We start from the raw sequence: 132397 nt of genomic DNA on the forward strand, positions 1-132397 counted from the left end.
TTCTCCAAACAACTCAACATTTCTGCTACCAGTTCTTCAGAACTTGTCAGAACCTGCTGGATTTCACCTCTGATTGCCCCTCTGTTTTGGAAAATCCTGAATACATGGCTTTGGCACTGGGGTGCCAAAGGTGATTGATTTGATTGTTGTCATGGAAGTGGGGTTTATTGGTTTTTGTTCTGGAGTTTTATCTTTACAACCTGCCCAAGGTCACTGTGAGTTGGGTGGCCATATACATTTTTTTTTTAGTAAATAAATGCATGGATAAATAGTCCATCCCCCCAGATATTTTTTCCGTTTCCTTTAAAGAGTATTGGATTTCAAATTCCTACAATGTCTACCCAGCACCCAGATATTCAAAGTCCCAAATTCACCACCTTGGAGAAGGTACGTTGCCGAGTTGATCCACCTTGCTTGGAATGGAAAAATCCTGTGTTGAGAATGCACGCTGTTCAGTTGCTGCAAAACAGTTCAATCAACTTAACAAAATGCCCCAAATTAATTAGCCAGCAAATTTCTTTAAAACAACAATGTGGGTTGCTTACTTTTGTTTTGATCCCCGCCCCCTGCAAATTTGCAAATTCTGAGCAGATGGTGTCTGCCAGTTTTATTTTAAAACAAAGGCTTTTCCTTCTGGATAACCGAATGTGAGGAATGCCTAGAACAAAATTGAAACCGAAGCATGCTGGTCGAAGTCAAAAATATTACCTGGCATGATATAGATGTCATTTCAGTCCTGGGTGTTTCATCTTCCACTGGCTGCATACTCATTCACCCACCCATCCATCCATCTCATCCATACATCCCAATCTTTCCATCCATCCTTCCATCCAATCCATCCCTCCCATCCATCTATCTATCCACTCGCCCACCCACTCATCCCATCCATCCATCCACCCACCCCATCCACCCCAATCTTTCCATCCATCTATCTATCCTATCCCTCCCTCTCTCCTTCCCATCCCATCCCTCCCTCCCATCCCTCCCTCCCATCCATCCATCCATCCAATCCTTCACTCCCTCCCATCCATCCCAATCTTTCCATCCACCCACCCAACCACCCATCCCATCCATCCATTGTTGAATCATTGGGACCTGGAGATTCTAAATTCGTAATCTCATATGGACCAGCAATTAAGTACACTTAGTCCAGGGGTCAGCAACCCGCGGCTCTGGAGCTGCATGTGGCTCTTTCATCCCTCTGCTGCGGCTCCCCGTCACTAGTTGGCACCACAATTTTGAGAGAAACTTCCGGATTGGGGGGAGTGGAAAGCACAATCTGTCAGTTGCAAAAGGCTACCCTACTTGGATCTGCGCACGTCGTACAAAAATACATCACACAGTCCTAGATGCTTGGGAAGTATTCAACATGTGATATTATGATACAAAATCCAGCATATCAATCACATTTGCTGTGTATTACTGTTTTTTGTGAATAAAATAATAATAATAATAACGCTGTATTCTTATGCCGGCTTCATTCAGATTGGGTTGGGTTAAACAAAATATTACAATAGCGAGAAGTCATCTGGAACAAATAATTTTTGGAAGCCGCCCAAAGTTTTATCCAGAGGGAAAGAACCGCCTGGCTAAATTTCCAGAGGGAGCAAAGTCTGTGCTGCCCCCTGGTGTATTCTGGTGGTACTGCAAAGTTCCTCAATGTTAATCATCCATACTTTTAAGTACGATAAATCCGCGAAGGCTATTTGATACCGAGTCTACGGAGAGGGGCGGCATACAAATCTAATAAATTGAATTGAAAAATTGAATACCTCAATCCTTTATTAGAAGAAGGAGGAGGGGGAGGAGGAGGAGGAGGAGGAGGAAGAAGAAGGAGGAGGAGGAGGAGGAGTTGGAAGGGACCTTGGAGGTCTTCTAGTCCAACCCCCTGCTTAGGCAGGAAACCCTACACCACTTCAGACAGATGGTTATCCAACATCTTCTTTAAAACTTTCAGCGTTGGAGAATTTACAACTTCTGGATGCAAGTAGTTCCACTGGTCAATTGTTCTAACTGTCAGGGATTTCTTTTCCTTGTTCTGAGTTGCTTCTTTCCTTGTTTAGTTTCCACCCATTGTTTCTTGTCCTGCCCTCAGGTGCTTTGGAGAATAGCTTGACTCCCTCTTCTTTGTGACAATTTTGGAACATTGCTATCATGTCTCCCCTAGTCCTTCTTTTCATTAAAATATAAGCTCATTAATGAACTCGTGTACATCCATACGTAATTTAAACAATTAAATGAAGGCAGAGACTTTTATTATGTTAAAGGGTTAAATAAAGTTCGGGAGGGAAGTGTTTTTAATAGGAAAGTGAACGCAAGAGCAAGGGGGCACAATCTGAGGTTAGTTGTGGGGGAAAGATCAGAAGCAACATGAGAAAATATGATTTGACTGAAAGAGTAGTAGATGCTTGGAACAAACTTCCAGCAGACGTGGTTGGTAAATCCACAGTCACTGAATTTGAACATGCCTGGGATAAACATAGATCCATCCTGAGAAAAAAATACAGGAAGTAGTATAAGGACTAGACTAGATGGACCATGAGGTCTTTTTCTGCCGTCAATCTTCTATGTTTCTGTTAGATACACATCTCAGTGATACTTCATTGTTTAAATTACTTGAATGACTTAAACTACACACAACTCTAGATTTATTGATATGCATGGAAGACTGCCTTTAATAGCTTGGTTTATTTTATTGTGTTGTATATTTTTTTTTGCAGGAGGGAACGTGAGAGTTGATGGAAAAGTAGCCACAGGTAGATCAGGATAGACCTAGCCAAAAACCAAGAGGCAGAAGAAAGAAATTCATTATAGGTGGTGTCCTTGGCACAGGAGTTGGGCCAGAGCTAACCACAACAGGTGGGGCCGAATGAAATAGACAAGCTAGGATGACCACATCTGGGTATACCACGATGACATCACCATTTAGCAAAAGAAGAAAATAAAAAAATCCTCCATTTCCTTGCAGCCACCATCCTAACGGTTATCCAGATGTTCGTAGCCCAGTCATGGTTGCCTCAAAAGTTAAATCCGGAGACCTTGTGTGTGCTGAGAAGTTGGTGTTCCTAATCTTCAAGACCAGAGGGTGTTTCAACTTTTAATTAGTGTTGTGGTTGGCTGCTCAGGGAATGGGGAGGTGGGTGCAGGGGAAACTTCAACATGTCACAGGCCTGTGTTATTGCCGAAAGGATCAGTTCAGAGTTTATTTTCCTCGGACGAAGAAGAAGGTGGGAGTGACTCGGCAGAGGAGAGCTTGGCACACAGCCCAGGCAGTCAATCTCCCTTATCTTCCATTGATTTAGATGATGACGTTTTGGACCCACGCAAGCGCAGAATTATGCGTTGAAGAGACCAAGTAAGAACATATTGCAGGAAATAAGGGAGGCCACCTGTGTTTGGGTGGGGCTCCAGTAATTAGGGCGGCTGCTATAAATAGCAGCATGTGGGTTTGGCCGTTGTGGAAGAATATCTGATCGGAGTTCGTCAGGAATCCTGTGACTTCTGGACTTTGTTGCTTTTTCACGCCTTGGAAAACAAAGCAGAGCAACGTGTGTGCGTCTCACTTCGTTGGAAGAAGAAGGGGTGTGAAGTTTCTTCACAGCTGCTAGCTAAGTACTTAATGGCTGCTTAAGGGAAATTGTACAGACTACCCGGTTGTTTTGAGAAGAGTGCTCTTTGCAATACAAAAAGAGTGCTTCGTTTATTTTGCATTTGGTGATAAAGAACATTGTTTTGAATTTTCAAACCTGTGTCTGAAATTTGTACCCTTGAATTTTCGGGAGGCTCCTATCAGAGAGGCCCGGCAGAACAATTACGAAGCACAAAAGCCAGGCCGAGGGCTATAGGCGGAGAAGAGGTGCATTACATTTGCTTTTTTGTCATTCTGGGTGAAATAATGTTTATTTGATTCATTTCCTTCCTTTGCTCTTCAGCACCACCTGCTGGACTGGCCACTGTATGAAGGAACACAATACCTCTTGGTCAATTCTGCAAGCCTTCCCCCCCTCCCCTTTTCGAAGATCAAGCCTTTGTCTATGGTCTATTTCATTCTGGCGGGTTTTCCTTAGCCAAGTCATGTTACAATGCTATTCAGCAGAGAGACAAGAGAGAGGGGTGGGGAAGGATAGAGAGGATAGACAAATGATATAGAGACTGTCTGTCTATATATCATTTGCGTATCATCTCTATTTAATTTAATTTTATTTTATTTATTTATTAATTAATCAGATTTGTATGCCACCCCTCTCCGCAGACTCATCACCATCTATATATCTATCATCTCTCTATATGCCTTTTTATAGGTATCATCTAACTAGCTCAATCATCTGTCTGATGATTGAGCTAGAAAGAGAGATGATACCTATAAACAGACATATTTATTTATTATTATTATTATTTATTAATTCATTAATTCATTTATTTATTGGATTTCTATGTCACCCCTCTCCGAGGACTCTAGAGACTCTAGATATATAGAAAGATGATAGATATATAGATATAGATGGTGATGATTGATAATTATAGATGATAGGCAGGTAGGTAGATACATGTATGTGCGTGAGAAGCGGGGAGGGAGAAAGAGAGACAGAGAAATACAGAAGATAGACGATAGACAAATGATAGCAATAGAATCAGATAGATGATTGAAAGATAGATAGAAGATATAGACATGATAGATGATAGATGATGATAATAGATAGCGAAATAGATGTGTGTTTGAGAGAGAGAGAGAGAAGATAGATGATAGACAAATGATAGATACAGACAGACAGATGATTGAGAGATAGATGGAATATATAAACAGACATAAAGAGATGATACATACATATGATGATGATAGATAATAGATGATAGATGTGTGTGTTTATGAGAGAGAGAGAGATACAGAAGATAGATAGACAAATGAGTGATAGAGACAGACAGACAGATGATTGAGAGATAGATAGAAATATAAAAAGAGATAGAGATGATAGATACATATAGATGATGATAGATAATAGATGATAGCAAAATAGATAGATGTGTGTGTATTTATGGGAGGGAGGGAGGGAGGGAGGGAGGGAGAGAGAGAGAGAGAGAGAGAGAGAGAGAGAGAGAGAGAGAGAGAGAGAGAGAGAGAGAGAGAGAGAGAGAAGATAAATGATAGACAGGGAGAGGGGAAAGATCAACAACCCAAGACAATTTTCAAGGTGATTATAACCTTCAAGAGCCACCAGTTAAGAGCACATTTTTATGGTGCAGGTGGCAATATCTCCCATGGGATTAAAAGATTAAAAGTGTTAAAAGGCATCCTTGGAAGACAAACCCAAGTTAAGATCTCAAGAGTCTGCAAATGGAATTTTACCTGCTTTTTGCTACATTCCCGTATCGCACTTGATCTGCTTATTGAATTCATCCACTTTTGGAGTTCAAGGAACCCAAAATGAAAAACTCCCCCCATGATTTTGGTTCATGCAATGGGAGTAATTGGAACAGTGGTCAGGTTTTAGACATCCCAACCAAATTCCTGGTTCTCAACAAGCTCAGAATGGCTAAGCTGTTATTTCCCTTCTATTTTTTCCCCTATAAGGTGAAACATTGTCTAGATCGGTGCTTCCCAACCTTGGCAACTTGAAGATATCTGGACTTCAAATCCCAGAATTCCCCAGCCAGCATCCGCCCAGGAGGAGATCAGTCATCTGCATCATCCCTGGATTCTGAACAAGAATTAATGACACATCCACGCATGCGTAGAGTGATGCATAGGAGACAACAACTGAAGGATTATTACAAGAGAAAATGAGGCCACACGTGGTTGGCTGGGGCTGCTGTAATTAGTGCTACAAATAAAAGTGCAGCCTGGTGTTTTAGCCTCATGGCAGTTTATCTGATTCATTGTTTCGTCAAGATCGTGGTTTTTGTGCTGTTCAAGATTGTGTGTGGACTCTCTGGACTTTAGAATTGGACTCAATTTCCCAGTTATTGGGTGAGCAATTGGACTGCATTTAACCTGTGCCTTGTGTGTACCAGAAAATCCCTTTGACATTTAAAAAGGGAGCTGTTTCTGTTTTTCTGTTTATAAAAACTTTTGGCTTTTCCTTTTATCGTGTGGTGTGTGTCTTCCTGGACTAATTACCCTGTAATTACGGGCGGTTGAAACACGCCGGCAGAACACATGATGAATTTGTAGGTGGGGGTCAAGGGATGTGAATTTTCAACTGGGTGGGGAACCCAGATTCAGGTTCCCAATATAGATGCCAGGATGGTTCCGGCAATAAATTGGAACTTTGAGAAGTAGTGTTCCCTCGATTTTCGCGGGGGATGCGTTCCGAGACCACCCACGAAAGTCGAATTTCCGCGAAGTAGAGATGCGGAAGTAAATACACTATTTTTGGCTATGAACAGTATCACAAACCTTCCCTTAACACTTTAAACCCCTAAATTGCAATTTCCCATTCCCTTAGCAACCATTTAGGTTATTACTCACCCTGTTTATTTATTAAAGTTTATTTTAAAAATATTTATTAAAGGCGGACGAAAGTTTGGCGATGACATATGATGTCATCGGGCGGGAAAAACCATGGTATAGGGGAAAAACCCGTGAAGTATTTTTTAATTAATATTTTTGAAAAACCGTGGTATAGACTTTCCGCAAAGTTCGAACCCGCGAACATCGAGGGAACACTGTACTTTGACTCGAACTCTGATTTTGTTCGGATGTTACCTGCAACCTTGACACTAAGTGCAATTGTTATTATGCAAGGCGTTATATCGTTTGTTTGGAAATTTCAATTTCAATAAACATTTTGTAAAATATTGTTTGCGAAATGTATCCCAACGCCAAGGCTGCATCAGCTTTTACAACGCCAGACGAAGCAATAAGGAAAAAAAAACCAGAACAAAATAGAATTGTTGTACTTTTTTTTGTTTTGTTTTCTTTTTTTTTGCATCTATCGACACGTGCAAAATAATCTGCAGAAAACATTTAAGCCCTCGGTGTGACAACTGCGTACGATTTTTCATTCTACCCGCCTGACCTTTTTACTTTCTCACAAAGCATGAAAAAGTATTCAGAGATTTTTTTTTTCTTTTTTAAAAAAGGTTGTGTATTGTGTTTTACTGCGGCAATAATGCCAGATGCAACCACAGGAGACAGAAAACAAATAACCCAAAGTTTAGCACACACAAAAAATAGATTAAAGTGACATGCCGCTAACCAACAATATGTGCGTGACTGAGAATTTGGAATTCTGACCCAAAGCAGATTTCCTAATAAATTAGTTGAACCGACCAAAAATAATTTAAAAAATTAACCCAGAAAACAAAAACCCATCCCTCCTATAAAACATAATACAAATAATTTTTGTCTTTCAGTCCATGTAAAATCTTCAGGAACGATTCCCTCTCTTTATAGATAGATATAGACAGAATTCCGAATTTCCTGAACATTTTTTTTAAATAACTTTTTTTTTTTTGCTTAGGAAAAAACGAAACACACAAATAGAAAACTTGAAAATGGTTGAAATTGATCCTGAGAGAACAAGGTTATTTTGAAGAATCTGGGCTATAGATTTTGAGCAAACGTCCCTGAAAATTACACGGGGTTGGAGCAGCGATGTTTCGAAAAAATGAAGAATATCACCCATCCGTCTTTTGGTCTCCATCTGATTTCTTCGAAGCCAAGCAGTAGTGGGTCGCTAGCGGTTCACCCAGGTTCGGGCCAGGCAGAGTCGGCCTTCTTCGGGTCCCGTCGACTAAACAATGTTGTCTGGCGGGACCCAGGGGAAGAGCCTTCTCTGTGGTGGCTCCGACCCTCTGGAACCAGCTCCCCCCTGAGATTAGGATTGCCCCCACCCTCCTCGCCTTTCGTAAACTCCTTAAAACCCACCTCTGCCGTCAGGCATGGGGGAACTAAAACATCTCCCCCTTGCCCATGTTGTTTTGCTGTTTGATTGATTGTGTGCTTGTTTTTTATATATATTGGGATTCTTTTATGAATTTCTTAACTTAAAATTGTAATTGGATTGGTGGGCATTGGATTTGTCACTATGTACTGTTTTTTTGCTATTGTTGTGAGCCGCCCCGAGTCTGCGGAGAGGGGCGGCATATAAATCTAATGTAATCTATGTGTCAGAGGCCAACTCTCACTCCGACATACTCACCTGCCCGCCAGCCACCCAGAACTACACGCGCAATTCCATTTTCACTGCCGGAGCGCCGTCTCCCCCATCCTGGTGGCGGTTGTAGGCTCCGCCTACCTGCCTGGACATAATCACAGATGATCTGTGCATGCGCAGAAATGCTGTGCACAAGCGAAGTAAGCATACACAAGTGCGTTCACATTTCTGAACCGGAAGCGAAGCTAGGTGTAACCCACTACTATTCCCCGCGGTTGCAACCGCTTGCAAGTTCTCAGAGGATCAAAGTCATTGCCAATGGGAAAAACTTCACGGAATCAAAAGTGTATCAAGGAAGCATCCCGACGACTAAACTGAAGTTTGGAAAAGAAAGAACAAAGGAAAGAAACCGGACCACAGAAATACTCGCTTAACCAACCTGATTTGAAATTTCACAGCCCTGTGCTACAAAGTGTAATAATCGTTATTTCTTTTTTTTTTTTCGTTTTGTTTTCTTCTTTTTTTTCTCCAGCCGATACAAAAATAATGTATTGCAACTCAAAAGTGCTTTTTAGTTTTGTTTTTTAAAATAAACAGTTGACTTTTTTTTTTCTTTATCAAATAAAATATTTACACCATTATTATTATTTTGCGCTTTCCGGCATCGGAAACGTTCTTCACGCTATTACCATCGGGACGTCGTCTGAGAAACCCGTGATCATGGCGGCTTCGTCGTCTTCATCTCCTAGTAAGTCAAGCCACAAGGGTTATGTTGACACACAGTGACAATGAGAGACATTCGAGGCATGAAGTACAGGGGTGGCTAAGGATCATTGAGGACCAATAAAAGAAGGTCAATGGGTGTATTTGAAGATTAGGGCAATGTGTGGTCTAATCTATGGACTGGTTTTATATATATATTACCTTTTACATATACATATACATATACATATACATATACACATGCACATACATATAGATATAGATATATATAGATATATATGTATGTATGTATGTATGTAACATATTTTTGCTGATAATGAAAAGAAAGGGAGACTACTATAGATCTATTTCGGGCTTATTTATATATAAAATGATTGGATATTGAGTCACCAGGAATGTTTGTTCATTTAATATAATATTCTGGTAAAATAGGGAAGAAGAAGCTTATAACTATTTGTAGACCCATTATGTAAAGGGGAGGACTATCCCTATCTATCTATCTATCTATCTATCTATCTATCTATCTATCTATCTACCTACCTACCTACCTACCTACCTGCCTACCCGGTTTTCCTCAAAATAAGACCTTCCCTGATAATAAGCCCAAGCACTTATTTCAGGGTTCAAAAAATATAAGATATGGTCTTATTTTCAGGGAAACACCTATCTATCTATCTATCTATCTATCTATCTATCTATCTATCTATCCATCCATCCATCCATCTTCTATCTCTCTCTCTTTCTCTCTCTCTCCTCTAATCTTATTTTAATGGCCCCATAATCCCCTGTGGGTTGGAGTCGGGGCAACTAAATGAAACGGAATGTTTACTGGCCCAATGCCCTTCCTGTTGCCAATGTGGAGTTTTGCTTAAGAGATGTATTCCCACAGAGAGAAATACGATTCATTCATTCACCACCTATAACTCCAAGGGACTCTGGCGATGGCTGCAGTGGAAATCTAACAAGCTGATGATGAATACTGAACCTCAGTCCGGTGTAGAGCAGGCACAGTTTGAAGGCTTGATGTAAACCCAGCAGCGCTCCTGGAGCTCACTTACCTAAGTCGTCTCCCGAGGAGAAGACGGCGGAACCCAGTCGGGAGTTGTAGTGACTGTTGGCAAAAGCCGTGAAGCTGTTTTGAAGCCTCCGATGCCTCATGTACAAGACCACGAACCCAACGCCCACTGTCACTAGCAAAAGAAACAAGACGGGCACCACGATGGCAGCAACGTCCTTAGATTTGCCCAGTATGGCTGCACTGGCATCTCCATCTGCAGAAAGAGGAAAGAGGGAAAAGGGACACCAAGAAGTTCTCAGAATAAGGTCAAAGTCATTCTCAACATGCGATGGTTGAGCACAAGACCTTGACGTTGGCCAACTGGGAAAAAATATGAACATGAGGAAGGATCTAACCTCATCTCCTTTCTTTCTCTCTGTTCATCTCTCATGAAAATATGATGGTGACAATTGACTGTTGGGATTGGTCAGATGAAGCAAACAGCACAGGAGAGCTTCTCTCTCTTTCTCTGTCTGTCTGTCTCTCTCTTATCTGTCTCTGTCTCTCTCTCTATGTGTCTCTTTCTGTCTTTTTTTGTCTTTCTGTGTCTTTCTGTCTTTTTTGTCTCTCTCCGTGTCTGTCTCTCTCTGTCTGTCTGTTTCTCTCTCTATCTTTATCTCTCTCTCTCTGTCTTTCTCTGTCTCTGTCTCTGTCGTCTTTCTCTGTCTTTTTGTCTCTGTGTGTGTTTCTGTCTCTCTCTCTCTGTCTCTTTATCTGTCTCTCTCTCTCTATGTGTCTCTTTCTGTCTTTTTTGTCTTTCTGTGTCTTTCTGTCTTTTTTTGTCTCTCTCCGTGACTATCTCTCTCTGTCCGTTTCTCTCTCTCTTTATCTCTCTCTCTCTCCATCTCTCATTGTCTCTCTCTGTCTCAGTGTGTGTGTGTGTGTGTGTCTCTCTCTCTCTGTCTATCTGTCTCTCATTCTCTGTCTCTTTCTTTCTGTCTGTCTCTGTGTGTGCCTTTCTCCATCTCTGTCTTTCTGTCTGTTTATCTCTGTCTGCCTGTCTCTTTATCTCTTTCTCTCTCATTGTGTGTGTGTGTCTCTCTCTGTCTCTCTCTATCTTTTTCTGTCTCTCTGTGTGTGTGTCTCTCTCTCTGTCTTTCTCTCTGCCTCTTTCTCTCTGTTTATCTTTCTCTCTCTCTCTCTCTCTCTCTCTCTGTCTGTGTGTCTGTCTCTCTCTCTCTCCCTCTCTCTGTCTGTCTGTCTGTCTGTCTGTGCTCTTCTTGGGGATCCAAACAGAGGTGCTGTGGGGAATCTCTCCAGAAGCGACAATGAGGAGATGGAGACATCTTCCCTACCTCTTCCCACTTCACTGTAGAGAAGAGTTGCCGGCTCTCCACACATCTGCCCACTGTAGAGACACCTTGCTTGCACCGTGAAGGAGTAATTGTGGCCGGCGTCCAGGTGGGAAACCTTGAAGACGTTCTCTGTGGTGCTCCCCAGATAGGCTGTGCTGTTGGTCCCACTGTCGAACATGTGCACCTCGTAGCCCTGAAGGTGGGGAGAACAAAGTCATTTAAGGCGAACGGAAGTATTTAGAATTAAAACTGATGGGAAAGGCAGGGAAACTTTACTTATCTAGGACTTTTAATGCCCTGTAGATTGTGGTTATGATGTTAGACCTCTGCTCGAGGTCCCATTACACAAGTCTACAAAAAAATATTTTTTAATCATCGCAGTCAATCTTGTACTTTTCTGAATCATTTTTTTTGTTCTGATTTCAAACATGTATATAGTTTTTTCTGTAGCAGGTATAGTTTCCAGGGAGCAGCATCATTATTATAAAGTACAATGGTACCTCTACCTAAGAATGCCTCTACTTAAGAACTTTTCTATATATGAACCGGGTGTTCAAGATGTTTTTGCCTCTTCTTAAGAACCATTTTCTACTTAAGAACCCGAGGCTGGAAAAATTTCCCAGGAAATTTGAGAGCGGCACGAAGGCCTGGCCAGTTTCCTGCCATTCCCCCTTTAATCCCGGCCATCGGGGCTGCCAGAGGAGCCTTTTGGTGGTGCTTAAAGAGGCTTTGGCAGTCCAGAGCGAAGCATTTTCCTTTCTCTGGGCGCTTGGAGAAGGAATAAACCTCTGCCAGCGCCCACAGAAAAGAAATGCTCCCTTTGCTCTGGGCAGCGACTGTCCTCCTCCTCTTCTTCTTCCTCCTCCTCCTCCTCCCACCCAAATTCTGAGCTTATATTTCTTTCCTAATAGGTTTGCACGCATTATTTGCTTTTACATTGATTCCTATGGAAAAAAATTGCTTCCACTTACAAACTTTTCTACTTAAGAACCTGGTCACGGAATGAATTAAGTTCTTAAGTAGAGGTACCACTTTATAGGAAATATACTGGCAACATTACGAAAACAGTAATTACCATATACATTGAAAATGTAGAAATGACATATAACAAAAATGCTTCTATATCAGAAACTTTATGTGATAGAGCAAAACTAAGCATATTTTTGGAATCAGCACATCAAACTCCATAAAACAGGCATATTTACCTTTGATGGTGATTTTTTTTTGGTGTAAATTGTTTTGATTTATTTAGAATTCATTGGAATTGGGTGGCCAACACATTTAAACAAATAACAATACCGCCTTGCATAAAGAAAGCAATTTTGTTTGGACTTATTCTGTCACTTAACCCCTGACAGCATTATTTGTAAATCAAACTATGTTCTATGGTCCTGTACAATGTAAATAAACTAATAAACCACGATTCTGGTAACTGTGGCTTGGCGTGTTGTGTGAACGCAACCAATTGGCATGCAACTCTAGGAAGAGGTCAAATACAATGCAGTGGAGATGGGAAAGAGCATCATTGTAACACAACTACAACCTACCCGAGTTTCATTAAATTGGCTTTCTTTCAAGGCTAAACTCTTCCAAAATAACAAGATGTGGTCATTTTCTGGTATAATCTTTAAAGCATCAGGTGCCGCCAAGGATACTGTAACGAACAGCGGAGAGACAGGTGGAGATACGACAGATAAATGTAATAGCAGCTTCTTAATAAATGCAAAAACAACACAAAAAAGACCCATTGAATTCAATAGGGCTCCCGCTCTGGATGAATAGAATAGAATACAATGACAGAGTTGGAAGGGACCTTGGAGGTCTTCTAGTCCAACCCCCTGCTTAGGCAGAAAAGCCACTACAGACAAATGGTTATCCAACATCTTAAAAACTTCCGGTGTTGGAGCATTCACAACTTCTGGAGGCAAGCTGTTCCACAGATTAATTGTTCTCACTGTCAGGTTACTTCTGTCCTTGATTAGTTTCCACCCATTGCTTCTTGTTCTATCCTCAGGTGCTTTGGGGAATACCCTCTTCTTTGGGGCAATCCCTGAGATATTGGAACACTGCTATCATGTCTAGTTCTTTTCATCAAACTAGCCATGCCCAGTTCCTGCAACTGTTCTTATTTATTTATTTATTAGATTTGTATGCCGCCCCTCTCCGCAGACTCGGAGCGGCTCACAACAAGAACAGTACAAATCCAATACTTAAAACCCTTAATATAAAAAACACTCATGCATTTCATACAAATCATACACAAAGCGGACATGGCCTAGGGGAATCAATTTCCCCATGCCTGGCGACAGAGGTCGGTTTTGAGAGGTTTGCGAAAGGCAAGGAGAGTGGGGGCAATCCTAATCTCTGGGGGCAGTTGATTCCAGAGGGTCGGGGCTGCCACAGAGAAGGCTCTTCCCCTGGGTCCCACCAGACGACATTGTTTCGTCGACGGGACCCGGAGAAGGCCAACTCTTCATATGTTTTAGCCTCCAGTCCCCTAATTATCTTTGTCGCTCTTCTCTGCACTCCTTCTAGAGTCTCAAGTCTCAACATCCTTTTTGCATCGTGGCGACCAAAACGGGATGCCGTATTCCAACTGTGCCCTTACCAAGACCTTATAAAGTGGTATTAACACTTAATGCGATCTTGATTGTAGCCTAGAATTGTGTTGGCCTTTTTGACACGACACAAATTCAGCACTTACACCAAAACACCCTTACCTGTGTTGATTTTCAAGCTAGCTTCTTTGCTCATGTTTCCCAGCTGAATGACGATGTGGTATCTCCCACCAGGGTCCAGTTTTTTGATGGTATATTCCACCGTGCTGTTCCGGGTTTTCACCTTGTAGTTTCGATCTGTCTTCCTTATTAAATCTTTCACAGCCACCGCATACAGCTGGGGAGAAGCAAAGGTGGAAACTGCAACGTCCTTCAACGTCCAGCGCAAAATATTGTATTCCAGTTGAAGGTGTCCTTTTAGGACAGCATCTTTCAACCTTGACAAGTTGAAGAGGTACGGACTTATAGAATTCCCCCACCTGGCTCCTTCTCTCAAGAGGAAATTGATGGTATTTCTATGTTATTTGTAATTTTGTAATTGTCCAGGTGTTTTTTGTTGGTTTAGAAGTGTATGTATGTTTTTCTATTTTCTTTTTTGGGTATTGCAAATATTACAAATATGTCAATGTATATATTTTCTTGATTATGCTTTTTAAAAACAAATTAATAAAAATTACTTAAAAAAAAAAAGAATTCCCCCAGCTGGCTGGGGAATTCTGGGAATGGAAGTCCACACATTTTTAATATTGACCTGGTTGAAGGACGCTGCTTTAGGGAAAAAGTAATCCATTGAGAGTTTGGCTGAAAAGGGCTATTGATTTTGGGTTAATTAAATAATTAACCTTGGAAAGCTAGCATCTGCGAGAGTTATCCGGAAAGTAAGGTTACAAGCTCTCACGGGGAATGTTCGTGGGGGAAGTTGGTATTACTATCCTGTAGCGGGAAGCAGTGCCAGGGTTCAGTAGATCATTGATTGGCGTTGTGGGGAAGGTTAGAGATGAGCGTCCTCATTGAGGACCAAAGAGGACAAGGTCCCTCTGTTAGATGTAGGCAAATTGTGAATATATCTGCCCCAGATTGAGTGATGACCTCAATATGATAATTCCATTTAATTTATCAAGGCTAACCATGATCCAAAGTCTTCTCATTGGCGCTTAAAAAGTTGGCCGTACTTCCTGTCTTTTCCAAAAGAAGAAAGGTGTAAGTGCTCTATCAATATTATAATTATAAGGTCCCCAACCCTACGTAGAGTCAACGTTGGGACAAGCTTGGATTGGCAAAGCCCTCTTACCATATCTTGATCGGGGGAATCGTAAGGCGACTCCCATTTAATGATGGCAAATGTTTTCGATAGGTGGACGGCGTGGAGGTGACGAGGGGGAAGGCGATTGTCAGGAATCATCTTCACGACAATGTAATCTGAGGGAGGACCTTGGTATGGAGAAATAACTCGCACCTGGAGGAAACAAGATATCAATAGAGCAATTCATTCCTGAAAAGCACAACCTGGATTTCCGAGATCATGAAACATAGCCTGAATCTAACTAACATGGATTATTAGATCTGATTTAGCTTCTTCGCGAGCCCATGGTTTCCATTCTTTCATAACTTATGTTCCGCCAATCACTCAATCAAATTTATTTATTGTTTATATTTATATGCCACCCACTTCAACAGGACTCAGAGCGGCTAACAATAATACTACTTAAGTACTAAAACAATGAGAAATACAGTTTTCCCTTGATTTTCGCGGGTTCGAACTTCGCGAATAGCCTATACCATGGTTTTTAAAAAAATATTAATTAAAAAATACTTTGCGGTTTTTTTCCTATACCACGGTTTTTCCCACCTGATGACGTCATATGTCATCGCCAAACTAATAATTTTTGCAAATAAATAACAAAAAAAAAATTGTTAATAAATAATTATGTTTATAAATATCAGGATCACTAAGTGCCTTATTCAATGGTGAGTACCAGTAATAATGGTGAGTAAATGGTTGTTAAGGGAATGGGAAATGGTAATTTAGGGGTTTAAAGTGTTAAGGGAAGGCTTATGATACTGTCCATAGCCAAAAATGGTGTATTTACTTCCGCATCTCTACTTCGCGGAAATCTGACTTTCGCGGGCGGTCTCGGAACGCATCCCCTGCGGAAATCGAGGGAACACTGTATAACAATACAAAATACTACCAGATCTGGAAAGATTTCGATATATGGCTGAATAAAAGAACAAATACTAGTAGTGCTGCGGGATAAGGAAACAAATTAAGTTAAAAATTGTTAAAGACTTAAATATAACTTTTTCTCTACCTACTATGTTTATATAAGTTATAGAGTAAGAAATTAAAAAGCTAGTATTACGGAAAAAACCAATGGTAACAATACCGTAAAAGAATATAAAAGGAGGCTGTCGATGAGTCAGCCAAAGGGGAGGGAGGGGATGTATATTGTGTTGAATTGTGTGTTTGTATTTTCTATATGTAAATAAAAAAAAAATTTTTTTAAAAAAAAGAAATATAACAATAATAAGACAACAATGATATAAAATACAAACCCCCCCCCCAAAAAAAGTCATATATACACTCAGTCATTCCTAATTCGAGGCCTGCTGGAAAAGCCAGGTTTTAACAGCTTTCCAGAAGACTGGTAGGGTGGGGATAATACGGATCTCTGGAGGCAGCTGATTCCACAAAGTTGGAGCTGCCACAGAGAAGGCCCTTCCCCGCAGCCCCGCCAGCTGATATTGTTTGGTGGACGGGATCTGGAGAAGGCCGACCCTATGGGCCCTTACTGGTCATAGTAAGGTGTTCTGCCGGGCTCTCTGGTAGGAGCCTCCCGAAAATTCAAGGGTACAAATTGCAGACACACACACATTTGAAAATTCAAAACAATGTTCTTTATCACAAAATGCAAAATAAACTAAGCACTTTTTTTGTATTGCAAAGAGCTCTCGTCCCAAAACAATTTCCCTTAAGCAGTCATTAAGTACTTAGCTAGCAGGTGTGAAGAAACTTCACACCCCTTCTTCTTCCAACGAAGTGAGACACACACACACACACACACACACACACGTTGCTCTGCTTTGGTTTCAAAGGCGTGAAAAATCAACAAACAAAGTCTAGAAAACATCAACACACGATTCCGGAAGAACTGCGATCAGATACTCTTTCGCAACGGCCAAACTCACACGCTGCTATTTATAGCAGCGGCCCTAATTACTGGAGCCCCACCTAACCACAGGTGGCCTCATTTTCTCTTCTAATAATCCTTCAGTTGTTGTCTCCTATGCATCACTCTTCGCATGTGTGGATGTGTCATTAATTCTTGTTCGGAATCCAAGGATGATACAGATGATTGATCTCCTCCTGGGCTGTCTGCCAAACTCCCTTCTTCCCTGTCACTCACGCTTCCTTGGTCAGAGGAGGCTTCGTCGTCAGATTCCATCGGGAGCAAAACAGGCCTGCGGCATGTGGATGTCTCCCCCACATCCACCTGCACATTCCTTGGGGCAGGAGCTGGGGCAGAGCTAACCACAACAGTAAGGTATGAAGCAGGAGGCAGCACCATAAATAGTCTAGCCCTAAGCCATGACTAAAATCCTGCCATGATAGGAAGAAAAAAAGAGCTCACTCTAAGCCAGGAGGGTCAAATTTAAGGCCCGTGGGCAGCGTCCAGCCTGCACGGTGCTTTGATCTGGCCAGTCCTTTGCTGTTACTATGGACTCCAGGGCATGGTAGAGGACAGGGGGGCCTGGAGGAACACTGCCCATGGGTCAGACGCGACTTCTCCACTAACAACAAGAACGAAGTTGAGTTTCTGTAGGAATTGCCAAAAAGGATGAATGGAAAGTCTATACTTACCAGGAATAAGTACTGCTCATCCCTGTTAACAATCACAGTCATGTTGTGAAGATTGGTAGTCGCATTGCTAGGATTCCGGTAGAGTTCCAGGAAGGACGTGGCATAAAATATACCATAGATCTGCTCCGGGTAGAAATGAGATAAGGAAGAATTAATAAACACGCTAATTCTGCTGTTCTCCAAATAATCCTTTAGAATGTTTTCAAACATTTTCAGTCCAGGGGATGAATCGAAGAAATCGCATTTTTTTACCACATTCCTTGGCCCGCTCCAGTTGCATTCGACGGCCGTCTGGTTGACCGCTTTGGCCTTCAGGCTGGGGGGGAAGGGCCTCGTGCCACGGGTCACTACATGCGCGAAAGAGAGCGGGCTGTCCCCCAGTTCCGTCTTGGCCCAGGCGGAAATTTCATAGGGCGTCTGAGCAGTCAGGTTCCTCACTGCGGAAGACAGGAGAAATTTCCTGACAGTTGGAACCATGAACCCGTGGAACAACTGGCCTCCAGAAGTTGTGAATGCCCCAACACTGGACAACCCTTTGTCTGAAATGCTAGATGGTTTTCCTCTTGAGCAGGGGGTTGGACTAGAAGACCTCCAAGGTCCCTTTCCAACTATTCTGTTCCATTCCATTCCCCTCCATTCTATCCATTTATTTTCATTTTTATTCCTCTATTCTATTCTATTCTATTCTATGTTCTGTTCTCCTCTATATTCTATCCTATCCGAGACCGCCTTCTGCCGCACGAATCCCAGCAACCGATTAGGTCCCACAGAATGGGCCTTCTCCGGGTCCCATCAACTAAACAATGTCGGTTGGCGGGCCCCAGGGGAAGAGCCTTCTCTATGGCGGCCCCGACTCTCTGGAACCAGCTCCCCCCAGAGATTAGAACTGCCCCTACCCTCCTTGCCTTTCGTAAACTCCTCAAAACCCACCTTTGTCGTCAGGCATGGGGGAACTGAGATATCTCCCCCGGGCCTATACAATTTATGTATGGTATGCTTGTATGTATGTCTTCTTAATAATGGGGTTTTTAAAATATTTTAAATTGTAAATTATTAGATTTGTCATGAACTGTTTTTATTGTGAGCCGCCCCGAGTCTACGGAAAGGGGCGGCATACAAATCTAATAAATAATAATAATAATCCCTAAGCTATCCTATTCTATTCGTTTTTTTATTCCTCTGTTGTTTTGTTCCGTTCCATTTCAATTCCATAATATTAGAAACATAGAAACATAGAAGACTGACGGCAGAAAAAGACCTCATGGTCCATCTAGTCTGCCCTTATACTATTTCCTGTATTTTATCTTACAATGGATATATGTTTATCCCAGGCATGTTTAAATTCAGTTACTGTGGATTTACCAACCACGTCACCATATTCTTCCATTCTATCCCATTCTTATTTTTATATCCTACTCCATTCACCTCTCAGCACAATAAAAGGATTGGATTCGATTCAAGAATCCATGGCTAAAGGTCGATTGGGGACTGGCTCTCTCTGTTCTCTGGTAGCCTTGTTCAGATAACCTTACCCGTTTGAGCTGACTTCCCTCCATCTACAAAGAATGATCTTTTTTCTTGGCGGTGGGTGTCAAAAGTCCAGAAAATTTTCACGACGTAGCCATTCACCTGTCAACCAACAGTACAAATAGATAAAGATAAATAAATGCCTGGTCCATTTTGGGGTGGTTTTGTTTTACACGAGTGGAAGAAAAAAGCCCTTTTTTTTAAAGTAAAGGAAAACATTTATAAAAGTTGTTTTGAGAAAACAGAAATATTATAATTCTGAAAAAAGGAGAGGAAGGCAAAGAGGTTTGACTTTTCATGTCTGCTCAAGGAGTGGGGCTGGCCCTTGACATACACCTGAGAAAAATTCATACAGGCAAAAAAGAAAAAAAATAATTGTGAACAAAATTAAAAACTGGGTGAAATATGGGAGGAAAGCCTATTTTGGCTACTTAGATTCTAGCCAATATTCAATAATGTATCTATGCAGAATTAGTACAATTAAACATTCTCCTGCTCAGGTGTTGTAAACTGGTATTATAGCATAACAGTTTGAAATTGCATTTTAGACTTATATTTATTTTATTTATTCATTTGTCCAATACACAAATACATAGGAAGAAAAATAGACATGTAGCAATATATATAAGGGTAAAGTGAACTTAGAGGAGAGGATATATGAAAGAAAGAAAATATATATGATAAGTGAGAGAAAGGAAAGACAATTGGACAGGGGACGAAAGCCACACCAGTGCACTTATGTACGCCCCTTACTGGCCTCTTAGGAACCTGGAGAGGTCAGTCGTGGAGAGTCTAAGGGAGAAGTGTTGGGGGTTAGGGGTTGACACAATTGAGTCCAGCAATGAGTTCCACGCTTCCATAACTCGATTGTTGAAATCATATTTTTTACAGTCAAGTTTGGAGCGGTTCGTATTAAGTTTGAATCTGTTGCGTGCTCTTTGTTGTTGCGGTTGAAGCTGAAGTAGTCGTTGACCGGTAGGACGTTGCAGCATATGATCTTGTGGGCAATACTCAAATCGTGTTTTAGGCGATGTAGTTCTAGGCTTTCTAGGCCCAGGATAGTTAGTCTATTTTCGTAGGATATTCTGTTCCGAGTGGAGGAGTGAAGGGCTCTTCTGGTGAAATATCTTTGGACATTTTCAAGGGTGTTGATGTCCGAGATGTGGTATGGGTTCCAGACAGATGAGCAGTAGTCTAGGATGGGTCTGGCAAAAGTTTTGTAGGCTCTTGTGAGTAGTGTGAGATTGCCTGAGCAGAAGCTGCGTAGGATCAGGTTAACAACTCTAGAGCCTTTTTTGGCGATATCGTTGCAGTGGGCTTTAGCACTTAGGTCAGTGCTTTGCAGCCCTCTAAGCAGTCTATAGAATCAGCCTCTTGCCCCCAACAATCTGGGTCCTCATTTTATCCACCTCTGAAGGATGGAAGGCTGAGTCAACCTTGAGCCATTGGTGAGATTTCAACAGCTGAACTACAGCTATCAGCTAGCTGTTATTTGGTGTTATTATAAACAGCAAACTGCACACACAAACATAAATACACACCAGATAGTTTCTCCTCTTCTCTTCCCAAGCTTCTGTCTTATTTTTTTTTTATTTTTTGATTGCAAACCTGGAAAGCTGTTGAGGGTACAACTTTGGGGGGAATTGACCTTACAGAGGGTTAAAAGTGGCAGTGGTTAGAAAGAAAGATTATATCTCACCTGAATATTGGTGTCTAGTCTGAGAGTAAAGCTGATGGAGTTTTCATCGTAATTATCAATATGGATCGTAGGAGGTGGAATAACTGAATGGGGTCAAAAGAGAGAAAGAAGGAGGCATGAGATTTAACATTGATAGCAACAGCATTTAGACTTATACAGTGTTCCCTCGCTTTTCGCAGGGGATGCGTTCCGAGACCGCCCGCGAACGTTGAATTTCCACGAAGTAGAGATGCGGAAGTAAATACACTATTTTTGGCTATGAACAGTATCACAAGCCATCCTTTAACACTTTAAACCCCTAAATTGCAATTTTCCATTCCCTTAGCAACCATTCAGATTATTACTCACCATGTTTATTGATTAAAGTTTATTAAAAAAAAATATTTATTAAAGGCGGACAAAAGTTTGGCGATGACATATGATGTCATCGGGTGGGAAAAATCGTGGTATAGGGAAAAACCCCACAAAGTATTTTTAAATTAATAGTTCTGAAAAACCGTGGTATAGACTTTCCGCGAAGTTCAAACCCGCGAAAATCGAGGGAACACTGTATACCGCCTCATAGTTCTTTGACAGCCCTCTAAGTCAAGAGTTCCAATTTATTTCCGGAGCCATCCTGGCACCTCTACCGGAGAACCTGAATCTGAGCTTCCCAACCAATTGAAAGTTCACATGTTTACTTTTCTGAATTGATCCAAATAATAATTAATTTTCCCTTTTTGTACTAAGAAGACTTCAATACTGAGCGGAGCAATTGTAGCTCCTTTCTATGTGTTATGTTTTGTCTATTTTATGTTTGTGTCTCATGTTATGTCTTTTATTTTGAAAACAATAAAAATATTATTTTTTTAAATCACATGCCTTTCTCCCCACCTACAAACATGTTACGTTGCACAACTCAGGTTGTGCCAGCGTGGCCAGTCCTCCTTCCGCTTCCGCCCAGGTGGTGAGCATAGGATGGCCTTGAACTTCTCAAAATAATGCTTTGTGGCTGCATCCGCAACCCTCATGAAAATCACCCCTCCTAAGCTCCCATAATCATCAGGCCTTCTACAGATAGTGTGGCAAGCTGTTAATTTACGACCAACTTCTGCACCGGCTTGACCTCCTTCTCCTTTATAAGATATCTGTTCTGCAAGTCAGAGGCCAAGCAGATATTATTAATATTATTATTGTTGTTGTTGTTGTTATTATTAATTGGAATTATATGCTGCCCCTCTCCGATGACTCGGGGTGGCTAACAGCATATAAAAGAACAATAACAACAATAATAATAACAATAATAATAATAAATTAGATTTATATGCCACCCCTCTCCGTAAACTCGGAACAATACAAAATCTGAACTACAATATTAAACTAAAACGAACAATCTAAAACCTCTATTTAATTTTAAAAAAAACCCAGTCCTTTCTAACACACCAAATATACATTCCCCTTAACATCCATCCATCCATATATTGGAGTTCGTATACAAACTAAAGATACTTTAAACTGCATACTAATCATATTTGTCCATGGAGGACAAGAGGTATGTGACTAAATACCTGTTGTGACATAAGGCTTGTCTACCTGCTTTATCCATTACCTACAGATATCTTGGAGACCAGGTGGAACAGATGCCATCATCTAGCTGTCTTTACCAACCTCAAAGTCTAGTGCAGTGTTTCCCAACCTTGGCAACTTGAAGATATCTGGACTTCAACTCCCAGAATTCCCCAGCCAGCATTCGCTGGCTGGGGAATTCTGGGAGTTGAAGTCCAGATACGTTCAAGTTGCCAAAGTTGGGAAACACTGGTCTAGTGCGAGAAAGGAAAGCAAGAAATTAACCTCCGAAAGGTTTTTACCTTTGCCTTTTATTGTCTGGATGAATTTGGAATCGCTCCAGTTGCCCACTCCACGGCTTGTTACTGCGGCAACCTTTTTCGAAATTAAAAAAGCTTGTTAAGATAGGCAAATCCATTGTCCTGGATAAAATAGCTCTTTTTCAAACACACAAACGTGCCCAGGAAGTTTATAAGTGAACCACAGGGAAGTAGGAACACACAGAAACATAGAAACATAAAAAGGCCTCCTGGTCCATCTAGTCTGCCCTTATACTATTTCCTGTATTTTATCTTAGGATGGATCTGTGTTTATCCCAGGCATGTTTAAATTCAGTGACTGTGGATTTACCGACCACGTCTGCTGGAAGTTTGTTCCAAGCATCTACTACTCTTTCGGTAAAACAATATTTTCTCACGTTGCTTCTGATCTTTCCCCCAACTAACCTCAGATTGTGTGCCCCCTTGTTCTTGGGTTTATTTTCCTATTAAAGACACTTCCCTCCTGAACCTTATTTAACCCTTGAACATATTTAAATGTTTCGATCATTTAATTAATTGCAGCTCCATTAATCTTTCAATTTGAAACGCTTCCCTATACCAGTGTTTCCCAACCTTGGCAACTTGAAGATATTTGGACTTCAACTCCCAGAATTCCCCAGCCAGCATTGGCTGGCTGGGGAATTCTGGGAGTTGAAGTCCAAATATCTTCAAGTTGCCAAGGTTGGGAAACACTGCCCTATACAACTCCAAACAAGGAATTCCCCATCCACCCTCTTTTTCATTCGCTATTAACCACTTTTTCCTTATTCTTGGTCTCTTAACTTCTTCAACCCAATAATTAAGTCTTTTATCCCACTCTCTAAACCTGGATGCTAATAACCCCCCTGGCAATACCTGAAACAGGTACATCATTTTGGGAAGTACCATCATTTTTAATGCTCTTATTTTAGCCATTCTCCTTAGCTTTTTTTCTTTCCAGTTCCTCATCTGTTTCAACATTTTCCTCCATATTAGTCTATAATTCGCCTCCTCGATTTTTGCTGGATTTCTCAATAACCAAATTCCCAAATATTTAATTTTCTTTCATTGTAACTTCAACCCTGATTCTTTCCTAATTTCTATCTGCTCTCTCGGACCTGTATTTAAACACATAATCTCTGATTTTTCCATATTGACCGACAATCCCGATTCCTGTTTAAACTCTTGCAAAATATTTCTTATGCCTTTAATCATCTCCTTCAGGGTCTGGGTCAATATAATTGCATCATCTGCAAATAGGTTTACTTTAATTTCTATTTCCCCTATTTTATATCCTACCCAAGTATTATGTAGTGCCTGTCATTTAAGCACCAACAATTTGGCCTCTTTGAAAGTCTGAGAGGTCTGCCATTTCTAGAAGGTTATAACCAATTTCCTTAAATTTCTGTTAAAAAAAAAAGGTAGTTTAAAAAACATCAAATAACAGAATTAAAAAACCAACAACATTAAAATATGTCAAGTTTTGATTGATTTGAACATGTTCAAACATTATTATGCCAAAAAGTCAAAGTGTTTCCATTTTTATGTCCACCCCCTGTACGTCCCGTGAGCGAGAATACTTATTATTATCTCCTAGTTCTATAGGCCAAGTCAGCTGATGCTCACAGAGGGCTAATAAAAGAAAACATCTACTCACTCTGAAAACATATACGGCGTTGACCTGCAACATCTCAACTTCTGAATAGTTAGTGGGTGCTCTCACGGAAGACCATTCCTTTGAACCGTCTCTGCTGTATTCCACCTACCAGGACGGAAAAAACAGGGACAACCATCTCCATGCTAAAGTCATCTTTAAGATCCTGCCCTGGCCCTCCAATGCAAAGTTTGAATCTGTAGGTTTGACCTCGTATATTTGTAGAGTGAAACCTCAATGGAATAAGACCACCAGAAGAAAAACGGCTTATAAACCAAGATGAGTTTTCAAATAGGTGCTTGGACTCTTTTTCAGTTGATGAAGTCACATTATTTGAATAGCCACAAAAAGGACAAATGGTAGACAACTTTATTTGTTGAGGAGCATAGGAACATTTTTAGGTTTTGTACCAAACCTACAAGGTTCAGTATGATAACAGATTAGGCAAGTAGCTCAATTTTCTTGAATTGCCATAAAAGTTCTAGATAATGATTAAAATCATTGAAGTGGAGAGGGGCGGCATACAAATCTAATTATTTATTATTATTATTATTATTATTATTATTATTATTATTATTATTATTGGTAAAAACACACTATTTAATTATTTCCTATTTTAAAAATAATTAAGGCTGTTACTAAGTGACTAGAGAAGGGCAATAAAAAACCTATTTAAGTATTCAATAAATAGTGCATAAACTTACTCCCCTCACTGCGTCCGTAAGTTACTGTCTTATCTCCTTGTACACTGAGATACTTACAACGTATTCTCTGATTAGACCGTGAGCATTTGCTGGAGGCGCCCACCGGCAAACCACGATGCCTTCAGCTTCTTTCTTCAGCTGCAGTTGAAGATAGCGGGGGGGATCTGGAACTGGAGAGAGAGAGAGAAAGGGAAGGAGGAAGGAAGGCAGGTAGATAAGTGGTCCTGTTGGAGCAAGCCAGGAACTGATCCATGCCAGATTTCTCTCTCTCTTAAGTGTCCAACTAGATGCATGGAATTCAGGAGAACAGAGCTACTGACTTCATGCCTTAATGGTACCCAGCCCTAGTGTGCTATGTCTAGTCTGCAGTGTTTAGGATCTTGTTTGTAGACCCACCCACCCCAAAAAAGCTATCAATACCGCCAGCCAATGAGAGCACAGTGTTCCCTCAATTTTCGTGGGGGATGCGTTCCGAGACTGCCCGCGAAAGTCGAATTTCCGCAAAGTAGAGATGCGGAAGTAAATACACTATTTTTGGCTATGAACATTATCACAAGCCTTCCCTTAGCACTTTAAACCCCTAAATTACAATTTCCCATTCCCTTAGCAACCATTTAGATTATTACTCACTTATTAAAGTTTATTAAAAAAATATTTATTAAAGGCAAACAAAAGTTTGGCAATGACATATGACGTCATTGGTCGGGAAAACCGTGGTATAGGGGAAAAACCCGCAAAGTATTTTTTTAATTAATATTTTTTAAAAACCGTGGTATAGACTTTCCGTGAAGTTCGAACCCGCGAAAATCGAGGGAACACTGTACAAGGTTTTCTTGGCTTATAGAAAAATGTATAGAGAAAGAAGGAAGCATTTTGGCATAATGGTTAATAAGTTAGAAAGATAATTGGTGTACTTTTCTGAGGAGGGAATTTAATTAAAAGAAAATGAGTGTAACTGGATGACAAAATTAGGAAAAAAAACACTTTTGCAACTTTTTGGATGATTGATATTAGTTACTAACAAAATACCGCATTTTATTCATGGAAAATTAGATGTGCTCCTGTCACTCACCCGCGGGCCGGATAAATGTCTCAGTGGGCCACATGCGGCCCACGGGCCATAGTTTGGGGACCGCTGGTTTAGGGTCTTGTTTGTAGACCCCCCCTCCCCCCCAAAAAGCTATCAATACTGCCAGTCAATTAGAGTATATTTTTCCATGCATTCCTTCTTTGGTAAAAAAAAATCAAGAAAGGTTTGATGTCACTGGTGTTGAATCTCCTGCCTGAACAGAGGGCTGGACTAGATGACCTCCAAGTGATAGTTTAAAGATGCAAGAAACCTTCTCCTCTGCAACTAAGGACTTGGCCCCAGGCGATATGAGTGTTTACCCCACCATTACCCCCATGTGGGTTGTGAAGAAATGGACTGGCTTACGTCCTTCCGGAGTCCGCAGGACTATGAAATCGTTGGTGTTGTACACTTTGCTCAGGCACTGGACCTGGACCTTGACCTGGTAGGTGGAATCCGGCTTCAGCACTTTCAAGATGGTGTTGGTTTTGCTACTGTGGGTTTCCACGGATTTCCACATGCTGTCTCCCACCATCCTAGATTTGGGAGTGGATAGAAACACTGTGAACGAAGATACTAGATTGCGCAGAAATGAATAGACTGACAGTGAAGGTTAAAGACAAAGAAGATTCTGAATATTATAGAAACATAGAAGTCTGACGGCAGAAAAAGACCTCATGGTCCATCTAGTCTGCCCTTATACTATTTTCTGTATTTTATCTTAGGATGGATATATGTTTATCCCAGGCATGTTTAAATTCAGTTACTGTGGATTTATCTACCACGTCTGCTGGAAGTTTGTTCCAAGGATCTACTACTCTTTCAGTAAAACAATATTTTCTCATGTTGCTTTTGATCTTTCCCCCAACTAACTTCAGATTGTGTCCCCTTGTTCTTGTGTTCACTTTCCTATTAAAAACACTTCCCTCCTGAACCTTATTTAACCCTTTAATATATTTCAATGTTTCTATCATGTCCCCCCTTTTCCTTCTGTCCTCCAGACTATACAGATTGAGTTCATGAAGTCTTTCCTGATACGTTTTATGCTTAAGACCTTCCACCTTTCTTGTAGCCCATCTTTGGACCCGTTCAATTTTGTCAATATCTTTTTGTAGGTGAGGTCTCCAGAACTGAACACAGTATTCCAAATGTGGTCTCACCAGCATTCTATATAGCGGGATCATAATATCCCTCTTCCTGCTTGTTATACCTCTAGCTATGCAGCCAAGCATCCTACTTGCTTTCCCTACCGCCTGACTGCACTGTTCACCCATTTTGAGACTGTCAGAAATCACTACCCCTAAATCCTTTTCTTCTGAAGTATTTGCTAACACAGAACTGCCAATACAATACTCAGATTGAGGATTCCTTTTCCCCAAGTGCAAAATTTTACATTTGGAAACATTAAACTGCAGTTTCCATTGCTTTGACCACTTATCTAGTAAAGCTAAATCATTTACCATATTACAGACGCCTCCAGGAATATCAACAAAATGTGAGCAAAATTTTACGTGTGGTTCGATAAGAAATTTAATCAGGAAAGAGACTGAGTAAAGGTTAAAAAAGAAAGGGGGAATCAGAAATATTATGGGGGAATTGAGATATTCCTTTCCCCCAAGGCCTATACAAGTTATGCATGGTATATTTGTGTTTATGTTTGGTTTTTAATAAAGGTTTCTTAGCTATTTTAATATTAGATTTGTCATATGCTGTTTTATTATTGTTGTTAACCGCCCTGAGTCTACAGAGAGGGGAGGCATACAAATCTAATAAATAAATAAATAAATTATGTATCTTTTTATTTTATGTACGCTGAGAACATATGCACCAAGACAAATTCCTTGTGTCTCCAATCACACTTGGCCAATAAAATTCTATTCTTTTCTATTCTATTCTTATTAACCCAGGTGATGAGAATAGCAGGGAGGCAGCGCTGATAAAGGTTGTACATCCAAGATAAATTCTAATGTTATATTGAAAATAATAACACAATAATAAAAGCTTTGACAAGACTGTAAGATTGTAGAAAGAAACTGCCAGTCTGTTTCAATAAACGATGGTTAGAATTAGAGACGTATCACTCAGGGAAAGGGAAAGAAAGAAGGAGAGGAAGTAGGAAGGTAGGAGGAGATAGAGGGTGGAGAGGAAGGGGAAGGGGAAGTCAAAGAAAGTAGATGGGGGAGGAGAAGAGAAAGGGAAAGGAGGGTTGAACGAAAATGGAAGTTCAGTAGCAGACACTGGGAGAAATGACTTAGCTTGAAGCCAAAGCAAGTTATTTTTCGTGATTCTTTATGGTGATGTAACTATTTGATGTATGGAGGAGAAAAATATAAATTAAAAAACTTTTAAAAAACACATCATCACTGTGGCGGAATGATGGACAGGCAGTTTGGAAGCTGTTCCATGCATGCATGAATCATAGAAACATAGAAGATTGACGGCAGAAAGAGACCTCATGGTCCATCTAGTCTGCCCTCATACTATTTCCTGTATTTTATCTTAGGATGTACAGTAAATATGTTTAGATATACATGTTTAAATTCAGGCATGTTTAAATTCAGTGACTGTGGATTGAGCAACCACGTCTGCTGGAGGTTTGTTCCACGCATCTACTACTCTTTCAATAAAATAATATTTTCTCATGTTGCTCCTGATCTTTCCCCCAACTAACCTCAGATTGTGCCCCCTTGCTCTTGGGTTCACTTTCCTATTAAAAACACTTCCCTCCTGAACCTTATTTAACCCTTTGACATATTAAAATGCTTTGATCATGTCCCCCCTTTTCCTTCTGTCCTCCAGACTAGACAGATTGAGTTCATGAAGTCTTTCCTGATGAGTTTTATGTTTAAGACCTTCTGCCACTTTTGTAGCCCGTCTTTGGACCCGTTCAATTTTATTAATATCTTCCATACATGCATGAATCATCATGTCTGGGTTCATGCACGCTGAGCATTAACAGAGTTAGACTGTGACTTAGTATGTTCTATGAAACCAGCCACTTGTAGGTTCCTCGGGAAAACACAGTTAATTATGACCACTTTGTCACATTATAATTCAGTTCAGTGAAATTACCAATGCTAGAAAAGGACATGGTTTGGTTCTGCCTTCTCCACTTTTGGATCTCCACCAAGAAAAGCTAATTTATGAGCTTCACGCAGTACTGTACAATTTGCTACCTATGGAACTGCAGTCATACTAATAAGAGGTTTTACGTTAGCACACGGGGCCGAATTTTAAACCTGCAGCCCAAACTCCCTGATGGATTTAGCATTCAGGAGACTGCTAAAATCAGATCCTCTACCTGTAATAGATGTTGTAGACACAGGAAGCGAGGGGCATCTTCTTCGGCTGAGCCCAGGATAACGTGATGTTGCCCAAAAAGTCCGCTGTCCACTGCAGGTTCTGAACCTTATAGACAAGAGTATCGTCTATTGTAAAAAAAGAAAGAATTCCTGAGTTTGGTAAGGACTGGAAAGAAGAGGTTGAGATTAAAGAGCCCTTGGTGGCACAGTGGTTAGAATGCAGGACTGCAGGCCAACTCCCTGCTCACTATCAAGAGTTCGAATCTCAGCAGGCTCGAGATTGACTCAGCCTTCTATCCTTCCGAGATTCAAGTAGAGTTTAAATGGCAAGGAAACATAGAAACATAGAAACATAGAAGAAGGAGTTATCTTTCTCTTTGGAGCTAATTGTAAACTATGTCTGGGAAAAGCGCAAAAATTTGACCTAAACAACATTCCTTAGATAACAAGTCCATTCATTATTTAAGCATATGAATTTGCTCACCGAAATCCTGAGCAACAATCCTCCGACAGAGAATGCCTTTTATTATGCTCTCTACATGGGGCTTCCTTTGAAAAGTGTTCGGAAACTTCAGATCGTGCAGAATGCAGCTGTGAGAGCAATCATGGGCTTTCCCAAATATGCCCATGTTACACCAACACTCCGCAGTCTGCATTGGTTGCCGATCAGTTTCTGGTCACAATTCAAAGTGTTGGTTATGACCTATAAAGCCCTTCATGGCACCGGACCAGAATATCTCCGGGACCACCTTCTACCGCATGAATCCCAGCGACCAGTTAGCCTTCTCCGGGTCCCATCAACTAAACAATGTTGTTTGGCGGGACCCAGGGGAAGAGCCTTCTCTGTGGCGGCCCCGAACCTTTGGAACCAACTCCCCCCAGATATCAGAGTTGCCCTCACCCTCCTTGCCTTTTGTAAGCTCCTTAAAACCCACCTCTGTCGTCAGGCATGGGGGAATTGAGACTTTCCCTCCCCCTAGGCTTATAAAATTTATGCATGGTATGTCAGTATGTATGATTGGTTTCTTAAATTGGGGTTTTTTAAATTAACTTAAATATTAGATTTGTTTACATTGTATTAATAAATAAATAAATAAATTATGGCAGAAATTATGGTTTTTAAGCCTGAAAGTGACATCACACCACAAAGAGGCTCAGGCTGTAAGCTATTATCTTTTACTATGCAATTCTTCTCGCCTTCTCAATAATCTCCTATAGCAAGGGTCTATCCACTGACTTTCCACTCTAATGTCTTCCTCATCCTCTGACTGGGACCACTCCCCCATTGTCACATCAGCCCCCTCTAGTGGTTCCTCGGGTTCACTCAGGTCACTTTCTCTCTCACTCTCACTGAATGCATCAGCTGGCAACCCCCCTGGCCCAGGATACCCAGAGGGGCCTGGCTCATCATCCTCAGAATCTGACATGACCTGAGGTGGACAAGGAGCCTCACAATAGTATGAATGCTTTTATTAATGGGGTCTTAAAACTGTTTATACTATTTTATTTGTTGTACGCTGCCCAGAGTCCAAAAAGAGTTGGGCAGTTCACAAATCTAATAAATTAAATCAAATCAAATAGTTCCTAGTCTATTCCCCAATCCACTCTGTTAGTACATGGCACTCACCAGTATTTGGGGTTGCCATGTATGTAAACTACCAATTGTAGTTTGTACCTTTATAGATGCAATATACATTTAAGGACTTTGGCTGGTTCACCATAAGAGGGCGCCAGCACTCTCTCTCCCAATGATGATGCTGGAGAGCTCATTTATTGTTTGCCTTTACTTTGAGGGTGGGGCATATTCTGCTTCGTACTGCTACATGTGGTTTGTTGTTTATTTCTGCTTTGTGCTTGTAAATATGTATATATGTAAATAAAACTTGTTTAGCATACTAAGTCTGTGTCATTACTGGCTGTATCACACATCCACACTCTTACCTTAAACTCTGCTCTGTGTATATCGAAGGTCTCGCAGCCTAGTTGCACCGAGACACACTAACACACTCATTTCTCTAAGATGCACCTCCTTCGCCTTTGAAAAATGGACTTCAAAGCCGTTGGGAGTGCCGCTCCTTAAAATTCCAGCCAGGTGGACATTTTCCACATCGTGATGGTGGAAGAGAATCTGGGCACGCTTCTTCTCCCAATCAATATTTAATTAAAGAACTGAAGACTGATGGATGGTCAGTGACCCTTTCCACTTGGGGAGGAAAACCGAGCTGCACTACAGCGTGGGAAGAGGGGTCGAACGGAAAGGGTGATCGATGGCCATTAACGGGGAAGTTATCTCAGCCATAATGAATGGAGGACCAGAGAGGTATTTTTGCTGACGAAACAAGCCAGGTTGAGAGACAAGGAGTATGGAGGCCAGAAACCCCTGGGGAAAAGCCATCTCGAGACAGGTCTTTGGAACTGTGCTCTACCCCACCAGCCTCGTTGGATGGAATAGAGGCGGTCCTCGTTTTAGGATTACAATCGAGGCTGGAATGCCATCCAGAAGTCCTCAGAAAGGCTGGTGAAGAGCTCATACTGTATTTTTCGGAGAATAAGACGCGCCCTTTTCCTCCCTAAAAGAGGCCGAAAACGTGGGTGTGTCTTATACTCTGAATGAATCTTTTTTTTCCCGAAGGTTTTTTTCAGCTCTAACGAGGTACCAACGATCTTCCTAGGTCTTACCTTGCAGGCTCTTTCATCGTTACTCTCTGCAAAGAATGTTTTCCAAGCTATAAGTCTTTACAGGGGTTTTTTCATTGCTCTAACTTGTTCCAAATAAGTTTCTTTCCAACCCTAACCAGGTGCTAACGATGTTCCCAGCTCTTACCAGCTTGCAAGCTCTATCATTGTTACTCTCTGCAAAGAATGTTTTCCAAGCCCTAAGTCTTTGCAGTTTTTTTCCCCATTGCTCTACTTGTGCCAAATTTTTCTTTCCAGTCCTAACCAGGTGCTAACAATGTTTCCATCTCTTACTGGCTTGCAAGCTCTTTCATTGTTACTCTCTCCGAATAAGGTTTTTTAAAAGCCCGAACCAGGGGATAAAATAATGTTCTGAAGCTGACCAGACTAAGGACAGTAACCAGATGAATACCTGGTAAGCAGATTCTTTCCCCTATTTTCTTCCCCCAAAACTAAGGTGCGTCTTATACTCCAAAAATATGGTGAAAAAAGGCATTTGAGTTGATTCCATTGGCTTCATTGTTTTGGGGTTTCTCAATTCAATTCAAACCTTTATTGTCGGAGTGCAACAAGATTGGCTGAGCCTCCCTTCGTGCACATACACACTCAACACAATACAACTCACAGTGAAAGACAGAAAAAATCCTAGCCAGGTGAATCCTACTAACAAATAAACACACTATTGCACCATGTTTAAAACTACATGGTAAAATTCCTAAAATCACAATAATAAAAACTGCAGCCAGATTGAAAGTTTAACTTAATAGAGCCGGGGTGGCGCAGCAGGAAGAGTGCTGTACTGCAGGCCACTGAAGCTGACTGTAGATCTGAAGGTCAGTGGTTCAAATCTCATCATCGGCTCAAGGTCGACTCAGCCTTCCATCCTTCCGAGGTGGGTCAAATGAGGACCCAGATTGTGGGGGCAATGTGCTGACTCTGTTCAAAAGTGCTATTGCTAACATGTTGTAAGCCACCCTGAGTCTAAGGAGAAGGGCGGCCTAAAAATCGAATGAATGAATGAATGAATGAATGAATGAATGAATGAATGAATGAATGAATAAATAAATAAATAAATAAAACAAAACTGTTCCTCACTCTCCTAAGGCAGCGAACCCTAGCGATGTCATCTACCGGTATCAGCGGACAGCCCACAATGTTTTGTGCTGTACTCATCCCGCCTCTGTAATGTCTTTTGATCTACGGCTGTCAAAGCCGGCATACCACACCATCATGCAATGAGTGAGGACGCTTTCTATCGCGGACCGGTCAAAGTTTAGAAACCACGACTTACCGGTACAGTTCTTTTCATCGCTGCTATCCGGACAATCCAGAAAACCGTCACAGCGTTCGGTCTTCATGATGCAGGCCTCCCCATCTTCACATCTGAATCCACTAGGGCATAACAAGGTGCTGTGAGTCGCTGGAAGACAGAAAGAACATACAACACTGCCACCTTACAACAAGTAGACGGGGCGGATCTACTTAAGTCGGCTCGCACTAAGTAAAACGGTTGCTTTATTTTGAATAGTAGACGCATCCCTGGATTTTGGTGAGGTTTCATTTCCTGAAAGCCGGGATCCCCGAAGACAAACATATGGCATAAAGAGAGCTATCATGGGCTTTCCCAAATATGCCCATGACACACCAACACTCCGCAGTCTGCATTGGTTGCCGATCAGTTTCCAATCACAATTCAAAGTGTTGGTTATGACCTATAAAGCCCTTCATGGCACCAGACCAGATTATTTCAGGGACCGCCTTCTGCTGCACGAATCCTAGCGACCAGTTAGGTCCCACAGAGTGGGTCTTCTCCGTGTCCCATCAACTAAACAATGTCGCTTGGTGGGACCCAGGGGAAGAGCCTTCTCTGTGGCAGCCCCGGCCCTCTGGAACCAACTCCCCCCAGAGATTAGAATTGCCCCCACCCTCCTTGCCTTTCGTAAGCTACTAAAAATCCACCTCTGCCGTCAGGCATGGGGGAATTGAGATCCTCTTTCCCCCTAGGCCTTTACAATTCTATGCATGGTATGTTTGTTTGTATGTCTGGTTTTTATATTAATGGGTTTTTTAATAATCTCTAGTATCAGATTACTATTGTACACTATTTTATTCTTGCTGTTAGCCGCTCTGAGTCTACAGAGAGGGGCGGCATACAAATCCAATCAATCAATCAATCAATCAATCAATCAACATCGGAGGGCAAGCCATGAGTTGCCCTATGTCAGCTCCAATATGCATGTCCACGCTGTCCAGTTGATTTTTGGTCTTTTTTTGGCCGTTTTCACTGCCCCAGGCTTCAGGGAAGCCTCCCGAAACCTGGGAATGGTGAAAGATGGACCAACGGGCCAACCAGAAGTTTGAAAATAAGCAAACAGTTTGGCTGGTTGGGCCGTTTTCACCTGTCACAGGCTTCAGGGAAGCATGGGCACCAATGAAGGGCCGCTCAGTGCACCCTCCAAGGCTGTTGTGGGCGTGCACGCGTCTGCCAGGCGCTCATAGGCCCGTCGGCAAGAGATTTGGCGTCTGCACATGTGCAGCAAGCGAAATCTCGTGGGAGGACGTGTGTGAGAGCGAGATTTCGGCGATTTTTGGCAATATTTTTGCTTCCGCGCATGCACGGAAGCAAAAAAATGGTCGAAAATCGCCAAAATCTCGCTCACGCAAAATTTCACTCGCTGTGCATGGGCAGAAGTCAAATTTCACACAGGGGCGCCCACACGTGTGCAACGGGGATGCGCATACGCATCCTGGAATTTCTTACCGGGACCGCACACCCGCCATCCCAGATGGTTCCCAGCATCGTCTGGCAAGAGAGAGGAGTTCCCCATCAAGCCAACCAAGACTTACGGCAGTTCAGTTCGTCCGTGCTGTCCTGACAATCTTTCAAGCCGTCGCAGCGTTTCCAGTTTGGAACACACTTCTTGGTCTGCTGGCACTCAAACTCAAACCGGCTGCATCGTCCGTGAACACTGGCCGAGGTGGAACTGGAACCAACGGCTGGACGGGGTAGAAGGTGGAGGAAAAATGCATTTATCAGAAGCCATAGAGGTTTCATTGGAGCAGTGTTTCTAAACCTTGGCTGTTTCAAGATGCGTGGACTTCAACTCCCAGAATTCTCCAGCCAGCACGGCAAGCTGGAGAATTCTGGGAGTTGAAGTCCATACAGCTTAAAATGGCCGATGTTCAGAAACATTACTATGGACACATTATCTTTGAGAGCTGTTGGGAAGCTTCTGAGGAATTTTGGGAGTTGAAGTCGACTTAGTTTAAAATGGCCGACGTTCATAAACATTGCTCTGGACACATTATCTTTGAGAGCTGTTGGGAAGCTGTTGAGGAATTCTGGGAGTTGAAGTCCACACAATTTAAAATGGCCGACGTTCAGAAACATTGCCCAGGACACATTATCTTTGAGAGCTGTTGGGAAGCTTTTGAGGAATTCTGGGAGTTGAAGTCCACACAATTTAAAATGGCCGACATTCAGAAACATTGCTCTGGACACATTATCTTTGAGATCTGTTGGGAAGCTTCTGAGGAATTCTGGGAGTTGAAGTCCACACAATTTAAAATGGCCGACGTTCAGAAACATTGCCCAGGACACATTATCTTTGAGAGCTGTTGGGAAGCTTTTGAGGAATTCTGGGAGTTGAAGTCCACACAATTTAAAATGGCCGACGTTCAGAAACATTGCCCAGGACACATTATCTTTGAGAGCTGTTGGGAAGCTTCTGAGGAATTCTGGGAGTTGAAGTCCACACAATTTAAAATGGCCGATGTTCAGAAACATTGCTCAGGACACATTATCTTTGAGCACTGTTGGGAAGCTTCTGAGGAATTCTGGGAGTTGAAGTCCACACAGTTTAAAATGGCCGATGTTCAGAAACATTACTCTGGACACATTATCTTTGGGAGCTTTTGGGAAGCTTCTGAGGAATTCTGGGAGTTGAAGTCCGCACATCTTAAAGTAGCCGAGAGTCAGAAATACCGCATTAGAGAAATAGTTTCATTGGGATATATACTGCTCAAAAAAATAAAGGGAACACTCAAAGAACACATCCTAGATCCGAATGAATGAACTATTCTCACTGAATACTTTGTTCTGTACAAAGTTGAATGTGCACAACAGCATGTGAAATTGATTGTCAATCAGTGTTGTTTCCTAAGTGGACAGTTTGATTTCACATAAGTTTGATTTACTTGGAGTTATATTGTGTTGTTTAAGTGTTCCCTTTAGTTTTTGGAGCAGTGCAATTTATGTTAAACTACTGAAGTTTGCAAATTCTATTCTATATATAGGGGAGGCCAGTTTCTTTGCCTCTCGTACCACCAGATGGCGGCCTGAATCTACTTGACTGCAGCTTCCAAACCATGAGCTGACCTTTCCTAGTCCTAAATCCGAGCGGTCAGAAGCTGGTGCACTCAGTCACACCAGGGCTGGCTACTTCGGCAGAAACCATGCCTTCCCATTCTAATCAAAAGCAGAAAAATTCCTTATCATTCCTTTAAGGAATTGGTCCTGCAAAAAAATCTTGGTGTCTTTGAAGATGTCAACCACTTTAGGTGGGATGTTAATCTGTCGGCGACTACTTCAGCTTCAACCACAACAACACAAGAGCACACAACAGATTTAAACTTAATATAAACCGCTCCAAACTTGACTGTAAAAAATACGACTTCAGTAACCGAGTTGTCGAAGCATGGAACTCATTACCATAGTGTCATCCCCAAACCCCCAACAATTTACCCTTAGATTATCTATGGTTGACCTATCCAGATTCCTAAGAGGTCAGTAAGGGGCGAGTCCAAGTGCACTAGAGTGCCTTCCATCCCCTGTCCTATTGCTCTCCTATATCTCCTATACATTTCTTCTATTCCTATATCTCTTCTTCTATTCTTTCATTGATATGTTCTATTACTATATCTTCTTTTCTATTATTTCTTAGATATATTTTACTATGAGTATCTCCTCTATTTTACTATGTGTGTATATATATATATATATACCCACTAAAACCCTCATTGTGTATTGGACAAAATAAATAAATAAAATAAAATTAATCTGGATTGTCATCTATGAATTAACAGTGGCCCCTAACAGTTTTTCCAAACTTGGTGTCTCTGAGATTTGGTTTCCTCTTCCATAGAGCCGGGGCGGTAACAGAAAAGGCCCTCCCCCGTGGTCCCGCCAACCTACATGTTGTTTTTTTAAATAATTATTCAATAAAAAATTATTGTTTTAAAAATGTCTAGAAATCAGGGGGAAAGGGGCATGCAGGAAGAGTGGGGCGCCTTACGTGCAGTGGGGCAGGCCTCCTCGTCCGACCCATCGGCACAGTCTCGGTATCCATCGCAAACCCAGCTGTTCATGATGCACGTCCCGCTATTACACCGGAAGTGATTTGGGCCACACGTGGCAGGAACTGTCGTGCTGATGGGGATGACTGCAGAGCCTAGATTGCAACCAGAACAACTTCAGAGGAGAACCTCAAAGTGGGCCGGTCAAAAAAGAGAGACCCCGGGGATTCCAAGAATGCTCCTGGGGGTCTCTGGACTTAGTAACTTTAAGACTTGTGGACTTTAACACCCAGAATTCCCCAGCCTACGTGGCTGGCTCGGGAATTCTGGGAGTTGAAATCCACAGGGTTTTTTTCATCGCTTTTTTAAAAAAATAAGTTTTATTTAAATACATATACACACATAACATACAGTGCAAATCACAAACATTTAAAAAGAAAATTGGACAAATGTGAAACAAACCTGTATAACGGATCTAACTATGCACACATTCTTTTGCATATTTTAAATAATAGTTAAATATTATTATTATTTTCGTTAAAGAATTATAATCTTAATTAGTTTAAATAATCTTAGATCTCCACACTTCCATTAAACATTTTTCACCAGGAAATTGCCCTTTATATTTGCTAGTTACGTATATTGTATCAGTTTGACCTTTTCTCTAACCAGCAGTAAAATAGACTCCAACAATTGTAAAATAGACTCTTCCTTGTTTTTTAGCTCTAGAGTTAATTTATTCATCTCTGCACAAGATGGGATTTTGTCTAGTATCTCCTCCTCCTGTGGTACCATTTCGTTTTTCCACTGTTGTGCATATGCTAGCCTAGCCGCCGTTGTTATGTGGATGATCAAATATAACTAGTTTTTTTTCCAGTTTTCCTAATAGAGTATTCAGGGGTCTCTCTATCTTGATTCCCAAAAGGTTTTTTTTCATTCCTCTAACTTGCTCTGAATAAGTTTCTTTCCACCCCTAACCATGTGCTAATAATGTTCCCAGCTCTTACCAGCTTGCAAGCTCTTTCATTGTTACTCTCTGCAAAGAATGTTTTCCAAACTCTGTCTTTGGAGGGGGGGGTTTTCATTCCTCTAACTTGCTCCGAATAAGTTTCTTTCCAGCCCTAACCATGTGCTAATAATGTTCCCAGCTCTTACCAGCTTGCAAGCTCTTTCATTGTTACTCTCTGCAAATAATGTTTTTCAAACTCTGTCTTTGTAGGGGGTTTTTTTTCATTGCTTTACTTGCTCGGAATGTTTCTTTCCAGCCCTAGCCAGGTGCTAAAAATGCTCCCAGATCTTACTGGCTTGCAAGCTCTTTCATTGTTACTCTCTGCGAAGAATGTTTTCCAAGCCCTAAGTCTTTGCAGGGTTTTTTCCATTGCTCTACTTGCTTCAAATGTTTATTTCCAGGTGCTAATGATATTCCCAGCTCTTACTGGCTTGCAAGCTCTTTCATTGTTACTCTCTCCAAATAAAGTTTTGTTAAAGCCTTAACCAGGGGATAAAATAATGTGCTGAAGCTGACCAGACTAAGGATGCTAGCCAGATGAACACCCGATAAGCAGATTCTTTTCCCTATTTTCCTCCCCAAAACTAAGGTGCATCTTATACTCCGAAAAATACAGTAAGTGAATTGTGTGATGCTGCAGCCAAAAAGACAAATGCGATTTCAGTCTGCATCTACAAAAAACATATGGTAGCTCCTGGTTCCAGGACCTCAGAAAACCAACTTTGAGTTATTGGGGGGGGGGGGGAGGACGTGCTCTTACCCCCGCACGACTTCTCATCTGACCAATCTCCGCAGTCATTTTCTTGATCACATTTCCATCGGTTGGGGATGCAGTGCCCGTTGTCACATTGGAACTGGTAATACCGAGAACAGCTGGGGACTTCAGTTGGGTTTTCTAGTCAGGGAAAAATATGCCGGTCAGTTTTCACCACCTTATGCTGTGGCTGTTATAAGTTATAACTGTTATAAGTCGAGGACTACCAGTACATAGATTACATCACTTGGACAATCATTATTACCTTCTTTTAATGGCCCAATTAATCCCTTGCAGAATGGAGTCTGGGCAATTGAACCCAGGCTTTTATATTTTATGTTTGGTATGTATGTGTTGTATGGTTTTAATTGTTGGGGTTTTATATATCTTTTCTTTTAATATTAGATTTGTTCACTGTTATATTGTTTTTATTATTGTTGTGAGCCGCCCCGAGTCTTCGGAGAGGGGCGGCATACAAATCTAATAAATTGAATTGAATTGAATGGAGCTAGCAGAGTGTTTTAATGGCCCATTGCCTTTCCTGTTGCCAATGCGGAGTTCTCTTCAGCAGTATATTCTCATTGTGCCCAGAAAAATGTCTGCTTCTCCCTAGGATTGAACTCACAGCCTCCTGATTTTGAGGCGAGACGTCCACCTCTGGGTCATCGCACCACTCTTGCCTGGACAATGAGGCCATGATATTTGACATTACTTGTTCCCCACCACCACCTATCCTTCTAGTGGCACTTTCTCCATGCTTACCACAGTTTGCCTCGTCCGAGTAATCTCCACAATCATCAGTGCCATCACATTTCCACACCAAGCTGACACACACACCATTCTGACACTGGAAGCTGAACTGGTCACAAGTGCGATGGAACTCCGGGTCCTGGGCTGCAAGCAAGCCAACTCGTGTTAGGGAAGGGAAATTCCGCCCTCCCGGGAATCCATCTTTTCCTAGCCGTTTTTACTTACAACACCCAGCGTAGGTGGGATCTTCATCCGAGCCATCGCGGCAGTGCAAGGTGCCGTCACACACCATGGAGCGCAGCAGGCACTGTTGCCGGTTCTTGCACATGAAATCCATGTAGTGTGTACAGAGGGATTCTCCAGAGTGGCAAAGCAGAGCAAGGTTGGCGGGGTAGGAGGAAGGAGAGAAAAGACGGATAAGCAGGGGGGAAGAAATTTTATGCGTAGCCCTGGACTCACAATCACAAGTGAGCCTCAAATTATAGTAATAGCATTTAGACTTACTGTATATACCGCTTCACAGTGCTTTACAACCCTTTCTAAGAGGTTTACAGAGTCAGCTTCTTGCACCCAACAATCTGGGACCCTCATTTTACCCACCTTGGAAGGATGGAAGGCTGAGTCCACCTTGAGCCTGGTGATATTCGAACTGCCAAATTGCAGGCAGTCAGCAGAAGTAGCCTGCAGTACTGCACTCTAAATACTGCGCCACCTCGGCCCTTCCTTCCTTCCTTCCTTCCCTCCCTCCCTTCCACAGCCCTGTCTAAGTGGTTTATAGAGTCAGCATATTTTCCCCCAACAATCTGGGTCCTAATTTGACCCACCTTGGATGGATGGAAGGCTGAGTCAACCTCAAGCCTGGTGAGATTCGAACTGCCAAATTGTTGGCAGCCGGCATTCAGCAGCAGCCTGCAGTACTGCATTCTAACCACTGCACCCCCTCGGCCCTTCCTTCCCTCCCTCCCTCCCTCTGCCCCTTTAAGTACTAGGCCTTAGACTTATAAACCACTTCACAGTGCTTCACAGCCCTCTCTAAGCGGTTTATATAGTCCGCATATTTCCCCCCAACAATCTGGGTCCTCATTTGACCCACCTTGGAAGGATGGAAGGCTGAGTCAACCTCAAGCCTGGTGAGATCTGCACTGCCAAATTGCAGGTAGCTGGCAGGCAGCAGAAGTAGCCTGCAGCAGTGTTCCCTCTAATTTTTTTTTGGGATGGGCGGAAAAGTATAGTGTCTGAGCGGCAGTCCCTTTGGGACTGGGCGGCACAGAAATAATAAATAAATAAATAAATAAATAAATACTGTGTGTCTATAACAGTGAGCTCATAATAGGGCAACTCTATCAATATCAAAATGCCACTTAAATAGTTGAGCTAGTTTCAAACTAGATTTTGATTTTCTTTCTCTCTTCCTTACTCCCATTCTTTTTCTTTCTCTTTTCCTTCCTCTCTTTTTTCTATCTGTTTCTCTCTCTTCCTCTCTTCCTCTCTCTCTCCTTCCCTCTCACTCTTTCCCTCTCGGCTTCTGGGCAGGTTTGGAAAACTCTGAGTTGATGATGATTTTTAAGTGAGCGATTGCTCACTGCTCAGCTTAGAGGGAACTATGGCCTGCAGTACTGCACTTTAACCACTGCGCCACCATGGCTCTATATGTTACGTGAGTTATTTTTTTCCAGCGCTATTGTAATTGAAAATGGTCCCTAAATTAATGGGTTGTAAGTTGTAGGAGGACCTATAAGTGCTGAGCGAAATGATGGGTTGCAAATGCTAATAAAAAGTTGTTCTCCAATGTCTGGGGAAGTTCTGTGACTTGGGTTCCTTTTTTTTTTTCCTTTTTGGTTACCCATCAACCCCACCCTGGCTATAACTTCTTCTTTTTAAAAAAGTTTTATTTATTGTTTTCAGATACAATTAAAAAGAGCTCAAAAAATTTCATACAGATCATTTCCCGTTTTATACATTTGTAATTTGTCATTACTTCATTGAAAGGGAAAAAAAGAAATAGAAACAATACAAGCATAGGTAAAATTGGGATTATGTACATTTATACATAAAAAACCAATTAAGAAAAGAAAAATTTTGTATAAAAATAAATATATATTCCTATCTGCATTCTCTTTGTCATGTGTTACTCCTATAATCTGATATTGTTTGCTGACTGCCGGCTGCCGAGTCTACGCAGAGGGGTGCCATACAAATCTAATAAATAATAATATTGGATGTGATTCTATCTTATTTCTTTTTTGGATCCATTTGTACCCTTTCCCCCATAGTTTATTAGTTTCGTTGCCTTTTATTCCCTTAATATCCCTTGTCATCTCATCCATTTCTGCAGATCTGTATGCTTTTTTGATAATGTGGCCTTCCGAAAAGATGTTTTGATGATTCGACTACTGTAATGCTCTCTACATGGGGCTACGTTTGAAAAGTGTTCGGAAACTTCAGATCGTGCAGAATGCAGCTGCGAGAGCAATCATGGGCTTCCCAAAGTATGCCCATGTCACACCAACACTCCGCAGTCTGCATTGGCTGCCGATCAATTTCCGGTCACAATTCAAAGTGTTGGTCTTGACCTATAAAGCCCTTCATGGCATCGGACTAGAATATCTCCGGGACCGCCTTCTGCCGCACGAATCCCAGCGACCGATTAGGTCCCACAGAGTTGGCCTTCTCCGGGTCCCGTCGACTAAACAATGTCGTTTGGCGGGTCCCAGGGGAAGAGCCTTCTCTGTGGCAGCCCCGACCCTCTGGAACCAGCGCCCCCCTGAGATTAGAACTGCCCCCACCCTCCTTGCCTTCCGCAAACTCCTTAAAACCCACCTCTGCCGTCAGGCATGGGGGAACTGAGATATCTTCCCCAGGCCTATACTGTTTATGTATGGTATGTTGTGTGCATGTTTTTTTTTTAAAAAAACTATGTGTTTTTAGCTTTCTAATTATTGAATTTGTATTACATATTGTTTTCTGTTACTGTTGTGAGCCGCCCCGAGTCTGCGGAGAGGGGCAGCACACAAATTTAATAAATAAATAAATGTTTTGATTTTTCCAGTTTTGGGCATAGACTATTATAGTTGCAGTAACTATGTGCATCACTAGGTATAATGTTTGTCTTGGATAATTCCTATTCCAGATTCCAAGAAAAAAACCTTCAGGAGTAAGTTCTATCTTCACCTCTGTCATTTCTATCAGCCACCTATGTACGTTCTTCCCTAATGCTTTAACTTTAGAACAAGTCAATCAATCAATCAATCAATCAATATCAACTTTATTTGATTAGTCAATCAATCAATCTTCGGGACCGCCTCCTGCCGCACGAATCCCAGCGACCGGTTAGGTCCCACAGAGTTAGCCTTCTCCGGGTCCCGTCGACTAAACAATGTCGTCTGGCGGGACCCAGGGGAAGAGCCTTCTCTGTGGGGGACCCGACCCTCTGGAACCAGCTCCCCCCTGAGATTAGGATTGCCCCCACCCTCCCTGCCTTTCGTAAACTCCTTAAGACCCACCTTTGCCGTCAGGCATGGGGGAACTAAAACACCTCCCCCTTGCCCATGTTGTTTTGTTGATTGATTGACTGTGTGCCTGTTTTTTATATATACTGTTTTTATGAGATTATTAATTTAAATTGTAACTAGATGGGTGGGCATTGGATTTGGTATTATGTACTGTACTGTTTTTTTATTATTGTTGTGAGCCGCCCCGAGTTTGCGGAGAGGGGCGGCATATAAATCCAATAAACCTAACCTAACCTAACCCAATCGACCACATCAAAGCGAGGAAAAGGACCACATCGGTTGTCATAAAACTGTGACTGGTTAAAATACAATAACATTGGCTAAAATAGATGGAATTTGAATAAATAATAAGTTAAAATGCAGTATAATATGCTAAAATTGAGTAGCAAAACATGAGAATATAACTCGTGCAAAGGATTATATTAAACAAATCTAAGATACTGATATAAAATATTCTTAAGTGAGTTCATCTCCTTTGCATGCCACCCCAATATGTTCTGTAAAACGTATTCTCATCTGAACAGCCCTGACAAGTCAATAACTGGGCTATAACGTCTATACTCCAATTATACTCACCACAGTGTTGTTCATCCGAGCCATCTGAGCAGTCCTGGGCCCCATTACACCGCTTGCTTGAAGGGATACACGTCCCTGTGGAGCACTGGAAACCATTGCATTTCTTCTCTACCAACCCATCCCACAAGGAAACAAGGAAAACAAACTTAAGTTTTAAATCTATGAAACTTCCAACAAACTTAGGATGACGTCTTTGGTTTAAGAAAGCATGATGATCTGGGTAGAGGGTGTTCAATAATCCAGGCCAAAAGTATCTAAAAGTGTGGTTAGCTCTGGCCCAGCTCCTGCCCCAAGGACTGTGGATGTGGGGGAGACATCCACATGCTGCAGGCCTGGTTTGCCCCCGGTGGAATCTGATGATGAAGGCTCCTCTGACCAAGAAGACATGAGTGACAGGGAGGAGGAGAGTGTGGCAGACAGCTCAGAAGGAGATCACTTACCTAGCTCCTCCTTGGATTCAGAACAAAAGTTAATGATACAGCCACGCGTGAGGAGAGCGATGCATAGGCAGCAACAACTGAGAGATTATTATAAAAGAAAATGAGGCCACCTGTGGTTGGGTGGGGCTGTGGTCATTAGTGAGGCTGCTATAAATAGCAGCCTGTGGGTTTGGCTATTGTGGAGGATTATCTGATCGTTGTGTTTCATGACTGCTTTACTGACTTGGACTTTTTGTGTGCTGATTTTTCCCTTCTTGGAAACTAAACCAGAGCACAGTGTGTTTCACTTTGTGAAAGAAGGACTGTGAATTGCCTCACAGCTGCAAGCTAAGTATCACAGGACTGATAAGGGACTTGTACAAATTACCAGTTTGTTTGGAGATGAGTGCTCTTTGCTATAACAAAAGAGGGCTTAGTTTAAGTGAATTTTCATTATAAAGAACATTGTTTTGAATTTTCAAACGTGTGTGTGTCTGAAATTTGTATCTGTGAATTTTTGGGAGGATTCTACCAGAGAGCCCGACAGAACATAAAAGGTTAAATAATGGCACCTGGACACAAATTTTAGTCTGAAACCTTTCATTGCTCGTCCAAGCAACTTCATCAGTCAAAATAAAAATCAGGTAGGCAGAGAGTCAAAGAGCTATTGGAATGGCCCAATTTTGATCCAGTTGCCATGGTTTAATCATTTTAGATATTTTTGGCCTGTACGATTGAACCTTTGCTGGCATATTTTGAAAAAAGTTTTTTTTATTTTAAATCTAATATTTAAAAATATCTGAAAAACCTCTTATTTATAAACAAGACATAAACACAAACATACCATACAAAAAATATATAGGCCAGGGGGAGATGTCTCAATTCCCCCATGCCTGATGCCAGAGGTGGGTTTTAAGGAGTTTACGAAAGGCAAGGAGGGTGGGGGCAATTCTAATCTACGGGGAGGAGTCCGGCCCTCTAAAACCATCCCAATTTCTCATGCGGCCCCTTGGCAAAATGAATTGCCCATCCCTGATCTAGAAAGTCCATTACCACAATTGGTGGGGTCTTCATCCGTTCCATCTTGACAATCGGTGTCTCCGTCACAAGCCCATCTTTGGGGGATACAGTGCCCGTTTTGGCAGCGGAAACTGGAGGCTTCACAAGTGTGATGGACAGCTAAAAATACAATATCACAATGTTGACTGTTGACTTACCGCAGAGGTTCTTGGTGCTCTCAGAACTTAGTTGTTGTCCTGCAGATGTTTCGTTACCCAACTGGGTAACATCATCAATTATTGACTTACCAGCATGGATTTAAACATGCCTGGGATAAACATAGATCTATCCTAAGGAGATAGTATAAGGGCAGACTAGATGAACCAGGAGGTCTTTTTCTGCCGTCAATCTTCTATTTTTCTATGCTTCTATGTAACACTGAACTAGCCTTGCTGAGTTGTCTTAAGTGCTGAAATGACCGTCCTTCACATTGTTGGGTAACAAGAATACACACACACACCCTGCTATACTAGACCAGGGTCAAGCTGACCATCTCAGCCTGTCAGGCAGAATCAACCCTAGAAAAATTGATGAGAAAAGCTGGAAAGTGACAGGCCAGCCCTGCGATGTGTCCCAGGGCTTACCAAGTTGGCTTTGATCTTCACTCAAAGTGCAAACAGCTCCTGGCAAGCCCATTGTCTCTCTCCCCTTGGCCAAAACCTTCTCCCTCAAACCAGCAGTCCAAACATATTTGTGGCTGTAAATTCCACCACTAACTGATGCCTTTTGCAAAGAAATGAGGGCGGTTTATTTTTTCCCCCCTGCCCAGTATAAATGGATGGGATAGTGTTTTTTTTTTTAAAATGTAACATTATACAATTCTAATAAATGAAATATATTGCTGTGCTTTTTCACAACCTGCTGTATTTTTCAGAAACCCCGTTTTAACTAAAGCGAGATTCTAAAGAGTTATTAGGGTCATACTTTGTCAAGAGGACCAGGAGAAATTTAAGCCTTATTTGAAAAGAAACCATCACAAAAGCAACATTCATTCATTCATTTATTCATTCATTCATTCATGAATCTATGACACCCTTCTCGAAGTGACTCAGGGCGGTGTCCAATATTAAATATAACAATATATAAGAAATCTAATAACTATAAAATATGAAAATTTACTAAAACATTTTAAAAGACCCCATGTGCATGATGGAACATTTTTTCTATGGAATTTCAGTGGATTTCAAATGGATTTCAAGCTGGCTGAAGCGTAGACATCAGAGAGTTATTGTTAATGGCGAGTATTCTGAGCAGAGGCAGATTACAAGCGGTGTGCCACAAGGGTCTGTTCTGGGTCCTATTCTTTTTAATATGTTTGTGAGTGACAGAGGGGAAGGTTTGGTAGGGAAGGTTTGCCTATTTGCCGATGACTCTAAAGTGTGCAATAAGGTTGATATTCCTGGAGGGGTCGGTAATATGGTGAATGATTTAGCTTTACTAGATAAATGGTCAAAGCAATGGAAACTGCAGTTTAATGTTTCCAAATGTAAAATAATGCACTTGGGGAAAAGGAATCCTCAATCTGAGTATTGCATTGGCAGAAGAGAAGGATTTAGGAGCAGTGTGGTCGGGCAGTAGGAAAAGCAAGTAGGATGCTTGGCTGCATAGCTAGAGGTATAACAAGCAGGAAGAGGGAGATTGTGATCCCCTTATATAGAGCGCTGGTGAGACCACATTTGGAATACTGTATTCAGTTCTGGAGACCTCACCTACAAAAAGATATTGACAAAACTGAACGGGTTCAAAGACAGGCTACAAGAATGGTGGAAGGTCTTAAGCATAAAACGTATCAGGAAAGACTTCATGAACTCCATCTGTAGAGTCTGGAGGACAGAAGGAAAAGGGGGGACATGATCGAAACATTTAAATATGTTAAAGGGTTAAATAAGGTTCAGGAGGGGAGTGTTTTTAATAGGAAAGTGAACACAAGAACAAGGGGACACAATCTGAAGTTAGTTGGGGGAAAGATCAAAAGCAACGTGAGAAAATATTATTTCACTGAAAGAGTGGTAGATCCTTGGAACAAACTTCCAGCAGACGTGGTTGCTAAATCCACAGTCACTGAATTTAAACATGCCTGGGATAAACATAGATCCATTGTAAGATGAAATACAGGAAATAGTATAAGGGCAGACTAGATGGACCATGAGGTCTTTTCCTGCCGTCAGTCTTCTAGGTTTCTATGTTTCTATGATAGAAAAAAACCGTGCTCTTTCTAATGAAATAATAATGAAGATGATTGAAGGTGAGAAATAATGAGCGACAGAAGAAAACCTGCTCTTTCTAATGAAGGTGGTTGAAGGTGAGGATACAGAGCTCTCTGTTTTCTCACCTTCAATCACCTTCATTTTTATTTCATAAGAAAGAGCACGTTTTCCCCCACCATAGATGTTGTTTTTGTGATGGTTTCTTTTCAAATAAGGCTGCAAAAATCAATCAAGTGGACACCTGGTCCACTAGACAAAGAATGACAACGTTTTTCTTCTTTTTAATAGGAGTAATGGATTGTAGTCGTATAAAACCTTAAAGCTGGGGTGTCCAATCTTGGCAACTTTAAGCTGGAGGAATTCTGGGATTTGCAGTCCACAAGTCCTGAAGTTGCCAAGGTTAGGACACCATTGCCTTAAAGAACCTTAAAGATTTTGCTGGAAATACAAAATTGAGTAGCTCTGAGTACAATACAAGCATCCCTGGGGTTTTGGGTTTTTTAAAGTTCTGAAACTTCCCTCTTAGTCCGATTTTATATATATTTGAGATCTGTTTTGAGTCAAAAAGAGGGCTGGGAAAATATTGACTGACCCCTCGCATCCTGGACATAAACTATTTCAACTCCAACCCTCAAAATGTCACTACAGAGCACCGCATATCAATACAACTAGACACAAGAACAGTTTTTTCCCAAATGCCATCACTCTGCTAAACAAATAATTCCCTCAATACTGTCACACTATTTACTAAGACTGCACTACTATTACTACTAGTTTTTTCTTATCATTCCTATCACCCATCTCCTCTCACTTATGACTGTATGACTGCAACTTGTTGCTTGCATCCTTACGATTTTTATTAATATTGATTGTTTCTTTGATGGCTTATTTGACCCCTATGACAATCATTAAGTGTTGTACCTCCTGATTCTTGACAAATGTATATTTTATTTTATGTACGCTGAGAGCATATGCACCAAAGACAAATTAATAATAATAATAATAATAATAATAATAATAATAATAATAATAACAATTTATTAGATTTGTATGCCGCCCCTCTCCGAAGACTCGGGGCGGCTCACAACAACGATAAAAACAATATTATACTGGCACAAATCTAATATTAAAAAAACTAAAAACCCTATCATAATTAAAAACCAAACAGCACTTACATACCAAACATAAATTATAATAAGCCTGGGGGAAAGGTGTCTCAAATCCCCCATGCCTGGTGGTATAGGTGGGTTTTAAGTAGTTTACGGAAGACAAGGAGGGTGGGAGCAGTTCTAATCTCCGGGGGAAGTTGATTCCAGAGGGCTGGGGCCGCCACAGAGAAGGCTCTTCCCCTGGGGCCCGCCAGACGACATTGTTTAGTCGACAGGACCCGGAGAAGGCCAACTCTGTGGGACCTTATCGGCCGGTGGGATTCGTGCGGTCCAGTCACACTTGGCCAAGAAATAATTCTATTCTATTCTATTCTATTCTATTCCATTCCATTCCAAATATATGGAAGGCCAGTTTCTTTGCCTTTTGTGCTAATTTTCTCAGCCAGCGATAAATCGAGTTCACCATCCTAGCTAAGTTCTCTGCTCCCTATGCCAGCATGAGGGATTGACATGTTTCTATAACATTTTAATCTAAGCTGTTATGCACTTCTGGAGGTGATATTCTATTAAGTATTCACTGTGAAAACTCATTATTTTCCAGGAAGTGTCACATCTGAACCTGCAGAGCTGAGAGAAGAGCCTTTTTTAAAAATAACTTTCAGAGTCATTTCAAGTCAGATCTTAAGAATATATGATTAAACCAAGATGAATTTTATTTTTAATATTTTTGGGGAAGGGCTTCTCTTATCCAGGCACAAAGAGAAATCAGCACAGCATATGATCGTGCTACTTGACTACCAATTGCTCTATTTTTGAAAGTGTCAGAGCTGGCAGGCCAGAAAGTAGGACATTACAGGAGACATTTGGCAAGTCCTGTGAGATTTAGAGATGACCCATTTGTTTGCCATTCCAGCAGGTGTGAGTTACAACCCCAGGCATTGTCTTTATTTCAATAAAAGTCTCTGAGCCCCCATCCAAAGGAGGGACAAGGAGAATCAACCTCTACGGCAGGGGTTAGCAACCCATGGCTCTGGAGCCTCATATGGCTCTTTCATCCCTCTGCTGTGGCTCCCCGGCACCAGTTGGCACCAAAGGTTTGAGAAAGAGACAGACAGACAGACAGAGAGAGAGACAGAGAGAGGAAAGGAGAGAAAAAGAGACATAAAAAGAGAGAAAGAGATAGACAGAGAGACAGAGAAAAAACAGAGAGAGAGAAAAAGAGAGACACAGAGAGAAAGAGAGAGAGAGAAAGAAAGAGAGAGAGAGAGAAAGAGAGAGAAAAGAGAGAGAAAGAAAAAAGATAGACACAGAGAAAGAGAGAGACAGAGAGAGACAGAGAGAAAGAGAGACATGCAGAGAAAGACAGAAAGAGAAAGAGAAAAAAGAGAGAAAGAGAGAGAAAAGAGATAGAAAGAAAAAAGATAGACAGAGAGAAAGAGAGAGACAGAGAGAGAAAAAGAGAGAAAGAGAGACACACAGAGAGACAGAAAGAGAAAGAGAAAAAAGAGAGAAAGAGAGAGAAAAGAGATAGAAAGAAAAAAGATAGACAGAGAGAAAGAGAGACAGAGACACGCAGAGAGAGAGAGAGAAAAAGAAAGAAGAGAGAAAGAAAGAGACACAGAGAGAAAGAGGGGAAAAAAGAGACAGAGAGAGAGGGAAAGAGAGAGAAAGAAAAGATGCTCACCTGTGCAGTTCGCTTCATCCGACCAATCCCGGCAGTCGTTGTCACCATCGCATTTCCACGAGAGACGGATACACATCCCCGAATTGCAGCTGAACTCGTCGTTCTGACACTGGTGGGCTTCTGAAAATCCACAGGACAAAATGGTGCAGGTGGAAACTCAAGATCACATCTCAGTATCCACCAAATGTCACACCCACTGGTCAGCTGGAACTGAGCGCTCAATTCCATTTTCCCAATCGGCCCTGTGCACTTGACCGTATCGGGTGTAACCCACTACTGATCCAGTTCCTGCAACCGTTCTTCATATGTTTTAGCCTCCAGTCCCCGAATCATCTTTGTTGCTCTTCTCTGCACTCTTTCTAGAGTCTCAACATCCTTTTTGCATCGTGGTGACCAAAACTGAATGCCGATCTTCTCCTGAACTTACCACAGTGGCTCTCGTCGCTACTGTCTCCACAATCGTCCTCCAGGTCACACTTATAGGAGAGGGGGACGCAGGTCCCCGATTCGTGGCAACGGAACTGGGTGTCAGGATCACACACCGTTGTTGCTGTTATCGCACAAAGAAAAAAAGAGACCTTCTAACCATCATCGGCATCTTGTTTTTTATTTATTTATTTGTAAAATTTATGTGCTGCCCAACTCCCGAAGGACTCTTACAGTAAAAAGCATAATTAAAAACATAGAAACATAGAAGATTGACGGCAGAAAAAGACCTCATGGTCCATATATACATGGACATGTTCCATATCTCATAAAATTCTGTATATATGGATAAATAAGAAGAAATGAATAAAAGCTAAGACAAACAAATAAACAAATAAGAGAATTGTATTAGTAGAGATATGATTTAAGTGTTTTATTAGAATTAGTAGGGATAAGATTTTAGAATTATGTTAGAATTAGTTTATGTATTAAGACGTATTATAAAAAGTCAAACAAATTTCTTCTTTTCATTTATATTAATAAGTTGACTTTAAGTATTTTTTCTTAAGTATTCTTTTTTCTGTATTGAAATTTTTACTTTTTGAATAAGCGGGGAAGATACAAACCCATTTTTATGTTTAATGTTATGTTTGTCAGTATTGTCTATTTTATGAAAACTAATAAAATTTATTGGGGGGGAAAAAAGACCTCATGGTCCATCTTGTCTGCCTTTCCACTATTTCCTGTATTTTAACTTAGGATGGCTATATGTTTATCCCAGGCATGTTTAAATTCAGTGACTGTGCATTTACCAACCACGTCTGCTGGAAGTTTGTTCCAAGCATCTACTATTCTTTCAGTAAAATAATATTTTATCACGTTGCTTCTGATCTTTCCCCCAACTAACCTCAGATTGTGCCTCCTTGTTCTTGTGTTCACTTTCCTATTAAAAACACTTCCCTCCTGAACCTTATTTAACTCTCTATCATATTTAAATGTTTCGATCATGTCCCCCTTTTCCCTTCTGTCCTCCAGACTCTACAGATTGAGTTCATGAAGTCTTTCCTGATACGTTTTATGCTTAAGACCTTCTACCATTTTTGTAGCCCGTCTTTCGACCTGTTCAATTTTATCAATCTCTTTTTGTAGGTGAGGTCTCCAGAACTGAACACAGTATTCCAAATGTGGTCTCACCAGCGCTCTATACAGCAGGGCCACAATCTCCCTCTTCCTGCTTGTTATACCTCTAGCTATGCAGCCAAGCATTCTACTTTCTTTCCCCACCGATTCCTTAAAATCTTAAGGATACAAGCAAGTTACAGTCATACGGTCCTAAGTGGGAGGAGATGGGTGATAGGAATGATGAGAAAAAACTAGTAGTAATAGTAGTGCAGACTTAGTAAATAGTCTGACAGTGTTGAGGGAATTATTTGTTTAGCAGAGTGATGGCATTTGGGGAAAAACCGTTATTGTGTCTAGTTGTCTTGGTGTGCGGTACTCTATAGCGACATTTTGAGTTTTATGCTTGAGACCTTCCACCATATTTGCAGCCCGTCTTTGGACCCATTCAGTTGTGTGCTAATCAAAAGGACCCTTAACCCTTTCCTCTCTGTCGATGTGTTGCGTGTCAAGATTTATCTAAGGCACTTTGGGGAGGGGCTGCTTTTGATCATTCACTTAAGCAAGCCCTCCCTTGCCCTCACCCCAACTATCCACAGGACTTACGGCAGTTCTTTTCATCGCTCATGTCCCCGCAGTCGTTGTCGTTGTCACACTTCCAGATGTTGTTGATGCAATTCCCATTCGAGCATCTGTACTGGTTGGAGAGGCACGTGTTTTCTGGATGGCGAGAGGCCGAAAAGGAAACCAGCACAAATAATCAACAACCGTTAAAAAGAAAGAAAAGACAACCTGAATTTAATGAACCCAATAATAATAATACAGTAATAATAATAATAATTATTATTATTATTATTATTTAATAATTTACATTTAGTAAAAGAACTAGAGAACTATGGGAAAGTGGCTGGCTTAAAAATAAACAGGAATAAAACTAAAATATTAACCAAGAATTGTAATCAAGATTTAAATAAATTACTAATAAAAGAAACAGGTTTCCAAATAGGAAAAAAAAATTAAATATCTAGGAATTTGGTTTACGACAAGGTATTCTTCACTGAAAGAACTAAATTATATGAAATTATTCACTAAAACAAAAGACGATCTAGAAAAATGGTCAAACTTAAATTTATCCTTAATGGGAAGGATCAATACAATAAAGTCTAATATACTTCCAAGGTGGCTCTATCTCTTTCAAACAGCACCAATACAATTAAACAAATCTTTCTTTACCAAAATAAATAAAATAATTTCTAAATTTATTTGGTGCAATAAAAACCCAAGAATAAACATGAAAGCCCTACAAGATCTAAGAACAAGAGGAGGAACTTAGAAATATACCACCAAGCCACTAAATTACTATGGATTAAAGAATGGGTCACCCTTGAAAATCCTAGAATTTTAACAATAGAAGGCCACGATATAAATGAAAAAGAACATTCAAAACATTCTCATTTTAAATAATAATAATTTATTAGATTTGTATGCCGCCCCTCTCCGAAGACTCGGGGCGGCTCACAACACAATATACAATGTACAACTCCCGGGTGTATCCCTTACCTTCTTTTATGCAGGTGCCATTCTTCAAGTGATAGTTGGGTGGACAATCGCAGCGCATCTCCCCCGATGGGAGCACATGGCTGGAGACGCCATCGGGACATCGACACGTAAAGTTGTTATCGGCCCCGGGCAGACACAGCAGGCTGCACGGCTTCTCTGCACATGCGTTCTTCCCTGTCCAGAGGAGAGAAGAAGGAAGAAAGTACTTTGTCAACCAGAAATGTACATGGTGAAACTTGAAACCATCCAGGGTAACAGAGAGACCTTTCAACAGATGTCCCAAAAAGTGCTTTTCCAAAAGACAACTGGTTTTTTAAAGCAAACAAACAAACAAACCACTTCTCATCCAAGAAGCACCTGAGAGTAGAAAAAGAAGCAATGGGTGGAAACTAAACAAGGAGAGAAGTAACTTAAAACTAAAGAGAAATTTCCAGTTAGAACAATTAACCAATGGAACAGCTTGCCTCCAGAAGTTGTGAATGCTCCAACACTGGAAGTTTTTAAGCGGATGTTGGATAGCCATCTGTCTGAAGTAGTGTAGGATTTAATAATAATAATAATAATAATAATAATAATAATGATGATGATGATGATGATGATGATGGATTTAATAATATTTAATAATTATAATAATAATAATGATGATGATGATGATGATAACAACAACAAAACAACTATTGTTGTTATTTCTTCTTCTTCTTCTTGTTCTTCTTGTTCTTGTTCTTCTTCTTCTTCTCCTCCTTCTCCTTCTCTTTCTTCTTCTTCTACTATGAATATTGGAAGGTTTTCAATGAAAAAACCCCCAAGAAAAGCACCATTGGGACAACCATGGTCTGGACTCTGGATGATTGAAACTCTCCATGGCCAAGTTGCCTTTCACGGTTGCCACTGAATTGTTACTTTTAATTAGACTCAACAGGGAAGATTATTTTAAGGGAGATGTATCAGAGAAGTAGAGGCAACATTCGCTGTTGGGCCAATAAATACCTGCCGTCTTTCCGTGGTAGAAGATTTTCATGTCCATCACGCTGTTGAGATGGTCCACCAAGGTTTCCATTCTGGCTCCGTTGTGTTTGGAGGCTCGGAAAATGCTCAGCTGCGACCAATCATTCCAATAGATATCATTCTGGGAGGGGAATAAAGGAAACCTTTTTTTAAACCAAAAAAATTTAAACGTTTATTGGAGGACCAGAGATGGAGTGTTCTAGATTGATAGTTGCTCCTCTATCATAGGTTCTAGATTGGTAATGCCCGCTCTATCCTAGAGGGTTCTAGATGGATTATTCCTGCTATATCGTAAGTTCTAGATTGGTAATGCCTGCTCTATCCTAGAGAGTTCTAGATGGATTATTCCTGCTATATCATAGGTTCTAGATTGATAATGCCCGCTCTATCCTAGAGGGTTCTAGATGGATTATTCCTGCTCTATCATAGTTCTAGATGGATAATACCTGCTCTATCCTAGAGGGTTCTAGATGGATTATTCCTGCTATATCGTAAGTTCTAGATTGATAATGCCCGCTCTATCCTAGAGGGTTCTAGATGGATTATTCCTGCTATATCATAGGTTCTAGATTGATAATGCCCGCTCTATCCTAGAGGGCTCTAGATGGATTATTCCTGCTCTATCATAGTTCTAGATGGATAATGCCTGCTCTATCCTACAGGGTTCTAGATGGATTATTCCTGCTATATCATAGTTCTAGATGGATGATGCCTGCTTTACCATAGAGGGGTCTGGATTGACAATGGCTACTCTACCATAGATGTTCCAGAAGTACCTTAAAGACAGCGATGGCATAGGGATGAGGAAGACTATCCAAGATCACTGATCTCTGCATGCCGTTGAAATCGACCCGCTCGATCCTGTCCATGTAGGCCTCCGTCCAGTAGATCCAATGGTCATCTGCCGAGATTCCATTTGGCCACTTTATTCCCTCGGAGACAATGCAAGTGGCAGAGGAGCCATCCATTTCGCTTCGATAAATACCGGGTCGCGAATCCCCCCAGTCTGTCCAGAACATCAGCCTGGGAAGAAATAATAATAATAATAATAATAATAATAATAATAATAATAATAATAATAATTTATTAGATTTGTATGCCGTCCCTTTCCGAAGACTCACAGTAACAATAAACATTATGGTACAAATCCAATAATTAATAACTATAGTTAACAAACCCATTATCGTTAAAAACAGTCAACAGTCAAAGTCCGTGCGAGCCAACCACAACAGGATCTGGGCTGAAAGTCCTCCCACTCCAAAGAGAACACAAACAAGATCCAAGGGATAGGAACCCTCCTTACTTACCCTTCTTTGGGTACCAGAGTTAGAGCCCGGGGTCGTTCGAGCACCGAGGAGTTTAAAATGGTAAGACGCAAGTCCCCGTCTGGGTTGGCGACCTGCGTGGAAACAACAAATCGGAGAACAATGATTCCACCAGACTATTAGCAATTACTGATCTGGCAAGAAGCACTAGAAGGCTGGTTTAGTTCCAGCTGCAATTCGTGGGGAAGCCCCATGCATTAGGGTCTTATATTTTGCATGTGACAAAAGCTCTTGGGACCATCACAGGCATTCTACTTGAGTGAGGTGGAGGTGGCCACACCCACCCCAGCCACCAAGGTCAAACACAAGCTTGATGCTGTCTTCAATGAAGTCATGTTTGACAGCCCTGGTAGAGGGTTTCCTGCCAGGGTAGGAGATTGCTGTTCTGTTATGATCAATAATTCAGGAATCTAGGTTTAAAAGAAGCCACAACTTGGTCCAGACAAGATAGATCTGGTTTGGTCTCTTTCTTTGAACTCTTTTAGAGATCAAGTGAAGTCAGTATTAGGCTAATGGCAAAATACCAGTAAGGCAGTCAATGAATTCAGATTTATTTTCATTCCCACCCATACCTTTGCCAAGGACATGGCCAATGAATTAGGAGTAGGAGTTCCCTCTCCCATGGTGCAAATCATTCATTCATTCATTCATTCGTTCGTTCATTCGTTCACTCATTCACTCATTCATTCACTTGATATGCCACCCATCTCACTCTTGAAGCAATATATTCTATTGCTATAAGGAAATATTCACAGCAAATGTCCCCCACAAAACTATCCATTCTCCTAACTGGGTTAAACTTCTGCTTGAGTAATAGACTTCCTTTTTGAGATGTTGGCTTCTTTCCTACTAGCAGAAGGCGGTGTACCTCAATTTTGGGGATGCCGGCGTTCACCCAGTAAAGCAGTTGACTGACGGGCTCAAAGACCAATGCTTCGACCGTCTCCAAGCCGGTACCGACGATGACTTCCTGCCCAGAACTTCCGTTGAGACAGAGACGCTGAAAATAATGGATTGAAGTCAACTGCTATGTTTGATGCCAACAAAACTCTAGAGGTGATCCTTTGAAGTTAAGAAGAGAACTAAGAGAAGAAGTGATGGAGAACTTCCACTGGCCTTCTGCAGCCTTAAAGCTGCATTGCTTAGAACAAGCGTTGGCTGGGGAATTCTGGAAGCCAACGTTGAAATTCACAAATCCACAAGCCTTAAATTTGCTAAGGTTGGAGATTCCTGGTCTATAACTGTTAGTATGTCTTGGTACGAAACCTTCAACACACATTAAGCAGAGTTGTTGTGGTGTAGGTAATGTGGGTTAGCCAGACAATGACTCAGACTTAACATCAATGTATATACAACAATATTATTATTTACAAATATACAGAATCAACAATATAATACTCTTAACAGTTTACAAACCACGCACACAGCAGGAATACAGCTCATGGCAAATATATCTCTAACAAAGTAACTCCCCCCAAAGGAAATGGTGTTGGCGCCCTCTTATGGCCAAGCAGTAATATTTCCTTAAAGGTACTGTCTTTATATTCTACAAACTAACATTGTAATTTACTGTATGGCAACACCCAAGTAGGTTACATACAATGTACTAACAAGAACCTCCAGCCCCTTTGGTAGTCAATTTAGAAGAGGCAGCACCAAGGACTTCTGGGTCAACTTCAGAACTTTGGAGGAAGCACAGTGGTACCTCTACTTATGAACTTAATTCGTTCTGTGACCAGGTAGACCAGTAGAAAAGTTTGTAAGAAGAAGCAATTGAATCAATGTAAAAACAAATAATGTGTACGACTGGGGAAACCAGAGGGAGGGTGGAGGCCCTGTTTCCTCCCAGGAGATTCCCAGAGAGGCTCCACAGAGGCTTCTCCCTGCCTTTTCCAGTTACAGTTTTGGAGGCTCAGGTTTGTAAGTGGAAAATGGTTCTTGAGAAGAGGCAAAAAAATCTTGAACACCCGGTTCTTATCTAGAAAATTTTGTAAGTAGAGGCATTCTTAGGTAGAGGTACCACGGTATCTAAATGAGAGGTAGAGACACACCAACATTTCCACCCTCTTTTAGGGTGGAAAAGCATGCATCTTATACTCTGAAAAATACGGTAGTAACTTCCGAGATTCACTTAACAACTGTTGGTAGAAAAGACTGCAAAATGAGGCCAAGCTCCCTAAACCAATGTCTCACTTAGTAACCAAAAACAAAGGGTTCAATTTGTGGTCATAAACCATGGTCTATCTTTATGCGGCCTCCTTTCTCTTCGTCTGGCTTCAAATGCAGGGCAAAGTACAATGAGCTGGCGTCCAAGGGGAGCACAAAGACAGTCACTAACCTGGATAATTTCAAGCGTCACATCTGCCCAGTATAGGCAGTTGTGGGTGTAATCGAAGTCGAGGGCCACTGCTCCACGCAGCCCCGCCAAGGGCAAATCTTCCGTCAGCCCGGACGAGAGATCATACCGATGGATGGAATACCTTGTTGAATACAAGATGAACTCATTTTCCTCTGCCAAAGAAAAACACACACAAACAAACCAGCCAAGGAATGAAGTAGGGATTTTACATTTGGGAAGGAGCGTTTTCTGGGCTCAAACATCAGAAAGGGAAGTTTAGCAATAGCAATAAGCATTTAGACTTATATACTGCTTTACATGACGTTACAGCCCTCTCTATGCGGTTTACAGAGTCAGCCTCTTGCTCCCAACAATCAGGGTCCTCATTTTGCCCACCTCGGAAGGATGGAAATCGCAGTCACCCTTGAGCCAGTTAAGATCAAACTGCTGGCAGTTGGCAATTAGCCTGCAATACTGCATTCTAACCACTGTGCCACCACAGCCGTCCCCCCTCCTCCCTTCCCTTCCTTCTTTCCTTCCCCTTCCCTTCCCCTCCTTCCTTCCCCTTCCTTCCTTTCCTTCCTTCCTTCCCTTCCTCCCTCCCCTTCCTTCCTTTCCTTCCCCTTCCTTTCTTCCTTCTTCCCTTCCCCTTCCCTTCCTTCCTTCCCCTTCCTTCCTTCCTTCTTTCCCTTCCTCCCTCCCCTTCCTTTCTTCCCTTCCTTCCCTTCCTTCCTTCCTCTTCCTTCTTTCCCTTCCTTCCTTCCTTTCCTTCCTCCCTTCTTTCCCTTGCTTCCTCCCTTCCTTCCCCTCCCTTCCTTCCTTCCTTCCTTCCTTCCTTCCTTAGCACTTAGACATACACCACTTTACAGTGCTTTTACAGCCCTCTCTAAGTGATTTACAGGGGCAGCCTTTTGCCCCCACCAATTTTGGATCCTCGTTTTACCCACCCCAGAAGGAGCCTGGTGAAATTTGAAATGCCAAACTGCAGGCAGTCGGCAGTCAGCAAAAGTAGCCTGCAGTACTGCACCCTAACCACTGTGCCACTGCAGCACTTTTTAAACACTCTGCTTCTACAACCTCATTTCAAACTGATGTCAAGACTGAAATGTCTTGATTTTCCTCCAAAGATGGCTCAGATTTAAATACAATCCAATAAAATAATTTTTTTAACTGTATGTCACATTGCAATGTCCTTGTTTTCATCCCCAATTGTGTATTTTTATTTAAAGAGAAGATGGAAACACTCTCGTTCCCAGTGTGGTCCATCTCTCAGAATAACTAAGTGTGCGTTCGTTAGGTAGCAGAAGTCAAGCTTAACGCAAGGCAGATTTTATTTTCCCGATCTACAAACCTCACAAACTTTGACACATACTGCTTTTGCAACAACCTCCCCCCTCCCCCAAACTTGGCTTACCTGCTAGTGGACATGGAACGGTTTCCCCTTCTAACCGGGCCTCCACGTCACCTCCAGAACACGAGTCGCCGGATATTTTGCGGTAACTAACACCAATAAAACACAAGTGCTTTGTCAGAGGCACATGTAGTTGTAATCCTATAAAGCCCTTCATGGCACCGGACCAGATTATCTCCGGGACTGCCTTCTGCTGCACGAATCCCAGCGACCGGTTAGGTCCCACAGAGTGGGTCTTCTCCGGGTCCGGTCAACTAAATAATGTCGCTTGGCGGGAGCCAGGGGAAGAGCCTTCTCTGTGGCGGCCCCGGCCCTCTGGAACCAACTCCCCCCAGAGATTAGAATTGCCCCCACCCTCCTTGCCTTTTGTAAGCTCCTAAAAACCCACCTCTGCCGCCAGGCATGGGGGAATTGAGATGCTCTTTCCCCCTAGGCCTTTACAATTTCATGTGTGGTATGTCTGTATGTATGTTTGGTTTTTTATATTAATGGGTTTTTTAATCATTTTTAGTATTTATTGGATTATTATTGTACATTGTTTTATTACTGTTGTTAGCCGCCCCGAGTCTCCGGAGAGGGGCGGCATACAAATCCAATCAATCAATCAATCAATCAATAAATAAATCCAAGAGCCACTATCAAGTTAACAGCACTGGGACTGTGCTACTTTAACATACGCAGATGACAAAATTATTTTCTGCAAGTGTTTGGCTTTCACACAGGGCGACACATGGAAGCACCTCCAGAAAGAATTTACAGGTAATATATAAACTGATTGCATTAACACCTGGGCGCAGGTGGAGAGTGACAAAATGTGCATTGTGACAGAGTGACACAACACCACTCACGCCTTAATCCCAGATTGCTTCTCTCTTGGATTAGTTTCCAACCATTGTTTCCTGTCCTGTTCTCTGGGGCTTTGAAGAATAATTTAACACTCCCCCTTCTTTGTGGCAGCCCCTCGGATACCGGAATACTGTTATCATGTCACCCCTAATTCTTCTTTTCTTTAAGTTGGAGGCTATTCTATTGGCACAACCTCAGTTAGGCTTCAAGTTAGTTAAACCTTTTCCTGGCTTAACAAATGCAGTATCTAGGTGTTGCGGTGGGCTCTGGGCCAGTTCCTGCAACGGGGAATTTGGATGTTGGCTTAGGAGAGTCCTCAGGTTCCCAGAGACTTGTTTTATTGCCATCAGCTTCTGACAGTGAAGAGTCATTGCCTAGGTCAGATGCTGGGGGAGAAGAAGGATCAGATAGAGAGATGGATGCAGCCAGCCCACTAGTGAATCATCGGACTTGGAGGTGGAGGATCGGTGGATTGATGCCAGAATGCGCAGGCTTATGGCTAGAAGGGACCAACTGCACAGGCATCGCTGGAGATAAGAGAGAACACCTATGGCTGAGGCAATTAGGCTAATGGGGTTGCTGATAAATGACCAGCGTTGTAGAGAGTGCATGTGGGAGTTTATCTGTTTGCAGAAGGCCAAGTGTTGTTTGGATTGTTCCAGGACTTACAAAGACTTTTTGGATATTTCACAGCTACCGTTATTTGTTCTGCTTTGTTTTTGCTTGTCGCAGCATTCCAGGCTTGTGGTTTGTGGGAGAGCACTTTGGCTGTTTAAAGTGCATGCGTACAATACTTTTCTTTTGATAAACTGACTTTCTGTTTATTCTGAGATGGTGTGTGTGTCTGAGTTTACTTTGCTAACTCATTAGAGGGGCTCTTAATGAAGGGCCGGCATAACACTAGTGATGTTCCCCTCCCTACCTTAAGGATCCATGACAACCTTCTCCGGGTCCCGTCAACTAAACAATGTCGGTTGGCGGGCCCCAGGGGAAGAGCCTTCTCTGTGGCGGCCCCGACTCTCTGGAACCAGCTCCCCCCAGAGATTAGAACTGCCCCTACCCTCCTTGCCTTTCGTAAACTCCTCAAAACCCACCTTTGTCGTCAGGCATGGGTGAACTGAGATATCTCCCCCGGGCCTATACAATTTATGTATGGTATGTTTGTATGTATGTCTGCTTAATAATGGGTTTTTAAAAATATTTTAAATTGTAAATGATTAGATTTGTCATGAACTGTTTTATTGTGTTGTGAGCCGCCCCGAGTCTACGGAGAGGGGCGGCATACAAATCTAATAAATAAATAAATAAACTATCTTCATAATAACAGATAAATGCAATTTTAATTGATGCTTTTCTGACAAACTTAAGAAAAGCCTAAAATCCTATTTTCCCCCCACCTTAGGCTTTCTTCTACAGAAACTCATTTAATCAGTTATTTAGATTCTTGGATGTTCTCTATACTGTTTTGACTTCAATTCTCACCTTGGTTTTGACTCACTATCAGGAAGCGATTTATTGTTTTATGGTGTTTCTAATTCTTTTACGATGTTTAATTTATTTAATTGCCTCTGACACACAGAATTGCTTCACGCTCAGATAAATCTATGCAAACAGTTCATAAGACCCTCTTCCCTTCATCTCAGTCAACCATTCCCCCTTTACAACACAACCATATATTTAAAATTCTATTTCCGCTTGTCTCAAAAACTGCTTTGCAAATGAGCTTGATAAACCTTTGTCAGTATGTAAATCTCGCGACCTACCCTCGTGTCTTCTTGTAGGTTGACCCAACCGGGCACAGCGCAGGAGGCGAGAAAAGTTTGCCAGCAAACTCGGGATCCGGAATGCAAACTTCTAATGACAGGTCCTCACTTAGCTTGAAACCAAAATCGCTAAATGGGGAAGTTTAAAGAAAAAAGAGCAAAGTAAAAAATATATATTTCTTCTAGTAGTAGTTGTTGTTGTTGTAGAGAAGCTGGTTTCAAGTCTTAGAAAAGCAAGAATTCAGAAATTGCAACCAGTTACTGTATTTTTTGGAATATAAGATACACCTTTCCCCTCCTAAAAGAGGGTGGAAATTTGGGTGCATCTTATACACCAAAGGTAGCCCTGCCCAGGCTCTCAAACATTTCAGAGGCTTTTTTCAGAGGCTTTTTTCAAAGCTGTTTCGGAGGCTTTTTTTTCAGCCTCTGAAATCTCTATTTGAGAGGCTGGGTGGTGCTAAAACAGAGGTTTCACAGGCTGGAAAAAAGCCTCTGAAATGGAGGCAAGGACACTTCAGCTGGTATCCGCCAAACTAAATGACTTTTTCTCATAACAATACAATGACACTCAAGTGGACAATGCAACCTGCACTAATACAGGGAGGGCGAATTCTATGCTCTAATTATGTGGGTTTGCGCGGGAATTAGCTAGATGGAATCTTGCCCTCCACAGTGCCGAAATGATGTACAGTGGTACCTCTACTTACGAACTTAATTAGTTCCGTGACCAGGTTCTTAAATAGAAAAGTTTGTAAGAAGAAGCCATTTTTCCCATAGGAATCAATGTAAAAGCAAATAATGTGTGAGATTGGGGAAACCACAGGGAGGGTGGAGGCCATGTTTCCTCCCAGGAGATTCCTAGAGAGGCCCCACGGAGGCTTCTCCCCACCTTTTCCGGCTCTGTTTCCTTCCAGGAGATTCCTAGATGGGCCCCATGGAGGCTTCTCCCTGCCTTTTCCAGTTACAGTTTCGGAGGCTCGGGTTTGTAAATGGAAAATGGTTCTTGTGAAGAGGCAAAAAAATCTTGAACATCCAGTTCTTATCTAGAAAAGTTCATAAGTAGGGGTGTTTCTAAGTAGAGGTACCACTGTGCTCAATAAAGTTTTGCATTCGCAGGTTGGATCATCTCGCTTCTGGTTGGGTTTGTCAGTTGGAATGTTGATAGACAGTTGAGGCAAACCCACATTTCTAGAGGTTTCCAACGAAGAAACATAGAAACATAGAAGTCTGACGGCAGAAAAAGACCTCATGGTCCATCTAGTCTGCCCTTATACTATTTCCTGTATTTTATCTTACAGTGGATCTATGTTTATCCCAGGCATGTTTAAATTCAGTGACTGTGGATTTACCAACCACGTCTGCTGGAAGTTTGTTCCAAGGATCTACTACTCTTTCAGTAAAATAATATTTTCTCACGTTGCTTTTGATCTTTCCCCCAACTAACCTCAGATTGTGTCCCCTTGTGTCTTGTGTTCACTTTCCTATTAAAAACACTTCCCTCCTGGACCTTATTTAACCCTTTAACATATTTAAATGTTTCGATCATGTCCCCCCCTTTTCCTTCTGTCCTCCAGACTATACAGATGGAGTTCATGAAGTCTTTCCTGATACGTTTTATGCTTAAGACCTTCCACCATTCTTGGAGCCCGTCTTTGGACCCGTTCAATTTTGTCAATATCTTTTTGTAGGTGGGGTCTCCAGAACTGAACACAGTCTTCCAAATGGGGTCTCACCAGCGCTCTATACGGCGGGATCACAATCTCCCTCTTCCTGCTTGTTATACCTATAGCTATGCAGCCAAGCATCCTACTTGCTTTTCCTACTGCCCGACCACACTGCTCACCCATTTTGAGACTGTCAGAAAGAAGGTACCTTCTTCCTTGAAAGTCCCCATCCTCCGACATTCATCATAAGCATCGCTCACCAGACCTCGACTTACCACTCGTAGTCTTCCCTGGTGCAGGAACAATTAGAGACCCGGAATGGTCGGTCGAAATCTTCCCCATTGAAACAAGTGGCATGAGGTGTTCGCCTCTTGAAGACCGTCTTGTGTCCCAGGAGACACTCGTTCCCACGTTCATCGGAGGGAGACCACAACTTATAATCGTTTTCTGTGCAAGGCACCCCTAGGGAACCACCAGGGGGTTATGTTTTAAGATTTATTTATTAAACTTCTATGCCGCCCTTCTCAAATGACTCAGGGCGGGGTACAACGTAATAAATACAGTTCGATAAACATGTATAGAAATCTAATACAGTGGTACCTCATCATACGAACTTAATTGGTTCCAGGAGGAGGTTCGTAAGGTGAAAAGTTCGTAAGATGAAACAATATTTCCCATAGGAATCAATGTAAAAGCAAATAATGCCTGCAAATCCTTCGGGAAAATCCCAAACTTTAGAAGGGAGGCGAACAGAGGGCAGGGAGGAGCAGCTAAAGGGGGCGGGTGGAAAAAGCAAGGGTAGGCTAAAGGGTGAGTGGGAAGGAAGGAAGGCAAGGGGGGCACCCCTCCCTTTTCTTTCTTCAAAAGACACCGTTTCAGTGCCTTTGCAAGCACGTTGTTCTCTGCAAAAAAATTCCTCCCCCAAGCTGCCTCTCCCTCCTCCCTTTTCTTTCCTAAAAAGACACCCTTTCAGTGCTTTTGCAATCACGTTGTTCTCTGCAAAATCTTTCCTCCAAGCTGCCCCTCCCTTTTCTTTCTTCAAAAGACACCGTTTCACTGCCTTTGCAAGCACGTTGTTCTCTGCAAAAAATTTCCTCCCCCAAGCTGCCTCTCCCTCCTCCCTTTTCTTTCTTAAAAAGACACCCTTTCAGTGCTTTTGCAATCACGTTGTTCTCTGCAAAATCTTTCCTCCAAGCTGCCCCTCCCTTTTCTTTCTTCAAAAGACACCGTTTCAGTGCCTTTGCAAGCACGTTGTTCTCTGCAAAAAATTTCCTCCCCCAAGCTGCCTCTCCCTCCTCCCTTTTCTTTCTTAAAAAGACACCCTTTCAGTGCTTTTGCAAGCACGTTGTTCTCTGCAAAATCTTTCCTCCAAGCTGCCCCTCCCTTTTCTTTCTTCAAAAGACACCATTTCAGTGCCTTTGCAAGCACGTTGTCCTCTGCAAAAAATTTCCTCCCCCAAGCTGCCTCTCCCTCCTCCCTTTTCTTTCCTAAAAAGACACCCTTTCAGTGCTTTTGCAATCACGTTGTTCTCTGCAAAATCTTTCCTCCAAGCTGCCCCTCCCTTTTCTTTCTTCAAAAGACACCGTTTCACTGCCTTTGCAAGCACGTTGTTCTCTGCAAAAAATTTCCTCCCCCAAGCTGCCTCTCTCTCCTCCCTTTTCTTTCTTAAAAAGACACCCTTTCAGTGCTTTTGCAATCATGTTGTTCTCTGCAAAATCTTTCCTCCAAGCTGCCCCTCCCTTTTCTTTCTTCAAAAGACACCATTTCAGTGCCTTTGCAAGCACGTTGTTCTCTGCAAAAAATTTCCTCCCCCAAGCTGCCTCTCCCTCCTCCCTTTTCTTTCTTAAAAAGACACCCTTTCAGTGCTTTTGCAAGCACGTTGTTCTCTGCAAAATCTTTCCTCCAAGCTGCCCCTCCCTTTTCTTTCTTCAAAAGACACCGTTTCAGTGCCTTTGCAAGCACGTTGTTCTCTGCAAAAAATTTCCTCCCCCAAGCTGCCTCTCCCTCCTCCCTTTTCTTTCCTAAAAAGACACCCTTTCAGTGCTTTTGCAATCACGTTGTTCTCTGCAAAATCTTTCCTCCAAGCTGCCCCTCCCTTTTCTTTCTTCAAAAGACACCGTTTCACTGCCTTTGCAAGCACGTTGTTCTCTGCAAAAAATTTCCTCCCCCAAGCTGCCTCTCCCTCCTCCCTTTTCTTTCCTAAAAAGACACCCTTTCAGTGCTTTTGCAAGCACGTTGTTCTCTGCAAAATCTTTCCTACTTCAAGCAGCCCCTTCCTTTTCTTTCTTCAAAAAAGGGGGGGAAAAGAAACCCCTTCATCCCATCAGCAGCTGCTTGGGTTCGTAAGGTGAAAATAGTTCGGAAGAAGAGGCAAAAAAATCTTAAACACCGGGTTCGTATCTTGAAAAGTTCGTTAGAAGAGGCGTTCGTAAGATGAGGTACCACTGTATTAAGATTACTATAAAAACTAAAAAAATTTAACAGGCAGTCCAGGGGGAAAGCATTTTGAAATTCCCTGATATTTCCTTGACAATTCCCTATAACTTGCTATCTAGTTAAGTCACGGTTGTCGATGACATCATACCAAACAGCTAAACCATGGAGAAATATTGGTAGCTGAGAAAGCAAGTTGTTGCCACAGTTATGCTCCTTTTTGCTTGACTCTGTCAGGCAAGAGGATCCTTTTTTTTTTTTACATGATTTTTCCCTGTCTTTTAAACATTTTAATACAGTGTGGTTTCCCCCCCGATTTATTCCAGGTTTTTTTACGAATTCCCTGATATTTCCCGAACTGCCAATTTCCCTGATAATTCCCCGATTTCCCTGTTTTCCAGGTTTGCTGGAAGTCTCCGGAGAGGGGCGGCATACAAATCTAATAAATTATTATTATTATTATTATTATTATTATTATTATTATTATTATTATTATGTTGCTGTTGTTATTATTGTTGTTGTTATTATTATTGTTGTTGTTGTTGTTGTTATTATTATTATTATTATTATTATTATTATTATTATTGCTGGACACCCTGTTTAAACCCATTTATCCCACACAAGCATCTACATTCGCCTAATCAATCATTCAAGGCAATGACTGGAATTGATCTCAATACTCACGACCCCCATGCCCGCCGGCAGAGATGGGTCTTCAAAACTTTGCGAAAGGCCAGGAGGGAGGGGACGGTACGTATCTCCAGAGGAAATTCATTCCAAAGGGCCGGAGCCACCACAGAGAAGGTTCTTCCCCTAGGTCCCGCCAAATGACACTGCCTGGCCGACGGAACCTGGAGAAGGCCAACTCTGTGGGACCTAACCAGACATACCACAAAGACAAGCTTCAGCCTACACCGAGATCAAGAAATACCACTTGCGGGCCAACCGCTTCCCTTACCGAGGACGTCCGTGGTGTTGATCTGCAGAATCAGCCAACTGTGTCCGTTTTCTTTGTAAGACCCAAAAATGGTGAAGATGGTGCTTTTCTCGCCCGGTTCTGTCAGCAGGCCATACACGAAGACTGGCTTTTCGGAGAACGTGAAGGTTTTCCAAGTTTCCCCTTCATTCGTGCTATACCTACACGGAAAGAACGGCCAGGAGATGTCTGCCATACCTTGATTTTGGTCCTTCCCCATTCCAGCATCTTTTGTTTCACATAGTCCCCGTTTCTTGCTATTTGCATCTATTAAGTTCAGGGTATTAAATCTGTTGTGAGTGTTTCTCGTCCACCTCTGATTCTGAGGAGGATGAGCCAGGCCCATCTAGGTACCCAGGGCCAGTGGTGTTGCCAGCTGAGGCAGAGAGTGAGAATGAAGGAGAAATAGACCTAATGAACCCAAGGGACGACCTTGGAATACTAATATCAAACGACCTAAGTGCTAAAGCCCACTGCAACAATATCACCAAAAAGGCTTCCAGAGTTGTTAACCTGATCCTATGTAGCTTCTGCTCTGGCAATCTCACACTGCTGACCAGAGCCTACAAAACCTATGCCAGACCCATTCTCGAATACAGCTCATCTGTCTGGAACCCACACCACACCTCAGACATCAACACTCTCAAAAACGTCCAAAGATATTTCACCAGAAGAGCCCTCCACTCCTCCACTTGAAACAGAACACCCTACGAAAATAGACTAACTATCCTGGGTCTAGAAAGCTTAGAACTGCGGCACCTAAAACACGATTTAAGTATTGCCCACAAGATCATATGCTGCAACGTCCTTCCGGTCAACGACTACTTCAGCTTCAACTGCAACAACACAAGAGCACGCAACAGATTCAAACTTAATATTAACCGCTCCAAACTTGACGGTAAAAAATATGACTTTAACAATCGAGTTGTCAAAGCGTGGAACTCATTACCGGACTCAATAGTGTCAACTCCCAACCCCCAACACTTCTCCCTCAGACTCTCCACGATTGACCTCTCCAGGTTCCTAAGAGGCCAGTAAGGGGTGTATATAAGTGCACCGATGTGCCTATCGTCCCCTGTCCAATTGTCTTCCCTTATCTTATATATCATACATATTCTCTCCTTATCTATCTATCTATCTATCTATCTATCTATCTATCTATCTATCTATTCTATCTTTATATATATTACTTAATGTCTATTCTCTTCCATATGTATTGTATATTGGACAAAGAATAAATAATAATAATAATATGCCAATGAGGGATTGGTCCAGGACAAAGGGGACATTGGAGATAATGAGCCACTCTTAGATGCTCGATTCAGGAGATTACAAAGCATACAACAACACTTGTATGCTAAAAGGAAATAGTTGGAAGTTTTAACTCTAAGGGTTTCCTGACCACTCCCCAGCAGGTATATAAGCCAGACCTTCTGGGTAATTCGTGTTGGGGTTTCAAGGTTGCTTTCATGGACTCCGTAATAGATCTGGGGTTTCAGAAATGTTCCCTGAAATACCTGATTTCTGCTCTGCAAAACTCATCTCCTAGAAGCTGCTTGTCTTGCCAAAATGTGGCAAGCTCCTTTAATCATCGCCCATGATTTTTTCCCCATAAAATCAAGATAATGGAAGCGGGAAAGGATTACTGTTTGGGCCTTTTTCCTACACAGGCTGGGTTTTTGCTTCCTTGTTTCCCCAAAAACCCGAGATGCAAATTAAATTGTTCACTGGGACAGAACACAATCTGTTGGAATCTTTGGCTACAGAGATTTGAGTGAAATTGCCCCTCTAAAAGTTTTCTCAGCTCTTCAAAGTCTCCATCCATAATGATTTAGAGCCGAGGGCTTCAATCCTGGCAACTTTAAGGCTTGTGGACTTCAACTCCCAGAATTCTCCAGCCAGCATAGCATAGCTGGCTGGAGAATTCTGGGAGTTGAAGTCCACAAGCAATAGCAAGAGCATTTAGATTTATATACCGCTTCACAGTGCTTTACAGCCCTCTCCAAGCAGTTTACAGAGTCAGCCTTTTGCCCCCAACAATCTGGGTCCTCATTTTACCTTGGAAGGATGGAAGGCTGAGTCAACCTTGAGCCTACTGAGATTCGATCTGCCAAACTGCAGGCAGCCGGTGATCAGCAGAAGTAGCTTGCAGTACTGCACTCTAACCACTGTGCCACTGAGGCTCTTAAAGTTGCCAAGTCTTAAAAGTTACCAAATTTGAAGACCTCTAACTTAGACCAGGGCTATCAAGATTCCATTTCCATTCTCCCAGGTGGCCTAAAACACCTGGCCAGTGGAAAATACATTATCCCAGTTTACCGACTCAGTCCCCCAGGCCAGGAAGATTTATTGCTACTTAGCTTACTTCAGCTGGTTTGTTTCTGACCCCTGGGTCACAGCCATGAGGATGCCCCCGTGGTCTCCCCAGGAGTAATAATGGGGCCCAGACAGGACCTGAGAGAGGAAACAAATAAAGTCATTGGATTACGATGGCCACAGATAGAAACATAGAAGATTGACGGCAGAAAAAGACCTCATGGACCATCTAGTCTGCCCTTATATTATTTTTTGTATTTTATCTTAGGATGGATATATGTTTATCCCAGGCATGTTTCAATTCAGTGACTGTAGATTTACCAACCACGTCTGCTGGAAGTTTATTCCAAGCATCTACTGTTCTTTCAGTCAAATCATACTTTTTAATAATAATATCCTTCGGCAGCGACTGTCCTCCTCCTCTTCTTCCTCCTCCTCCTCCTCCCACCCAAATTCCGAGCTTTTATTTCTTTACTAATGGGTTTGCACGCATTATTTGCGTTTACATTGATTCCTATGGGGAAAATTATTATAATGTTTGAACAAAATTCTTCTTTTCGTTTAAATTAGCATGTGAATTTAATGAATTAATAGTGTATTCTTTTTCTGTATACCAATAGACTTCTAAAATGAGCGGGGTAATTGTAACCCCAACTATATGTTTAATGTTTGTAAGTCTGTCTGTCAATTTTATGAAAATTAATAAAGTTTATTATAAGAAAAAATATATGCTTGTCTTTTCTCATGGTCCTAGGCGACTCCTACGAGAAGGTCATTCGACCCCCAAAGGGGTCCCGACCCACAGGTTGAGAACCCTTACTCTAGAGCTATAGGGATTTACACATTCTCTTACCTCTTGCCATCTGACCCCAGCACTGCTGGAAATATAGACGTTCATTTTACTTGCCATGTTTCTCCCTACAGAACCTGCAAAGAGAAACATGTGAATCTCGGGTGCGATTTTTCCGATCAGTTAGTGCCTCAAGACTACGGGTGTATTTTAAAATATATTTTTATTGGTTTTTTAGATGTTACACAGACTGCACATCATACAACATAAAACAGTGCCCTGTGAAGGTGCACCCACCACCTAACAACATACATACCCCACCACCAATTGGAGGGTCTGTACAAACATCTTTAACATTATTCTAAGCTAGGATCTGCATTTTATTTAGAAACATAGAAGACTGACGGAAGAAAAAGACCTTGTGGTCCATCTAGTCTGCCCTTATACTATTTCCTGCATTTTATCTTAGGATGGATATATGTTTATCCCAGGCATGTTTAAATTCAGTGACTGTGGATTTATCTACCACGTCTGCTGGAAGTTTGTTCCAAGGATCTACTACTCTTTCAGTAAAATAATATTTTCTCATGTTGCTTTTGATCTTTCCCCCAACTAACTTCAGATTGTGTCCCCTTGTTCTTGTGTTCACTTTCCTATTAAAAACACTTCCCTCCTGGACCTTATTTAACCCTTTAACATATTTAAATGTTTCGATCATGTACCCCCTTTTCCTTCTGTCCTCCAGACTATACAGATTGAGTTCATGAAGTCTTTCCTGATACGTTTTATGCTTAAGACCTCCCACCATTCTTGTAGCCCGTCTTTGGACCCGTTCAATTTTGTCAATCTCTTTTTGTAAGTGAGGTCTCCAGAACTGGACACAGTATTCCAAATGTGGTCTCACCAGCGCTCTATATAAGGGGATCACAATCTCCCTCTTCCTGCTTGTTATACCTCTAGCTATGCAGCCAAGCATCCTACTTGCTTTTCCTACCGCCCGACCACACTGCTCACCCATTTTGAGACTGTCAGAAAGCACGACCCCTAAATCCTTCTCTTCTGAAGTTTTTGCTAACACAGAACTGCCATTGCAATACAATTTACATATCAACGAGTGATTATAATTTATTCTTTATGGCTAGATCACAAATTCTACCAGGGGTGTCAAACACAATTTTATTGAGGGCTGCATCAGGCTTTGGGTTTTTTCTCCCAGGCCAGGGAGAAAGCAAGATGTAGAAAATTATCATTCATTGGGCTTTGACCATCGACCAACTAGAATTTAAGGAGCGCAGAGTGAGAGGATCGAAGCGAAAAATTAAGATCTACCTGTTGCAATGATCAGACCCGGAGCGGATTCCTTGGACAGGATAGGCATTCTGCGCAGCTGGAAGTTGAGGAGCTGGCTCAGTCTTTGGGCCAAGTGAAGAGAACACCCCAAGGAAAGCTAGCGAAGAGGAAACACACAAACGTCACTTTGCCTTAGAAAATAAGATGCATTTAGAATTTCGGAATCTACTACCTAGGATTACTACCGGAATCTGCCGCTACCTAGGATCGAACTCACGGTCTCCTGATTGTGAGGTGAGAGCTCCACCTGTAGGCCACTGCAGCAAGTTTTAGCAAAGTTTTAAGGATCATGTATAATTATTTTTGGATACCAGATCTTGAATAGATCTGTTTGTTCGTGGACTTCCCTTCTCTTTGTTGACTATGAGGACACAGCTAAACCTCAAGGTGTCTTTAATGACCCATTAAAATAATGCAAATGATCAGCTGTCTGCAAGGAGAATCAATCCTTCCATTCACCACCATTGAGTCAGAACTGAAGACACTTCTTGGATGAGAAGTGAAACGTCTTCAAAGAAAAAAAACAGAAAATCTAGTTGCCGCTTGGAAGAAAAAAATCACCTTTGGGAAAAGAACAAGTTTATAAAGAGAAAGCTATTTGTTCAAAAAATATGGACATGAGTGAGAGAATGTGTAGACCACTGATGGGGAACCTATGGCAACGGGTGCCACATGCGGAGCCATAACTGCTGGCAGGCGAGCTGTTGCCCTAGCTCAGCTCCAACATGCATGTATGTGCTGGCTAGCTGATTTTTGGCTAGCACAGAGGCTCTGGGAGGGCGTTTTTGGTTTCCAGAGAGCCTCCAGGAGAATGGGGAAGGACGTTTTTACCTTTGCCCAGCTCCAGAAAAGCCTTTGCGGCCTGGGGAGGGCCAAACATGAGCCTACTGGGCCCACCAGAAGTTGGGAAACAGGCCGTTTCCGGCCTGCAGAGGGCCTCCGGTAGGATGGGGAAGAACATTTTTACCCTTGCCTGGCTCCGGGGAAGCCTTTGAAGCCTGGGGAGGGCCAAACACGAGCCTACTGGGCCCACCAGGAGTTGGGAAACAGGCCATTTCCGTACTCCAGAGGGCCTCCGGGCATTGAAATATGGGTTGCTTGCGCGATAGTGCGCCTGCACGCTATTTCAGCACCTGAGGGGGAAAAAAGGTTCGCCATCACTGGTGTAGACGATCCAGAACCTCTGCCGTCCGCAGCTGCTCACCCACATCACCGATGACCAATAAAGTAAGATAAAGCTCACCGTGGGTTGACGTCCCCCAACTTCAGCTACTTCTACAACCTGCGTGAAGCTTAACTGGGACCCTCGAACGCAACGAGCGGTCCGAAAGCCTTTCGAGAGGCAGCACCGTTCCGTCCGTTGCCGGCATCATTACCTCACAATTTATCTTTTCGCCATAGTGAGTATACTCTGGAGGCTGGAGAAATTCCCAAGTCCCACCTTTGTCGAAGGTGATGACCGAGCGCATATTCTCGTCGCTGAACGAGCCGTTGATCAAGGTGGTGATATAAACACCCGGGATGCCCTCGACGCGGTGGAAGTCGGCAAAAGGCTCGCTTGCAAAGTATCTGCCGAAAGAAGATACTCAACTCAACCGACTGGTCGTTCCAGGTCGGCCGAGACAACCAAAACAACAGGGTGAGAAACACCGGATTCAACTTTAGGGATCTATAGCACTGTGCAAGAGTCTTAGGTTTTGAAGGGAGATTGGACTGCCATTTGTCCAAAATGGGGTAGAGACTCCTGCTACGGTGGGCAATTGGACTAGATGGCCTACAAGATCCCTTCCAACTCTTATACAGTGGTACCTCTACTTACGAACTTAATTCATTCCGTGACCAGATTCTTAAGTAGAAAAGTTTGTAAGAAGGAGCAATTTTCCCCATAGGAATCAATGTAAAAGCAAATAATGCGTGCAACTGGCCCAGGGATACCACAGGGGGGGTGGAGGCCCTGTTTCCTCCCAGGAGATTCCTCGAGAGGCCCCACGGAGGCTTCTCCCTGCCTTTTCCGGCCCTGTTTCATCCCAGGAGATTCCTAGAGAGGCCCCACAGAGGCTTCTCCGTGCCTTTTCTGGTTACAATTTCGGAGGCTCGGGTTTGTAAGTGGTTCTTGAGAAGAGGCAAAAAAAATCTTGAACACCCGGTTCTTATTTAGAAAAGTTTGTAAGTAGAGGTGTTTGTAGGTAGAGGTACCACTGTATAATCCTAAGTGCTATTGTTATAGCTATTAACACCATTGCTACAACAAGTCTAACGGTTGCCTAAGACTTTTGCACTGTACTGTAAGTTACCGTGGCAGAACCTTGAATTATTTCCTACATCTTATTTTTTTCTCCCAGAGGAAGGGGAACGTCACCTATTTGTCTCTCTACCTTCTTACCTTACTAAGGTGTCACTGCCTGCTCCGCCAGGACTGTAATACAGGATGTTTTCCAAAGTCAATGAAAAGTGTAGCCCTTCAGTTTCGGAGATGTAGAGGCTGGTGCTATTGTTACTATAAGTGACGCACACAAACACCTGGTCTTCGGAAGTGTCCGCAATATAATACTCCTTCAAGACAAAATTTGGGAGCGGAAAATGTTTGTACGTTTTTTTGAAACAGGTAATTAAAAGCATTCGAGCAAGTGGCTTAAACATATGGTGTCTAATTTCAAAAACGCCACCAAAACCTCTCACCTTTGCCAAGAGTTTACCGTAGTTTTAGAGAAGCCTCAGTTTTTCCCCAGCTGTGCAATGGGCATGGTAATATCTCGAGGCCTATTGAAAACAGCCATTTGTGGCTTGAAACCAGAAGATATAACCAATAAATAAGTAAATAATATATGGATATACTTGATAACTATAAATAACATAATGAAAATGTATGGACTAGACAAAGCAATAAGGAGATATATAGAGTTTGCTTTTGGATTCACCAGGAATGCAAACAAAATGATAACGACGTGCTATATAACCGTTTTCCTTTCTTTCTTTATTTTTTATTTTTATTTTCCTATTTTTTCCCTCTTTTTGCCTCTTTCCCTCTCTCGTTTCTTTCTTTTTTCTTGCCATGTTTTTCCCTTTCTTTTTCTCCCTCCTCCTTTCTTTTCTTTCTTCTAATTATGTGTTTGTAAACGCTCTTTTTGAATTGTATTGTTTTTCTATTTATGAATAAATAATTTTTTTTTTTAAAAAAAGAAAGAAAATAACCATTTGTTTTAAAGGATGCGTACAATCAGTAGCGGGTTGCAGCGGGTAAAAAAATATGCTGATTATAGAAGTGTGGTTTACGGCTGAACAAAGTTTCTAGTCCCCCTCATTTGTTCGTACCTTAATGGGGTGCCTTGTTGCAAACTGTGCAGCCTGCATCGGCGTGCGGTTAAAGGAGACCCAGAGTTGAACAGATCTTTGTGATTGATCGCCTAACAGTGGCTGCGAAGAGAAAAGAGACGGACAGAGAAAAATAAATTATAGTGATACCTCGTCTTACAAACCCCTCGTCATACAAACTTTTCGAGATACAAACCCCGGGGTTTAAGATTTTTTTTGTCTCTTCTTCCAAACTATTTTCACCTTAGAAACCCAAGGTGCCGCCACTGGGATGCTCCGGACTTCTGTTGCCAGCGAAGTGCCCGTTTTTGCGCTGCTGGGATTCCCCTGAGGCTCCCCTCGCTGGGAAACCCCACCTCCGGACTTCCATGTTTTTGCAATGCTGCAGGGAAATCCCAGGAGGTGGGGTTTCCCAGCGAGGGAAGCCTCAGCAAAATCACAGCATCACAAAAACATGGAAGTCCGGAGGTGGGGTTTCGAGGACTTCTGTGTTTTTGCGGTGCTGCAATTTTGCTGGGGCTCCCCTCAATTTGAAACCCCACCTCCGGACTTCCGTTGCCAGCAAAGCACCCGTTTTTGCACTGCTGGGATTCCCTTGTAGCATCACAAAAACATGGAAGTCCGGAGGTGGGGTTTCCCATGGAGGGAAGCCTCAGGGGAATCCCAGCAGCGCGAAAACGGGTGCTTCGCTGGCCACGGAAGTCCGGAGGTGTTGCACTGAGGTTCCAGGATTAAATTTCAGCTTAATGTTTAAACAAGGTTGCCTCTCGGACTCTGGCAATGCAGGCCAATGAAACAGGAAATCACCACAACTTGACCAAGAGACATTTTCAGGGTTAACATTGTCAAAACATGTTTGTCTTGCTGCTTATTTGCTCACCTGCGATGAACCTAGAGGAGCAAGGTGAAAGCTTAAGTTTTATTGGATTTATATGCCACCCCTCTCCGAGGACTCGGCACAGCTTACAACATATAAAAGGACAATATACAGTGGAACCTCGGTTAGTGAATGTCTAGGTTAATGAACAATTCAGTTAGTGACCAAATTTTTTGCTAAAAATTTGCACCGGTTAGGTCGCATAGAGTCGGCCTTCTCCAGGTCCTGTCAACCAGATAAGGTCACTTGGTGGGGCCAAGGGGAAGAGCCTTCTCTGTGGGGGCCCCAGACCTCTGGAACCAGCTCCCCCTGGAGATTCGTACTGCCCCCACCCTCCTCACCTTTTGCAAGAGTCTTAAGACTCACTTATGTTGCCAGGGTTGGGGCGATTAGATCTTGGCCCCCTGGCTGATGAATGTTATGTATGGCTGAGGTCTGAATGAGTGCAATTGATTTTTTAATATATCGGGATTTTAGCTTATGTAGTTTTTAATTAATTACATTTGTATTTACTGTTTTATATTATATGCTGTGAGCCACCCCAAGTCTTCGGAGAGAGGCGACATACAAATGTGATAGATAGATAGATAGATAGATAGATAGATAGATAGATAGATAGATAGATAGATAGACAGACAGACAGACAGACAGACAGACAGACAGACAGACAGACAGACAGACAGACAGACAGACAGACAGATAGATACAGGTAGGGAGGGAGGGAGAGAGAGAGAGAGAGATGGATGGGTGGGTGGGTGAGTGGGTGGATGGATGATAGAGATAGGTAGGTAGGGAGAGAGAGAGATGGATGGATGGGTGGATGATAGAGATAGGTAGGTAGGTAAGTAGGGAGGGAGGGAGAGAGAGAGAGATGATAGATAGATAGATAGATAGATAGATAGATAGATAGATAGATAGATAAAAATAGGGCAAGATTTATTATTTTTAATTATTATTATTTATTCAATGTCTATGCCACACAATCCCGAAAGACTCGTTTACCTAACAAACACTTTAGTGATGGGAAATCTTGAGTTCAATTATGGTCATAAGTCAAGGACTATCCATAGTGGATCCTTCCAGGGATTGCGTCCATCCCCAAAATTACTTTGTGCAGAGCTTTGTGCACTGCAGAGTTTTTGAAACTTCAAAATAAATAAATAAATAAATAAATAAACCTCTTTTTCCATGGGAGCTTGCCAGAAACTACTGTTCCAAATTCACCGTGGCTCAACGAACTGAATCCATTTGCTACAATGGGGTAGTTTAAACACCGGCGGTTTTGGGCTCCCAGCCTAAGCCAATACATATTCCCTTGTTGGTTGGTCTCCAAGCAATTAACAAATGCCACAATGTTGTAACTGCGCTGTGGTTGTGGATTGAAAAGAAGCAGCGTAGGAGAGAGAGAGAGAGCAAGAAAGAGGGGGGGGGGTTGCCCTGGAAAACAAACATCTGTATCGTATCACCAATGACTGCAGAAAGTGCTCAATAAAAGAGAATACAATCAAATAGAATAGAATGGAATAGAGTGGAGTGGAATCTTTATTGAGAAGAATAGAATAGAATAGATTAGTCAGAAATCATTACCCCTAAATCCTTCTCTTCTGAAGCAAAAACTTCAGAAGAGAAGGATTTAGGGGTAGTGATTTCTGACAGTCTCAAGATGGGTGAGCAGTGTGGTCGGGCGGTAGGAAAAGCAAGTAGGATGCTTGGCTGCATAGCTAGAGGTGTAACAAGCAGGAAGAGGGAGATTGTGATCCCGCTATATAGAATGCTGGTGAGACCACATTTGGAGTACTGTGTTCAGTTCTGGAGACCTCACCTACAAAAAGATATTGACAAAATTGAAGTTGTCCAAAGACGGGCTACAAGAATGGTGGAAGGTCTTAAGCATAAAACGTATCAGGAAAGACTTCATGAACTCCATCTGTATAGTCTGGAGGACAGAAGGGAAAGGGGGGACATGATCGAAACATTTAAATATGTTAAAGGGTAAAATAAGGTTCAGGAGGGAAGTGTTTTTAATAGGAAAGTGAACACAAGAACAAGGGGACACAATCTGAAGTTAGTTGGGGGAAAGATCAAAAGCAACATGAGAAAATATTATTTTACTGAAAGAGTAGTAGATCCTTGGAACAAACTTCCAGCAGACGTGGTTGGTAAATCCACAGTCACTGAATTTAAACATGCCTGGGATAAACATATATATCCATTGTAAGATAAAATACAGGAAATAGTATAAGGGCAGACTAGATGGACCATGAGGTCTTTTTCTGCCGTCAGTCTTCTATGTTCCTAATAGAATAGAATAGAATAGAATAGAATGGGAATAGGAATGGAGTATAGAAAATAGAATAGAACAGAATAGAATCTATCTTGATAATAGAATAGAATATTTATTTAGAATAGGATAGGATTTATCTTGAGAATAAAGTAGAATATTTACCACTTAGAGAGGGCTGTAAAGCACTGTGAAGTGATACATAAGTGCTATTCCTTCCTTCTTCTTCTTTCCTTCCTTCCTTTTTCCTTCCTTTCTTCCTTCCCCTTCTTTCCTCCCTCCCTCCCTCTCTTCCTTCTTTCCTTTTTCCTTCCTTCCTTCCTCCTCCCGTTCCCCCTCCCTTTCACAATGATTAGAAAGCAATATTGCAGGCTAACTCTGCCCACAGCCAGGAGTTCGAATCTCGCCAGGCTCAAGGTTGACTCAGCATTCCATCCTTCTGAGGTCAGCATGTTCTGAAGTCATTATATCAGTATACTAGGTTCAGAATGTCTCGTTCCAAAAACCAGTCCGCCAACGAAGGGAGAAATTTCTCTCTTTTCTTCCTTTGTAAGAAGGTACATCGTGTGCAGGTGAAATGTTGGAGTTTGTGCAGCTCTGGAACATGTCGTAATAAATTAAAAACAAATGAACAATCGGTTGTGTTCCGGCTTGTTTGAGCGAAATCTCTCCATCAAACGTTTGGACACAAGTTTTCTAAAGTAGTGTTTCTCAACATTATTGCAATAGTATTGCAATGCGCTCTACATGGGGCTACCCTTGAAGACTGTCCGGAGACTGCTGGTGGTCCGTTGTGGGTGCACCTAAATATACCCACACCTCACCAATTCTCTGCAGGCTGCATAGGTTCCCAATTGGTCTCCGGGCACAATTCAAGGTGTTGGTTATCACCTTTATTTTATTATTATTATTATTATTATTATTATTATTATTATTTTATTTTACAAATGTGACATACAAGACAAAGGGAAAAAAACATACATAAAAACATATACGGTATATATACAACATTTGGGAAATGAAAGTTTCCCCACTTTTTGGGGGGATATTTGATCAGAGAATTACACTTCTTTTACATAATATTAATTTTTGAATTCTTTTATTTGACGTGTTGCTTTGCATACATTTTTATTTATTTATTTCTTTTAGCCAATCATAAAATTTTGCCCATGTTTTATAGTAATCTGATTCTTCTTTTCCCTCTAATCTTTTGCATAGCCTGTCCATCTCCGCACAGTCTAGTATTTTTTTAATTATTATGTTTTCTTCCGGTATTTTATCTGTTTTCCACTGTTGGGCATATACTATTCTGGCAGCTGTTAGTATATGTATAACTAGGCATCTTACTTCTTTTTCTATTTTTTTATTTCAAATACCCAATAAATATAATTCTGGTTTTTTTTCGATTTCTTCCATTTGCTATTTCTTTTAACCAATTTGTTATTTTATTCCAAAACTTTTTTGCCTGTGTGCATGTCCACCATTGGTGGTAGAACGTGCCTCTTTCTTTTTTACACTTCCAACATATTGGAGAGGTTTTTGGGAACATTTTTGCAAAAAAAAAGGTTATCACCTTTAAAGCCCTACATGGCTCAGAGCCAGACTATCTTTGAGACCGCCTCCTACCGCATACCTCCCAGTGACCAATAAGAACCCACAGGACTGGCATTCTCCGGGTCCCGTCAGGTAAACAATGTCAGCTGGTGGGCCTGCAGGGGAGGGCCTTCTCTGTGGTGGCCCCAGCTTGTTGGAACCAGTTACCTCCCAAGATCAGGACTATCCCCACCCTACTGGCCTTCCGTAAAGCCATTAAGACCTGGCTTTTCCGGCAGGCCTGAGGTCGCTGATGAGATGGTATATCATCGCGATCAGGCTGCAAGAGACATGCATGTTTTTTTCTTAATTGTTTTAACTGCTTGATTTTGCTTTTCCATTCTTGTTCCCCTCACTTTTTTGGTGCAAAAAAGGGCAACAAGAATGATCAAGGAAATGGAGCCCTTCCCTTATGATACCAGGTTGCAACGCCTTGGTCTCTTCAGCCTTGAAAGACGGCGTTGGAGAGGTGACTTGATCGAAGTGTATAAAATCATGCATGGGATAGAAAAGGTGGATAGAGAAGAATCCTTTTCTCTATCACATAATACTAGGATGAGGGGGAAATCCCTAAAGCTCATAGGTAAGAAAGTGAGGATAAATAAAGGGAAATATTTCTTCACCCAGAGGGTGAAGAAAATAAAAAATAAAATAATAAAATAAAATAAATTATTATTAATATTTATTGGATTTGTATGCCGCCCCTCTCCGCAGACTCGGGGCGGCTAACAACAGCAGTAAAACAGTACAACAAAATCCAATACTAAAAAAGCAGTTAAAAACCCATTATATAAAATCATACATACAAACATACCATACATACCATACATAAAATTGTGAAGGCCTAGGGGGAAAGTGTATCTTAGTTCCCCCATGCCTGGCGGCAGAGGTGGGTTTTAAGCAGCTTACGAAAGGCAAGGAGGGTGGGGGCAATTCTAATCTCTGGGGGGAGTTGGTTCCAGAGCGTCGGGGCCGCCACAGAGAAAGCTCTTCCTCTGGGTCCCGCCAAGTGACATTGTTTGGTTGACGGGACCTGGAGAAGATCCACTCTGTGGGACCTAACTGGTCGCTGGGATTCGTGCGGCAGAAGGCGGTCTCTGAGATATTCTGGCCCGGTGCCATGAAGGGCTTTATAGGTCATAGCCAACACTTTGAATTGTGACCGGAAACTGATCGGCAACCAATGCAGGTCTTCCCTTAAAGGCAACTTTAAGACTTTGGGACTTCAACTCCCAGAATTCTTCAGCCAGCTTTACTTTGCTGGCTGAGGAATTCTGGGAGTTGAAGTCCACAAGTCTTAAACTTGCCAAGGTTGGAGACCCCCCTGATCTAGAGATGATCTTACCATCTGTGGCTGCCTGGTGGGAGACCCCTTTTGCAGCCCCCACCCCCCTAAGAAAGCAGCTTCTTACCCCAGATTTCGTTGCAAAGAGATATTTGTCCCTGAGCTGGAAGTCTTCCACCTCTTCCAGCAAAATCTCTTTATTTTCCCGCGTCTGGAAGAAATCTGTGCTGCGGAAGACCGTGGATGACAAATTAGGTTCGTGCCGCTCAATGTAGATTGTGCTTGGCTTGTCGTACGGCTCCACGCCCCTTAAATGGCAGAAGAAAAGAGGGGGAAATTGGTGCATGGGGGAAAAAAGTGATTTTGGTTCTTTAAGTTTAGACCAGGGGTCTCCAAACTTGGCAACTACAAGACTTGTGGACTTTCATGCTGGCTAGGAAATTCTGGGAGTGGTCATTCTCTCTCTCTCCCCCTGTTTCAATTCAATTCAATTCAATTTAATAGATTTGTATGCCGCCCCTCTCCGTAGACTTGGCATACAAATCTATTAAATTGACTTGGCAACATATTGTTGTTAGCCACCCCGAGTCTTCGGAGAGGGGCGGCATACAAATCTAATAAATAAATAAATAAAATAAATAAATACAAATTCTCTCTCTGTTTCTCTCTATTTCTCTCTCTCCCCCCGTTTCTCTCTCTCGGTCTCCCTCTGTTTTTTCTCTCTCTTTCTCTCTGTTTCTGTTTTCTCTCTCTCTCTATTTCTCTATGTGTTTTTCTCTCTCTCTATTTCTCTCTATTTCTCTGTTTCTCTCCCTCTCTCTTCCTCTCTCTCTGTTTTTCTTTCTCTTTCTCTGTTTTTTCTGTTTCTCTCTGTCTCTCTCTGTTTTTTGTTTCTCTCTATGTGTTTCTCTCTTTCTCTCTCACTCTTTCTCTCTCTCTGTTTTTCTTTCTCTTTCTCTGTTTTTTCTCTCTGTTTCTCTCCCTCTCTGTTTTTCTGTTTTTTCTGTTTCTCTCTGTGTTTTTCTCTCTCTCTTTCTCTCTCTCTCTGTTTTTTTCTCTTTCTGTTTTTTCTCTCTCTGTTTTTTTCTGTTTTCTCTGTTCTCTCTGTTTTTTTCTCTGTGTGTTTCTCCCTCTCTCTCTCTCTCTCTCTCTTTTTATCTCTCACTGTTTCTCTCTCTCTGTGTGTTTCTCTCTCTCTTTCTCTCTCTCTCTCTCCCTCCTTCACTTTTTAACACAACACACACATTCACCACAGTAGATGTTCCCAACTGGATATTGGTTATGTGTGATCTAATTTACAGAATGTGTCATAGGCACCTATAGATTAGAATTTTTCAACTTCAGCAATTTTACAACATTTGGATTTCAATTCCCCAGAATTCCTCAACCAGTATGCTCGGGAATTCTGGGAGTTGAAGTCCAAATATTGTAAAGTTTGGACCCCAGAATGCTGCCTCCAACGGTAGCCAGTCAAATGCACCTAGGAGGAAGTTTTACAATCTGGAGACTAGAGACCCCTGGTAGTTCATGTAGATACCACCAGTGGAGGGAGAGAGGAAGGGAAAGGGCAGCAAACAAACAAAATAACCCTTTTTTACATAATTTTGGCCAACATTTTGGGAGGTCACTGAATCCTACAAGATTGGGATATTCTCATTTGAAACCACCCCAGATTGGAGGGAAGTGAAACTGTGAAGTGGGGTAAAGAGTCCCAAGGAATAAATTACAGAACCTACCAAGCGAAGGACTTCACGTGCTCATGAATCATAATCCAGGTTTGCCCAAAATCATCCGATTTCCAGAGCTGGGGGGAAAAAAAGAAAGAAGATGGCAAGACATAAGTGAGGGTCGAGTTAGAGCAAGAGCAATAAAAGCCATCAAGGTGGATTCTTTTGCCATGAACCGGGGAAGGGGAAGAAAGGAATGAGGAAAGGGGGAAGTGGAGGGAAAGGGAAGAAAGAAGGAAAGAGGAAAGAGGAAAGAAAGGGGGAAAGAGGCAAGGGGAAAGGAAAGTAAGAAAGGAAAGGAAAGGGAAAATAGGAAAGGAAAAGGGAAAAAGAGGCAAGGGGATAAGAAAGGAAAAGAAAGAAAGGAAAGGGGAAAAAGAGGGAAAGGAAAGGGAAAATAGGAAAGGAAAGGGTAAAAAAAAGAGGCAAGGGGAAAGGGGCTAAGGAAATGAAGAAGGGAAGGAAGGAGGAAAGGAAAGGATCTGGGACTTCTCATGCAGAAACAGGGAAGCAGCTATTGGTGTGAAGAGGGATGTCCAAGAAACGTCTTCCGCAAGCCCTGCCATTGCAGAACCTCTCATTGGCTGCCAAGGAAAGATTTGGGGAGATCCACCCGTTCTCCTAGTCACCTGTTTGTTGGGATGGGATCGGTCGTATCCCAGGACAAGATTGGGGAGCTGGCTGTGGAGCAGGAGGTCGGCGGCTTTAAACGGAATCGGGAAGCCTTGAATGGTGGTGCAAAAATCCGTGGTGAGCCAGAGGTACTGGGAGAACGCATCGACAAAGATGTACTATGGAAGGGAAAGGAAGGAAGGAAGGAGAAACAGATTAAAAGAAGTAGTCAAGAGATAGCTATAAAACTGTGACCGACACAATATAACCTTCGGAACCGCCTTCTGCCGCAAGAATCCCAGCGACCGATTTGTTGGCCTTCTCTGGGTCCCGTCAACTAAGCAATGTTGTCTGGCGGGCCCCAGGGGAAGAGCCTTCCCTGTGGCAGCCCCGGCCCTCTGGAATCAACTCCCCTCAGAGATCAGAACCGCCCCCACTCTCCTTGCCTTTCGTAAGTTGGATCATTTCCCAAACCCCAAAATGTAAAGGCTCAACCCAGACAAGACCGAGTGGTTGTGGGCATTTCTTCCGAAAGACCATTCGATCTGTCTGTCCATTGTGCTAGGGGGGATAGGGTCCACAACTCTCCTCCTGGATCCACAGCTGAACTTTGATCACCACCTCTCTGTTGCGGCCAGGGGGACCTTTGCCCAGGTTCTCCTGGTGCGCAAGTTGCGGCCCTACTTGGACCAGGAGGACCTGCACACAGTCGCTCAGGCTCTCATCACCTCCTGTCTTGATTTTTGCAACGCGTTCTACATGGGGCTACCCTTGAAGAGTATTTGGAGACTGCAAATAGCCCAGAATGCAGCCGCGCCCCTTAATGGAAGAAGAAGGCACCAGGCTAGAAACTAGGAGTTTGTGAGTACTAGCTCCACCTTAGGCATAAAATCAACTGGGTGACTTTGGGACAATCACCAGGTGAGTTCTAGTTTTGCTTCAGGCACAAAAGTTGCCTGCAGGACTTGGGGCCAATCACCAGGAGATTTGGACCCGTTCAATCTCTTTTTGTAGGTGAGGTCTCCAGAACTGAACACAGTATTATTCCAAATGGGGTCTCACCAATGCTCTATACACCGGGATCACCATCTCCCTCTTCCTGCTTGTTATACCTCTAGCTATGCAGCCAAGCATCCTACTTGCTTTCCCTACCGCCTGACTGCACTGTTCACCCATTTTGAGACTGTCAGAAATCACTACCCCTAAATCCTTCTCTTCTGAAGTTTTTGCTAACACAGAGCTGCCAATACAATACTCAGATTGAGGATTCCTTTTGCCCAAGTGCATTATTTTACATTTGGAAACATTAAACTGCAGTTTCCATTGCTTTGACCATTTATCTAGTAAAGCTAAATCTTTTGCCATATTACAGACACCTCCAGGAATATCAACCCTATTGGACACTTTAGAGTCATCGGCAAATAGGCAAACCTTCCCTACTAAATCACTGCCCCTAAATCCTTCTCTTCTGACGTTTTTGCTAACACAGAACTGCCACAACACAAATTACCTGTATAAATTCTCCATTCAACAGCCATCCACAATTGACTTAACTTACCCTTTTGTTGTCGGCGGGACTGTGATAGAACTGCGCGATCACAGCTTGGCTGGAATTCCCTGGGCCAAAACCAAATTTTTTGGATATCTTTTTAAATGTTTTCCCATAATCATAGGAAACGTAAACCTAGCCAAAAAAAAAAAGAGAGAGGCAAAGATGAGAAATGACAAGATTGTGTCTTTTCACAGATCACTGAAAGACTTTTTCTTTCAGAAAGAAAACAAAAACTCAGAGTGTTTAGGTTTAGGTTTATTGGATTTATATGCCGCCCCTCTCCGCAAACTCGGGGCGGCTCACAACAATAATAAAAAACAGTACAGTACATAATACCAAATCCAATGCCCACCCATCTAGTTGCAATTTAAATTAATAATCTCATAAAAACAGTATATATAAAAAACAGGCACACAGTCAATCAATCAACAAAACAAGTGTGCGGAGAGGGACAGCATACAAATCTAATAAATAAATAAATAAATAAATAAATAAACAAACAAACAAAAATAATAACAATAATAATAATAATAATAATAATAATAATAATAATAATAATAATAGCAGGAGACCCTCCCGTCTATGTTTAATTTGATATCAAAGGTCTATAAGGTTGTAGAGATAGAAACATAGAAACATAGAAGACTGACGGCAGAAAAAGACCTCATGGTCCATCTAGTCTGCCCTTATACTATTTTCTGTATTTTATCTTACAATGGATATATGTTTATCCCAGGCATGTTTAAATTCAGTTACTGTGGATTTATCTACCACGTCTGCTGGAAGTTTGTTCCAAGGATCTACTACTCTTTCAGTAAAATAATATTTTCTCATGTTGCTTTTGATCTTTCCCCCAACTAACTTCAGATTGTGTCCCCTTGTTCTTGTGTTCACTTTCCTATTAAAAACACTTCCCTCCTGGACCTTATTTAACCCTTTAACATATTTAAATGTTTCAATCATGTCCCCCCTTTTCCTTCTGTCCTCCAGACTAGACAGATTGAGTTCATTGAGTCTTTCCTGATAAGTTTTATGCTTAAGACCTTCCACCATTTTTCTAGCCCGTCTTTGGACCGGTTCAATTTTGTCAATATCTTTTTGTAGGTGAGGTCTCCAGAACTGAACACAGTATTCCAAATGTGGTCTCACCAGCGCTCTATATAGCGGGATCACAATCTCCCTCTTCCTGCTTGTTATACCTCTAGCTATGCAGCCAAGCATCCTACTTGTTTTCCTACCGCCTGACCACACTGTTCACCCAAGTTTACTCAAGTTGACTTTACTTAAGTTGACTAAGTTTACTCAAGCACTACAGGATAAAGATAACAAGGAATTCCACAGCAGTTGGGACAGGTGGTACATCTGGATAACCAAAAAAAAGTATACAAATATTTAAAATTTTGATTGTGAATGGGGAATTCTGGGAGTTGAAGTCCAAATATGTTCAAGTTGGCAAGGTTCGGAAACACTGTGATAAACAATAATTAGCCAAATATTTTTTAAAAAAAACCCGCAAAATACTTACATCACTAAATTTGGGACCTGGCAATGCTAAGCTGTCCCGGGCCAAAGCTACAATCACATCGCTCTTCTCCCCAGCCCAGTGAACCACCATTTGGTTGTGGGAATCGTTCAAGCTAACCTGGATAAGAGGGGGAAAAAAACCGGGGTTAGAAGACAAGCCACCAACAATGCAAGAGGTATAAAAGCGAAGGGAACCACTTCTTATAACTCTTCCGAGCTTATTTCAACCCTTGAAAAAATGAGAACGTACAGACTGTTTGCTTTTGCCTTATATCAGTGGTGGGATTCAGCAGGTTCTATCCGGATCGCGCCAACCGGTTGCGGTGACTGTGGGAGGTTCCGCCTGCCCACCCCGTCCGCCCATCCGCCCCAATGACTGTGCGCATGTAGTGATGTACAGTGGTAGCTCTACCTAAGAACGCCTCTACTTACGAACTTTTCTAGATAAGAATCGGGTGTTCAAGATTTTTTCCCCCTCTTCTCAAGAACCATTTTCCACTTACAAACCCGAGCCTCCAAAACTGTAACTGGAAAAGGCAGGGAGAAGCCTCCATGGGACCTCTCTAAGAATCTCCTGGAAGGAAACAGGGCCAGAAAAAGCGGGGAGAAGCCTCCATGGGGCCTAAGAATCTCCTGGGAGGAAACAGGTCCGGAAAAGGTGGATAGAAGCCTCCATGGGGCCTCTCTAGGAATCTCCTGGGAGGAAACAGTGCCAGAAAAGGCAGGGAGAAGCCTTCGTGGGGCCTCTCTAGGAATCTCCTGGGAGGAAACAGTGCCAGAAAAGGCGGGGAGAAGCCTCTGTGGGGCTTCTCTAGGAATCTCCTGGGAGGAAACAGGGCCAGAAAAGGTGGGGAGAAGCCTCCGTGGGGCCTCTCTAGGAATCTCCTGGGAGGAAACAGGGCCTCCACCCTCCCTGGGGTTTCCCCAATCGCACACATTATTTGCTTTCACATTGATTCCTATGGGAAAAATTGCTTCTTCTTACAAACTTTTCGACTTAAGAACCTGGTCACGGAGCGAATTAAGTTCGTAAGTAGAGGTACCGCTATACTTTGTTAATACTTTGAAGAGGAACACATGTTGGCACTCCAACGGCAGTACAGGTAGAGTCCTTGAATCACGGTGGTTCGTTTAACGACCATTCAAATGAAGTTACAGGGGCACGAAACGAGTTTCACACGTCGCAGCATCTGACGGTCACGTAATTTACATTTTGATCAAGGGTGGGCTTCAAACATTTTAGCAATAGGTTCTCTGCCCGGTTGCTGGGTGGGCATGGGTGGGCGTGGCCATGACGACATGGCCTAGTTGGTATCCTGCACCACAGCAGGGAGGGGCGTATTTGCCCACCGCGTGCTCTGGAATCTTTCCTTGAGCTTCCAGGAGGGTGAAAACAGCCCACGCAAAGCTCTCTCTCTTTCTGTCTCTGTCTCTCTCTCTCCCCCTTTCCTCCCTCCCTCCCTCTTCTCCCTTGTCTTTCTCTGCCTCTGTCTGTCACTCTCTCCTCCATTCGTCTCTCTACCTCCTCTCTGTCTTTCTCTGTCTCTCTCGCCTGCTTTCACTATCAGTCTTTCTCTTTCTGTCCCTGTCTCTCTCTCCCCTCCCTCCCTCTCTCTTTCTGTCTCTGTCCCACTCTATCTCTCTCTCTGTGTATCTTTCTTACTGTGTCTCTCGCCCTCCCTTCCCTCTTCCCTCCCTCCCTCTCACCCCCTCTCTTTCTGTATTCCTGTCTCTCTCTTCCACTCTCTCTCTCTCTCCCTCCCTCTCCCTCCCCTATCTTTCTCTGTCTATCTCTTTCTTACACTGTCTCTGTCTTTCTCTTTCTCTGTGTCTCTCTGTCTCTCCCCCCCTCCCTTTCTCCCTCCCTTCCTCTCTCTCCCTTCACTCCATCTTTCTCTGTCTCTGTCTCTCTCATCTGCTGTCTCACTCTCTCTGCCTTTCTCTCTCTCTCTCCTCCTCCCTCCCTCATTCCCCTCGCTGTCTTTCTCTATCTGTGTGTGTGTATCTATCTCTGTCTTTCTCCCTTTCCTTTCCTCCCTCCTTCCTTCTCTCTCCCCCTCTGCATACACTAAATCAGTGTTCCCCAACCTTAACAACTTGAAGATATCTGGACTTCAACTCCCAGAATGCTGGCTGGGGATTTCTGGGAGTTGAAGTCCAGATATCTTCAAGTTGCCAAGGTTGAGAAACACTGCACTAAATAATCCAAAACGCAGTTTCTTCTAAAATATTTGTACATTCCCAAGATCAGGCGGCTGGCCAGATCTTCTACTTTAGAGTTGTTGCAGACAAATGCTACCCACGTAATTTCCATCTTTATCTCTTCACCTATTTTCTAATTCAAACCCGGGGGGGGGAGCAGAGGGGGGGGCAGAATCAGCCATCCAGATTCTTCCAACTTGGCCCAGGATGTGGCTGAAGGATGAATGGATTTGAAAGCCCATGACGCAAGCATTGTAAATAACCATCAAAGCCAGGCAGCTGCAACCCTGGATCATGACAACTGCGAGAGAACAAGGCTCCTGCGTCCTTGCCTGTCGGAAAGAAAGCAAGCGACACCTGGGGCTCCTTTTGATCTGCGGCTTTCCTTCCAGCAGGTTGAAGAGGTCAACAAGGACGGAAGTTTGGCTTTGAAGGGGAAAAGGGGAGTTTTAGCTTTTCTGGCAAACTGAGAATTATTATTATTATTATTATGTCAGTACAACACAGCAAACGAGATCACTGGGCTGGATTTCGTATTTCATCACCAGTCGGGCGCTTCCCAAGCACCTAGGACTGCGTGATGTAGCGGCGAATTATGTTTGCCGATCCCAGTAAAGCGGCCTTTTGCAATTGACAGATGGAGATTTTGTCAATTCCAATGGTTTTCAAATGTCTGCTGAGATCCTTTGGTGCTGCGCCCAGCATGCCAAGTACCACTGGGGCCACTTTCACTGGCTTATGCCAGAGTCGTTGCAGCTCGATTTTTAGATCTTCGTATTTCACTAATTTCTCTAGCTGCTTCTCCTCAATTCTGCTGTCTCCTGGGATTGTGATGTCAATGATCCATACTTTCTTTTTCTCCACGATCACAATGTCTGGTGTGTTATGCTTCAGAATTCGGTCAGTCTGAAGTCGGAAGTCCCACAGTAGTTTTGCTTGCTCATTTTCGACCACTTTTTCGGGCTTATGATCCCACCAGTTGTTCTTGTTCTTCTTGTTCTTGTTATTATTATTATTATTATTATTATTATTATTATTATTATTATTATTATTATTATTATTATTTAGATTTGTATGCCACCCTCTCCACAGACTCGGGGCGGCTCACAGCAATAATAAAAACAATATACAGTAACAAATCTAATATTAAAGTTTAAAATAACTATTTTACAGTAAAAAGCCTAAAAACCCTAGTATGTATATATAAAAAACATACACACAAACATATCATACATACAGCTACATAGGCAAGGGGGGGATGTCTCAGTTCCCCCATGCCTGACGGCAGAGGTGGCTTTTAAGAAGTTTACGAAGGGCAAGGAGTGTGGGGGCAGTCCTGATCTCTGGGGGGAGCTGGTTCCAGAGCGTCGGGGCCGCCACAGAGAAGACTCTTCCCCTGGGTCCTGCCAGAGGGTTTTAAGGCAGCACCATCCAAAAGGATTTGAAAACAGGATCTGAAAGCATTCCAATAAATGGTAGGGCCATCCACAACAATACTAACAACAACAAGAATCTCTCGTCCCTAAATTTGTGTTCCCATCCTGCCTTGAAAGCCATATCGCCTCAACGTTTCCAAAGAGACCTGAATAGTATATGTTAAATTAACAATGTTTTTTTAAGTTTATTATGTTACAGTTGGATAGGTAAGATTTGAGAAGAGAAGACATAATAGAATGAGCAAGTAATGAAAGAAATTAAGTTGCCTGTAGAATTGATACAACTTTGACTTTTCCCCAGAATTGTTATTGTTATGGTTAGATATAATGTATGATTTAGTTGATATGAATGGATATTTAATGTTTGAAGATAGGTCATTTTGTCTTTTTGTCTTAAAGGGCAATTATTATAAAATAAGGGTTAAGAAATATACAAGAAATAAATAAATAAGGAGGTAGGGAGATGATTTAAGCCATAGTGCTTTAAGCATCTCCCTACCTCCTTATTTATTTATTTCTTGTATATTTCTTAACCCTTATTTTATAATAATTGCCCTTTAAGACAAAAAGACAAAATGACCTATCTTCAAACATTAAATATAACGTTAAATACATATAAATATGTATTAGATGAGAGAAAGAACCTTACTGGATGTATTAGCTAGTAGCATTTTTAAATATGAATAAGGAAACAGAACAATTCTTTTTTGGTAATCCAGGTGATAAAATCAAAAGGAGGCAGCATTTGAGGGGTGATCTGAAGTTAGTTGGGGGAAAGATCAAAGGCAACATGAGAAAATATTATTTTACTGAAAGAGTAGTAGATCCTTGGAACAAACTTCCAGCAGACGTGGTTGGTAAATCCACAGGAACTGAATTTAAACATGCCTGGGATAAACATATATCCATTGTAAGATAAAATACAGGAAATAGTATAAGGGCAGACTAGATGGGCCATGAGGTCTTTTTCTGCCGTCAGTCTTCTATGTTTCTATCTATACTGAATGTAAAAAGATATGAATTATTGTATTGTAATTGAAGATTGAATGTATGTGATATTGTATGTTTGAACGAGTGGAGAAAAATAAAGAAACTTTTACACCCACACACACACACACAAAAACCCCTTTTCCAAAGAGATGAGAGGGATAATAGGAGAAGGGATGTGGAAAATTTGCTTTCCGGTTTGCTGCAAGAGAATAGTGCGATGAAATGATTTGAAGTAAAACAACATAAAGAAGAAGAGAGATCTTGCTGAAAAGATAGGAATCAGACCCCTTTCTGCCAATGGGATAGCTCACAGCTCACATTGGCGAAACATCTTTCAGCTGTGGTGAGGGGGGCATTTGCCCAGGTTCGCCTGGTGCACCAGTTGCGGCCCTATTTGGACCGGGAGTCACTGCTCACAGTCACTCATGCCCTCATCACCTCGAGGCTCGACTACTGTAACGCTCTCTACATGGGGCTACCTTTGAAAAGTGTTTGGAAACTTCAGATCGTGCAGAATGCAGCTGCGAGAGCAATCATGGGCTTCCCAAGGTATGCCCATGTTACACCAACACTCCGCAGTCTGCATTGGTTGCCGATCAATTTCCGGTCACAATTCAAAGTGTTGGTCATCACCTATAAAGCCCTTCATGGCACCGGACCAGGGTATCTACGAGACCGCCTTCTGCCGCACAAATCCCAGCGACCGGTTAGGTCCCACAGAGTTGGCCTTCAACAAAACAATGTTGTTTGGCGGGCCCCAGGGGAAGAGCCTTCTCTGTGGCGGCCCCAGCCCTCTGAAACCAACTCCCCCCAGAGATTACAATTGCCCCCACCCTCCTCGCCTTTCGTAAGCTCCTTAAAACCCACCTCTGCCATCAGGCATGGGGGAACTGAGATATTCTTTCCCCCTAGGCCTTTAAAATTTATGCATGGTATGTTTGTATATATGTTTGGTTTTATAAATAAGGGTTTTTTAGTAGTTTTAGTATTAGTTTTAGTATTGGATTTACATGATGTTTTGTACTATTGTTGTTAGCCGCCCCGAGTCTACGGAGAGGGGCGGCATACAAATCCAATAAATAAACAAACAAAAAACAAACAAACAAATAAATAAATAAATAAATGTGGGGTGCGCTAAAATATTATTCTAAAACGGCATTACTCTCTGAGACGTAAACTGTAAAGTGCCAACTCTCGTTGCTGTCTATTTCCCCACCCCCAATGCATTAAACCCAAGTTGTAGGTGAAAATATGACATTTCCCATTGTATTTGTTTAACCTTTTGGAAGCTGCCATGATGGAAAGCAAAACAGTAAACTTTAGCACTGGCTTTATTTACACATACGCATCTGGATATGACCGGGTTTCTTCAGGAAAAAGGAATTGGTGGAAAGCTACAACTTAGCTCTTTATTTGGAGATCTCATTTTTTCCCCCCAGAATGAGAACATAGAAACATAGAAGACTGACGGCAGAAAAAGACCTCCTGGTCCATCTAGTCTGCCCTTATACTATTTCCTGTATTTTACCTTAGGATGGATATGTTTTTATCCCAGGCATGTTTAAATTCAGTGACTGTGGATTGACCAACCACGTCTGCTGGAAGTTTGTTCCAAGCATCTACTATTCTTTCAGTAAAATCATATTTTCTCATGTTGCTTCTGCGCTTTTCCCCGAATAACCTCAGATTGTGACCCCTTGTTCTTGTGTTCACTTTCCTATTAAAAACACTCCCCTCCCGAACCTTATTTAACCCTTTAACAAATTTAATCATGAGTATCCCAGGTCTATAAGAGAAGGGCAGGGAGTGGCCACATCGTTTTGCTTTCTGGTCATGAAATGTTCTGTGATAAAAAGTGTCCAACATAATATTCACATGGCAGATTGGGAGCAGATTTGGAGCAGAAATCTTAAACTATCAAAAGCAGTAGCATACAAAGAAAATTACTATAAAATGTGCTATAGATATTTGGCTCCTACACGATTGGCAAAGATATATCCAAATTTAAATCCGATCTGCTGGCAGTGGGGGAAAAAAAAATTAGTCACCTTCTTTCACATGCGGTGGTTGTGTCCTGACACAAAAAGATTTTGGGCAAGGATACACAAATGGATACAGGAAATTACCCATCTACAAATAGAATTCACACCGGAGCTCCTCCTCTTAGGAATATTCAAAAATAACTATACTAAGAACGTTAAATACCTCATACTACATATCACCACGGTGGCTAGAATCACCTTTGTCCAATTTTGGAAAGATGTCGTTGGCAGGACCTTCTCTGTGCTGGCTCCGACCCTTTGGAACCAACTGCCTCCAGAGATCCACCCTACCGGTCTTCCAGAAAGCTGTTAAGACCTGGCTTTTCCAGCAGGCTGGAATTGGGCTGATTGTAAGTATGTATGTTTTTTATATTATTGTTTTTATTGTTTTTTATTATTAGATTTTAACTGTTTATATTGTTGTTGTATTTACCCCGTTTGTTAGCCACTCAGAGTCTGTTTGGAGTGAGAGGCATATAAATACAATCAATCAATCAATCATTCAATAAATAAATAAACAAATAAACAAACAAATATTATATGATGGATTGTTTACATTTTGTAAACCGCCCGCAATCACCTATGTAATGACTTTGGCAACTACATAAATTTGTTTAATAAATACATTAAATAAACCTAGCCTTCCTCAACTGTAGCAACATAAGATTCGTGGAATTTAATTCCCAGAGTTTCCCAGCCAGCCCTGCGCTAAACTATAATTTTTTAATTTGGCATTTTAAACTTTTTTTCCCTCTGGCTTTAGTTGAAAAAGCAGAACAAAACTTCCAGGGCTGTTCATGTTAAAAGCAATACATTATAACAATATCAACTCCCATAAGAGGAAAGAAAAAAACCACAAACTAACTAAAGAGTTAAAGAAAAAACAACCCAACAAAAACAAACACAACTAGAGCAGAATACTGTATAAACACAGCTAAATCAACAGAGGAGTAAAAAAAAAACCACCAATATTTTTTAAAAGCCTGCATAAATTAATCTACACTTAAAAGGTAATTATATTATATTTGCTTTAGGGGGGTTTAAAACGAAGCATTTATAAAAAGCACAATTTAGGCAAACGGTTTCAAAGCAGATGGCAAATCCTCATTAAAAGTATGAAATAAGAAAAGCTCCCCAGAACAATTGCAAAGAAACACCGAAGCAAAACCCGAATATTGAATCATAATCTAAGAGGCTTCTGCACATATATCCTAACAAATGTTATGCATTATTCGGTGGGAAGTGAGTTCCCAATTGGTGCATTGCTATAAACCAGTGGTTCTCAACCTGTGTGTGTATGTGAAGTGGTATATTATTATTATTTATTATTATTATTTATTGGATTTGTATGCCGCCCCTCTCCGCAGACTCGGGGCGGCTAACAACAATGACAAAAAACAACAACATGTAACAATCCAATTTAATAAAACAACTAAAAACACTTATTATAAAAAACCAAACATACACACAAACATACCATACATAACTTGTAATGGCCATGGGGAAGGAATATCCTAACTCCCCCATGCCTGGCGACAAAGGTGGGTCTTGAGTAATTTGCGAAAGACAAGGAAGGTGGGGGCCATTCTAATCTCTGGGAGGAGTTGATTCCAGAGGGCCGGGGCCGCCACAGAGAAGGCTCTTTCCCTGGGGCCCGCCAAACGACATTGTTTATTCGATGGGACCCGGAGAAGGCCAACTCTGTGGGACCTTATCGGCCGCTGGGATTCGTGCGGTAGAAGGCGGTTCCGGATGTATTTTGGCCCAATGCCATGTAGGGCTTTAAAGGTCATTACCAACACTTTGAATTGTGACTGGAAACCGATCGGCAGCCAGTGCAGGCCACAGAGTGTTGCAGAAACATGGGCGAATCTAGGAAGCTCCACGATGGCTCTCGCGGCCGCATTCTGCACGATCTGAAGTTTCCGAACACTTTTCAAAGGTAGCCCCATGTAGAGAGCGTTGCAGTAATCGAACCTCGATATGATGAGGGCATGAGTGACTGTGAGCAATGACTCCCGGTCCAAATAGGGCCGCAACTGGTGCACCAGGCGAACCTGGGCAAACGCCCTCCTCGCCACAGCCGAAAGATGATGTTCCAATGTCAGCTGTTGATCGAGGAGGATGCCCAAGTTGCGGACCCTCTCTGAGGGGGTCATATAAGTCTAAATCAGTGGTTCTCAATCTTTGGGGGGGGGTCAAACTACCATTTCACAGAATTGCCTAAGACCAAAGGAATAGAAAAATTTCCCAGGGTGTTAGGAACTAAAGCTTCTATTCTGGCGCCTTGGAGCATATTTTTTCAATCCGACCAATCAGGTGTTGACAGTGGGGCTGTCCCTCTGACCTTCCTGCCAATCAACTTAAAGGTCTGTGAGATTCGAAATGCCAAACTGCTGGCAGGTGATCAGCAGAAGTAGCCTGCAGTACTGCAGCCTAACCACTACGCCACCGAGGCTGGTTCTGCCCCAGGGACCTCTAAATACAAAGCCAACAATCTCCTTAATGGGCTGTTTGTGACTCAGGCCCTGGGGTTGGGCCCAGGAGACCTGGGAACCGTTTTCTGGAGCCGCCCTTCCGAAGTAAACAGCACAGGAGCAGGTGTGCAGTTCCAGGTGACCTCAGCTGAGCCGAGCTGAGAACATAGAAACATAGAAGACTGATGGCAGAAAAAGACCTCATGATCCATCTAGTCTGCCCTTATACTATTTTTTGTATTTTATCTTAGGATGGATCTATGTTTATCCCAGGAATGTTTAAATTCAGTTACTGTGGATTTACCAACCACGTCTGCTGGAAGTTTGTTCCAAGGATCTACTACTCTTTCAGTAAAATAATATTTTCTCATGTTGCTTTTGATCTTTCCCCCAACTAACCTCAGATTGTGCCCCCTTGTTCTTGTGTTCATTTTCCTATTAAAAACACTTCTCTCCTGAACCCTTTCACATATTTAAATGTTTCGATCATGTCCCCCCTTTTCCTTCTGTCCTCCAGACTCTACAGATTGAGTTCATGAAGTCTTTCCTGATACGTTTTATGCTTAAGACTTTCCACCATTTTTGTAGCCCGTCTTTGGACCCGTTCAATTCTGTCAATATCTTTTTGTAGGTGAGGTCTCCAGAACTGAACACAGTATTCCAAATGTGGTCTCACCAGCGCTCTATATAAGGGGATCACAATCTCCCTCTTCCTGCTTGTGATACCTCTAGCGATGCAGCCAAGCATCCTACTTGCTTTTCCTACCACCCAACCACACTGCTCACCCATTTTGAGACTTTCAGAAATCATTACCCCCTAAATCGTTCTCTTCTGAAGTTTTTGCTAACACAGAACTGCCAATGCAATTGTACTCCGATTGAGGATTCCTCAAAGGATACATTTGTCATTGCTTCAACTCCCCACTAAGGGAGGGGAGGTCCTGTTAAGGAATTAAGTCCTTTAGCAAAGATAAATATTGTTTTGGGTTTAGTGGTAGGTGGAGACAGGTAAAAAAACCCAAGGAAGGTGTTTATCCTTAAGAGAAGGAGGTGATATCCCTATCGAGCGTCAACTCTCCTGGGTTTTTTGGGGAGGGGACTAAAAAAAAATATTTTTCTCCATACAAACTTTTTCAATACATTTGGAAATATTGTCATATTATAATAAAATCAGTATCGAGTTAGTACATTATTTATAGTTAATCTCCCCCACCCAAAAAAATGATTGGTTCCAAATTAATTACTTCAGGTGTGGATCCAATCCGCCCCCCAACCTTGACCTCTAATTTTGTCATCTAGACCAGTGTTTCCCAACCTTGGCAACTTGAAGATCTTTGGACTTCAATTCCCAGAATTCCCCAGCCAGCAAATTCTGGGAGTTGAAGTGCAAAGAACTTCAACTTGCCAAGGTTGGGAAACACTGATCTAGATATCTAATTTTCTTCTAATTGAATTCAAGTTTAATTTCTTTTAAACCTTATTTAAGTTAATATCCTTTTAGTAGTTCAAGTAGGTCATAGTGCCTGCTCCTCCTTGTGTATTCTCTCCAAACCCTTACAAAAAAAGAAAACTTTATCTACTACAAACAATAGGAAAAAAAGGAAAAAAAATAAAATTCGAAAAAGAAAGAGAAAGAAAAGAGAAAAGAAGAAAAAGAGAAAACTTTCCAGATTTTTGTTTCGGCTGAACCTGCAAAAATTGGTCTCCCCACATACTGAAGCTCCCCAATGAACATAAGAACATAAGAACCTAAGAAGAGCCCTGCTGAATCGGGCCAAAGCCCATCGAGTCCAGCATTCTTTGTCCCACAATGGCCCACCAATTGTCCATGGGGATCTTGAGCAGAAAGAGAAGGCAAGACCCTCCCTTTCCCTTGACCCCCAACAAATGGGACCCAAGGGAACCCTGCCTGCCTCAACCAACATAGAGGCGGCACATGGACATCCCGTTCAATAACCACCGATTCACTTGGCATCCATGAATCTGTCTAATCCTGCCTTGAAGCTATCCAGGCTGACAGCTATCACAACCTCTTCTGGAAGTGAATTCCATCAACCAAGGACCCTCTGGGTGAAGAAATATTTCCCTTTATTGGTCCTCATTTTCTTACCTGTGAGCTTTAGGGAGGGCCCCCTCGTCCTAGTATTGTGTGAAAGAGAAAAGAATTTTTCTCTATCCACCTTTTCTATCCCATGCATGATTTTATACACTTCGATCAAGTCACTCCTTCAACGCCGTCTTTCAAGGCTGAAGAGACCAAGGCGTTGCAATCTGGTTTCATAAGGGAGGGGCTCCATTTCCTTGATCATTCTTGTTGCCCTTTTTTGCACCTTCTCCAGTTCCATTATATCCTTCTTGAGGTGCGGTGACCAGAACTGTACACAAGACTCCATGTGGGGTCTCACCATCGATTTGTACAGAGGCATACAACACTTATTGACTTATTTTCGATTCCCTTCCTAATCGTGCCAAGCATGGAATTTGCTTCTTTTTTTTTACTACTGGGTTGACCTCTTCATTGAGCTGTCCACCAAAGCCCAAAGATCCCTTTCTTGTGTTGTCTCAGAAAGCTTGGTCCCCATCAGTTGGTAGGTATAATTGGGGTTCTTCACCCGGATGTGCATAACTTTGCACTTGTTTAGGTTAAAATGTGCAGAAGCCTTTTTGAAACCAAGTAGGTGGGGAAAAAATATCCAAATAATTTGCAAGAACAAATGGGCATTCTGCCAGTATCCTTCACCTGTTACTACAAAACAGGAAGAGGTTTGATTGGACCTTGGACTGGAGAGTCATAGAAATTAAACAAAAAAAATCCCTTAATTATTTAAGCCTTTACTGTTCCGAAGTAAAAAGAGAGAGAGAACGCGCAAGAGAGCAAAATAAACAACGCTTCCCGTTCAAGATTTGGCACCGATTACATTCTGTCTCTCTGTTCCCTGGGGCAAAATATTCCCTTCCAAGGTTGAGTTTCTTCATCTGTATAATCAGCATCATAATAATACATCACCATCTCAGGCTGGAACAATAACGGCAAAAAAAATAATAATAATCAGAATTACGGAAGCTAATTCTGCCCGAGAATTAACTGTGCGACAGTTGTCGGGAAGCCGATATGTCGCACTCTAAACTATGCAAAAGATTAATACATAATCCTTTTCTTCGAAAATCGAGGCGTTTCGGAGAGGTCACAGGAACCACTGGGTGGGAGGTAGGAGACAGGAAAGCGAGGAGCTACGTTTAGAATTAAGGATCACAGGTGATCCATTTTTATTTACACTCCAGAAATTATGCTCAAAAATCAACAAATGATATCCCGTGGCTGCATTCAGTTTAAGCAAAAAATATATGACAAACTTTGTGCCAAGCAGGTGCCATCCAGCTGGGTGGGATTGCAACTCAAAAAATTGCCCAGCTGGGTACTGTTCTCTGCTAGGAACTCTGAAATTTCAAGTCCAATTGTGACTGGAAGATAAGACGTTAAGGAAGGTATTCATCTGCCCAAAAAACTTGGTGGGAGGCAGGAAAAAGGAAAGCAAGGAGCTACATTTAGAACTAGGGATCACAGGTGATCCATTTTTTTTTACACTCTGGAAATTATGCTCAATAGCGGGTTGCTACCAGTTCAGGCAAACCGGTCCGAACCAGGAGGAACCCACTTCTGATACATTCCCAAAAGGAAATGGTACCAAAGGTACCAATCCTCTTCAACAAGAGGGTCGTTGGTTTATGGAATTCACTTCCAGAAGAGGTCATGACAGCTGTCAGCCTTGATAGGTTCAAGACAGGATTAGACAGATTCATGGATTCCAAGTGTATTGGTGGCTATTGAAATGGATGTCCAAGTGCCGCTTCTATGTTGGTTGAGGCAGGCAGGATTCCCTTGAGTCCCATTTGTTGGAGGTCAAGGAAAAGGGAGGGTCTTGCCTTCTCTTTCTGCTCAAGATCCCCATGGACAATTGGTGGGCCACTGTGTGACACAGAATGCTGGACTCGATGGACTTTGGCCTGATTCAGCATGGCTCTTCTTATGTTCTCAAATAAAAAGGGTCAAATAAAAATGGAAAGGGACTCCAGGGGTTTCCAACCTTGGCAACTTTAAGACTTGTGGACTTCAAGTCCCAGAATTCCTCAGCCAGCTTTGCTCCGAGGTTGGAGACCCCTGTTCTAGTCAACTCCCTGCTCAATCAGGAGACAACTGCTTTGGACATCTCCAACAAGCTTGCTAAGAATCCTATGCATTTTTTTTTTACCGTATTTAGCAAACACCTGACAGCTATTATCAACACACACACACTGTTGACACAAGAGTTACCGCCTGGAAGCTTTTGAATAACAAGTTTGAGCATCAGCACGAAATTGCAAATGGGGATTTCAGATTTGTTTCCTTCTTACAAAGGAAGCCTTCCTGTCCATGTTGGTTTTGAGGCCTTTTAAAAAAGAAAAATAAAATAAAACATACTGCTCAAAATAAATAAATAAAGGGAACACTTAAACAACACAATGTAATTCCAAGTCAATCAAACGTCTGTGAAATCCAACTGTCCACTTAGGAAGCAACATTGATTGAAAATCAATTTCACCTGCTGTTGTGCACATTCAACTTTTTACAGAACAAAGTATTCAATGAGAATATTTCATTCCTTCAGATCCAGGATGGGTTCTTATTTTTTTTGAGCAGTGTAAAATTCAAGCCCATGATTGATAACAAGGAACAACTCGGGCGTGAAAAGTTCCCCACCTGAAAAACACAGAAACGGCTTCCAATTGCACCGAAGGAGGGAACGGAAGAATCTGATATGGTTTCAGGTGTGTCCTACAGTCATGGGATACCAACATGTTGATATTGGATTCTGGCTGACTTTGAAATATATCCACTGTTTAATATTTTTATTGAGTGATAAGATACAAAATAAAAGGTAAATAGGAAATCAGTGGGGATGAAGAGGGGGAAGAGAGATGAGGAAGGATAAGAAAAAAAAGGGAAAAAGAAACATTGACTTCCAAGTTTCTCTGTTACAGTAAAATAAAGTATTAACATGGGGCTACCTCTGAAAAGTCTTCGGAAACTTCAGATCGTGCAGAATGCAGCTGCGAGAGCAATCATGGGCTTTCCCAAATATGCCCATGTTACACCAACACTCCGCAGTCTGCATTGGTTGCCGATCAGTTTCCGGTCACAATTCAAAGTGTTGGTTATGACCTATAAAGCCCTTCATGGCATCGGACCAGAATATCTCCGGGACCGCCTTCTGCCGCACGAATCCCAGCGACCGATTAAATCCCACAGAGTTGGCCTTCTCCGGGTCCCGTCAATGAAACAATGTTGTCTGACGGGACCCAGGGGAAGAGCCTTCTCCCCCAGAGATCAGAATTGCCCCCACCCTCCTCGCCTTTCGTAAGCTCCTTAAAACCCACCTTTGTCATCAGGCATGGGGGAACTGAGATATTCCCTTCCCCCTAGGCCTATACAATTTATGCATGGTATGCTTGTGTGTATGTTTGGTTTTTTAAATAAGGGTTTTTAAAATTATTTTAAATATTAGATTTGTTATATGTTGTTTCATTATTGTTGTTAGCCGCCCCGAGTCTACAGAAAGGGGCAGCATACAAATCTAATTAATTAATTAATAAATAAATAAATAAATAAATAAATAAACATCAAATCACATCTTTCTGTTTTTTCCAAATAATATGAACAAGCCATTTCTACAAAGATCTATCAATCTAAATGGCAAAACCCCCAAATCAAAGTTTCCTTCTCTTCCCCCTTCAAGCACAGAATTCAGAAGAGGTCTCCACGTGGAAACAAAAGCACTGATATTATTTTCTTTAATCCAATTCAGTCCACTCCATCAATTCTTGCAACCACTCGTCCCATGGACCAGTTTGAAAGGCATCTAGAGTTGGCTACTATGGGAACCAAACGCTAGGCTACATAGGCCTGCGGGGGCTGTTTCTTGATAAGTGATCGATGCTCTGACATCAGAAAGATGACCACGAGACAGACAAATCAGGTAGTCCTTCATTTAGTGATTGTTCAAAGTTACAACAGCACTGGGGGGGGGAAAAGATTTTATTGTGGGGTGCAGAATTCTCAAGCAGTTAAAAAATATGCACCAAAGAATGAAGAAGGAAGCCTAGAATATTCAAGATTTTCACAGAACTTCTGGGGTCTTTAGGAGAGGGGGAAAACAGAAACAAAGGAATTGAGGAAGGAAGGAAGGAAGAAAGAGAAAGAAAGAAAGAGAAAGAAAGAAAGAAAGGAAGAAAGGAAGAAAGAAAGAGAAAGGAAGGAAGGAAGGAAGAAAAAGAAAGAAAGAAAGAGAGAGAGAGAGAGAAAGAAAGAAAGAAAGGAAGGAAGGAAGGAAGGGAGAGAGGGGGAGAAAGAGACAGAGAGACAGAGATGGATGACAGATGAATGGATGGATAGATGGATGGATGGATGGAAGGAGAAAAGGAAAGAAAGAAAGAAAGAATGAAACAAAGAAGCTCAAGCCATGGAAAGTTCTTGCCCAGGCAAGTGAAATTCTGGAGCTCTGAAAGTTTAATGAGGTTTAGACAACCAGGAAGACTTGACTTTTCTCTTAGAACCAAGGTGACAAACTCTGACCTATGGGGTGCTTAGATCTGGCCCAGGTGTCCCCCCGCCCCTGAAACAGTGAAGGACCGGACTATGGTTGATCTGCCAGCAAAAATGGAGCTCCATTTTTGCTGGTGGAGAGTTGCATAGCTGGCTGGAGAATTCTGGGAGTTGAAGTCCACAAGTCTTAAAGTTGCCAAGTTTGAAGACCTCTGGTCTAAATGCTAAATGCTAATGATAGTGTCCTGCAAATAAGATGCTAAAGCAGGAAAAATAAATAATAATAATAACAACAACAACAACAGCCAGTCAGTTGCAAAAAAGCCACCGTACTTGGGTCTGCGCACATCATACGAAAATACATCACAGAGTCCTAGACGCTTGGGAAGTGTTTGACTTGTGATACAAAATCCAGCATATCAATCTCGTTTGCTTTGTATTACTGTTTTTTGGGAATAAAATAATAATAATGATAATAATGGTAATGGTAATAGTAACAGTAATAATAATAGTAGTACCGGTAGTAGTAGTAGTAGTAGTAGTAGTAGTAGTAGTAGTAGTAATAATAATAATAATAATAATAATAATAATAATAATAATAATGACGACAACGACAATGACAAGAGCAATAATCAGCCATTGTTGAATTGACAAGATTTGTGGCTTGTGGTTTAAAAAGAAGGCAATGTTTATTGACCAGGGCTAGGGGAATAGAAGTCATGTGAATCTGGATTATTTTGCAGGAACCTCAAGAGCACCTTCAAGAAAACAGAACGTCCATTGTGCTCTTCACTCCCTCTTCCACCTTTCTCTAAAAAATAATAGTGGTGGCCATGTCTAACACTAGTTCCAACTGCCTGTTAGAAATGCAAGGAATTGCTCTTTTATTGGAGGCCTTCCTATTTAAAGATGTAGATCCCTTTCAACCTCATAAATCAGGCTGTTATGTCATGGAGAAAGAAGAGAAAGTTGGATGTCTCGGATGGGCTCAAGAAAAACACACGTTGACCTCTAAGGAAAAGGCTTGTGTAGGAAGGAGATGGAGAACTTTGGAGAGGACACCCTTGTGATTTGTGCACAAGAAACCCAAACCACGCACAACGGATGACAACTGTGGATTTCATTGTTCATAAGGCAAGGAAAATCCCATAACTACATCAGCGTTGAAGTGCAGTGGGAACCAAGCTCTCAATATTGTTGGTTGTGCGTGGTTGATGGAGATATCAGCACCCTCTGGGTCTGTGGACATATTTCGGCCATCCGGGTCAAGATTAGAAACATAGAAGATTGACGGCAGAAAAAGACTTTATGGTCCATCTAGTCTGCCCTTATAGTATTTCCTGTATTTTATCTTAGGATGGATATATGTTTATCCCAGGCATGTTTAAATTCGGTTACTGTGCATTTACCAACTACGTCTGCTGGAAGTTTGTTCCAAGCATCTACGACTCTTTCAATAAAATATTTTCTCACGTTGCTTCTGATCTTTCCCCCAACTAACCTCAGATTGTGTCCCCTTCTTCTTGGGTTCCCTTTCCTATTAAGAACACTTCCCTTCTGAAGTTTATTTAACCCTTTAACCTATTTAGTTTCGATCATGTCCCCCCTTTTCCTTCTGTCCTCCAGACTATACAGATTGAGTTCATGAAATCTTTCCTGATAGGTTTTATGCTTAAGACCTTCCAACATTTTTGTAGCCCATCTTTGGACCCGGTCAATTTGATCAATATCTTTTTGTAGGTGAAGTCTCCAGAACTGAACACAGTATTCCAAATGTGGTCTCACCAGCGCTCTATACAGCGGGATCACAATCTCCCTCTTCCTGCTTGTTCTACCTCTAGCTATGCAGCCAAGCATTCTACTCGCTTTCCCTACCGCCTGACTGCACTGTTCACCCATTTTGAGAGGTCAGAAATCACTACCCCGAAATCCTTCTCTTCTGAAGTTTTTGCTAACACAGCACTGCCAATACAATACTCAGATTGAGGATTCCTTTTGCCCAAGTGCATTATTTTACATTTGGAAACATTAAACTGCAGTTTCCATTGCTTTGACCATTTATCTAGTAAAGCTAAATCTTTTGCCATATTACAGACACCTCCTGGAATATCAACCCTATTGGACACTTTAGAGTCATCGACAAATAGGCAAACCTTCCCTACCAAACCTTCCCCTATGTCGCTCACAAACATTAAAAAGAATTGGACCCAGAACAGACCCTTGTGGCACACTGCTTGTAGATTGTCCCAGAGATGCTTTTCCAAAAGACAACTGGATCTTCTCAAGTTTTGTTTGGACAATGTTTCACTTCTCATCCGAGAAGCTTCTTCGGTTCTAAGCTGTCTGGCAGGGGAAGGCAAGAATTGAAGAAGCGTCTCGGATAAGATGCAAAAACATTTTTTCAGAAATGTTTCATTTTTGCCTTTCAGCGAAACACCTTTGGGGCTAACAAACCTGGACCTCTGCAAGTTGCGACACACAAACCACAGTCCCGACAGGAACTGTCTGCACACAGCTGGCAAACGAGCCTCCTCAAAAAAACTGGGCTTTCCAGTTCTTCCTACAGGGCCAGAAACGAAAGTCCATCTGCAAAGCAGGCCTTGATGTGCATGGATTTTTTTTCCAGGCCTCCCTGCCCCCTCCCCAAAAGAAAGTCAGCTACCCAGCCACTCTCCAAGCCCTTTGACCAAAGTCTGCAAGCAAAAACAACCAAGGTGGGTCTCTCCACCCCCACCCCACCCCGTCTAAAACCACCTTTCTGTTGTCCCTCTTCGGCTGCACCCTCAACCAAGGATTTTTACCAGTCAATCGCTGCAGGAGGGCAGATTCACACCCTGCCCCCATCATCACCAACATAATTCTCATTTCCTACCCTTCCCCCCTCCGGAGTCACTTAGCCCTGATTGATTCCCCAAAGATAAGTAGCTAGGTAGGTAAGGCAAGCTCCTTCCTCGGTGGGCAAAGGAAGACCCCCACCTCAATGAAGGCACCAGCCAGTGGGGGAGCAGGAGAGAAGAGGGACCCCCTGAATCATGGTTCGAGCATCGTCCAGCACCCCCCTTCGGTCCCACCACCCCGAAAACCCAACCCCTGCAAATGCAACAGTGTGCAGAGGGAGTTTGCAATTGGGGAGGGGGAGTTTGCCAGCGGCGGGCAAAGGGGGACCTTTCCAAGGACGTTTTCCGTTCCGGGGGAGCCCCCTCCTCTTCACTCGCCCCCCCTACTCTATGAAGGCACAAGGGGGGGAGAGAGAAGAGGGACCCCCTGAATCGTGGTTGGAACATCGTCGGGCATCCCCTTCTGCCTCCCACCACCCCGAAAAACCCCGAACCCTCGCGGGGGCGCAAACGCAACAGTGCGCGCGGGGGGGTGGATTTGCAAGCGGAGAGGGGGAGTTTGCAAGCGGCGGGCAAAGGGGGACCTTTCCAAGGACGTTTTCCGTTCCGGGGGAGCCCCCTCCTCTTCACTGCCCCCCCTCCTCTACGAAAGAGAAGAGGGACCCCTGAATCGTGGTTCGCCTTCCCGCGAGCAACGTCGGGCATCCTCTTCCGACCCACCATCCCGGGGGGGGGGCGCAAACGCAACAGTGCGCAGGGGGACTTTGCCATTGGGGAGGGGAATTCGCAAGCGGCGGGCAAAGGGAGGGGGCTCCCAAGGACGTTCCGGGGGGAGCCCCTTCCTCTTCCCTCGCCTCCCCCGGGAGCAAAAGCCAAGCCAGCTCCAATGGGGAGGGGGAGGACGGCGCGAGGGGAGGCCAGCCAAAAGAGGGTCGAGGCGCGCCAAGGCAACTCCGGGGCCGAGAGAGATGCCCGTCCGGGGAGCCTCTCACCTGGCCGTACACCTTGACCGGCTCCTCCTGCATCGGCGGCGGCGGCTGGGCGCTCCTTCTCCTCCGGGCGGGCTGGCCGGGGCCGCTGGGATCCTGAGCTTGCAGGCGCGCAAAGCCCCGATCCTGGGGCCGCGCGGCGAGGGCGCGATGCAACAGCAGGCTGCTCCGCGGAGAAGCAGCGGCGGAGGCGGCGGAGGGCGGTCGGGGGGACCCCGCGAGAAGCAGCAGCACCACCACCAACGGCCGAAGGGCGGCCGGAGCCGAGCCGCCGCCTGTCGCCATGTTCCTCGTTTGGGCTCCGCCGGCTTTTGCGCGCTCGGCAACGGCCAAAGTGGGGCGCCGCCGCCCGGAGAGAATGTGCACAAGGGAGGCTGGGCTCCGGCGCGCGCCGCGAAGGAGCCCCCGGGGGCTTTGGCAGGCCACGCGCCCGCCTGCACGGGGCAACCCCTCCGCCGGCCCAGGGAGGAAGGCGAACCACGCGTGGGCGACACACGGAGACGGCGCTGCGCACGGGGACGCGGCAACGCGCAGCCGGACCCACCAGGCGGGCGCGCGCTGAGCTCTGGCCACGCACTTTCTTCTGCTCGGATTTGATCTTCCTTCCTTCCTTCCTTCTTTCCTTCCTTCCTTCCTCTCTATATTCTCTCCCTCCCTTCCTCCTTGTCCCTATGCTCCTTCCTTCCTTCCTTTCCTCCTTTTTATTTCTTCCTTCCTTGACTCTATATTCCCTCCTTCCCTTCCTTCCTCTCTATACTGTATTCCCTCCTATCTTCCTTGTCTCTATCTTCCTGGGTCTTATTTTCAGGGAAACATGGTAAGTCTAAATACTATAGCTATTCACACCAGTTCTATGCAGAAACAGTATACTGGACCAAAGATTAATCTTCCTTCCTTCCTCTCTATATTCCCTCCTTCCTTCTTTCTTCCCTCTTAATATTCTCTTCCTGACTTCCTCCTTCCTTCCTTTCTTCCCTCCTTTATATTCCTTTCTTCCTTGACTCTATATTCCCTCCCTCCCTCCCTCCTTCCTTCCTCTCTATATTCTTTCCTATCTTCCTTGCTTTCTTCCTCCCTTCCTTGTCCCCATGTTCCTTTCTTCCTTTCCTTTCCTCCCTCCCATTTTCTCTTTCCCTCCTTCCCTTCCTTCCTTGTCCCTGTATTCCTCCCTCCCTCCCCTCCTCCTTTCCTTCCTTCCCTCCTTGTCTCTGTATTCCTCCCTTCCTTTCCTTCTTTTCTTCCTTATCTCTATATTCCTTCCTTTCTCCCTCCCTTTCCTCCTTTCCTTCCTTCCTTGTCTCTATATTACTTCCTCCCTTCCTTTCCTTCTTTTCTTCCTTATTTCTATATTCCTTTCTTTCTTTCTCCCTCCCTTTCCTCCTCCTTTCCTTCCTTCCTTGTCTCTATATTCCTTCCTTCCTTTTCCCTTTCCTTTCCTCCCTTCCTGTTTTCCCAGAAGGGGAACCACATGACACCTCCCCACCCCCAACAATAGCATTGAAGTGCAAACCAGGTGTGCTAAACATGGAGCATGCTCAGATCATCTTGGCGCTCTCTGCCTGCCCTCTAATGCAAGAGGGAAACTCTCGGTTTGGCTGGAACAGCTGCTCCCCTCTGATGATGAATCACCCACATCTGGAGTGTTACCGCACTGCTGCTGGCTGCAAGAACATTCGGTGCGGTCACCGTTCTGCAGCCAAAATCTTGCAGGCCACTTGTTGGTGGCTTATTTTATGACTCGGCTGCTGCTCGGCCTGGCTTTGAGATTCCGATGGAGGGCTGATACCGAAGCACTGAATCCTGAAAAAATGTTTTACCTGCCTGGGCCGGAGGTGATGGGAGGTTGCTAGCCGTCCTTAAAAACTCTGGAGAAGATCATATATTGCTCTGCAAAGGCGGCCTGGGATAAGGTGCAACCAGTCCTTGGCTAGCAATAGCATTATTATTATTATTATTATTGTTGTTGTTGTTTATTTATTTATTCATTCATTCATTCATTCATTTATTTATTGGATTTGTATGCCGCCCCTCTCCGGAGACTCGGGGCGGCTAACAGCAACAATAAAACAGTGTACAATAGTAATTTGGTATTAGAAATGATTAAAAGTCCATTAATATAAAAACCAAACATACATACATACATACCATGCATAGAATTGTAAAGGTCTAGGGGGAAAGAGGATCTCAATTCCCCAATGCCTGGCGGCAGAGGTGGGTTTTAAGTTGTTTACGAAAGGCGAGGAGGGTGGGGGCAGTTCTAATCTCTGTTATTGTTATTATTATTAATTAGATTTGTATCCGGCCTCTCTCCAGAGACTCGGAGCGGCTCACAACAGCAAAGCACAGTACAAATCCAATGATTAAAAAAGAAACAGTTAAAACCCTTAATATAAAAACAGTCATACACCCCAAACAAACCATACATAAAACAGAACGGCCCAGGGGAATCAATTTCCCCATGCCTGGCAGCAGAGGTGGGTTTTTAAGAGTTTGCGAGAAGGCAAGGAGGGCGGAGGCAGTCCTGATCTCTGGGGGGAGTGGATTCCAGAGGGCTGGGGCTGCCGCAGAAAAGGCTCTTCCCCTGAGTCCAACCAGACGACATTGTTTAGTTGACGGGACCCGGAGAAGGCCAACTCTGCGGGACCTGATCGGTTGCTGGTATTCGTGCGGCAGAAGGCAGTCCCATAGGTAAATAGCATTTATATACCGCTTCAGTGCTTTATTGCCCTGTCTTAGCGGTTTACAGAGTCAGCCTCTTGCCCCCAACAATCTGCTGCACGAATCACAGCGTCCGGTTAGGTCCCACAGAGTTGGCTTTCTCCAGGTCCCGTCAACTAGACAATGTCGCTTGGCTGGGCCTAGGGGAAGAGCCTTCTCTGTGGGGGCCCCGACCCTCTGGAATCAGCTCCCCCCCAGAGATTCGCACTGTTTCCACCCTCCTCACCTTTCGTAAGCTTATTTATGCCACCAGACTTGGGGTCACTGGCCAGTGAATGTGTAGGATGCTGTAGTATGTTTCTGGATGCTTGACTTTTAAATGTTTAGCTTTTAAAAAAAAATATTTAAAATCAATTATTTCTGTTAATTAGATTTAGAAGTGTTTTATAGATTGCATTTTTATTGAAATGTTGTAAGCCGCCCCGAGTCCACAGAGAGGGACGGCATATAAGTCCAATAAATAAATAAAATCTGGGTCCTCCTTTGACCGACCTCAGAAGGATGGAAGGCTGAGTCAACTTTGAGCCTACTGAGATTCCATCTGCCAAATTGCTGGCGATCAGCAGAAGCAGCTTGCAGTACTCCACTCTGACCACTGCACCGCCGAGGCGTTTGTGAGCAGCCCAAGGAAGGACTTTTCTGCCCTTCATAGTTCCTCTGGTTGGGAATGATCAACGGATGGAACGAGACCCTTTTCTGCCAGGTTCAAACTGTGATGTGAGGTTGGCTCTCCCCTCTCATAAAATATATTATTATTTTATTATTATTATTTATTACATTTGTATGATAAAGGAGTCCCTGCGGATTTTTACTCCGCTAGTCGTTGATGATTCTAGCGGGTGGCGGTGTCCATCTCCGCTGAATTACAATGACCCAGTCTTGGAAGAAATCCAGTTTGACACCCATTATACTCTCGCAGCCAGCCATCTTCTGGGACCAATTTTGATCACTGACATTTGGCCAAGAACTGTCTCTTTGATGTTCTTCCAGTTCTTATCCTTTTGTAGGAGGAAAAAATTAAAAGAAATTGCAGGATTGCATCAGAAGAACAGGTGGGGGGGTTTCCCCCCCATTTCTGTTTTGGGGATGGTAAGATTTTATTTATTTTATTTATTTATTAATCAGATTTGTATGCCGCCCCTCTCCGCAAACTCGGGGCGGCTCACAGCAATAATAATACAATGTAAACAAATCTAATATTTAAGTTAATTTAAAACCCCAATTTAAAAACCAATCATACATACTACGTAGCATGCCATGCATAAATTTTAGAAGCCTAGGGGGAGAGAAAGTATCAATTCCCCCATGCCTGACGACAGAGGTGGGTTTTAAGGAGCTTGCGAAAGGCTAGGAGGGTGGGGGCAACTCTGATATCTGGGGGGAGTTGGTTCCAAAGGGTTGGGCCGCCACAGAGAAGGCTCTTCCCCTGGGTCCCGCCAAATGATATTGTATAGTTGACGGGACCCGGAGAAGACCAACTCTGTGGGACCTAACTGGTCGCTGGGATTCATGCAGCAGAAGGCGGTCCCGGAGATATCCAGGCCTCCATTGGAAAATCAAATAAAGGTACAGTGGTACCTCTATTTGCGAACTTAATCCGTCCTGTGTCCAGGCTCTTTTGCATACAGCAAAACGAAATTTCCTTGCCTGCAGCTCTCATTCAGGTTAAGTAAATCACTGCAGCCATTAACTGAATCAGGCAGTGCTCGATTGGGAAGCTCCCCGCACACGCAAGCAACTACAGAGTTTCTTAGGATTTGCAAATTTCTACGAGCAATTCATTCCAGCTTTTGCAGAAGTTGCCTTGCCCTTAACTGAGTTACTAAAGACTGGGTCAGCCCCTACTAAGCCTAGACCCTCTCAGCCAATCAGGTGGGCGATGGAATGCCAAAAGGCTTTGGAAAGACTTTTTGCAAAGGAGCCCATCCTGCAACATCCTGACGCCGAGTGGAAATTTGTGATCCAGTCCGACGCCAGCGATGTGGCAATAGCTGCGGTGCTATTACAAGACAATGGAAGGGAACAAATTGCTTCAGGTGTGACCAGAGGGGCCATAAGGGGACAGACTGCTTGACATCCCTCTCTCCCCCCAAACCCAAGCCATGCCTGATAGCAGAAAGAGGGTCTGAAGAAGCCCCTCTGCAGAATCTTGTCTTGTTTGAAGCTCCCTGGGAAGGTTGGGATCACAAGACCCTGCAACGCCGCAACCATTGTGTTCTGTCGGGCTCTCTGGTAGAATCCTCCCAAAAATTCACAGGTACAAATTTCAGACTTACACACGTTTGAAAATTCAAAACAATGTTCTTTATAATGAAAATTCACTTAAACCAAGCCCTCTTTTGGTATAGCCAAGAGCACTCGTCTCCAAACAAACTGGTAATTTGTACAAGTCCCTTATCAGTTCTGTGATACTTAGCTTGCAGCTGTGAGGCAATTCACAGTCCTTCTTTCACAAAGTGAAACACACTTTGCTCTGGTTTAGTTTCAAAGCGGGGGAAAATCAGCACACAAAAGGTCAAAGTCAGTAAAGCAGTCACAAAACACAACGATCAGATAATCCTCCACAATGGCCAAACCCACAGGCTGCTCTTTATAGCAGCCTCACTAATGACCACAGCCCCACCCAACCACAGGTGGCCTCATTTTCTTTGATAATAATCTCTCAGTTGTTGTTGCCTATGCATCGCTCTCCGCATGCGTGGCTGTATCATTAACTCTTGTTCTGAATCCAAGGAGGAGCTAGAGAATTGATCTCCTTCTGAGCTGTCTGCCACACTCCTCCTCCTCCCTGTCACTCATGTCTTCTTGGTCAGAGGAGCCTTCATCAGCAGATTCCACCGGGGGCAAAACAGGCCTGCAGCATGTGGATGTCTCCCCCACATCCACAGTCCTTGGGGCAGGAGATGGGCCAGAGCTAACCACAACACATTGATTGCCAAGCATGCGAATGTTGATCAAGTGTTTGTGTAGAACTGGCAAAATGGTTGTTAAGTGTGTGAATCGATCGTAAGTTGCTTTTTTCTCTCGTGCCATTGCATTTGCGAATGGTCACTAAAGGAATTTGAGGGCTACCATCCTGGACATTTAGCTCAAAAGGTTGGCTGTCCATAGGAAGGGAGGCCAAAGAGAATCTTCCCTCAATGAGAAGATTTTTTGGAGAGTCCCTTTTGAGCTGCCACCTCGTCCATTTGGAACAAATTTAGCAGGCTCTGGTTTGGTGCCATGTCTCCATAGGTGGGCCCAGAATTAACCAGTCACTGCTTCCCGCTTCCGCCATCTGGCTTAGTTTCCTTGGCTCGTAACCCCAAGGACAGAAGTGGTTCCTCTCTCACACACACACAAATCTTGGATCGTACTGTTAGTATCAACAGAAGGCCACTTGCTATGTCACAAAGAAAGGGATTATTTATTTATCTATTTGTTTTATTTATTGGATTTGTATGGCGCCCCTCTCCGAGGACTTGGGGGGGCTCACAACATATCAAAACAATAAACAGTATACATATCTAAAAAATCCAATTAATATAGCTAAAAAACTCTTAATAATATTTTACCGCACGAATCCCAGCAACCGATAAGGTCCCACAGAGTTGGCCTTCTCCGGGTCCCGTTGACTAAACAATGTCGTTTGGCGGGCCCCAGGGGAAGAGCCTTCTCTGTGGCGATCCCGGCCCTCTGGAACCAACTCCCCCCAGAGATTAGAATTGCCCCCACTCTCCTTGCCTTTCGTAAGCTGCTTAAAATCCACCTCTGCCGCCAGGCATGGGGGAACTAAGATACACTTTCCCCCTAGGCCTTTACAATTTTATGCATGGTATGTTTGTATGTATGACTGGTTTTTATATTATGGGTTTTTAACTGTTTTTTAGTATTGGATTTTGTTATACTGTTTTACTGCTGTTGTTAGCCACCCCGAGTCTGCAGAGAGGGGCGGCATACAAATCCAATTAATAATAATAATAATAATAATAATAATAATAATAATAATAATAATGAAAGCAAGATTTTGCTTTGCAGAAGCAAAAACATGTTGGGATGCACACATGCGCAAGCAAGAGAAGCAAAGCTGTGCACACAGCGCACCGGTAGCGCATTAATCGCAATGCACCCGTCATGGCTTCATAGCTGACACCAGCTTGATGGCACATCGTTCATCCATGCATCCAATTCAGGGCCGGTGGCGTTTTAGAAGATGACCTCAAGGGGGAATTTCAAAAAGAAATGAAGTCTTTAAACCAAAGTCTCCTGTTTACATATTCTCAGACTCCTTTTATTTGACATCTGTAGATAATGAAACTAAATATTGTTTTATGCCCTTCTGGGACAACCTGACCTGAATTTGGTTTTTGGCTTCCAGATAAAGAAGTGCTAATGAGCTACACGCTGATGTGCAGTTAAGTGGGGATCGTAATCTTTTATTTATTCATCCAACACGCAAGCCTCGGATTTCCACAGGGAAAATTCGCCCCGTGGGTTTTGGTCTCCTGTAATTAACCCTTCTCTGTGTATGTGTGTGTGCAGGGATTTCAAGCATTTTTTTTAAAGGCACCTTTGCATAAATCTATGCATCTTCGCATAGATGTGGGAAGCTGCAGATTTGACATTGAGTTTTTGGTTAGGTTCTTCAAGGTGAGTTGGGTCTAGTGTCAAGGGTAGGTAAAGTTGGCTCTTCTATGACTTGTGGACTTCAGCTCCCAGAATTCCTGAGCCTATCGTGCTAGCTCGGGAATTCTGGGAGTTGAAGTCCACATGTCATAGAAGAGCCAACTTTGCCTGCCCCTGGTCTAGTGGTTAAGGCACCATGTTAGAAAGCAGAAGACAGTGAGTTGTACAGTGTTCCCTCGATTTTCGCGGGTTCAAACTTCACAAAAAGCCTATACCACGGTATTTCAAAAATATTCATTAAAAAATACTTTGCGGTTTCCCCCCCTATACCACGGTTTTTCCTGCCCAATGACGTCATATGTCATCGCCAAACTTTCATCCACTTTTAATAAATATTTTTAATAAACTTTAATAAAGAAACATGGTGAGTAATAATCTAAATGGTTGCTAAGGGAATGGGAAATTGCAATTTAGGGGTTTAAAGTGTTAAGGGAAGGCTTGTGATACTGTTCATAGCCAAAAATAGTGTATTTACTTCCGCATCTCTACTTCGTGGAAATTCGACTTTCGCGGGCGGTCTCGGAACGCATCCCCCGCGGAAATCGAGGGAACACTGTAGTCCCACCTTAAGCGTGAAAGTCATCTGGGTGACTTTGGGCCAATGACCAGGAGACAGTGAAATCTAGTCCTGCCTTTGGTGTGAAAGCTAGCTGGATGACTTTGGTCCAGTCACCAGGAGATGGTGAGTTCTAGTCCTGCCTTTGGTACAAAAGCTGGCTGGGTGACTTTGGGCCATTCATTCTCTCTCAGGACAACCCCCTCACAAGGTTGTTGTGGGGGAAAAATAGGAAGAGGAAGGTCTGTTGCACTGAAGGGCTGCAAAACTTTTTTACTACTACACTGTGGGCATGGCTTATTTTGTGGGTGTGGCTTGGTGGCCATATGACCAGGTGGGAGTGGCTTGACAATCATGTGACTGGGGGTGGTGGCTTAAAGGTCATGTGACTGGCTTAAAGGTGGCCAACTTGACATCACTCATGTCAAGGGTTTGGGTTAGGGTGCCTGGGCTCTCCTCGCCTCAACGAGATACAATTTCCCTACCTATTTACTATTACTGAACATCCAAAATATACTCTAATTCTATGCATATATACCATATGTGCACGTATATGTTACACACAGGCACACAAAAATATACATTATCTACTATATAAACTGTATGTGTATGTACACACACACAAACAAACACAAACACAGTTAGGTCCCACAGAGTTGGCCTTCTCCGGGTCCCGTCGACTAAACAATGTCGTTTGGCGGGACCCAGGGGAAGAGCCTTCTCTGTGGCGGCCCCAACCCTATGGAACCAACTCCCCCCAGATATCAGAGTTGCCCCCACCCTCCTTGCCTTTCGTAAGCTCTTAAAAACCCACCTCTATTGTCAGACATGGGGGAATTGAAATATTCCCTTCCCCTAGGCTTATAAAATTTATGTATGGTATGACTGATCTCTTAAATTGGGGTTTTTAGATTTTTTAATATTAGATTTGTTTACGTTGTCTTTTTATTGTTGTCTGCGGAGAGGGGTGGCATACAAATCTAATAAATAAATAAATAAAATAAATTAATTAATGTACACACAAACACACAGCTCTTCTAAAATTATACACATTCAACTTCATTTACTGCGATAGGAAAAACATACCCAGAGCCCAGAAGGGAAAACAAGAAAAAAAATCAATTTTTTTTAATCGGTTCTGCGTATGTGTCCAAACTTTTTCTATCGGTTCTGCATACCTGAATGTACCTGTAGGAGCCCATCACTGGTCTGTTAGGTAGGTCACTGTTTTGAGTGATTTGAAAAAAATAATAAAGGTGGAATATACACTAAAGATACAAAGCAGGGGTGTCTTATTTTTCTAGGGGCGAAGTTCCATTTTCCCATTCTGATTGGCAGCTAGTTTCAGGCTTTTTTTTCCCCCAAAAGGGTCCTGAGACCTATTTTAGAAGTTTGGGTTCTGTTTCAGGCCCAGGGGCAGAAGGAGAGGCCATGGCTGGGCCACTGCTTAAGATAGGCAGGAAAAAAAATATTGCAAACTGTTCTGTCTGGGTCACTCCAGAAGCCAAAACCAACCCAAAAAGAGAAGCCAGACACACTGGTAAAAGGCAAAGGCAGTTTTATAAAATCCAAGAAAAACACAGGTAACAGAAAATGTCCTTACAAACAGGAAAATGCTGTATCTTCGGATATATCCACGAAGGCCAAAAGTCCATGCAGCAATACAGAATTCTTGCTGCCAAGCCAAAGCTGTAGATAGCAGACCTATACCTCCCACGGGTCTTCCAAAGCTGCTGGGCCACAAGCCAGGAACAGAGACACCGAGAAACAAGACAGGATAACGCCACTCCAAACTGATAACACTCCACATGGCTTAAAGGCCTTGCCTGCCTTTTAAACCCTGCTGATGAGGACCACACCCAAACCCAGCTGTTTCTACTTCAATGGTGAAAATATCTCTTTAACTGCTCCTTTCGTTGCTCTGAACGTTGCTGTCTCATGTCAATGACAGCTTGTGCGTCATCACCTAATGACTCCAAGCTACTGGCTGGGGAGAGCCTCCCCCCCCCCCGGGGCTCTCATGCTGTTCTCCTTCATCCCATTCCTGATTTTCCTCTCCCCCATCTGACTGTTCAGCCCCCTCCTCTGTGCTGTCATCCTCCTCCGGGCATGGAGCCAGCAGACACACAGCTGGTCCCTGAGCAGCCTCAGGCCGAGTCACAACACAAACCTGGCACCATCGGAAAGTACTGTGTTAACCGATGGCCCGAGAAGGGAGATCGCATTGTTCTTCCTGGTGTTGTTGTTAAACTGATTCCCATTGGTTCTGCTCAAGCAAGTTTTGAAGGACACCAGAAGGCATCTAGGCAGGCTTCGGAGCACCAGAGTTTTGAACGTGCGGGAGCGCTTTTATGCAGCAAAGGGTCAGAGCTCCCGGCTTCAATCATATAAAAATCTTCCATAGGAAATCTCTCCTGGCTATGCCGGCCGGCTTTGATGTTCTAACCTTGGCTGGGTCAGTCTCGCTTCCTCCCACCCCGTGACAGCTGCTAATTCTCTCTCCAGACAAGCTGCGAAGAATCTCCCCCTCTTTAAAATGCGGTGCCTTAAAATTGCAATGAAAGGCAGAGGGGAGGAGAGAGGTCGTGGAATCTTAGGCAGCCTAGGAGATTCCTCCGCACAGATTTGAGGCAGGAATTGAACGGAATTCCTGAATTGAGAGTTCTGGATAAAGGTTTAGGGTCCACAAAGTGTTAAAAAGTGACTTTAACGGAGCTGAAGAAGCTGCTTGGAGGAGAAGCGAAACAACTTCAAAGAAAAATAAAGTCAGTCCAGTTGCCTCTTGAAAAAGCACCTTTGGGGGAAAGGATGACCTGGATCTCCATAGAGGTTCTCTAAATTAATTTATGCTTATTTTATTTATTTATTTTGTCCAATACACAATGAGGGTTTTAGTGGGCATACATATATGCATACACACATAGTAAAATAAATTCATTCATTCCTTCCTTCCTTTTCTTCATTTTTTATTTCTTTCTTTCCTTCCTTCCAATTCATTCCAATGCTTGGAACAAACTTCCAGTAGACGTGGTTGGTAAATCCACAATAACTGAATTGAAACATGCCTTGGATAAACATATATCCATTGTAAGATAAAATACAGGAAATAGTATAAGGGCAGACTTGATGGACCATGAGGTCTTTTTCTGCCATCAATCTTCTATGTTTCCTTCCTTCCTTCCTTCCTTCGCAAGTTGCAGCCTTGTGGAAAGCAGGGAGAGTGGGAGGCAGTACAAATCTCTGGGGGAGCTTGTTCCAAAGGGCAGGGGCAGCCACAGAGAAGGCTCTTCCCCTAGGCCCCGCCAGGTGACATTGTCTGGCTGACGGGATCTGGAGAAGGCCAAGATCAACCACTGGGATGGTCATGTGGATGATGGTGACTTTTGACCCCCTCAGGGAGGGTCCGCAACTTGGGCGTCCTCCTTGACCCACAGCTTATCTTAGAGTACTATCTTTCAGCTGTGGCGAGGGGGGCGTTTGCCCAGTTTCTCCTGGTGCGTCAGTTGCAGCCCTATCTGGACAGGGAGTCTACTTACAGTTACTCATGCTCTTATCACTTCGAGGTTCGACTACTGCAATGCTCTCTACATGGGGCTACCCTTGAAGAGTGTTCGGAGACTGCAGCTAGTACCGAATGCGGCCACGCGAGCAGTCATGGGCCTTCCGAGATAAGGCCGAAATAGATCTATCCTAGTCTCCCTTAATTTTCAAATCCAGCCAAAAAAAAACATGTGACATATATATAAATATAAAATCTTCAATTAAAATAATTGTGACTTGCCAGGGGGTTTAAAAACCCATCCTCTGATTAACCAGGGCTGGCTTTTTCATCAAGCTGAAAGGCTTTTCCATCGACCCAGCCAATTCTTCCATAGTTGCAACTCTGGATGGGGAGGGGAGAAAAAAAGCCAACCTTTGAAAAAAATGTTCAATGGTTTTATTTCTCCCCAATGCAGGATGTTCTGTTCGGTAGAAGCCCTCGGCGGATGGAAAAACAGCCTCCAGCTGGCGATCGATCGCTCACGAGTGCCCCAAATCTGTCATTTTCCCTTCTGTCTCCCATCTCCGCCCTTCTCGGCGTTGTTTCCCTTCCTTCAGCCCTTCCCTCTCTCTTTCCCTCTCTTGTCGCAGCTGTCCTTCCATCCATTTCTCGGACACATCCACCCCAACTGGTCTGAGTGAGGGACAAATGTTTTCTTGTCCAAGACCGGCGTTTTCATTATTTACCTTTAATGCAGCCTTTCTGTCCACAGGCCCACAGGTTAGTCACAGCCCAAGCAGACAGTGTTCTTTTAGTCATTGGGTGCTTAATTGAGGGTTGTCGGAGCCAAATCAAAGCAAACTTCTTTTTTTTCTTCCAAAAATGAGATAAAATCTTAATTAGCGTGCAGAGTTTGCTTGGTGTGTTTTTTTTTTTAAAGTGCAACAGCAGGGAAAGGAGCAAAAAGGAAAGATTATGGCCAAAACTAAGAAACTGAACCTTTTTAATATATATATATGCAATTGCATAATTGTGGCTGCTGTCTTGACTTTCTTGTGTATTTTCATTTTTTTAAAAATGGTTTATTGCTGTTTGAATAAAACACAACAATAATAATGATGTGGTCCCAGTGGTCCATGGCATGCTGGGCGCAGTGCCAATATATCTCAGCAGACATTTGAAAACCATCGGAATTGACAAAATCTCCATCTGTCAACTGCCAAAGGCCACTTTACTAGGGTTGGCACACATAATTTGCCACTACATCATGCAGTCCTAGGGACTTGGCAACCGCCCGACTGGTGATGAAATACGAAATCCAGCATGGTGACCTCGTTTGCTGTGTTGTATTGTTGAATTGTAATAGTAATAGTAGCAGTAGTAGTAGTAGTAGTAGTAGTAGTAGTAGTAGTAGTAATAATAATAATAATAATAATAAACAACAGGAGGCGTCTGTAATATGGTAAGTGATTTAGCTTTACTAGATAAATTGTCAAAGCAATGGAAAATGCAGTTTAATGTTTCCAAATGTAAAATAATGCACTTGGGGAAAGGAATCCTAAAACTGTTTTATTGTCACTGTTAGCCGCCCCGAGTCTCCGGAGAGGGGCGGCATACAAATCCAATAAATAGATAGATAGATAGATAGATAGATAGATAGATAGATAGATAGATAGATAGATAGATAGATAGACAGACAGACAGACAGACAGACAGACAAATAAATAAATAATACAGAGTTGGAAGGGACCTTGGAGGTCTTTTACTCCAACCCCCTGCCTAGGCAGGAAACCCTACGCTACTTCAGACAAATGGTTATCCAACATCTGCTTAAAAACTTCCAATGTTGGAGCATTCACAACTTCTGGAGGCAAACTGTTCCACTCATTAATTGTTCTATTAAGAAATTTCTCCTTAGTTCTAAGTTGCTTCTCTCTTTGTTTAATTTCCACCCATTGTGTCTTGTTCTACCCTCAGGTGCTTTGGAGAATAGGTTGACTCCTTCTTTGTGGCAACCCCTGAGATATTGGCACACTGCTATCACGTCTCCCCTGGTCCTTCTTTTCATGAAACTAGACATACCCAGTTCCTGTAACTGTTCTTCATATGATTTAGTCTCCACTCCCCTAGGGAGGGCTAAAATAACTTCCCCTGACCCCCGGAGGCCCTCTGGAGACCGAAAACGGCTTGTTTCCCAATTTCTGGTGGGTCCAATAGGCTCGTGTTTCACCCTCCTCAGGCTCCAAAGGCTTTCCTGGAGCCCGGGAGGGTAAAAACGCCCTCCCCAATCCTCCTGGAGGCCCTCTGGAAGTCAAAAACGCCCTCCCGGAGCCCATGTGCAAGCCAAAAGCAAGCTGGCCAGCACACACATGCACGTTGGAGCTGAGCTAGGGCAACGGCTCACATGCCAGCAGATATGGCTCCACATGCCACCAGTGGCACCCATGTCATAGGTTCACCATCACTGCCCAAAGCTGTGCGCGCAGCACATCAGTAGTGGTGGTGGTGGCCTCAGCATACCCGTCTGTTTAACCGCCCGGCTGCAAAGAGCCCTCTGAAAATATGGCAAAGAACAATGTCAGCAAACCCCTCGCCATCCTTCCCACTCCTCTCCCGACGCCAAGCGCAAAGACATTTAATAATTAAAGGCATCCGCCAGTTGTTGTACGATTCTGGCATGTACCCAGAGGCTGCCCAAACGCAAACAGCAGATAGCGTGGGCTCCCAGAAGGCTCTTGAGTTACAGAATTGGTTCATCTCGGTTTCCTGCTTCGCGGTGAAACATAGAAACATAGAAGGCTGACAGCAGAAAAAAACCTCATAATCCATCTCGTCTGCCCTTATACTATTTCCTGCATTTTATCTTAGGAGGGATCTGTTTATCCCAGGCATGTTCCAATTCAGTCACTATGAATTGACCAACCACGTCTGCTGGAAGTTTGTTCCAAGCATCTCCTACTCTTTCAGTCAAATAATATTTTCTCACGTTGCTTCTGATCTTTCCCCCAACTCACCTCCGATTGTGGCCCCTTGTTCTTGTGTTCAAAGTGGGCACAATCTGAGGTTAGTTGGGGGAAAGATTAGAAGTAATGTGAGAAAATATTACGTTAAGTAAATAAATAAATTCGTAAGCTGCTTAAAACCCACCTCTGCTGTCAGGCATGGGGGAATTGAGACCCTCTTCCCCCTAGGCCTTTACAATTCTATGCATGGTATGTATGTATGTATGGTTGGTTTTTTATATTAATGGGTTTTTAATTGTTTCTAACATCAGACTACTATTGTACACCGCTTTATTGTTGCTGTTAGCCGCCCCGAGTCTCCGGAGAGGGGCGGCATACAAATCCAATAAATAGATAGATAGATAGATAGATAGATAGATAGATAGATAGATAGATAGATAGATAGATAGATAGATAGATAGATTAGATAGATTATTGATAGATAGATAGATAGATAGATAGATAGATAGATAGATAGATAGATAGATAGATAAAATAGATAGATTAGATAGATAGATAGATAGATTAGATAGATGATAGATAGATGATAGATAGATAGATAGATTAGATAGATAGATTAGATAGATGATAGATAGATAGATTAGATAGATGATAGATAGATAGAAAGATAGATAGATAGATAGATAGATAGATGATAGATAGATAGATTAGATAGATTAGATAGATGATAGATAGATAGATTAGATAGATGATAGATAGATAGATTAGATAGATGATAGATAGATAGATAGATAGATAGATAGATAGATAGATAGATAGATGATAGATAGATAGATTAGATAGATTAGATAGATGATAGATAGATAGATTAGATAGATGATAGATAGATAGATTAGATAGATGATAGATAGATAGATAGATAGATAGATAGATAGATAGATAGATAGATAGATAGATAGATAATAGAGCATGCAAGGAGGTGCCCCTGTTGTCTTCTTATTTCCCTCCTCCTTCTTCGCTTCGCTCCTGGCTACTTTCTGTTCACGGATGGAGCTCAACACAGAAGCAAATTGGTCTTGCGATTAGAAGCCAAGCTGTACGTCCTGAATCTCCGGTGTGACTCAGCCACCGGCGTTTCCATGGACACCCGGCCTTGGCATACAGTCCACTACCCACTCCACCGAAGGTTTAAAAAAAAAAGGAAATTTATTTATTTTATTAATTAGACTTCTATGCCGCCCTTCTCGAAGTAACTCAGGGTGGTGTACAATATGTATAGCCCAGAAAATCATCTGCTACAACGTCCTTTCTATCAACGACTCCTTCAGCTTCAACCACGAGACACCAGCACACAACAGATACAAACTTAAAAGAAACCGCTCCAAACTCGACTGCAGGAAGTACGACTTTAGTAACCGAGTCGTTGATGCATGGCACTCAATACCTGACTCTGTAATATCATCATATAACCCCCCAAAACTTTTCCCTTAAACTATCCACTGTTGACCTCTCCCGATTCCTAAGAGGTCAGTGAGGGGCGTGCATAAGTTTGGCGGGACCCAGGGGAAGAGCCTTCTCTGTGGCGGCCCCAGCCCTCTGGAACCAACTCCCCCGAGAGATTAGAATAGCCCCCACCCTCCTTGCCTTTCGTAAGCTCCTTAAAACCCACCTCTGCTGTCAGGCATGGGGGAACTGAGATATTCTTTGCCCCTAGGCTGCTACAATTTATGCATGGTATGTTTGTATGTATGATTGGTTTTATAATAAGGGTTTTTAGCTGTTTTAGTATTGGATTGTTGCATGTTGGTTTTTACCACTGTTGTTAGCCGCCCTGAGTCTACGGAGAGGGGCGGCATACAAATCAATCAATCAAGCAATCAATCAAACAAACAAACAAATGCACTAGAGTGCCTTCAGTCCCGTCCTAGTGTTTCTCTCTTACTAGCATCATGTATATAAATATTATTATATCTCTGTATACCACCAATACATACTTGATTGACTGACTGAATGACTAACTAACTAAAATAAATAAGAATTGCCTGAGAAAACTTTTTTTTTCACCCTGCAGAATGATGCAAAATTACTCAGCTTCCTGTTTTTCAACCATTATAGGTTAAAATATCTGAAAGTTTCAGCATCAAACACAAGGCCAGGGAATCTGGTTAGATCAGTATCCTTTCTGTTTGCCAAGGTTATTTTTTTTTTTAGGAGTGAGAAAGAATGCTTATAATAATAATAAAACGTATTTTCTTTGGTTTATTCTTTCCCAATTTCTGTGGTCAAGCTGCCTCAACAGAAAGCTGCCAATTTTTCATCGCCATTGCCAGGACAAAAAAAGCTATTTTAAAAAAAATGCTCATTTTCTTGCAGCTGGTAACTCAGGACACCTTCAGGAATAGGACTGGGGAGATTTAAGGATTTCTTGAGCATCTATCAAGGTTACTTCCTTGAGTCATGTGTTGCACATTTCAGGGTTGTGCAATTTCCCAGATGGATGAAAGGCGTACTAGAGGTTTATGTGGCTGCAAGCTATGTTTATACCTTTGCTCCTTTGTCCTCTGAGCTATAGGAAGATACTTAGTCATAAGAACGTAAGAAGAGCCATGCTGAATCAGGCCAAAGCCCACCGAGTCCAGCATTCTGTGTCACACAGTGGCCCACCAATTGTCCATGGGGATCTTGAGCAGAAAGAGAAGGCAAGACCCTCCCTTTCCCTTGACCCCCCAACAAATGGTACTCAAGGGAATCCTGCCTGCCTCAATTCAAAGAGAGAGAGGAAGGAAGTGAAGGGAAGGGAGGAAGGAAGGAAGGAAGGAAGGAAGGAAGGAAGGAAGGAAGGAGAAAGACAGAGAGAACATAAGAAGAGCCATGCTGAATCAGGCCAAAGCCCATCGAGTCCAGTATTCTGTGTCACACAATGGCTCACCAATTGTCCATGGGGATCTTGAGCAGAAAGAGAAGGCAGAACCGTCCCTTTCCCTTGACCCCCAACAAAAGGGACCCAAGGGAATCCTGCCTGCCTCAACCAACATAGAGGTGGCACTTAAACATCCATTTCAATAACCACCGATACACTCGACATCCATGAATCTGTCTAATCCTGCCTTGAAGCTATCCAGGCTGACAGCTGTCACAACCTCTTCTGGAAGGGAATTCCATCAACCAAGGACCCTCTGGGTGAAGAAATATCTCCCTTGATTTGTCCTCACTTTCTTACCTATGAGCTTTAGGGAGGGCCCCCTCGTCCTGGTATTGTGTGATAGACAAAAGGATTTTTCTCTATCCCCCTTTTCTATCCTATGCATGATTTTATACACCTCGATCAAGTCACCTCTTCAAAGCCGTCTTTCAAGGCTGAAGAGACCAAGGCATTGCAACCTGGTTTCATAAGGGAGGGACTTCATCTTCTTGATCAGTCCTGTTGCCCTTTTTTGCACCTTTTCCAGTTCCTTTATATCTTTCTTGAGTGACCAGGCCATCCATAAATAGACTAAGGAAGGGACCATCATTCATTCTCTTGATGTCAATTACTTATTCTTGTTTGGCCTCTGACCCCCGCCATTGATCCCAAATTAATCTGCAAACAGCTATCTGAATTCATATTACATGACCATCCGCATTTCAACAAAACTGAGTGTGTCCATAAAGACACAAGGTCATCGGCCGGGCAGGATAAATAAATGGTTGCCGATTCTTCAGACAGTCTCCTAGGCAGCAAATCACCGTTTTACTGCAATGCAGCCTGTTCAAACAATGTACTTTTTAGAAATGGAGAAAATGATAGGCTAAGAGACGGGATAAATACCTACCACGGTTTTGTTATTAGGAGCTCTGGTCACTGTTAATAAGGCTGTTAATAAGTCACAATCCCAAAAAAAGTAAATAAGAAAAAAATAAAGAAGGAAGGAAGGAAGGAAGGAAGGAAGGAAGGAAGGAAGGGATAAGACATCCCGATAATTAGCCCAATCGGGCTTTTGAGTGTATGGCACTTATTTCAGGGTTTAAAAAAATATACTGCTCAAAAAAATAAATAAAAGGAACACTCAAATAACACATCCTAGATCTGAATGAATGAAATATTCTCATTGAATCCTTTGTTCTGTACAAAGTTGAATGCGCACAACAGCAGGTGAAATTGATTATATCTATATCATATATGTTCTCTCCTTATCTCTTATATCATATATACTCTCTCTCTCCCATCTACTTCTCTTCTTTTTACTTTCTATCATCATATATATTACTTAATGTCTATTCTCTTCCATATGCATTGTATATTGGACAAAGAATAAATAAAAATAAATAAAAAATCAGTGTTGCTTCCTAAGTGGACGATTTGATTTCACAGAAGTTTGATTTACTTGTGTTGTTTAAGTGTTCCCTTTATTTTTATTTTTAGCAGTGCATATAAGACACGATCATATTTTAGGGGAAACACGGTAATATTCTGCCTTAATGTTTCTCAAAATATTTCATTCTTCTAGGAGAGGGGTGGTGCTAACTTTCTACAGAAGAAAGCGATTTCCGACAAAAAGCGATTTGGCCAAAGAAGTTTGCAAGTTCCAAAATGTCATTTGAAGCCATAACCAGATGTTTCTCCTCCTCCTAAAGCCCAGAGAGGCTCAGAGGTTTTGTAACTCTGAGCACTGCCTGCATTTCATTTGGAGAACTGTTTCCAGACAAGGAACTAGGGTTGAAACAAAGCTTGGAGTGGATTAGCTTTGCCCAGGTGAAACTTAGTCACAGGAAACAATTAGATCTAAGTGACGGTGAGAATACCCAAGAAGAGGCAGTACCCGGTAAGCCTTTTTTAATTTGGGGAGGTTGAGCAGGATGGGGCCTGCTGGGTTACCTGGTTTGAAAACCACCAGAGAACATCACAGTGGCTGAAAATTTAGGCTGAGATGTGGGAAATAATAAGCCAGCAAGCCATCTCAAACCATCTTCTGGACTTTTTACTTGAAGCAGGAGGCGGGGGGGGGGACCACGATCTTAGATTTTGGGGACTATACTACTTTTGTTGCTGCGGGAGGGGTTTGCGTCTATCAGAAATTGCAAAGCAAAAAGTTGAGGCTGTAACAATACTTGAATCAGAACAGAGCTGGAGGGGACCTTGGAGGTCTTCTAGTCCCACCCTCTGAAGGCAAGCTGTTCCACTGGTTAATTGTTCTCTTGGGAAGTTTCTCCTTAATTCCTGGTTGCTTTTCTGCTTCCTATATTTTGTATACTACGTTGCATACTTTATTTTGTGTATTTTAGTATACTTTGTATACTATTGTATCAAAGAAATGGAAGTCACTTTAAAAAAATATATTTTAACTTACTTTTATCTTAGAAACATAGAAGTCTGACGGCAGAAAAAGACCTCATGGTCCATCTAGTCTGCCCTTATATTATTTTCTGTATTTTATCTTAGGATGGATATATGTTTATCCCAGGCATGTTTCAATTCAGTTACTGTGGATTTATCTTTTCCTCTCCAGTTTATGTTTTCATTTGTGTTTTATATTACAATAAACTTTAACTTTAAAAAACCCCTCTCCTGAATGGTGCCCAGAAGTCTCCATTTTTAACAAAAAAAATACAGCTAAATTGCATTTGTTTGTTTTTTTAATATTAAAAATAAGAAGCCCTTCCCTATGTTTCCTTTGGGGAGGGGAGAGGACCAGGAAAAGATACCCCCCCCAATGCATTTTTGATTTTTTTTCCCACTGAAAAAAATCTGTTCTGTTGCAAAGGCTCCACCATGTGGTCAGATGTTTAAAATTTCAAGCTCGGCTTCATAAGAAGAGATTCCTTTGAATCCCATCTTCTTCTCCCTGCGTTGTGCGAGATAATAAGCCTGAAAAACGGGCGTGAAAAGGATTTGCCTATAAGCTCATTCCAACTCAATACTTAGTCCTCGAATTATGACGACAATAGAACCCAGAATCTCTATTGAGTAGAGAAACATAGAAACATAGAAGTTTGACGGCAGAAAAAGGACCATGAGGTCTTTTTCTGCCGTCAAACTTCTATGTTTCTATTGCAAGTGAGACAGCTGTGAAGTTTAGGTTTAGAAAGCTTAGAACTACGTCGCCTTAAACAGCATAGCCCATAAAATCATCTGCTACAATGTCCTTCCTGTCAACGTCTACTTCAGCTTCAACCCCAACAACACACGAGCACACAACAGATACAAACTCAAAGTAAAGCACTGTAAACTGGACTGCAGGAAATACAACTTTAGTAACCGAGTAGTTGATGCACGGAACTTACTACCAGACTCTGTAGTCTCATCACCTAACCCCCAAAACTAATTTACCTTTAGACTGTCCACTGTTGACCTCTCCCAATTCCTAAGAGGTCAGGAAGGGGGGGTGCATAAGTACACCAGCGTGCCTTCCGTCCTCTGTCCTAATATTTCTTTTACTAGTAATAATAATAATAATAATAATAATAATAATAATAATAATAATAATTTATTAGATTTGTATGCTGCCCCTCTCCCAAGACTCGGGGCAGCTCACAACAACAATAAAAACAATATTATAATGGCACAAATCTAATATTAAAAAACTAAAAACCCTATCATAATTAAAAACCAAACAGCACATACATACCAAACATAAATTATAATAAGCCTGGGGGAAAGGTGTCTCAAATCCCCCATGCCTGGTGGTATAGGTGGATCTTAAGTAGTTTATGGAAGACAAGGAGGGTGGGAGCAGTTCTAATCTCTGGGGGGAGTTGATTCCAGAGGGCCGGGGCCGCCACAGAGAAAGCTCTTCCCCTGGGAAACAATGTCGACATTGTTTAGTCGACGGGACCCGGAGAAGGCCAACTCTGTGGGACCTTATCGGCTGCTGGGATTCGTGCGGTAGCAGGTGGTTCCGGAGGTACTCTGGTCCAATGCCAGGTAGGGCTTTAAAGGTCATGACCAACACTTTGAATTGTGACCGGAAACTGATCGGCAGCCAATGCAGGCCACGGAGTGTTGTAGATACGTGGGCGAATCTGGGAAGCCCCACGATGGTTCTCGCGGCCACGTTCTGCACGATATATAAATATTACATCTTTGTATACCACCAATACGTACTCGACAAAACAAATAAAATAAATAAGTGGATTTCTGGCTCACTTTCCAGCCTGGCTTGCCACTGATGTTCAGTGAATCATTGCCGTTGTCACGTTAGTAACAGTTATTAATGTCTTGTGCTCATCAGGTGAGGATGTTGCAGCTGTATGTGTTGGGCGTACCAAGGAACTCCCACATCAGTCCAGAACTCCGTGAACTGCCCTGGCTGCCATCTCTGAATGCAATTCAAGGCATTGGTTATTACGTATAAAGCCCTACATGGCATTGGACCATATTATTTGCGGGATTGTCTTCTGCCTCATGTGTCCCAAAAACTGGTTAGGTTGCACAGAGTCGGCCTCCTCCAGGTACCGTCAGCCAAACAATGCCGACTGGCAGGTCTGCGGCGAAGAGCCTTCTCTGGCGTGGCCCCAGTCCTCTAGAACCAATACACACACCCCTCGGAGATTTGTACTGCTGCCACTCTCCTCGCCTTCCAAAAAGTGTTAAAAACACATCTATGCCAGCAGGCCTGGAGACTGTGAGTGTTAGTTAGGCCAGTAGTATGAATGAGAGATGATTGACTGTTTTACACTGGATTTTTAATTCTATCTTTCTTAATGTTTTCACTGCATTGTACAATTTTTGTCTTTGTTTATATTTTATCCTGAGTCCCTGAGCAGAAGGATGCTCAGTCCACGAGAAAAAGGGTGCCTATAAATTTAATAAACAAACATGGTTTTTAAAATATTTTTTAAATTACATTGTTGATTTTATTGTATTTTTACTGCTGTTTTACTATTTGTATTTATCACTGTTGTTAACCGCTCTGAGTCCGTTTTGGAATCAGAGGCACATAAATGCAATAAATAAATGATAAAAACAACCCTGATGCGGCCCTCAATGAAATTGAGTTTGACACCCCTGTAATATACTGTTTACAAAACACATGTATGTAAAAGAAAAATGTACAAATAAAATAAAATATAAACAAACAAATACTAATTAAGATCAGAATTAACAGACACTGTTCATCTGGTTTCTCTTGTTTTAAAGCAACCCAAAATTGGTAACGAGCCCATCTCATAGTTCCATACTCTGTGGTTTATTCACCCACTTAGGAGATAAAAACCCAAACCCACAATTTGGTGTTCTGGACATACCTTGGATTGTGCCATGGATTTTGAAATGGAAAGAGACCGAAGGAACAAGCTGTAAAACCCACATGACTCCACCCATTAAAGTTAGATTTAAGAGCTCAAATGCAAACGTTTGGCTTGTGTTGGTTTGTTTTTATTTTTATTTTTTATGTCGGGATTTTTATTGGGGATGGCAAAAAGAAAAATTAATTAAACCTCAGCAGACTTAGTGCTTGTTTCTTAAAGCATGTTTTGAAATGTTTTAGCATTTTTAAGGTTTTTAATTATAATTAAATATTATATTTAATTATATATTGATTGGATTAGATGTACTTGCTATTTATTTATTTATTTATTCAATTTTTATGCCACTCTTCTCCTTAGACTCAGGGTGGCTTACAACATGTTAGCAATAGCACTTTTTTTTAAACAGAGCTAGGCTATTGCCCCCACAATCCGGGTCCTCATTTTACCCATCTCGGAAGGATGGAAGGCTGAGTCAACCTTGAGCCGGTGATGAGATTTGAACCCCTGACCTACAGATCTTCAGTCAGCTTCAGTGGCCTGCAGTACAGCACTCTATTGCTATGCTTTTTATGTATGTTGTGAGTCGTCCCGAGTCCTTATTTATTTTTTATTTATTGGATTTGTATGCCGCCCCTCTCCGCAGACTCAGGGCGGCTCACAACAATGATAAAAAACAACATGTAACAATCCAATTTAATAAAACAACTAAAAACCCTTATTATAAAAACCAAACATACACACAAACATACCATACATAACTTGTAATGTAAATAAATAAACGAACCACATAAAGCAGCTTAGAGGGGTTATCCAAAAATAAATGAGGGATTCTCCAGGAACTCCGGATAGTTTCTGGTTGAAAAATTCAGAAACGGGGTCTTCAAATGCAGTGAAGGAATGAATATTTGCATTAGGTGGAGTCACACAAAAATATCCATGTAAAACTTACTATGGCCTGAGACTCCTAAAGCACAGGTAATCCTTGACTCACGACCATTTGCTTAATAACCATTCAAAGTTACAACGGCTGTGAAAAAAGGGACTTATGACTGCTCCTCACACTTATCATCATCAATCACATATCAAACTTCTGGAGACCTCACCTACAAAAAGATATTGACAAAATTGTACGGGTCCAAAGACGGGCTACAAGAATGGTGGAAGGTCTTAAGCATAAAACGTATCAGGAAAGACTTAATGAACTCAATCTGTATAGTCTGGAGGACAGAAGGGAAAGGGGGGACATGATCAAAACATTTAAATATATTAAAGGGTTAAATAAGTTCCAGGAGGGAAGTGTTTTTAATAGGAAAGTGAACCCAAGAACAAGGGGACACAATCTGAAGTTAGTTGGGGGAAAGATCAAAAGCAACATGAGAAAATATTATTTGACTGAAAGAGTAGTAGATCCTTGGAACAAACTTCCAGCAGACGTGGTAGATAAATCCACAGTAACTGAATTTAAACATGCCTGGGATAAACATATATCCATCCTAAGATAAAATACAGAAAATAGTATAAGGGCAGACTAGATGGACCATGAGGTCTTTTTCTGCCGTCAGACTTCTATGTTTCTATGTTTCTAAACTTCACACACTTCCCAACTGGCATGTGTTTAGAAGGGTGGCAGCATCATGGGGTCATGTGAACAACATTTGTGATCTTCCTAGCCGGATTCCAACAAGCAAAATCTATGGGGAAAGCTAGATTTGCTAAACAATCACGTGATTCATTTTAAAACCATTAATGATTTATTTATTTATTTTATTATTTATTAGATTTGCTTAATAACTGCTTCAAAAAGGATCATAAAATCGGGCACAATTTACTGTATTTTTCAAAGTACAAGATGCACCCCCCCTCCAAAAAAAAAGAAGCTGAAAATTTAGGTGTGTAGCTTTTTCGAAGCTATTTTTTCCGAGCCCTAACGAGCTGCTAGCTAGGATTTTTTCATTCCTATTCATTCTGAAGATTTTTTTTCAGCCCTAACCAGGGGATAAAATAGCTTTTCATTGTCATTCATTCAATCATTCTGTGTCTATCACCTATCTATCCTAATTTATCCGACTTTTTATCTATCATGTATCTCTATATCCATACCATTCCTTTATCTGTCCATCCATCCATCCAATTTATTATCTGCCAATCTTCTGGTTTAGGTGACTCTGAGTGGTGGCTTATTCAAGAGAGAGAACAACCTATCACAACAATTATAAATATAAAATGGATTAAAATTACAAAAATTAAAACTGCAAAGTGGCAATGGAGTCTAGTTTTAAAGGAGCAATCTACTTAGTCTTGTAGAGCCTTTTCCGAAATGTGACACCAGTTGCTGTGGAAGATGGAAGCATTTTTTAAAGTAAAACAAGACCTAATTGCTCTGCTATTTTAGAGACAAGAAGGGAGGATTTTATTCCTGTCAAGTGTAATCTCCCCTGAAGGCCCAGAGGGTGTTTTAAATCTCAAGCAAATTCCTCTGCTCTTCAGTGGTGGCATAATAATGTTTCCCTCTTTCTTCCACTTCTTTGATCTTATTTTTATTTTATTTTATTAATTTAGTGAGTGGGTGGATTTATTTACCGTCTTTCCTTCAACTCGTCACCTTTTTCCAGTTGGGTTAAAAAAGAGAAGGTAAATCCAGTTACCCAGTAACTTTCCATGGCGGAGAATGGAGAAGCTAGCCCAGTATTTAACCAGTATCTCAATTATCATACCATATACCATTTCTTCTTTACAAGGAGTCATTCTTATATGTTCATTTTGTTTTTACTTTATAAGATATAAGCAGTATTAAATATAAACACTATAACTCTCTCCAACAACTTTATGGCTTATAAATCCAAGCAGAGGAAGTACCCTATTTTTTTTTAATTTTGTGCCTGTTATCAAATCCTTACAATTTGCAGAAATGCATTTTGAATTATACAAGGTATGAAGCCATAAGTCAGGATTTTTAAGCCCCAGGGACCAGATTCATCCCAAGATCAGCCCAAAATTAAGATAGACACATAGGGGCAGAATATCTCTTCCAAAATAAACATGGATTTATTTCAAAATAGTTTTCCTAAGAGTTTTGCACACAATGGGGAATTTACCTTCTGGTTCCATAAAAAAAACCAACCCCAATTATGATAAATTCGGCTTCAATCCCCTAAAGAAGCCACATGATTAGTTTACTCATCATCCAACTATTCCAAAATTAAACTCCAAAGTCAAATTGTTAAGATTTTCACATTGGGAACCCACTCACCATCTCAATTTATTTTTTCTACTCATATGCCAATACAGTTCCAATACATTTTTCATTATTATTATTTTGTTAAAAGTGTATATTTTAAGAAATATAATGTATTGTTAAGCATAATAACACCCAGGTTCTGCAATGATGCCGTCACAGATTTGGAAGGAGAAATTTATGCTGAAGCTCTTCCCGATTTCGGTTACAATCCATTTAAGCTTCAGCTGTGCATGACAAAAAGCCCTGCATTTTGCTAAAAATTCCTTACAGAACATTATGCACACCCAATAATGAGAGGTGCAGGTTCCTAGGTCAGTGTTTGTCAACCTCAACAACTTTTAAGAGGTGTGCCCGTCAACTCCCAGAATTCCTAAGTCAGCACAAGGAATTCTGGGAGAGGAACTCCGCACTGCTGAAAGCTGAGGGGAAAAAAATTGATGTGGAGACCTTTGTAAGTAACTCTGGCTGGAAG

The 132397-nt window shown here is 42.4% G+C and overlaps 1 protein-coding gene across 1 annotated transcript; it reads right to left on the reverse strand.

The window, feature by feature from the left end:
* Positions 1 to 8583: 8583 nt before the first annotated feature.
* SORL1 (sortilin related receptor 1) lies at positions 8584 to 106560 on the reverse strand. The gene is made up of 48 exons (XM_070765637.1): positions 106082 to 106560; positions 86527 to 86643; positions 85008 to 85133; positions 83467 to 83628; positions 82847 to 82914; positions 81238 to 81418; positions 75075 to 75176; positions 74146 to 74315; positions 73139 to 73331; positions 71742 to 71859; positions 70476 to 70549; positions 69672 to 69760; positions 67289 to 67467; positions 64173 to 64359; positions 62234 to 62362; positions 59628 to 59713; positions 58214 to 58386; positions 56744 to 56875; positions 55858 to 55949; positions 55327 to 55573; positions 54533 to 54671; positions 53546 to 53719; positions 52592 to 52705; positions 50868 to 50990; positions 50441 to 50560; positions 45435 to 45560; positions 43963 to 44070; positions 40100 to 40231; positions 39887 to 40018; positions 39131 to 39265; positions 37361 to 37516; positions 34914 to 35063; positions 33358 to 33486; positions 29390 to 29516; positions 26455 to 26624; positions 25077 to 25189; positions 24319 to 24423; positions 22665 to 22737; positions 20818 to 20900; positions 19124 to 19220; positions 17844 to 18028; positions 17592 to 17711; positions 15021 to 15185; positions 13892 to 14066; positions 12719 to 12825; positions 11172 to 11364; positions 9878 to 10090; positions 8584 to 8841 (listed from the first exon to the last, which is right to left on the reverse strand). The coding sequence occupies exons 1-48, from the start codon at positions 106361 to 106363 to the stop codon at positions 8774 to 8776; spliced, it is 6639 nt and encodes a 2212-aa protein (XP_070621738.1). The 5' UTR covers positions 106364 to 106560; the 3' UTR covers positions 8584 to 8773.
* Between the last annotated feature and the right edge of the window lie 25837 nt (positions 106561 to 132397).

Source organism: Erythrolamprus reginae, chromosome 12, assembly GCF_031021105.1.
Source record: "Erythrolamprus reginae isolate rEryReg1 chromosome 12, rEryReg1.hap1, whole genome shotgun sequence".
Taxonomy (NCBI): domain Eukaryota; kingdom Metazoa; phylum Chordata; class Lepidosauria; order Squamata; family Dipsadidae; genus Erythrolamprus; species Erythrolamprus reginae.

Coding starts and splice junctions, on each gene's coding strand:
- SORL1 (XM_070765637.1), bottom strand. CDS start 106,363: ATGGCGACAGGCGGCGGCTCGGCTCCGGCCGCCCTTCGGCCGTTGGTG. Junction 82,915..83,466: donor GATCCCATCCCAACAAACAG/GTGACTAGGAGA, acceptor TTTTCCCCCCAG/CTCTGGAAATCGGATGATTT. Junction 17,712..17,843: donor GGAGCGGGCCAAGGAATGTG/GTAAAAAAATGC, acceptor TACCCGGAGCAG/ATCTATGGTATATTTTATGC.